The sequence below is a fragment of the Capra hircus genome, chromosome 17 (assembly GCF_001704415.2).
Source record: "Capra hircus breed San Clemente chromosome 17, ASM170441v1, whole genome shotgun sequence".
NCBI lineage: Eukaryota > Metazoa > Chordata > Mammalia > Artiodactyla > Bovidae > Capra > Capra hircus.
Window position 1 is genome coordinate 41,681,728 of NC_030824.1, and position 144,179 is coordinate 41,825,906.

The 144,179-nt window shown below is 42.9% G+C and overlaps 2 protein-coding genes and 3 pseudogenes across 7 annotated transcripts in view; 3 read left to right on the forward strand and 2 right to left on the reverse strand.

The window, feature by feature from the left end:
• On the forward strand, positions 5,071-5,553 carry LOC102178755 (annotated as a pseudogene).
• Positions 28,915-32,953, reverse strand: LOC102178474 (annotated as a pseudogene).
• Positions 37,673-39,082, forward strand: LOC102178198 (annotated as a pseudogene).
• On the forward strand, positions 52,660-109,800 carry JADE1 (jade family PHD finger 1). 6 transcript variants are annotated; one of them, XM_018061527.1, is made up of 11 exons: positions 52,660-52,895; positions 71,968-72,045; positions 82,118-82,203; positions 84,362-84,519; positions 86,352-86,539; positions 88,999-89,210; positions 92,134-92,301; positions 93,513-93,629; positions 96,950-97,471; positions 102,576-102,693; positions 106,019-109,800. In XM_018061527.1, exons 2-11 carry the CDS (start codon positions 71,994-71,996, stop codon positions 106,927-106,929), a joined length of 2,532 nt encoding a protein of 843 aa, XP_017917016.1. In that variant the 5' UTR covers positions 52,660-52,895; positions 71,968-71,993; the 3' UTR covers positions 106,930-109,800. The 6 variants fall into 6 exon arrangements, 5 of the variants coding, with proteins under 5 accessions (XP_017917016.1, XP_005691316.2, XP_005691317.2 ...); XM_005691259.3 differs by lacking the exon at positions 52,660-52,895 and adding an exon at positions 53,047-53,125; XM_005691260.3 differs by lacking the exon at positions 52,660-52,895 and adding an exon at positions 53,212-53,308.
• Positions 120,064-144,179, reverse strand: part of SCLT1 (sodium channel and clathrin linker 1) — a 252,003-nt gene continuing 227,887 nt past the window's right edge. The window contains 3 exon segments of the mRNA XM_005691258.3: positions 120,064-120,584; positions 127,249-127,344; positions 130,867-130,945. Coding sequence (XP_005691315.1) covers positions 120,522-120,584; positions 127,249-127,344; positions 130,867-130,945 — 238 coding nt within the window. The 3' untranslated portion in view covers positions 120,064-120,521.

Below are 144,179 nucleotides of genomic sequence, written 5' to 3' on the forward strand. Positions count from 1 at the left end.
AAAACTTCATCTGTAGCAGATAGACAGTGGAGAGAGTGATTATTCATATTGCAGACTAATCTTCCCGTTTTCAGAATATTTTACAGAGAGCTACTCCTTGCCCCCAACCATATCCCGACATTTCCTTTCTTTCTTCACTGCCAAATACTTTCCCATTTTTGCAGGTCTTTTAATCTGTTAATACAAACATTTGAGATTTACAGTTTTTATGCCCAAGAATGACATTATGTCTGACATTTCATTTAGTTTTTAAGACTTCAAAGCCTTAATCTCAGAATAGCAAGCAGCTTCTTCTAGAAGGCTAACACCAACAGTTGGTAGTGGCTCTCTGAGTGACACTTTTGCATTTAGCAGAACAGAAAATCATAGTGGGTTAGTGCTGTCTACCCTGAGAGTGGAATGGGGAGTGATGGCAGGGGGGGTGCCACATATTTTTCTAACCTTATTTAGCCCAAAGGGAAGGGAAGGTGACTTTTTTTCAAACACCATGATGGAAACAGTCTGTGACAGGAACCAATAATAGAAGACAGTTTGGATTGAGAAGACTTTTTAGTGCCTCTGAAATCTCACTACCCCTACTCCTCAGCTTCTCATTATGTACCCTGGTGGGTTTGCCTTCTTCTGGTTGGTCACCTTTTGATGATGCTCTTCTTAGTACAATCCATGATGGAATGAATAATAGAACATCTTACATGTGATGGAATACAAATCTGTCCAATGTGACACTTCTTAAATTGATCTTTTAAAAAACTGTGTTTACTTATTTTTGGCTGTGCTGGATCTTTGTTGCTGCACGTGGGCTTTCTCTAGTTGTGGTGAGCGGGGGCGGCTCTCTCAGTTCAGTGTGTGTGGTTTTTACAGTGGAGCACAGGCTCTAGGGCTTGCAAGCGTCAGTAGTTGTGGTACATGGGCTTAGTAGCCCTGTGGCAAACCCATGTCCCCTGCATCGGCAGGCAGATTCTTAACCACTGGACCACCAGGGAAGTCTGAAATGTGATGTTTTTATTGAGCCATTTTAATACAGTTAATCCAAATATGTCTTCAGGGTTATGTATTTCACTCGAATTTTGTAGGGAAGGAGAAAGAATAAGTAGAAATCAAGACCAGAGGGTGGACTCAACATGTGTGTTTGAATATCCTAAACTACTATGATCCTGCTCAGGCTGGTGGTGGGTGACATGGTTGAAGTGGAAGGAAACAGGGCAAGCCAAAAGACCACAATAACCGCAACTTTCATGAAAAAACTGAGAGAGGATGGGTTTAAGAGTTTGGGCAAAATGAAGCTTGTGCTTCGTTTTGCTATACTATCTCTGATTACTGATACTGAGCTTCAGGATATATAAAATGAAGTCCACACCTGATGGCTCAAATGGTAAAGAATCTGCCTGCAGTGCAGGAGACCTAGGTTCAGTCCCTGGGTCGGGAAGATCCCTGGAGAAGGAAATGACAACCCACTCCAGTTTTCTTGCCTAGAGAATTCTATGGACAGAGGAGCCTGGTGGGCTACAGTCCATGGGGTCACAAATAGTCGAACAAGAATGAGAAACTCTTTCACTTTCTGTACTATATCAATCTTCTCTAATGTCTGCTTATCCTGTAGTTATTAATTTAACTTATGAAAATGATGTTTATATGACATGAGTTTTCCTAAAATCTGGCATGAATTTTTTTGATTTGGAGGCCACATGAGTGCTTACAGTCTTTAGGTAACAGAGCTGCAAAATACAGAGCCTGAGTTCTTCAGCAGGTTTCTGCCAAGTGTAAAGATTGAAGAGGGATGGAGGAAGAAGAGCTCTAGTTTGGCTTAAAGAGACCCCAGGAATAAAAACCTCAGTTAGAGTCTTTGCAAGCTGCTTTTGAATTAAAGTTCAGATTTGAGAATTTAACTGGGTTAGAGTAACTCTAGAAGACCTCAGGGTTTCTGGGATATCTCAGAACCCCAGAAAGCTACTCATCTTCAGAAGACTCAAATCAGGATAAGCTTGGAAGTTGACCAACCAAATATGGAGAATCCTGCCTATAGAAATCAACCCTAAAATAGCTTTTCACTCTCAAGGCAACCTCAGTCTTCTCAAGGACTAATGTAGGAGCAAGTCAAGCAGTTATTAAATATCCAGTTTACTGTTTGAGCAACAGATCAGAGTGCATGTTAGTTTCATAAGCATAGGAAATCCTTTCAGTCATAGTGTGGATTTGTGATATCTGTTCATTTTATATTCTTTGAGTAGAAAAGACTGCAGAAGGAAACTCCTCAATGCAAATTACAATGGCTTCCAAGACAGCAGTGATGCTTAAGAAATGTCATGTTGCTTGACACACGGGCTTTTTGAACTGTGCATCAGAGTATTTGTGTAAAATACTACTGTGAGAGTCCTTTCTGCAAAGCTGTCTATAAACATTTTTACTTCCTTGTAAATAATTACCATAGGATAAAAGGACCAACTAGAAAGTATGAGTTCTAGGCCCTGAGTTCTTGTGCCTCATCTAAATTTGCTTTATAAAATCTCTCTGGAAAAATCAGGAATGTGAATTTAATGGCCTGGGTGGGTTTTTGCATTGTAAGTCTACAAAGCAGTATGTTGAGAAAGCTTAGTGCTTGGAATCACCCAATGTACTTTATACATTTATTTAGAGAAGAATAGTTTAGTTTTAATTATTTATGATAATAGCTCTCAAAACACTAGTAAATGTCCTTGGGTGCATATTTTGTAAAAGTAATGAAGTCTTTGTAACGTGAGCTTTCTCTGCAGCTACAAGCTGCCTTCTCTTTGCTAGCAGACCAGGGCAGAAGAGTGTGTCTGCGTTTTTGCATAAGACTGTATATAAATTACCAGGCTGGAGGTGTTTAACAAGATGCTACTGAACCTGATCAAGGATTTCTAAGAACTATTCCTGGGTATACTCACTACCCCACCCCACAACCACCCTCCCTCTCAATCATAACATTAGCAACTTGATCAAAGAAAACATCACCATGAGGAGGATGAGCTGCCTATCAGAACATTGTTGTTATGGTGTTTCAGTGTTTTTCTTGTTCTTCCTTTCTTGCTACAGTCTTATGGTACTACAATAAAACACATAGAAGGAAGCAATGTAAATCTACTATATTTCCTTCTGGCCTGAGTTGTATATACTGTGGTCTATGGATAAGTCTTATTATGTCAAAAAACCTTTTTTCTTTGGTTTCTTTCTTCTGCTTCTCTCTACCTAGCTCCTCTGCCTAGGATTAGTTTTTTTTTTTTCCTCCTTCACGTGTGAGGAATTTATACACAACAAAACCATGGGGGTGTCCACAGAGCAGTCAGCAAGTATGTGTCATTCATTGACCACCAAAGTTACAGGTTCTGTTTTATACCTTTGTAGTAGCCCCCCTAGTGCCTAGTTAGGGTTCCAACATACCTTGATGATGAGAATGATCTATACTCAGTCTAGAGTCAGTGGGGCAAACCCCCAGCACATTTTGATTTAACTTTTACAGCTTTGCTATTTGCAGGTGACCTGAAAAGTGCTGGTGTATTGTTATCTATAATTATGAATCCCATTTCCTAGAGATTTTGTGAGAGTTAGATGAGATGCCTTTAAAGTACTTTGCAGAAAAGAATCGGCCAAGCTTGAAAGCTGGTGGGTGAGATTCGCTTAGCTAGTAAACAAATCTAGTTGTGTCTTCATTACAAAATGTTGGAGATCGGGATACTCAAGAAGTTTCTAGACATAGCCATTAAAATTTTACTGTAAAAAAAAAAATTACTGTAAGAATATTCTGTTTAGCCCTACCATCAGTCCATAGGCTCCCAGACAGAGACTGATTATTAAGAAAGCTGTATGTCAGTGCCTCATACTCAAATGAAATTGCACACAAATCATTGTCATTCGGACAGGAATACAGTTCTAGTAATGTCAAAAGTATCCTGCAAATTAAATATGGCTTTTTTTGTGACTGAAAGAGACTGACCAGTTCTGCTTAAAGTTCTATCTTCAGGAAAAGAGCCTCCTGGACATCTGATTTGAAATAAATGAGTCACTAGTGAATTAGAAGCAATGGCAGAGACCAGATAACCTGGCTATGGGCAAGGGGCAGCCTCTTGAGAGGCAAATGTAGTACATGATCCATGAGGCAGTAATGCCAAACAAAGACATGAGGGAAACATGGATTGATCAGGCAACCTGGATGGACACAGATGGGGAGTGATTTCTAAAACTAATGGCAATGCCACCTGCCCATCAAGGGTGGCATGCTAGCTCATGGGTGCAGCAAAAAGGATAATGGCGATGCTTTTAGTGAACACCTTTATTCACAAAGCTTTCTCTTTAAATGAGAGGGGTCTGCTGCAGTTATGTTCTGCCGTGTTACAAATGACTCCAAAATTATTGGTTTAAACCACAATATTTTATTTATTTGTTTACAGTTTATGTTTGAATCCATTTGTTCAATGAGATTCTTCCCCTCCCCACCCACAAATACAGACTCTCAATTTTATTGATCACCTTTAGAGGAAGCTAGAACCAGCTAGCTAATTTAAAATGTGATTAATAGACAGAATTAAGAACTTATCCTATCTTTCCCATATTATCTGAATTTCAGTGTAACTCAGTATTTGATGGGGGAAATGTTTTTTCTACAGAAAAAAAAAAAAAAAACAAACCCCAGCTAATAAAGAAGGAAAAAGAAAAAGTTATCATCATATGTATCCTCTAATTAACTGATTCTAGGGTAGTGACCATCAATATCTGGTAATGTCATAATTAAACATTATATATCTCCTGATACACGTGTGTGGCTCCATCCATGAAGCTATCTTGCCAACAAACACCACACATATAAATAAACAAAGCCCTGAATCTGCTCCAGACTTTAGATCTAACTATAATTTCACAGGAAACATAAGAGACAGTGGAATATGTTTTCTTAAAAAAAAGGGATGCAGTCAGCAACACAGACTGTGGGAAACTTAGGAGGTAAAAAAAAAAAAGTTTCTTCACTTAAAAAACAAATTACAAGATTCTCAGTGGGCGAGAGGGGCAGGTGGGGCAGGCAGGGCAGCTGCCGCTGCTGTGGCCCAAGAGCGGGCCATGGAGAAGCTGCTGTGGGTCCTGAGCGTCCAGAACAACAAGGAGCAGGGCCTGACCATGCAGGTCCTTGATGCCTTATCCCTTAGTTTCAACACCAGGCTGAAGTGGTTTGAGATATGCGTCGTCAGTGGCATCTTCTCCATCCTTGGAGGTGGATTGCTGTGGCTCCCTGGAGGCATCAAGCTTTTTGAAGTGTTTTATATCTTTGGATATACTGCTGCCTTAGCCAGTACATGCTTTTTAATGGGACCCATGAAACAACTGAAGAAAATTTTTGAAACAAAGAGACTGCTTTCAACAATTGTTATACTTTTGTGTTTGGTGCTTATGCTGTGCACTGCTTTTTGGTGGCATAAGAAGGGGCTGGCTATATTATTCTGCATATTGCAGTTCCTGTTGACGACCTGGTATAGTCTTAGTCTGCCATACATCCCATATGCAAGAGTTGCGGTAATTAAGTGCTGTTCTTCTCTCCAGAGCTGAAAGCTCTTTGGTAAGAAGGAAACTTTGAAAAGACCATTTGAAAGTTGATGTTCTGGTTTTTTGTTTTTTTTTTTTTTTGATGTTTTCCTTTTGGTGAAGTGCTCTTTTCCTGACCCAGTATTCACTCCAGAACAACTGCACTGACCATCTAAGACCATTTTGTATACTGATAAAAACTACATGCTGACTAAACTGTTAAATGCTTGTGACAGTAAATTCATTATGTGTCATTAATCTACTCTTCAGAGACAAGGAGATTTTAATCATTGCCAATTATAAATGATTTTTGGCCAGTTTTAAAATCTTTTCTAAACAGCATTTGGGATGTGAATATTTAAGGATAAGCCTATGCTGCAAGATATATTCAGCTTTTTTGGTGGTTTTTAAGTGTCTACATTTTAAAAACACCTTTTTAAAATAAAAACTTTAAATGTGAAAGTTTTTGCTTTAAGCTAAAGATTGCTTTATTATATGTAATAAAAAATAATATATAAATCTTCATAATTTTGAAATAAACTCACACTTGGGAAAAACAAAGAGCAAATTACAAGATAAAAACAGAGAGAAAGAAGGGCAACAGAGAGAAAGGAGAGAGAGACTTAAACACTTACTGAAGAATTGCAGTATCTTATTTAGATACTGACCCAAACAACTGCCTGCTGCTGCTAAGTTGCTTCAGTCGTGTCCGACTCTGTGTGACCCCATGGACTGGAGCCTACCGGGCTCCTCCGTCCATGGGATTTTCCAGGTAAGAGTACTGCGAACTGCAAAAAAAAGGAAAAAAGGAAGACAAATGAAGGCCATGGAGAAAGAGTGAACACTGACTGGATATATATAAATCCAATACATATATATTTGAGAATATAAAAGGATTATTTTTAATGTTTTTAGGTGTGGTACTACCATTGTGATTATGTATATATTTTTAAAAGAGTCCCTTTCTTTTAGAGATACATAGTAACATATGTGTAGATGAACTGATGTATTCTCCAGGATTTCTTCAAAATAATCACAGGCGGAGCAAAATTGGCAGTTTATTTATACCTGATGAAGCTAGGCAATAGGTACACTGGGAAATTTATACTATTCACTCTATTTATATGTGTTTGGAAAATCCCATAGTATTTGTTTTTAATTAATGGAAATCACTAAAAGAAATGAAACATCATAACTTCCAGACCAGTATAGGGTGATGGGAGGACAAGAGGACCAGGAGAAAAATAGCCCAGAAAACCATACCCATCTAATAGAGGTAGGAAAGAAGGAAAACAAAAACAGTTGCCCAAACAGTAGTATCCCAGCAAATGAAAGCTCTCTAGTAAGCCTTACTTAGCCATGCTTAGACTCCAGAAATCTCACCTCCGAAGTGAAAGTGCTTTTTTGAACTAGGATACTGGGTTCTAATCCTGATCCTCCCTGTTACAGCCATGATGTTCTCTGGGCTAAAGTGTGCAGGATCCTCAGGCTGTATAAGACCCCAGACATCCTTTGGCTATTGGCAGCTTTGTGACAGCTGGCTGGGACTAGAGATTCAATTTGTGCCACAAAGCTAGCAAAGCCAACTGGGTCACCTGAGGAAGTAATCTGAGCTCTAACCTGGTGAGCTAACTTTCAGCCTGTCCCCTGCTGCTGTGGCTCTTCAGGCAGAGCCTAAAGTTCTGCTACCTAACAGCCAGTCCCAAGACACTATTCCAAGAGCATCATCTCTTACAGACTTTTAAAATATGATTTGGCAAGATTCTAGTACAGGTGATTTGCAGCCTATTTGAATGAAAATATATGTCAAAAGACGGGGCAATGGGATGGAGGTGTGAATACCACAAAGACTGCTGCTGGTCGGGCATGGGGATTTTGAAAAGGAAGAAAGCCTTTCTTCACTCAAATGTGAATTTAAGCTCTTTTCTTCTTTCCAGGTTCATCCTTTCAGGTGCTTTCTATGTATTTTCCCACATGTTCTCTGATTTTTTTTCTTTTGGTTTCTCCTTTCAGAGGAGAATGGTGCTTATTGTCATCTCCTAAGCACTGCATGTATTCCCGTATTTCTCCCTGGATATGCAGTTTTCATATGGCATTTCCATCTCCATTCCTGTTCCCATTTCCTTTTTGTCAAAACTTGCCTCTTTTTAAAAAACTAAATTCTTTTATTTTTCCTCTGAATCTCTGTACTTTATTCTCTCTGAAACTCCATGGCTTATTCTGTTCTTGCTCTTGTCCCCTCTGGTGCATAAGACATCCATGAAAAGATTAAGTAGCGAAAAGCTCTCTGAGTAAGGTCAGGATGTGTTGTGATGTGGAAAGCTTCTGTAGTTACTGTGCTTTATTGGTTGAGGTTGTTGTCCTTTTTATCCCCCTGGGCATTCACCAGGTATAATGTCTGGATTCTGTCTTCATTTAGCTCATAAACTCTCTTAGGGCTCTAAAAGTCAGATTGCCTTTTCCTTTGTATTTCACTTCTCAATTTGATTATCACCCTACATGGCATCTGGTTCATGATGAGAAGAAAAGATTCAGAGAAAGAAACCAAATGAGAGAAAAAAAAAAAAAAGACCTATGTTACCTTACCAAAATTGACCTTGAACATTGATGAAGTCATAGCTAACTCTTTCTATAGGAAATTGAGGTACACCAGCATAGGCACTGAATAATACCTTATACTTTGATGATGATGGGGGATCTAGAGCTATTTTAAAAAGGGAAAACTGTACGAAAAAAAGTAAAGAAAAATAAATTGTAAAAAAAAAAAAGGTAAAAGAACTCCCAGGTAATCGACCCACAAATTACTTATTTCGGCAGAAATAATAAACTTACTACATCAACACAGTTCTAATACTTTATGTATATTTACTCATAATCTTCTTCACAAACCACTATTAGCCCAACTCTGCAGATGAGAAAACTGAGGCCCAGAGAGGATAAGTCTCTTATCACGGTTACATAGCTGGTAAGCGGTAGCTCTGGGATTTGATCCCAAGCAGCCTGGTTACACTGTCCATGTAACTAACTGCAGTAGCATTTTGATTTTTTAATAGAATTTGTACTTGCCTTCATTTATAAAGATTTAAATGAAGTGTATTTCTCTAATATTTCAGTAGAAAATGAGTCTCAGGGTATGGGCAACCTAAAAATTTTGTGTGGACCTGATCATATTCCAGATCTTTGCTGATATTCATGATTCCACACAAGTTATAACGAAGAGTGCTTAAAAATCCAGCACAAAATTTTCAGCAGTAGCAGTAAGGAACATAAGACAATTGTTAAATGATAGTTATCAGAGAAGAACATTTTATGTGAAAAATTCTAAGTAAAACCATAACATAGAACATAACTCAGAATTTCAAAAAAGCAAGAAGATAATCTGTTAAGATTAAAATCTAAAGGATCAGAATGTATATACTTGATGAACGTATGTGATTTTCAAAATCAATATGCAAATTTTAATTTGGGGAATTTCAACACAGATATATACAGCTATGACATGGATGTGGTATTTGTAAATATATCATAGGTACATTGTCAAGGTAATGTAAATCTACCACCATTGCTGGTGGTAGAAAAGATATGATCAGTGGCTCTGTCGTGTCTGACTCTTTGAGACCCTATGGACTGCAGCATACCAGGCTTCCCTATCCTTCACAGTCTCCCAGAGTTGGCTCAAGCTCATGTTCATTGAATTGGTGACATCATCCAACCATTTTATCCTCTGTTGTCCCCTTCTCCTCCTGCCTTCAATGTTTTCCAGCATCAGGGTCTGTTCTAATGAGTTAGCTCTTTGCATCCGATGGCCAAAGTGTTGGAGCATCAGCATCAGTCCTTTCAATAAATATCCAGCGTTGATTTCCTTTAGGATTGATTGGTTTGATCTCCCTGTTATCCAAGGGACTGTCAAGATTCTTCTCCAACACCACAGTTTAAAAGCATCAATTCTTTGGCACTCAGCCTTCCTTATGGTCCAAATCTCATATATGTACATGACTACTGGAAAATCATAGCTTTGACTTTATGGACCACTGTTGGCAAAGTGATGTCTCAACTTTTTAATAATGCTGTGTAGGTTTTTCATAGCTTTTCTTCCAAGGACCAAGTGACTTTTAATTTCATGGCTGCAGTCACTATCCATAGTCATTCTGGAGCCCAAGAAAATAAAGTCTGTTACTGTTTCCATTATTTCTGCATCTGTTTGCCATGAAGGAAAGGAACTAGATGCCATGATCTTCGTTTTTTTGAATGTTGAGTTTTAAGCTAGCATTTTCACTCTTTTCCTTTACGTTCATCAAGAGGCTCTTCAGTTCTTCCCCTTCTGCCATAAGAGTGGTGTCATCTGCATATCTGAGGTTATTGATATTTCTTCTGGCACTCTTGATTCCAGCTTGAACTTCATCCAGCCCAGCATTTCACATGACGTACTCTGCATATAAGTTAAATAAGCAGGATGACAATATACAGGATTGATGCACTCCTTTCCCCAGTTTGGAACCAGTCTATTGTTCCACGTCTGGTTCTAACTTTTGCTTCTTGACCTGCATACAGGTTTAGGCAGGTAAGGTAGTCTGGTATTCCCGTCTCTTGAAGAATTTTCCACAGTTTGTTGTGCTCTACACAGTCACAGGCTTTAGTGTAGTCAGTGTAGCAGAAGTAGATATTTTTCTGGAATTCTCTTGCTTTTTCTATGATCCAATAAATGTTGGCAATTTTATCTCTGGTTCCTCTGCCTTTTCTAAGTCCAGCTTGTACATCTGGAAGTTCTCAGTTCATATACTGTTGAAGCCTAGCTTGGAGAATTTTGAGCACTACTTTGCTAGTGTGTGAGATGAGTGCAATTGTGTGGTAGTTTGAATGTTCTTTGGCATTGCCTTTCTTTGGGATTGGAATGAAAAGTGACCTTTTCCAGTCCTGTGGTCACTGCTGAGTTTTCCAAATTTGCTGGCATATTGAGTACTGCACTTTCACAGCATTATCGTTTAGGATTTGAAATAGCTCAACTGGAAATAGCTCATCACTTCCACTAGCTTGTTTGTAGTAATTCTTCCTACGGCTTACTTGACTTCACGCTTCAGGATATCTGGCTCTAGGTGAGTGATCACACCATTGTGGTTATCTGGGTTGTTAAGACCTCTTGTATAGTTCTTCTGTGTATTCTTGCCACCTCTTCTTCATATCTTCTACTTCTGTTGGGTCCATATAATTTCTGTCCTTTATTGTGTCTTTGTTTATCCTTGCATGAAATGTCCCCTTGGTATCTCTAATTTTCTTGAAGAGATCTCTAGTCTTTCCCATTCTATTGTTATCCTCTATTTCTTTGCATTGTTCACTTAGGAAGACTTTCTTATCTCTCCTTGCTATTCTTCGGAACTGCACTCAAATGGGTATACCTTTCCTTTTCTGCGTTGCCTGTCATTTCTCTTTTCTATTTGTAAGGCATCCTCAGGCAACTGCTTTGCCTTTTTACCTTTCTTTTTCCTGGGGATGGTTTTGATCACCACTTCCTGTATAATGTTATAAACTTCTGTCCATAGTTCTTCTGGCACTCTATCAAATCTAATCCCTTGAATCTATTTATCACTTCCACTATATAATCGTAAGGGGTTTGATTTAGGTCATACCTGAATAATCTAGTGGTTTTCCCTACTTTCTTCAATTTAAGTCTGAATTTGGCAATAGGGAGTTCATGATCCGAGCCACAGTCAGCTCCTGGTCTTGTTTTTGGTGACTGTATAGAGCTTCACCATCTTCAGCTGCAAAGAATATAAGCAATCTGATTTTGGTATTGACCATCTGGTGATGTCCATATGTAGAGTTGTCTCTTATGTTGTTGGATAGGGTGTTTGCTATGACCAGTGTGTTCTCTTGGCCAAACTCTCTTTGCCTTTGCCCTGCTTATTTTGTACTCCAAGGCCAAGCTTGCCTGTTATTTCAAGTATCTCTTGACTTTCTGCTTTTGCATTTCAGTCCCCTCTGATGAAAATGACATCTTTTTTTGGTGTTAGTTCTAGAAGGCCTTGTAGGTCTTCATAGAACCATTCAACTTAAGCTTCTTTGGCATTAGTAGTTGGAGCATAGACTTGAATTACTGTGATATTAAATGGTTTGCCTTGGAAATGAACTGAGATCATTCTGTCATTTTTGAGATTGCACCTAAGTACTACATTTCAGCCTCTTTTGTTGACTGTGATGGCTACTCCGTTTCTTCTAAGGAATTCTTGCTCACATGGATGCTAGGGTGTATGCATGGTAAGTCACTTAAGCTATGTCTGACTCTTTGCAACCCCATGGACTGTAGCCTGCCAAGCTCCTCTGTCCACAGGATTCTCCAGGCAAGAATACTGGGCTGGGTTGCCATGCCTTCCTACAGGGCATCTTCCTGACCCAGGGATTGAACTGGGGTGTCCTAAGTCTCCTGCATTGGCAGATGGATTCTTTAACACTAGAGCTACCTGGGGATATAATGGTCATCTGAATTAAATTTTCCCATTTCCATCCATTTTAGTTCACTGATTCCTAAAATATCGATATTCATTCTTGGCCATCTCCTGTTTGACCACTTCTAATTTACCTTGATTCATGGAGCTAACATTCCAGGTTCTATGCAATACTGTTCTTTACAGCATCAAACTTTACTTTTACCACCAGACACATCCACAACTGAGTGTTGTTTCTGCTTTGGCTACACTTCCTCATTCCTTCTGGAGCTGTTTCTCCACTTCTCTAGTTGCATATTGGACACCTGTGACCTGGGGGGGGGAGTTCATCTTTTTGCTATTGGACACCTATGACCTGGGGGGTTCATCTTTTTGCCTTTTCATACTGTTCATGGGTTTCTCAAGGCAAGAATGCTGAAGTGGTTTGCCATTCCATTCTCCAGTGGAAGAAAGGATAAAACTATATAAATCAATTTAGGAATTATCTGCCACTCAGAGAAAGAATTACCTGCAAAATACAATATTTGGACTATGAGCTGGAAAAACGCTGTTGAGCCTTACTGTTAGCTCTTGCTGCTGTGAGGCTGTAGAAATCTCTCTTGTGGTGTTTACAGTGCATTATCTGTAACCTTTTAATGGTTGTCAGTGAACTTGCTGGGATAGCTGAGTAGTTTTCGGTCTTATACTATACAGATCAATACTCCATCATTAAACTTAGGATGTAGATTTCAACTGACTGAGAGGAGAAAAAAACTTACCAAGTTGTTTTTCCAACATCCTAGTGGCAGGTGGTATAGGAGAGTAAACTGAGATTGTAGCTTGTGAGTAAATATCTTTCAGACTCTAAAATTCAAAAGATCACCAGGACATCAGGGATGACTTAGACCCACCTCTTCAATACCTTGTTTCTCGTTCTGCTCTGTTCATACTGGTGGATATTCTGTGTGGCTTATAGGCATTGATAATACACTTGGAACTTCTGTCATGGTCTCTTCCTGTTTTTCTTACTAATGTAAGGCTGAACCTAGTGGTTGAATTAGTGGAACAAAATTCATCTGATGCATGTGTACAGATGTGTATGCATGCATGCCTGCTGTTCCTATTCCATATTATAAATAATCATAAAAATTTTTTTTTCTGATCCATCAACTTTTTAACTGGAAAAATTTTAAATAGATAATTTGCATAGTTCAATTAAAAAGTATATAAAAGAGTACACAGTAAGAAGTCTTTCTCCTCTCTCTGTTCTCATTCCAACCAATCCATTTCCACTCTTGCAAACAACCAATGCTATTAGATTTTTGGTATCCTTCCAGAGATATTTTATGTATATATAAGAAAAATTATATAAATACACATTTTTTTCTTCCCTTTTTCATACAAATGGCTATCTGGTTTACACATTATTTAGCTTACTTTTTTCAGGCAACAGTAAATCTTGCTGTCTTCTGATACTTTCTCTGCCCTGGCTCTCTCTCCTGTCTTTGCCCACTCTTCTATTTGTCACTCGTAATATGCGTTCACTCTCCACTTTTGTGCGCAAGAAACACATTAGTCCATTCACTGATTAGTTGACTTCTCGTGCTAAAGATTCTTGTGACTTTTTTTGCTAAAGGTTGCACATTTATGCACTCGATGTTGTCTGCTTAAATGTAATCCCCCAAAGGATGTAGTCTAGACTAGAATAATTGGTGTAGACTAGAATAATTACGAGTTGAACGAATGTCTTCTCCTAACTTTGACTTCTGACTTTTTGCCATCCACTTGGTGTTGTAAAACTAGATACACCTACTTTTACTACAGTGCTAGCTTGTTAATAGACAACACGGATTGGCCAGATTTTGATAGAAGATATATAGAATCATTCTTTTAGTAAGTCAGTATGATAGGAAAATAGATATAAAATAATTATAAACCTTTCAGTTCTTTTAAATTGTATCTATAAATTTCAAATTTGATCTATATTATAACCTTAAACTACTAAATTTTTTAAAAGGACTTGAACTATTTTTGATAGCCATTCCTAAAACTTATATGAAAATGACATGTGAATAGCTAACTTTTAAAAACAAGAGTATAAAAAAGAGTAAAAAGATATTAAATTCTACTAAAAAAGTAATAAAAACAGGGTGGTATTGGCACAAGAACAAATTAATGAATGGAACAGAACAGACAGAGATACACTAATGTGTATATAATTATTATTAATTTTGTGGTACCACAAAAATGATAAAGAGAAGATAACTGGAGTGGGGTGCCATTGCCTTCTTCCAACTTAGCAGATAGTTTTGGGAAAACTTACTCATCATATGAGAAAAAAAAATGTAACTGGATACCTGCCTAAAACCCCACATGGATTAAAGGCCTAAACATGGAAGTTGAAAATATAAAATTAATAAAAGAAAATATATAAAACTATCTGTGACCTAGGGGGAGGAAATAATTTGTTTTTCATTTTTTCATGCTGAAAGTGTTCAAATATGTCAGAAGTATGACAAATAGAACAATGAACTTTCATATAGCTATCACCCAGATTTTAAAATTAGTAAGATTTTGTCATGTTTGCTTCTTCTACCCTTTTTTCATTAAAATTTTTACTTTGTCAAAGTATCTTAAAACAAATTCAAGATTTCAATTTCATCCAATATAGTCCACAGTGTAATTTTAAAAATATGGGCATATTTTCTATATGTATCTACAATGCCATCTTTGTACCTATAAAAGATAATAATTTTTTTGGTCCTACCATGCAGCCTGTGGGATCTTTGTTTCCTGACCAAGAACTGAACCCTGTTCCTGGCAGTAAAAGCACTGAGTCCTAACCAGTGGACTGCCAGAGAATTCCCAAGATAACAACAATCATGTAAGGGCCTTTTAAACAATCAAACTAGTACACATCAAGTACGTTAGAATAGTGTCCTTGGGTAGGAGAGAGAAGGAAAAATGGGACTGAAGCATGGAAACAAAAAAGAATAAATAAGTAGAACAAGAGAGAAAACATGCCTATGTCAGTGATGATAACATACCATGAACTGAGGGATAAACCTCAATCTGAAGTAACATAAATGATGTTAGTCATGGGATCTCTGAGCAAAGAGTTCAGACAGGGTTACCTGTTGGGGATTTCATCTCTTGCTCCTAGCATGGTGCCTGACACCCAGAAGGTACTTAGCAAATGTTCCTGAAGTAAATGGTAATGTGTTCCTAGAGGTCAGTGCCAGATTACAATATTTTACATCTGGTTCTAAGAAGTAAAGAGCTATATTGCCTGGCTGGCAAAATAATTATCACCTGAAAAAAGCATTTATTAAATATCTTCTAATTCATGAAATTTATCCTTTATTAGTTCATCTACTGTTTGTTTCAAATCTCTGAATAACAGAACTGTGTCTTTCATTATGGGGAATGTTGGACCACATGTCACTTGAAAGGTGTCTTTCCCTAAGTGTTTTTTAGTGTACTGGCTTGAACTCAAAACTGGCCTATCAGGGATGGTTAATGTTTTCCTCATGAGGAATCTCGATGCAGTTGAATATTATAATTTTAGCGTGTATTTTATTAACTCAGAACCTTTTCAGTTCATTTTTGCTAATCTACAATTCCTGTAATTATCATGAAAAAGTACTCTGGCAAATTAACCCCACTTCTTGATGCAGGCTTAATAGGAAAAAGTTATTTTGAAAACACAATGGTTTATAAGCACTGGTTTACAAAACACACTGCAACAGACTTACACTTTGTGATACGCTTTTAAATAGTTAAACAACTTCACTGGTGTTAAGTGTGTTTATTTCCATCCTTTATTTTCCCCTGTTAACTTCATTACTTAAGATACATCTGACTAGATGTTGGCAAAGGACCTCCTGGAAGCATGCAGTTATGGTGAAGGAGAGTGGAAGGAGCCCCTGTTTGAGGAGGAGAGTGGACATCATTAGAAATAAGCTGACTCTGATGGAAGATTGTTGAGAGAGTAATAATTGGTTACACGAAAGTCGCTCAGTCGTGTCCGACTCTACAACCCCATGGACTGTAACCTGCCAGGCTCCTCTGTCCATGGAATTCTCCAGGCAAGAATACTGGAGTGGATAGCCGTTCCTTCTCCAGAGGATCTTCCCAGCCTAAGGAACAAACCCAGGTCTCCTGCGTCACAGGCGGGTTCTTTACCATCTGAGCCACCTGGGAAGCCCAATAAAATTATAATCAGGGATTATGCAGTGAATCTGTGGATTGAAAGTAACTAATAACTGCTCCATATAATCTAAGATTCAGAAATACCTATGATAAAATAACTACGAAGAGGTAGAATCAAAACGTAGTCCTGGATGTTTTGATCATTGAAGCTGGAATAATGGGAATAACCATGAAAGCTTCTAAAATAAATCCTTATAGGAGTCAGTGAGCAGAGACAAAAGCAGACTTTAGAAGAACTAACTTCAAAAAAAATTCTCTATATAATAGGGGTCAAATTGTTAAACTAAAACGATCAAGTCCTCCCAGGGATTCTAGGTCATGTCTCAGGCATCACTGTTGACTTGGACATTTCTAGAGACCTGGTGTATACACTCACTCTTCCACTCTCCACTCTCCTCATGGCCCAGGCTTCTGGACACTGAAGTTCCCCATCAGTCGGTTGGATGGTGGTACAGGCTGCTGCTGCTAAGTCACTTCAGTCGTGTCTGACTCTGTGCGACCCCATAGACAGCAGCCCACCAGGCTCCTCCATCCCTGGGATTCTCCAGGCAAGAACACTGGAGTGGGTTGCCATTTCCTTCTCCAATGAGTGAAAGTGAAAAGTGAAAGGGAAGTCGCTCAGTTGTGTCCGACTCTTCGCGACCCCATGGACCGCAGCCTACCAGGCTCCTCTGTCCATGGGATTTTCCAGGCAAGAGTACTGGAGTGTGGTGCCAGCCTCTAAATACAGAGCTCCCTGGGCTCTGCAGTTCACTGGAAAAGGTCTTGTGAGAGCCAGAAAGTGCATCCTGAGTGTCTGGTGAGATCAAACCTGAAGAGAGAGGGAGATAAGGAGAAAGTTGAGTCATTAGTCACTTCTTTTAACTAACTCTCTGAAGTTGGCTGGTCTCACACTAGACCTGGTGATTAAGGGGAAAGAGATGGCTCTTACAATTCAACTTCTTTAAGTACAGAGAAATTTAAAGCTTCCCCTGGGCATTCCTCTTTAAATGCTTCAAAACAAACCTCAGTATCTCTAGGCTAGTGCGGTTCTCATCTTAGGCAGAGCCGCACAGCCGCACAGCCGTTGATGGGGAGAGGTAGTGGGGTCAGGCGTCTCCTATTGGTCGGTGACTCCGTGGTCCTCCACCTTTTCACAGCAATCTCCCAAAGGGAGGAAGAGAGGCACAACACCAGAGGGCAAACTGACAACCCTGAGAGGTCATTCCACTCTCAGAGAGCACACGCAGGCTGTTATCCTGAAGAGGGGAGACTGCTTGCAGTTTTCCAAGTAGGTAGTCTGGCGTTTGCTAAAGAAGTGCTTTTTTATTCCGTTATCCCTCTTAGAAGAGAACATATATAAAAGTTAAGAAAATTCAATACTGAGAATAATCTTTTTTTTTACTTAAAAAATTTTCTAATACATAAGTGTAATTCTTAGTTCCAGAGACTCAATTACTCAGTTATCAGAGATAATATGGATGAGGTGACAAGACCTATACCATCTACCTCGCTGCTCAAACAGAAATCTAGGATTCATGTTGTTTCCTCTCTTCTCATATCGAGTCTATTAGTCTCACTATTTGTCCTTTATGTATACATATATATATATATATATATTTTTTTTAATTTGTCTGCATTTTGGGTCTTAGTTGCATCATATGATTTCTTTCATTGCGGCGCATGGACGCTCTAGCACGTGAGCTCAGTAGTTGTGGCACATGGGCTTAGTTGCTCTGCAGCATGTGGAATCTTAGTTCCCTGACCTAGGATCAAATCCACATCCCCTGCATTGCAAGACAAATTCTCAACCACTGCACCACCAGGGATGTCCCTCAAAATATTTTAATTCATCCACTTTTCTCCACTCCCATGATACCATTTTACTTTAAATCATAGCCCTATCTCACCTGAACAATTACAATAATCTCTTAAATAGAACTCACTCTTACTTCTCTATACTCTATCTTTTGATAGCCAGAGAGATTTTTTTAATTTTAAACATCAAACCTTTCATGAGGTTGTGTCATCTTCAGTGGCTTCCTTCAAGGGCTATAGATGAGTTGGCCCTTCCCTACCATCTAACTTCATTTCCTACCATACTCTGCCCTCATACCGCAGGCTTGTTTGAGGTCCCTGGACTAAGCCTCAGAGACTTTGCCCTCATTTCCCCCGGCTGTAATGCTGGCCTCCTCGTGACTGGTTCTTTCCTATCTTTTCGGTCTTAGCATAAACATCACTTTCACAGATAAGATCTCCCCAACTTGTCTCCTTCCCTTGTTTTTTTACTTTTATTAATATCCTCTGCTTATCGTGTTCATAGCACTTATAATCTGAAATTGTCCTATTCATTTGTTAATGTGTATGCTGACTGTTGATCTCTTCTCTCCCACAACAGAATCTAAGCTTTTCCAAGGTAGGAACCATGCTTGCCTTTGTGACATCACTGCATCTACAGTACTTGTAATAGTGCCTAGAGCATAGTAGATATTCAGTGGGTATTTGCGAAATGAATGAATAAAGAATAAAGAAAGATCATCTGAGCACGAGTTAGCAAACTCTGACTAACCCATCAAGGGCCAGAGCGTAAACATTTAATGTTGGTCTCCTACAATCTCTGTAGCCTGTTCTTCATGTAATGACCATTCTTCACTGCTGCAAAAGCAGACCACGGGCTGGATGTGTCCCAGGGGTCATGGATGCCAAGCCCTCATTTAGACTAAGGGAGAAGTTTACCCATGACCATAGTTACCTCTGATGTCTAACTTTTGTATACTTGTCTTAAGTTCTAGACTGTAGTAGATAAACAGGAGTAGCTGTGTTGTATCATCTCCTTGTTCGTGACCCCTTCTTAGTGAGCTTGTTCCCCTCAGTTCTTGGAGAAGAATAACTTTATCAGATAAGGTATCACTCGGTCATGTCTGCCTCTTTGTGACGCAATGGACCATAGCTTGCCAGGCTTCTTTGTCCATGGAGTTCTCCAGGCAAGATTTCTGAAGTGGGTAGCCATTCCCTTCTCCAGGGTATCTTCATGACCTAGGGATAGAACCCAGGTCTCCCACATTGCAGACAGATTTTACCATCTGAGCCACCAGAGAAGCCCTATTTATGGGAATAACCACCAGAGAACAAGTTTGCATGCTACCTGATTTCCTCCACACCTCCTTCTTGCTACTCATGGCCAGTTGTACTAGAGCTGAACTCTACCCTAATCACATGATGTCTTTGTGGAATTTGGACTTAGGCCACTAAAATTTAACCAATTAGATGCTGTGATGAGCTCTTGAAATAAAATCGTTGAGTAGATCCAAAGCAAATGTAAGAGCATATTTTCAGAGAATAGAGATACCGCAATAAAAAGGAAGTCAGTCTGCTAAAACCACTGAGAAAGAAGGAGCTACATAGGTAGAAGCCGAGACCTGAAGCCCCAGGGTCCTGTGAGAAAAGGACTAGCCTTGGGTCCAGTCCCATGGACTGCATGTAGGTCTGCTTTGCTTATGTCCTTGATATCTGTGAAGTGGTCTGTTGTTATCTCTCCTTAACTGACCTAATTTGAGAGAGCTTCTATTCCTGACAATGGGACTGACTGTTTCAAGTTACTATCAAAACTATCAATTGATACACACATATTTGACAGATACCTGCTATGTTTAGGATGTCTGATAGACATTATATGTATAAGAAATTGTTACTGCCTTTAGGGAGGGTAAATATAATTGAGGGATGAGCCAGAGATATACAAAATAATAATTAAAAGCATAGGCCGTGTGTGGTAAGTACCTCATGACTAGGGTTTAAAAAAAATCAATTTTAATGGTATTTAAAGTAAAATGAAAATGGATGCTGAGGAAATAATACTATTTCAAAAGAATTACACAGTAGTGCATCCTTACAAATAAAATTGCTTTTTATTAAGAATTACAGTTTTATTTATCTGAGTATTTAAAGGACATTTTAGCAGAATTTTAAAATTAGCCATGAGTTAAATCTATTCAGATTAACCAAGAATAAACCATTCCTGTACTCTTTCTGAAAGAGATAATGACTGTCCTCAGACTATTTAAAAAATGTTTGGTCTTAACAACAAAGGACAGATAAAGTCCCTGGTGTATTCAAAGTGAACTCAGGGTATTTTATCAATACAGGCATCAGGTTACCAATTGCTTTCAAAATGTGCTCCCTGATATTGTCTCTGTGTGGACAAAACATTCACTCTGAAAAACCATCTCTAGAGATCTGTGTCTAATATAGGTGTGTATAGGAATTAACTCGGAGAAGGCAATGGCAACCCACTCCAGTACTCTTGCCTGGAAAATCCCATGGACGGAGGAGCCTGGTAGGCTGCAGTTCATGGGGTTGCGAGGAGTCAGACACGACTGAGCGACTTCACTTTCACTTTTCACTTTCATGCGTTGGAGAAGGAAATGGCAACCCACTCCAGTGTTCTTGCCTGGAGAATCCCAGGACGGCGGAGCCTGGTGGGCTGCCATCTATGGGGTCGCACAGAGTTGGACACGACTGAAGCGACTTAGCAGCAGCAGCAGCAGGAATTAATTTTTCCTGAAAAATGTGTAGAAAAGCCATCTTCTAGGGATGCTACCTATAAGATCTAAGGATCTGCTCAGTCTGAAGTGGAGATAAACTCCATAAAGAGGACAAGTTTTTTAGGGTTGTTTGTTGTTGTTGTTGTGACATGGGGTATCTTTAGTTTTGGCATACAAACTCTCAGTTGCGGCATGTGGGTTCTAGTTGCCTGACCAGGGGGGCCCCTGCATTGGGAACACAGAGTCTTAGCCACTGGGCCACCAGGGAATTCCCTATCAAGATTTTTTTAAAGTAAGTTTTTATCAAAGCATTGTTTTAAAAAGAAATAAAGATGGGAAGTGGGGAGTAATAAGATTAATTGCCTGTCATATGAATGCATAGAAAATCAACCTATGTACCATAATCTATACTTTAGGTACCAGCGATTTTTCTTCATCCATTGAGTATATATAGACTTGATACAAAACAGAGTATGAGTCAGTAATTAATTTGTGTTCATATGCCAATACTGATAGTATTAATAACTAATCAGTGGTTCTCCAGCTTAAAATAAGAATCACTTGGGAGCTTGTCGAAACAGATTTACTGAACTCCCAGAGTCTCTGATTTAGTAGGTAGGCCTGACAATGTGCACTTCTAACAAGTTTCCAAGGTGATACTGATGCTACTGGTCTGAGCAACCGCACTGAGAACCACAGAACTAACAACATTCACGTAAGCCTGGACTTCCCTGCTGGATATGCCTAGAGAGTCCGCTACAACTGTGGGAAGAAACAGCCTGAGGTGATTTTCTTATGAATTCTAATGCTCAAAAGTCAGACAATGATTCTGGGGATTCTGTAATTCTGATTGATTTTTAATTTCCGTATTTTCACATAAGGCCCAGTGCCAGCTCATAGTGGTGGCTTAGGTAAAGAGGTACATGTAGCAGGCTCCCGTGAGTCACCAGCAAAGGACCACGGCAGAAAATCTTCTCACCAAAGAAGCTCACACTAAGTGCTCTAGTGACTGTGCTGGGCCAGTCCAGTTCCCATGTTTGGAAAGGACTGTCCAAAAGAAATGGAGTGCTGCTACATGGGTGAACCTTGAAAATATTGTGCCAAGTGAAAGAGGCCAGTCCTCAGAGACCACGTAATATGTGATCCTGTTCATATAAAAGTTCAGAACAGGGAAGTCTATGGATACTGAAAGTAGATTAGTATTTTTAGAGCTGATGGGGAAGGGGAGAGGTAGGGGAGTTGGGGAGGAAGTTATCTAAAGGGTACAGGGTGTCTTTTTGAGGTGATATAAATGTGCTAAAATTGTGGTAATAGTTGTACATACCTGTGAATATACTAAAAACCATCGAATTGTACACTTCACATGGGTGAATTATATGATATCTGATTTATATCTCAGTGAAGCTATTAAGAAAAAAATACTGTCCGCTGGCGCTTTGGTCATCCTCATGCCAGGCTCAGCGTCTTCCTAGTGTCCAAAAAGCTTTCCCCGGTTCTTGTGCATGCACAGACTGTCTCAAGCAGATGGCCAGGCACTAATATTAGTGGCCATTTCTAAAAGCAAAGAAGGGATTCCCAAAATATAATTAAGCTTTTGTTACCTATTACTTTTATCTAAAGTGGCAGAATAAAGGTTATGAAAAAAGCACAAAAGACCAACGGAACAGTTTTCTGGCTTCTTTTGAAAGTGGTTTGTAAAATAAAAACTAAATGTTCCAAGTTTGAGAATTAGGAGAAATCACTGAGGCGAGGCCTACACCCCAGGAAAGCACAGTTTGAAGGGGACCATGAAACTTGAGCTTCAGAAAGCATGTTTATATATCCCATAGGATAGAGATGGTATTAAGAAGTGAAATAACTTTTCTTTCAAGGGCTACATGAAAAAGCTGGTATGTGAAGGAAAATGCCCTGAACTGTTCAGGCCTTGGACATACTTTAAAAAAAAAAAAAAAAAAACAACTTCAGAAAATGCAAGTCATCCCCAAAGCAAATTACCTCAGAGGTAATTCATGACTCTATTTGTAAAACATTTTCTGAGCACATATAATAGCCCCCAGCAGACACTGTCCTAGGCTTAAATAATACCAAGGAAAGAGAGGCTGTCCCAGTCTTCAAGGAGCTTATTGTTCTACTACTTTCTGGTGACCACTTTGACAAATGGTGTTTTGGAAGCATAGAAAAGGGACAGGTAAATTATACCGTGGGCTTAGAGACAACTTCCTGTAGAAAATGACCCTTGAGCTGAGTTTTTTTTGTTGTTGTTTGTTTGTTTATTTGTTTTGTTGATGTTGGTTTTGTTTTTTTTTTTTTTTTTTTTGAGCGATGAAGTAGATGTTAGCTAGCTGGAGAATGAAGGGATAGGACATGACAGTGTGACCTTAAGAGCAAATGAGGAAGCTTAGCTTTGGAAGACACTGTTGGCAGTGGCTTGGCTCCTTCATGCTCCTGGCACATGCAGAATCGGTCTACTGGGGTTCTAGAATTCCCTGGGTAACCCTGATCCCTGCGATCTGGTGACATTACTTCCTCCTCTTATTTTTCCACTCGTAGAATTTGCCACTGGTGGTGGCTTGCTATCGTTGCTTACTTCTGCTTGCCTCACCATCCTGATGACTTCTTAGCTCTTTCCTCAGCTCTGTAACCAGTTTACTATAGTGAATGTCCTCTGCTCCAAAGACCAAAAAAGGGGGAAAAAAAGCAAAAGAAAAAAGTGGGAAGGCATAGAAACAACAGACAGTGTCATTTCTGATGGCAACAGCAATCACCTGCAAATGGCTGGGATGAACGGTTGTGTGAGGGGAGAGGAACACACACAACAAGAGAAGTAGAGTGTTCGGTGCTAAACTGAAAGCCACAGAGAGTCATTGAAGGATTAGGCAGGTGTCTGATTAGCATTTAGTAAGAGCACCTTAGGGCTTCTCAGAAGGCACTGGTGGTAAAGAACCAGCCTGCCAATGCAGGAGGCATAAGAGACTCGGGTTCTCTCCCTGGGTCTGGAAGATCCCCTGGAGGAGAGCATGGCAATCCACTCCAGTATTCTTGCCTGGAGCATCCCATGGACAGAGGAGCCTGGCGGGGCTATAGTCCATTGGGTCTCAAAGTGTTGGACATGACTGAAGTGACTTAGCACACACACATGCAAAATCACCTTGGTAGTAATGCAGAGAGCAGGTTTATTGGGGTTGGTCATGCTCAGCTTATCAGTAGGAAAACCATTTAGGAAACTGTTTCAATAACTTGGTGAAGGATGATACTGGCATGGACTAGGCATTAGACCAACATTTTGGTCTCAAGTGCCCTTTATGCTCTTGAAAATTATTGAAGTCTCCAAGATAGCTGACTTAGTTCTCCACAGCACATACAGACACAACAAGGTGATAGAAAAGAGATTACTTGTTGATGAATATTTCCATTTAAGAGCCTAGACAACTTTTCTGAAAAATTTCTCGGCTGATTCTCTTCTAGTGCTTAAACTAGTCACTGAAAAGAAGGGGCAGAGGAAGCATCATGTCCTCTGTTTGAAACTAATCGTGATTCTGTCTCTGGATCCAGGATTGGGGCTGGATTCAGCCTCCTCTGAAGCTTATGGAGGCATCTACCAACAAGGAAGGCTGTGGAAAAGGTAAGGGGTATCGGCAGCGCTATTGGTGACTGTCGTAGGACATCAGTGTAGAAGTTGTTCATCAAAGTCCCAGATCTAGCGATGATTAACCAGAGAGACAGTGAAGTAAAATGAGCTGTGACCTGAGGACTGGACTATAGTGCGCACTGACTCTTTAGGAACGAGCAAAGGAAAGGCATGCTCTGAAAGAAAGTCTGGGGTAGAAGGAACAGTGGTTAGAATCGCTGGACTCTAAGTCAGGCTGCCATAGTCGAGCTCCAAGAATGCTGTTACCTATCTGATCTTGAGAAAATTACTTAGATTTTCTAAATCTGTCTTCTCACCTAAAAGATGGCAGAAATAATTATGCCTATTTCTTTAGTGCTATTAAGAGGGAGGATTAAATATAGTAATTGTGTAGTTGGCACAAAACCCTTATTAAATGAGGGCTATTGTCTTATTAGCATTTGTACTAATGAGGATCTGCTTCAGAGATGGAAAGATAATCAGATGTAACAGAAATCAGGAGAGAAGAGAATTAAAAAAAATATCTCCAGTGATAAATACTGAAAAGAAGTCGCTTAAGATAAGGACTCTCATGTAATACTTAAGGGTTATCCTATTGATATTTTTAGCATCTACTATTGGCTTATATTAAACTAGCAGCCAACTAAATCCACAAGATATTTTTATACAAACTCCAGTCAGACTAGGTCTCCATCTTTCTGTACCTGTGTAGCTAGCTGCAAGATTTAATTTATGTACTACATTGTTGCTAATCACTAGCCTTGTAAGATTAATTTGAATCTTTGATCTATTTTGCTTACATTAGGTGACATTTCCATTGTTAATGTCATCTGCATATTTGATATGTATATCTTGTTTATTTTTGTCTAGTATTTTAACAGCTAAGTGGTAAGTTACATTTATCTATGCTTCATTCTGTCTCCATATTTATTTCACATAGGATTTTGATAAATAAGTAAATGCCTGAACATGCCTAGTACTATGTGTAACACAAAGAAGATGTTCCTAAATTCTTCCCTTCTGCCTTCTCTCTTCTTCCCTGGATCACTCTTCTTTTTCTCTCCATTCTTTTAAAATTTCTTTAAAACTTTGTTTTAACATATTGCCTTGCTTACAAAGAGAAACTACATATAGGATAGGATAGTGTTTTAAAATCCAAATGGCTGGAATAGATTTAACTGAATTTCATGGTTTGAGTTGGTGACAGCTCTGTAAAGGGAGGATAAAGGCATAAATATACTTCTGTCTCCTTTTCTCATGGTTTGCTAATCCCTGCTTGAATGCTCTACCTCCCATCCCTCTCTCCCACATCCCCTCTAGACCCTCAAAAGAGAGCACAGTCACTTCACTGCTAATAGGAATGAATTCATTGAGTATCTATAATGTGTACAGCGTCAGGTTAGGACTGAAGTTAAGATACTCGAAGCCAGAAACAGTCTGTCTGCCTTTTAGGACCTAATGAAATCTAGTATATCTGGGTTTAATTCCCTTCTGCTGGAGTCTCTTTGTTTTCCTGTAAATCGACGATCCCATGCTAACAGCTAGGGGAAAGAAAGAAAGGAGACACCTTGTGGATTTTGCCCTCCCACCCAGGTAATATGTACATTTTGTACACGTATTCTTTCTTGCTTCCAACAAATATTTCTGAAATTTTCATTGTATGCCAGGCATGATTATAAATACTAAGGGTACTGTGGAGAATAAGGCAGGCAAGGTCCTTATCGTCATGGGATTTATAGTCTAGACGGGGTAGACAGACAATAAACACAAAGAAAAATGCATGAACAGGGCACTGTTCGACATAAATGTGACCTAGAGTATTTGAACTAGTGACACGCTGTAGAGTGGCTCCTTTGGGTTGAGTGGGCAGGAAAAGCTCCTCTAAGCAGGTGACATTTCAACTGAGACCAGAATGACAAGAAAGAACCAGTTACACTAAGATCTGAAGAACATTCCAGGCAGAAGACAAACTAGTACAGAGCCCTGGAGGCAGGGATAAAATGCCTGTGTTCACAGGGCTGAAAGGAGGCCAGCGGGGCTGGAGTGCGGCAACCCGAGGGGGAGAGCGGTATGAGATAAAGCAGGAAAGCCATGGGCCAGATAACCTGGCAAGGCCTGGCCAACCTGGTGGCCTGTGAGAGTGTCCTGGGGAGCTTTGAAAATGCTGGGATCCCTCCTCCATTCTGATTAACTTGATCTGGGGTGGAGCCCCAGCGACAGACGTTAACAGAGGCCTCTGTGCAGCCAGGGTTGAGGATTGGTGATATCTGGGTTTCACAAGCCATGGTAGGGAGTTTGTATTTTCTTCTAAAGTGGAATGGGAAGTCACTAAGGAGTATTTAGCAGAAGAGAGATGGGATTTGAATAATTTCTTTAAAAGATCCCTCTAGATGCTACATGGAGAATGGACTATAGAGGATCAAGAGAGGAAGCAGGCGATTATTGTCTTTTTGTGGACATATGCTTTCATTTCTCCTGGGTAAATACCTAGGAATGGAGTTGCTGGAAACAACCCAAATGTCTATCAAAAGGTGAATGGATAAATAAACTGTGATGTGTCCATACAATAAAATACCACTCAGCAATAAAAACAAAGAACTGCTGCAATAGCATGGATGGAGCTCCAAACCATTTTACTGAGCAAACTCAGGCAGACACAAAACAGTATATACTATACTAATCCTCTTATGAGGTTTAGGAAGAGGTAAAACTAATCTGTGGTGATAGCAATCAGAAGAGGCTGCCTCTAGGGGCTAGAGACGATGGGAAGCAGTTTAGTAGAGAATTTATTAGGGTAATGGAAATGTGTATTGTGATTACATGAGTATACATATTTATCAAAACTCCTTTGAATTGTGCATTTAGGATCTGTGCATTTCATTGTACATGGATTTTATACCAATTCAAAAAACGAAAAAGAACCACTGCACACCTTCTAGAATGACTTTTAAAAAATGCCAGGTGCTGGAGAGGATAAAGAACAACTGGGACTCCCAGATGTTACTGGTGGGAGTGCAAAATGGAAATTAGTTCAGTAGTTTCTGATAAAATTAAACAGGTACTTACCATACAGTTCACCAATCTCACATGTAGATGTTTACCAAGAGAAATGAACTGTGTTACAAAAAGACCTGTATGTGAATGTTTATAGACAAACGCAACACGAGTTGTCGTTCGGAGTCTCTTTGCAGTGTTCTGGTGAAACATGATGGCATAGTCTAGGCTAAGGAGATGTAGATGAAAGATAGGAGATGGAATGGAGGCAGCCTATGGAGATGAAGAAAAGTCAGCAAGTTCAGGATATGTTCTGGAGGTAGAATCTGTGGGAACCCCATTGTTGATTCTGTGAGAAGGAGAGAGGAATCGAGTGACTTAGGTTTTTGGTATAAGCATCTCGGTGGTTGATGGTGTCACTGATGGAGCTGTTGAAGACTGGGATGAGTAGCCTAGGGGAGAGGAAAATCAAAAGCTCTTCTAAACCATGTTAAGTCTGAGATGTTTATTAGACTTTGCGGATATTTTAGTAGTGGGCTGCTAGAAAATATGCTTCCATCTTTTATTGCTAAAATATACACTTTCAGGACTTCCCGGGTGGTCCAGGGGTTAAGACTCTGTGCGTCCACTGTAGGGGTGTGTATTCAGTCCCTGCTTGGGGAACTAAGATTCTGCAAATTGCGTGCTGTGCTCAGTTGCTCAGTCATGTCCGATTCTTTGCAACCCAAAGGACTGTAGCCCACCAGGCTCCTCTATCCATGGAATTTTCCAGGCAAGAATACTGGAGCGGGTTGCCATTTCCTTCTCTAGGAGAGCTTCCTGACCCAGGGATTGAACCTGCATCTTTACCACTGTGACGCTTGCTGGAGCAAGCTGTGGAGTGCAGTCAAAAAGAAGCTTTCAGTCTGGTCAAGTGGAGAATGCTGTGATGGTAGGTGGCAGCAGAATGTAGTTCCTTGAAGTTGTGATAGAGTCAGTAGCAGACTTGTAAGAAGGGGAATTAGATATGTTTTAATGTTTCTCTATCATTGTGGGCCCAACACATAGAAAAGACAGGAAAAAAACTTCAGGATGAAGTGAAACAATAAATAGTTTTAATCCAAGCCAGTGATATAATCACTGGACTGGAGGTTCATGAGAACCAATCAGGCTTGAAAATTAGATAATGATTTGCATTTAGAGATATGGGCTAATATGGCCATTCCTTGTAAGTTATCTACTGCTATATAACAAATTACCCCCAAATTTAAATTAGCAAGAATATAAATGTTTATTATCTTACACAGTGTTTATGGATCAGGAATTTGGGACCAGCTTAGCGGGTTTTGTTTTTCAGTAGAAGGAGCTGCTTAATAGTTGTTCTTGTTTTAATATTTTTCAGGTTTTAAAAACGTTTAAAGTTTTTGATTCCCAGTAGGAACATATTATCTGAATGATTGTTTTAATGGCAGATCACTGAAAATTGTTTCAGCTTCATTTGGGACAGAGGGAGAGAGACTATCTTCAGAGCACCATAGCTTTTCCTTCGTCAGCAGGTCAGAAGTACACTGGATTGTATTCCTGTGACATCCATTAGGTGACCTCAGTTGCTTTTCCTTCAGCATGGGCTTTATTTGTCAGAAGGGCCTTGGGCTTGCCCTCCAAATTTGGCCGACGATTTACAGATGAGACTCACAACTTTTGGGCTGCTCTGATATTTCAACATATTGAAGTTCTGAATCACATCCTAGAAGGCCGTCATAGCTTCTGAAACCTGCAGTCTGTAAGAACCTCTGGATCACTAGTAATTTCATTGAGCCCAAGCATTCCTGCCATTCCAGGCATACCCCATCCCATTCCAGGCATTCTTCCAGGAAAATTAGCAGGTGTTGCCCATGGAAAGCCACCTGAAAAATAGCTATATTGAGCTCCTATTTGTCTTCTGATTTCTCCTTCCTTCTGGAGTCTTTTCTGTTCCTCCCAAGCCTTCTTAACCCTTTCCATTTTTTCTTTGAGCCTTTCATCTTCATGGTCTCACTCAGACTTTCTCTGTTGTTCAGCAGTTTTCTGGGCCCTTGGTTGAACTTCTTTCAGCGTTACACTAATATCTTCATTGTTTACAGTCAAGGGCAGGACCATGGACTTTTTCTACCCAGTGGCCCAGAGGTACATGTGCGTTTCCTGCCCACTTGTAAGGCTGAGCTGAATCAGGATTTATTTCAGTATCTCTGTCAAAGTTTCAGATGGTAGCAATTGACTTCTGTAATTTGATGAAGACTCTGGCTCTCTTCAGAGAAGGCAGTGGCACCCCACTCCAGTACTCTTGCCTGGAAAATCCCATGGACAGAGGAGCCCAGAAGGCTGCAGTCCACGGGGTCGTGAAGAGTCAGACACGACTAAGCAACTTCACTTTCACTTTTCACTTTCATGAATTGGAGAAGGAAATGGCAACCCACTCCAGCGTTCTTGCCTGGAGAATCCCAGGGATGGGGGAGCCTGGTGGGCTGCTGTCTATGGGGTCTTGGCATACAGAGAAGATTCAGCTTGATGGCATCTGTGAACAAGTCAATGGCTTTCTGTAGCTCACCATCGTTTAGGGCTGCAATGGCAACCACATTTTTATCATTTGCCTGATCCATCATCCCCTGTTATCTCAACATTTTCATCTCCCATTCCTTGGCAGGCATCAGTGTTTGATTCAATCATACTTTATATTTTTATTATAGATCACTTTAGTTCAGTCCCTCAGTCATGTCCAACTCTTTGTGACCCCACAGACTACAGCACGTCAGGCTTCCCTATCCATCACCAACTCCTGGAGCTTGCTCAAGCTCATGTCCATCGAGTCAGTGATACCATCCAACCATCTCATCCTCTCTCATCCCCTTCTCTTCCTGCCTTCAGTCTTTCCCAGCACCAGGGTCTTTTCCAATGAGTCAGTTCTTTGCATCAGGTGGCCACAGTATTGGAGTTTCAGCTTCAACATCAGTTCTTCCAGTGAATATTCAGGACTGATTTCCTTTAGGATGGACTGGATCCTAAGTTGGATCTCCTTGCAGTCCAAGGGACTCTCAAGAGTCTTCTCCAACACCACAGTTCCAAAGCATCAATTCTTCAGTGCTCAGGTTTCTTTATAGTCTAACTCTCACATCCATACGTGACTACTGGAAAAACCATAGCTTTGACTAGATGGACCTTTGCTGGCAAAGTAATGTCTCTGCTTTTTAATATGCTGTCTAGATTAGTCATAGATTTTCTTGCAAGGAGCAAGCATCTTTTAATTTCATGGCTGCAGTCACCATCTGTAGTGATTTTGGAGCCCCCCCAAATAAAGTCTGTCACTGTTTCCATTGTTTCCCCATCTATTTGCCAGGAAGTAATGGGACTGGATGCCATGATCTTAGTTTTTTGAATGTTGAGCTTTAAGCCAGCCTTTTCATTCTCCTCTTTCACTTTCATCAAGAGGTTCTTCAGTTCCTCTTCACTTTCTGCCATAAGGGTGGTGTCATCTGCATATTTGAAGTTATTGATATTTCTCCTGGCAATCTTGATTCTAGTTTCTGCTTCATCCAGTCTGGCATTTCGCATGATATACTCTGCATATAAGTTAAATAAGCAGGGTGACAGTATACAGCCTTGATGTAATCCTTTCGCAATTTGGAACCAGTCTGTTGTTCCATTTCCGGTTCTAACTTTTGTTTCTTGACCTGCATGCAGATTTCTCATGAGGCAGGTAAAGTAGTCTAGCATTCCCATCTCTTGAAGAATTTTCCACTTTGTTATGATCTACACAGTCAAAGGCTTTGGTGTAATCAGTGAAGCAGAAGTTGATGTTTCTCTGGAATTCTCTTGCTTTTTCAATGATCTAGCAGATGTTGGCTAGTTGATCTCTGGTTCCTCTGCCTTTTCTAAATCCAGCTTGAACATCAGGGAGTTCACGGTTCACATACTGTTGAAGTCTGGCTTGGAGAATTTTGAGCATTACTTTGCTAGTGTGTGAGATGAGTGCAATTGTGTGGTAGTTTGAACATTCTTTAGCATTGCCCTTCTTTGGGATTGGAATGAAAAGTGACCTTTTCCAGTCCTGTGGCCACTGCTGAGTTTTCCAAATTTGCTGGTATATTGAGTGCAGCACTTTCACAGCATCATCTTTTAGGATTTGAAATAACTCAACTGGAATTTTATCACCTCCACTAGCTTTGTTCGTAGTGATGCTTCCCAAGGCCCACTTGACTTTGCATTCCAGGATGTCTGGCTCTAGGTGAGTGATCACACCATCGTGGTTATCTGGGTCACGAAGATCATTTTCATATAGTTCTTCTGTGTATTTTTGCCACCTCTTTTTTATCTCTTCTGCTTCTGTTAGGTCCATACCATTCCTGTCCTTTATTGTGCCCATTTTTACATGAAATATTTCCTTGCATCTCTAATTTTCTTGAAGAGATCTCTAGTCTTTCCCATTCTATTGTTTTCCTCTATTTCTTGGCATTGGTCACTGAGTAAGGCTTTCTTATCTCTCTCCTTGCTATTCTTTGGAACTCTGCATTTAAATGGGTATATCTTTCCTTTTCTCCTTTGTCTTTAGCTTCTCTTCTTTTCTCAGCTATTTGTAAGGCCTCCTCAGACAGCCATTTAGCCTTTTTGCATTTCATTTTCTTGGAGATGGTCTTGATCACTGCCTCCTCTACAATGTTACAAACCTCTGTCCATAGTTCTTCAGGCACTCTGTCTAAGGGATCTAATCCCTTGAATCTATTTGTCACTTCCACTGTATAATTGTCAGGGATTTGATTTAGATCATACCTGAATGGTCTAGTAGTTTTCCCTGCTGCAGCTGCTGCTGCTAAGTCGCTTCAGTCATGTCCGACTCTGTGCGACCCCAGAGACTGCAGCCCACCAGGCTCCCCCGTCCCTGGGATTCTCCAGGCAAGAACACTGGAGTGGGTTGCTATTTCCTTCTCCAATGCATGAAAGTGAAAAGTGAAAGTGAAGTCGCTCAGTCGCTCAGTCGCTCAGTCATGCCTGACCCTTAGCAACCCCGTGGACTGGAGTCCACCAGGCTCCTACTTTCTTCAACTTAAGTCTGAATTTGGCAATAAGGAGTTCATGATCTGAGCCATAGTCACCTGCTGGTCTTGTTTTTGCTGACTGTATAGAGTTTCTCCATCTTTGGCTGTGAAGAATATAATCAATCTGATTTCTGTATTGACCATCTGGTGATGTCCATGTGTAGAGTCTTCTCTTGTGTTGTTAGAACAGGGTGTTACTTACCTCACTTGATATGCACTCCTTTGGTGGCTCAGACCATAAGGGATCTGCCTGCGGTTCAGGAGATGCGGGTTCAATCCTTGGATTGGGAAGATCCCCTGGAGAAGGGAATGGCTACCCACTCCAGTATTCTTGTCTGGAAAATCCAGTGGACAGAGGAGCCTGGCGGGCTGTAGTTGGATACCACAGAGCAACTAGCGCTTTCCTTCACTTGAAAGTTTGTCTGTCTTTATGTTTTCCTCTGCCTTCTCAGTATCTGGCTTTTCTTCCTTGGTATGTTCTTCTGACTTAGTTTTATGAGTAGTAAGTGGTATTTTACCCCCACGACCCTCCTCCCACTCCCTCAGTAAGTACATTTCTTCAGTGTGCAGGACACTGGAATCTTGCTTACACATTTTCATGATGGTTCAAAGCTCTCTCACTTTGAGGATTCCTTGGTCCAGCAAGGCTGAGGCTGAGACCAGGTTCCACACCAGGATCACACAGTAGGGTGAGACTGCTCAGTTTTGAGTCTGGATATCTCCTCACGTCGCAGTCAATATGCTCGGCAGGACTACAGTTATTTGAAGGCTTCACTGGGGCTAGAGTAGCCTGCTTCCCAGATTCATAAACATGGCAATTTAATTCTAGCTATTGTAGGAGGACTCAGTTCCTCACCACATAGACTTCTCCCTGGGCTGCATGAGTAGCTGGCTTCCTCCACAATAAACAGTCCAGCGGTGTGCAAGGTAGAAGAAGCAATGTCTTTTATGACCTAGCTTCAGAAGTCATTCTCCATCATTTCCACAATAGCCTATTGATTATAGGTCAGGCCCATTCAGAGCAGAGGTATCTACACAGGGGAGTAACTAGCGGGAGGACAGCATCATTGGAGGCTGTTTTGGAGGCTGGTATCAAGTCCCTTTTCAGGTTTTGTAGTTTATGATATATTAAGTGTATAAAGGGACTCTTCTTTGTGGTGCTATATGAGAAAAATTCCCCTAGATTTTTATGGCTTCAGACCTTACATGCAATTCAACCAGCTTTAGAATATCGTCAAAAGAATTTGAGAAGATGAACATATTTTTAAGCAATAAGAGTTTCTTAAAACATTGGGAAAGCTTACAATTAAATATAGAAATGTACTAAAAATGAAACACATAGTATTAGTATTTTTGTGTAAAGGATTCTGTATATTTAGTATTTTATGTTTTTATGTTTAGAAGATCTAATAGAATAATAACACATTATATGTGCAATGCTTATTTAAAAGGTGTAACTAAGTAATTAATTTTGCATTTGTGATTTTAAGTGGAAATGTTTCAAATGTAAATGCAACATTAGACATTTAAAATAACTTAAAATTAACATATTTATAAGATTAATTTATTAGATATATGTAAATTACTTAAGTACTTGGAAAGTGTTTTTTGGTTTCAGTTGAATTTTTTGGTCATTCAACAGAAGAACTTAATATATATTTGTATATATTAATATTTATAAAGTTATAAAATTTTTAAATAGATTAATTAATGACCATTTAATGTGACCAATCATTAATCAAAAGTCCCTTTAGAAGGGATTGTTTAAATTTAACTATATCTATAAAACTTTATAAATCTATATACGTGTGTGTGTGTGTGTGAAGTCGCTCAGTTGTGTCCAACTTTTTGTGACCCTGTGGACTATAGCCCGCCAGGCTCCTCTGTCCATGGGATTCTCCAGGCAAGAATACTGGAGTGGGTTGCCATTTCCTCCTCCAGGGGACCTTTTCAACCCAGGGATTGAACCCAGGTCTGCTGCATTACAGGCAGACGCTTTATCCTCTGAGCCACCAGTATAAGCTAGCTTAAATATCTCCTTGGATTTTGATTTTGTAAAGGCAAGCATCAATTTTTCAAAACCAAAGTAACTTTCGAATACTTTTCTTTGAATGCACTAAAGTTAACCTTGAGTAAATAGATTCACTTGGATGGCAGGTGGGGAAACAGGGGAAGAGAGATTTTGACTGATGAGTCAGTCCTGCCTGGAGAAGCATGGGCCTGACTAGTGCTCTGGCCTGATGACTGAGCTGGTCCACAGATAAGAACTCTTCTCTGCCTGGGCCTGAGGGTGGGGAGCAGGGCAAGGAGCCAGATCTCTGCCGGTGTCGTCTGTTCCCCCTCCCACCTCCTTGATCTCACGTGCTCCATGCATGTAATAAATGCCACACTAGCCTTAATTCCAAGTCACAGCATGATTCTTTCTTTCTCTAAAAGAGCTGAGCGCATGGCATACTGGTCTTTATTAACTTGCTCTTTGATTGTCCAAGGGACTTCTAACTGACCTGCAGGACTAATTGTGTATGTATTAAGCAATGAGTACAGGTAAAAAAAAAGAACATCAGCAAATCCTAGACATAAAAGCTGCAAGTTCACCACATTGTCATAATATGACTTATAAAACAAAAATATAGCCAAACATTGATTAGTATGGGTTATAGCACAGACTCACATTTAGCTTTTGGTTGTAATGTTGAAGTTTTAAATTTACTGTAACTGATCTTATGCCTGAACCTCCTACCCAGCTGGGTTGTGGACAGGAGCGCTCTTAAATTTTCCATTAGCTGTATTTTTGTGTCTTCCATCAAAGTTCAACTCCGAGTTCATGCTCTTTGCCTGAGATAGCATCTGGATGCCTGAGAAGAGCCTTGGAAGTGCCAAGTGCCAGAGTAAGGGCTGCTGTCTGACAGAGGATGGCCTGCTCTTCAGAGTGGCACCTGTCTAGTGCCTGGCCCTGCTGGCCTTCCCACCAGTTTTAGCATCCACTACTGCTGACTAAGGAGTCCCCACAACCTGTCAATCCCAACTTCTCCCAGAGGCCTGCTCTCCCCTCCCCACCACCCAGCTCCCGCCCTGCTCTGCCCTTCAGCAGTGCAGGGCGGACTCCCCACTCCTATCCTGCTTTGAGAGTTCATGGTCTAGTGGCCGAGATGAACATATGTTATGGAAAAGGTGACATTTAAGCCACAGTTTGAAAGGGGTGTGCAGTTTCAGCAAGCAGAGATAAAGAATCAAAAATGACTTCCAGAAAAAGAGAAGCATGAATATCAAAGGACACAAATGGTTCCTTTTTCCTTCCCCCTCCTAATTGTACTTCTATAAAAATCATCTTCTTGGTACCGTGTGATCACATGGTTTCTGTAAGAATCATCTTCTGACCATATAATATTAGTTGGTGAATGTTGGTGGAATTCTTACTCAGCGGGGCAATCAGTTCTTCCTTGGGAATTTTGAACTGAAACTAAGCAAAAAAGTAGTCACTTTCTCTTGGTTAACAGAGTTAAGTTTTGGAGCTCTTGATGACTATGACCTTGAGAAGAGAAGGAAAAGAGGAAAAGAGAAAGGAAGAGTAAGAAAAAGAAATGGAGGGCATACAGAGGGGAAAACATCACAGACCGAAAATCCTGGTGACCGCTGTGTCTCTGATTTTGGACATTCCTGAGGTTCAACTGCATTTCTGTTCTTGGGATCCTTGAGATACAGTAATACCTTTCTGATAAATTTCTTTTCCCTTAGGCTAAATTGAGTTTTTTGGATGTTGTTTGTTGTTGTTGTTGTCTTTGGTTTTGTGGGTTTTTTTGACAGTTCTCCTAATGAATTGTGTTAGTTTCCTATTGCTGCCGTAGAATTATCAAAACCCGGTGGCTTAAAACAATAGTTTATTCTCTCACAGTTCTGGAAGGTACAAGTCCACAGCCAAGGTGTCCGCAGTGACATGCTGCTGCTGAAGAGTCTAGAAAAGATAACTCCCCGACTCTTTCTAGCTTCTGGCGGGCGCTGGCGAGCCTGGGCCTTCCCTGGCTTCTGGCGGGCGCTGGCGAGCCTGGGCATTTCCTGGCTCGTAGCTGCGTCACCCTCATTTCTGCCTCCATCTTCACGTGGCCGTCTTCCTTCTGTATGTCTCTCTGTGTCTTCATGTGTCCTTCACATTAGGACACCAGTCGTTTGATTTAGAGCCCCCACTATCCAGCAAGATCTCATCTAAACTAATTACATCTGCAAAGGTCACACTCTGATTGTCCAGGTGGACATGAATTTGAGGGCATACTATTCAACTAAGTACACCATTCAACACGCAAAGGCACTGGGGCTACAAGTTCAGGTCCTGTTTCGAGCCAGGTGCTTGAGGAGGTGGAGTGCTCTGCTGAGGATGCTGAGGTTTGCCCTCTACCCACAGAGGAGGCGCTGAGTGCTTGTTTGCAGGAGAGTATCATGGCCAGAGTTTCTTGGATGACTGCTTTGGTCACAGTGTGCTAAATAAACTGGGGCCGGGAGGGCTAAGGAGGAAGGAACACCAGTTTTAATATTGGATAATTCAAGTGATAGGAAATACCATCTCAAGTCAGGATAGATGGTATGGGAAGAGGAAAAAGGAACAAGTGGGAGACATATTGCAAATTCAAAGTTAACTAGTTGCTGTTCAGTTGCTCAGTCATGTCCAACTCTGTAACTCCACAAACTGCAGCATGCCAGGCTTCCCTGTCCTTCACAATCTCCTGGAGTTTGCTCAACTCATGTCCATTGAAATGATGATGTCGTCCAACTATCTCATCCTCTGTTGCCCCCTTTTCTTCCTGCCCTCAATCTACCAACATCAGGGTCTTTTCAATGAGTCGGCTCTTTGCATCGGGTGGCCAAAGGATTGGAGCTTCAGTATCAGTCCTTCCAATGAATATTCAGGGTTGATTTCCTTTAGGATTGACTGGTTAGATCTCCTTGCTGTCCAAAGGACTCTCAAGAGTCCTTCTGTAGCACCACAGCTCAAAATCATCAATTCTTCGGTGCTCAGCCTTCTTTATGGTCCAACTCTCACATCCATACTTGACTACTGGAAAAATCATAGCTTTGACTATACGGACCTTTGTCAGCAAAGTAATGTCTCTGCTTTTTAATATGCCGTCTAAGTTTGTCACAGTTTTTCTTCCAAGGAGAAAGCGTCTTTAAATTTTATGGCTGCAGTCACTATTTGCAGTGATTTTGGAGCCCAAGAAAATAACTTAAAGTTAACCAGACTTGGCAGTTAATATGTTGTGAGTGGGAGGAAGCAAGTAAAGAAAGGGAAGCATCTAGGTGACTGTACAATATGGGTGGTCCCTGAACATGGCTGAGTGGTTGCCAAGTGAGAGATAGTATTACCCGGAGGTCTGGGATTAAAGGGAAACGCAAGGCTTGAGGATCCCACAGGGTAGACCCCAGAGACTTTATGAGTGGTCAGGGAGTTGGAAGTAGGCTTTTTCAGTTGGGATTACTTCCATGAAAAGCATCCCATGTTTGTATAAGAGGATTCCGTGGCATAGTCCTTACCTGCTTTTGCTTTTGTGTTTTCAAATACTCTTTACCTACATCAGGGTCTTTGTCTGGACAGTGTATTTTTTAATTTTAATACATGTTGCCAGTTTACTTTCCTAAAAGGCTGTAACAATTAACTTTTCTACTGGCACTGTATGAGAGTCCCCTTTCCTCCTTATTCCCACGATTGGTAGATATTTCACTCGTTAATTTTTGCTATCTGAAATTATGACTTCTTTTAATGGCTGTAAAACATTCCACCATATCAACATACCATAAAATGCTTAAATATTTTCCTATTTTTGGACATTACATTGTTTCCCTTCTTTGCTATAATTAATAACCCAGAAATGGGCATTTTTACATAAATCTCTGTCTATCCAATGATACTTATAGTGACTGTTATAATTTGAAAGACTATAACATAGATATAGTTTCCCCGGGCTCTTGCTTTGTTGTTTTTCTTCCTGTGTGCCTTTCTTTCATTTCACTGGTAATATTTTAGGTGGACAGAGGAGGGTATAAGAAAGGGAAAGAGTTAAAACAAATAGATTTGCCCAGTCACTGAGGCACCACCAAGGACTCAGCAGCCTCCCCGTCGGGCGCCCTAGCTTCCCCATGCTCTGCCCCCCCGCCCGCCTTCTCCCACCACTGCCTTCTGCTGGCCGTTTCCACTGAGGAAAAGGAATCGTATCATAGGTCTGCTATCCAGAACCTCAACTCGTTTGATCCCTTTGTTGATGCAAGTAAGGGTGACGATCTGCATCCTGTTGGCACTGAGGATTATATCCATATAAGAATTCAACAGAGAAACGGCAGGAAGACCCTTGCTACTATCCAAGGGATCACTGATGATTACGATTAAAAAAACCCAAACAAACTAGTGAAGGCATTTAAGAAGAAATTTGCCTGCAATGGTACTGGAATTGAGCATCCAGAATATGGAGAAGTAATTCAGCTACAGGGTGACCAGCGCAAGAACATATGCCAGTTCCTGGTAGAGATTGCACTGACTAAGGACGACCAGCTGAAGGTTCATGGGTTTTAAGTGCTTTTGGCTCACTGAAGCTTAAGTGAGGATTTCCTTGCAATGAGTAGAATTTCCCTTCTGTCCTTTGTCACAAGTTTAAAAACCTCACAGCTTGTATAATGTAACCATTTGGGGTCTGCTTTTAACTTGGACTAGTGTAACTTCTTCATGCAATAAACTGAAAAGAGCCATAAAAAAATAGATTTTTAATTTTCTATTAATTCTATTTCTGTCTGTCATTACTAAAGTGATCTGGAATTGCTGTTAAGCCATTAAAAAAAAAAATATATATATATGGCTGTGCCAGTTTTAGCTGTGCCACGAGGGATATTCAGTCTCTGCACATGGGATCTTTCTTGGTTGAGGCATGTGAACTTCTTAATTGTGGCCTAAGGAACCTACTTCCCTGACCAGGGATCAAAACCAGGTCCCCTGCACTGGGAGCATGGACTGGTAGCCACTGGACCACCAGGGAGGTCCCTGAGCCATTATTAATTCTCTAATTTTACCTTGTCCATACATGAAGTTTCTCATTTAATGGAGGGAAGGACAAATGCATCCCAGTATCCTAGCACTGTCTGTAACCCACAAAACCAGCTTAACTATTTTCTTAGACATTGAAATTCTGAAAAGCATCAAACCTTTCTTGCCATGATGATGAAAAAAAAGATGAGATTTAAATCTTTATACCATGAATGGTATATGTTATAATTGTTGTTGTTTAGTTGCTCAGTCGTGTCTGACTCTTTGTAGCCCCAGGGACTTTAGCCTGCCAGGCCCCTCTGTTTATGGAATTTTTTCAGGCAAGAATACTAGAGTGGGTTGCCATTTCCTTCTCCAGGGGATCTTCCCAACTGAGGGATCGAACCCGCATCTCTTGCATTGCAGGCAGATTCTTTATCACTGAGCCAACGGGGAAGCCCATATGTCATATGACTGGAAAAATAAACATCTTTTTCTATATTCCTCTTCCCTTAAACTTTAGCTATTAAAGTCAGAATGCTTCGATTGCAGAATTCTCACTTGAGCAAGGTTTTTATGTAACATTATTCATATTCTTGGCCTTGGATGCCAATTAAGTCTCTCAAGTCTAAAACCGCTTTGTTTGCTTTTTAAAGAAATCTGCCCACCTTACAGGCCTACAAGTTAGCTCACCAGCTTGCTCCCTACCCCCCTTTCCTCCCCAGAGGACTTTGCTTCTGTTGGTTTCCTGCCAGCTCTTACTTTCAAATTGAAATAGTTCAGTTTCTCTGTTTCTAGAACATAGAATTCATTACTCCTGGATTTTTGCCAACAATGTCCCTCTCATGTTTTTAAAACTAAGATGAATGTTACAGAGTGACCTAGTGGGCTCGACCCATGATTAGAAGTCAGTCAATGATATATGAGATGTCTACATGGATGCTCTATTCTGGGCAGTGGAGCTGCTAGGGGAACAGGCCTCTGGTAGGGTGGGAGGGCATCGAGGGCGAAGCCTTGGGGCTGGAGTGGAGAAATATGTGTGAGAGATTAGGTAAGATCTGGCTGATGTGAGGCAAGACTCAAATTCTTCCCCTGCCCTCAGGGTCCTGGTGAGTCTCTACCATAGAAAGGGCATAGTCATTAATTCTTCTTGGCCATTTAGATGGAAAACAGAAAGCCAGGTGACAGAGAATATTTATAAAGGGCTCTAGGAAGAACCACTCCTTTTTTCCTTTTTTTAAAATTTTCAATGCTCCTTTTCTCTTGCTACCCTTGCAACCCTGCTTAGCCTTTTGTTTGTACTGGTACTGAAAAGGTGAGCCTTCCTGCAGCTGAGCAGAAATCGTAGGAACTTATACATCTGCATAACCTTAGGCCACATGAATTTTTCATTCCTCTGTTGAATGACATTGGGAGATTTCTCTACCTTTTAGGCTACTTTCTAGGAATATGTTAGTGTTTAAATTCTTTTCTGATTGCCTATTTTTTTTTAAATTAAACTTTCCATTTTGAGATAATTGTAGATTCATGTACAGTTGTAAGAAATACTGCTAGGACATCTTATGTACCCTTTACCCAGTATCCCACAATAGTAACATTTTATAAATACTAGAGTACAACATTACTGTAGGAGACATTCATGTGCAAAATGATTGGCATTGATACAGTCAAGTTATATAAGGTTTTCATCACCAGAAGGATCCCTCATGTTGCCCTTTGATAGTCACACAGGCTTCCCTCTTCCCTGACCCCCTCATTATCACTTGGTAATCACTGATCTGTTCTCTGTTCTTATATTTTGTCATTTCAAGAATGATATGTGAATTGAATCATACAGTGAATAACTTTTTTGTATTGGCTTTTTAAACTCAGTATAAATTCTTGAAGATTCGTGTATGTATCAATAGTTTTTTCTTTTTTTAACTGCTGAGTAATATTTCATGGTATGGATGTACTACAGTTTGTTTACTATTCACTCATTGAAAGACATCTGGGTTGTTTCCAGTTCTTGGCTACTATGAGTAAAGCTGCTATGAACATTTGTGTACAGGCTTTCATGTGAACATAAGTTTTCATCTCTCTAGGCTAAATGCCCAAGAGTGCAATTGCTGGGCCTTGTGGTAGTTGCATGTTAGTCTTAAAAGAAACTGCCAAACAGTTTTCAGGAGTGGCTGGACCATTTTACATTCCCACAAGCAATGTATGAGCAATTTAGTTTCTCCACATCCTTGCCAGCATTTGGTGTTGCCACTATTTTTTTTTTTTTAATTTTAGCCATTTTGATAGTAGTGTAGTAATACCTCATTGTGGTTTAAATCTCCATTATTTTCCTGATGGCTGATTATATTGAGCATCTTTTCAAATGCTTATTTGCCATCTGTATATCCTCTTTGGGAAATGTGTTCATGGTTTTAGCCCATTTCCTAATTGAATTGATTTTTTTCAAATTGTTGAGTTTTAAGTGTTCTCCATATATTCTAGATACTAGTTCTTTGTTGAATATGTGGTTTGCAAATATTTTCCTCAGCCTATAGCTTGATATTTCATTCTCTTAACAGGGACTTTTGGAGAGAAAAAATTCAATTTTGAGAGACCCATATCTACCAGTTTTTCCTTATATGGATTCTGCTGTTGGTGTCAAGTGTAAGAACTCTTTGTCTAGCCCTAGATCCCAAAGATTTTTCCTATATTTTTTTCTCAAAGTTTTATAATTTTACATTTAAGTCTGTGACACATATTTTAATAAGTAACTTTTTATGTCTCTACTGTCTGAAATAAGTCTTAGCGTGTGGAATCCTTTTTGCTTTCATTTTCTTTCTCAATCTAGGAAGCGCCAACTGACTCACGTCCCTGATACTAAATCACAGTACAATTTCTGACTGGGTACTTGATTCTGAATTTGTAATGAGTTAGTTGAGTCATATACTTAAAAGCATGAACTCTGGAGGCAGACTGCTTGGGTTCAAGCAGTTCCTGGTGCCACCTCTCAGAAGCTTTATGATCTTTGGCAAATTCGTTAATCCTCCTGAATGTCAGTTTTTCACATCACTTAGATCTGGATCTGGATGAAAATAATAATTCCTACTTCTCAGGTTGTTGTGAGAAGAAAATGAGGTATTAGGTGTGAAATGCTTAGTGCGGTGCCTGGCGGGTGCACAGAAAACATTCAATAATCGTCTCTTTCCCTCTTTCCTGCTCCCTGTGCAGATTCTCCTAGCACCTTCCCCACCGTCTCCGTTTCTTTCTTTCTACTTCTTTTGTTCTTAATTATTCTACTTCATTTATGAAACCTGCTTAACCTATTTCAGCATTGTATAGATACCTATCTTCAAGTTATTGTGGTATTTATATATGTGGTCAGGTTACCTTTATTGCTTCTATAGGTATTATGTGTGCGTGCTCAGTTGTGTCCAACCCTTTGCGACCCTATGGACTGAAGCCCACCAGGCTCCTTTGTCCATGGGATTTTCCTGGCAAGAATACAGGAGTGGGTTGCCATTTCCTCCTCCAGAGGATCTTCCTGACTCGGGGATTGAACCCATGTGTCCTGCATTTCAGGAGGATTCTTTTACTGCTGAGCCACCAGGGAAAGCCCATGGAGCTTTCCAAATACACATCTCTTTGAGAGCATACTCCTCACCCTCCACAGAGTCTAGCTCTATGCTGAATAATTGGCAAATACTCAGCAAGTCCCCTGGAGAAGGAAATGGCAACCCATTCCAGTATTCTTGCCTGGAGAGTCCCAAGGACGGAGGAGCCTGATGTGCTGCTGTCTATGGGGTTACACAGAGTTGGACACGACTGAAGCGACTTAGCAGCAGCAGCAGCAAATCCCCAATCATTGACAATGGTGAATCTAAATTACAACCTGTTTCATTGAAAGCAATTTGGCACAATGAATCTGAAGCCTTAAAACTTTTGATCTAGTAATTTACTTCTTCAAAATCTATCCCAAGAATGGTAAAGTACGTAAACAAAAATTTATGCATAGAAATATTTACAGCCTTATTTGTAAAAGTATGGATTCAGAAAAGCATAAATGTGCAACATTAAAGAATCAGGAATCATTCAAATTTCATGTATGTGGTAAATATTATACTGTCAATAAAACTTCATTTTCCTAATCATGGATTATAGAACTATAAGGATATAAGGATATTCACTAAAGTACTCTTTTTATTAGTAAAAGCACAGAAATAACATAAACCTCCAACTATATGGATAAACTAAGTAAAATATTGTCAGAAAATAGAAATATAGTATGACCTCATTTGTCTAAACTATGTATGTCTATTAAGATATGCACACACAAATATACAAAAGGCAGTAAAAATATACATCAAAATTTTAGTGGTCATTATCTTTGAGTAATAGCTTTTTGGTGATTTTAATTTTAATTTTGTTTTCTCTGAAACATAACATTTAATACTTTCAGCATTGGAAAATAAGAATGAACATTATCTGTTTTTTAAAATGGTGCTTTGGAGGCTATTTAATTACACAAATATATTGATCATTCATCCATTGCATTAAAAACATTTATTAACTGCCTACCAGCTGTTAGGCCCAGTACTAGAAACATAATGGAGAGAATAATTGACAAAGTCATTGAATCACAGATAGTTTAGTGAGGGGTGCAAAAAATGACAAAACAGTGAGAGAAGCAACAATATTGTGATAATACTGAGTGTCATGGAACCTTAGAAAAAGGTGGGGGTTAGGGAGGTAAGATAAGCCTCTTTGGTAGAACTTGAGTGAATTAGAGCCAGAAGTGGTGTAGATAGGGAAGAATGTTCCAAGTTTAGGGCTTAGATTTTCAAAGGTTCTGAATGGATACTACTGAAGAAACGTGACAAGCTATGGAAGCAGGGGGAGGGTTTGGAAGGAGAACTAGCAAAAGTAGGTAGTTATGTTGATGACACATTCTATCCTTAAGAATAAACAAAGAAAAAAGAGGCAGTTAATGGAGTTAATGAGAATGCTGTGATCATATTTTTGCTTTAAAAGATCACCCTTACTATTGAATAGAGAATGAATTAGAAGAGGACAGGACTGCAGACAGGTGGTGGTTTAAGTCACTGAGATGATGGTAGTGGCTTTAGGGATGGAGAGAGAGACCTGACGTAGATGTGGTCTGGTAATAGACTGGATTAGTGGTGGTGATGGTGGAGGAGATGTCAAGAAAATGCAAGAGCCAAGGATGATGTCCTGACTCCCAGTTTGGGCAGCTGTGGATGGTGGCGCCACTAATTGAGATCTGGGACAGATGAGGAATCACGAAGTGGGAGGGAAAATGAGTTCATTTTGGGGGTACACCAAGTCTGAATCACCTGTGGGGAGTCCAGTACCCAGGGTGTTCAGAAAAGTTGTTGAAGATACAAATACACATGTATGTTTTGGGGGGCGGTCATGAGGGCAGGTGAGAACACTAAGAGATACCTGTAGAATGAGAATAGAATGGGACTTAGGAGAGACCCTAAGGAAAACCAACATTTAGGAGACTGAAAGTGAGAAAGCAAATTAACTCAAAGCTGGTGTGGGACAGAAATTTTTTGTGTGATGTAATTTACAACCCCTTCTGGGAAGCAATTAGCATTCCTGATAAAGTGCGTGAACAGTTTTCTGACAGACTTTAATAAGACTGAGAACTCCTTCTGGGAAGCTAGGGTTACCCATCCAGCTGATTGACTAGCCTAATAATCTTTAACCAGATGTTCTTTTTTTTTCTTTTTGTATCCATTCTAAACATGGTTGGTGAATCATTCCTTTTTTCTTATAAAATGTCTCAACCAAAATGACTCCTTCAGTTGAATTTTTTGAAAGTTTCTCATTTACTCAAAAACAGTTTGTCTGAGGCATTGCTTTAACCAAAGAGAAAGAGGAGCCTCAGAAAGCGAATTAAGAGGGCAGAGAGATAGGAGAGAAACCAGAAGACTGTTGATATTATGGAAGCCAGGTTGATCTTAGGCGGCCTCTACCTGCAACAGCTTGGAGCCTGGCTTGGGTTCCCAACCAGAGATTGAGGCTAGGTCACGGCTGTGAAAGTACCAGATCCTAGCCACTGGACCAGTGGTCAGTGACATGGACTCTGGCCCTTTGGCTTTCCAGAAAAGAATTCTCACAAAGATGGAAAGTAGTGAAACAAGTAAACTATTTATTAAGAGGAGGAAAAAAGACAGTACTTGTGACGGATGCACAGCTAGACTCAGGGAGAGAGAGTTGCTGAATCTCATCCTCATGACAGTTTGACTCACTTTTATGGGGCATTTCTTCCAGGTTTCCTTTGGCCAATCATTTTGACTTGTCTGGTTCATAGTCCCTATTTGGTATATTTCAGGATCCTTCCACGTGTACACAGGCCGCTCTTAGCCAGGATGGATTTTACAGAAAAGGGTAGAACATCCCTTGACATTAATACACTTTGGCCTCCAAGGAGCCTTTCTGCACATGTGTGGTCAGGTATTCTGGTCTTGAAGTTTTGATCCACAGGGAATAAATCTTAAATTGCTTTACCCTGGGTGTGTGCGGTGGGGTGGGGGTGGGGTGTGCTCATCTACCTCCTGCCTCAAGGTGAAAGTATTTCATGAAACAGGGCGCAAAGGAACAAGTTGTGGTGACCCAAGGATGAAAGAGCAGATAAAACCAAGGAGGGTCTTGGAATGCAGGAACAGAAAAACCAGACCCTTATCGTCCTTCCCTCCCCCACGTTTAACTATTAACAGATTTCAGGTCTTCCTGAGCAGTAGAACCTGTCTCACCTCCTACCCCACATAGGGAGAAGGTATTTGCCTTACCCAGTATCCGTGCCTCATCCAATCAGCAAATGACCACAAGACCCCTATCCCACTCCTTGTACCCTGGGTATAAAAGTGGACCAAGGACCCCTGTTCAACGTCGGTTCTCCCTTGAGCTGGCCCGCTGTTCTAACAGCGTCTCCCACTCTAATAAACTATATTTCCCTCTCATTCTGTCTCACGTCTGGAAATTCTTTTCCAACTCATGCATGGATCACAAGACAAGTGTCAAATTGAAGTGGAAGATCAAGTGAAATATGGATGAGAAATTGCTCCTGATTTTAGCAGTAAGAATGTCAACGGTGATCTTCTTTCAAGAAGTGTGACTGTAAAAGGGAAGACAGAAATAAAAGAGAATAAGGGAGATTTGAGTTTGTTTGTTTTTAGTGGGAGACAGAAATTTATTTGAATGTGTTACAGAAGGAATTAGGAGCCAGAGCAGTAGGAAATACCTGAGAGAGCAGGGCTAATCTTGAGTTAGGAGATCAGGAAAGGTGAGCTGGTCTCAGGGTTCTGAGAAGGGAGGGAAGGGCACGTGCATCCCAAGGTGGTAGAAAAAGGGGAGGGTGAGCCTGTAGGGAAGACCTTCTAAGTTTGGTGTTAGAAGGTTAGAGGATTTCCTCTTCAGCGGTTGCTCTTATATGTGTGATGTAGGTTAGGAGCTCTGCTGAAGATGCCTAGGTAAGTGGCAGGATGGCAGTGTGAGGACCGGGAGAAAGCTCTGAGAGAGATCCCAGTGAGAGCAGGGGAGTGAACTGTCTGGGGAAATAGTGATTTCAGGACACGGTGGAAGTGGTGGAACACCTTCGAAACAGCCAGCCCAGGTCTGTGATTTTCTCCTGTGGTACTCTGAAATCCTGATTCAGGCATGAGGACAATTAACCTGGACAGTTACTGGTGACTCCCTTGCTTGGAGCCTAGGCTCTGTTTTCTTCTTACTTTATAAACACTTCCAGTTGATCTCATCCACTCCCATGACCTCAGTTAACCTCTCTACGCTGATAAATCCTAAACCAATACTCACAACCCAGTCTTCCTCTAGAACAGCTGACTCTTGATCCCACTGGCCTTGTGGGCATCTTCAGTTGTCTGCCTCCTCAAGCTGAACTAGTGCATTTTCTTTCCTTAGGAATTTCCTTCTTTTCCTTTGCCCCGGAGGCAGGGGTTTGTCGTTTTCCCCCTGAACCCTGCTCAGTGTTTAATGAACGTCTGTTGGAATTTCAGATGTAGGAGTCCACTCAATTCTCTAAGCCAGAGACTTAGGAGACATCTTTTACTCCAGCTTCTTCACCTCTGACATCCAACCTGTCACACACAGATGAGCCTCAGGGCAGAAAAAAACCCAGTAAATTATCAAACAGTTACCACACAGAAACTGAAGGGTTGGCTTTACCTCCTCTTTGCTTCATTAACATTGGAACTAAACCTGTGTGTGGGGGTGCCTCCCTCCCAGCTTCCTCCCCCCACCCCCTCCCACACACACACCCTGTGGCCTTAGAGAAAACGGGAGCCAGTTTTTCATTTGCTAATGATTTGGGCTCAGGTTATAATGGACCATTAAGGTGTTTTGTGGAAGAAAAGAGGAAAATGGAGCTTTCCGTTGGAGGAATAGAGACTGGAGTGGATTCCAGGCCCCTCCTCCCTTGCCTACTTGTCTCCCTTGCATGACCCATGGCTGTCATTCAAGCCTCCATCTCTCTCCTGGTAACTGCAGAAGCCTCCCAACTAGCCTCCCTACCTTGTGTCTCACCTCTACCCCATCCTTTTGCCACACAGAAGCCAGGGGCTTTATTTAAGAAACAAAAAATAAACCTCCAAATCGAGAAAACCACTAGACCCCCCCCATCTCCACCGCACCCCCAATCTGGTTAACACCTGTAATCTTTTAGGTTTATGATTGCTCCACACCCTGTAGTTAATTGTCACCACTCCTTTGTATTTTTAACTGCCCTAAGGGCAAAGAATTAGAGTAGGAAATGGCAGTCGACTCCAGTGTTCTTGCCTGGAGAATCCCATGGACAAGCCTGGTGGGCTACTGTCCATGGGGTCACAAGAGTCCAACAGGACTAAGCTACTTACTACACCACCACCACCAGGGACAGAGAATAGACCTGCTTAGCTATTTACTTGCAGCCTTGTCTCCCATGCCTCGTCACGTACCTCAAACATGGTGGATGAAAGTAAAATCTACTTAGGTGGTTGCTAAAGCCGAATCAGAATTAGTTGAAAGCCTAGTTAAAACACAGTTGGCTGGATCTCCCTTTCTGATTCAATAGGTCTGGGGTGAGGACGGAAGTAATGGATCTCTGACAGGTTCTCAGGAGCAGTTGTTGCTGCTGGTTGGAGATCACATTTTGAGTTATCACCGTTCTGCATCTAATTAGAGAGGACTGGAGGGGTAGATTGGAGTGACTTTTTAGATAAGAAGAAAGGTCCATGGGAAACAAAATTTGGAAGTCATAGAGGCAGTGGCTAAAAGAGATATATGAATTTGATATTAAAATTGGCGAAACTTTCCAATAGTTGACAAGTTTGAGGGAATAACTATGAGAATATATGCTTGAAGTGGCCTGTAGATGAAGTTATGGTATGCAGGCTGGCCAAGACCTGAAAAAAAAAAAAAATTACTTTAAAAGGTAAAATACTGAAAAGATAAAAATGAAAGAAGTGAAAAGAAACATTGTAAAATGAAATATGTGACATCATTCAAATATGTGACATTATTAAAAATGCCTAGAAAAAAAACCTGAAAAATATATGGCAGTGTTTATAATCGTTACCCATATAGATGCCATGTATCATCTTCCTTTGCCTTTCTAAAATTTGAAAATTCTCTCCATCATGTTTTCCATTCGTGATTGAGAAAAGCTCCTATTTTGAACCTCTGCAGTCTTGGACATTTCCATCTGGCTGAACTAAGTTATTTCCTCTTCTGTCTCTCTGTCAGACTTGTTTCTCTGACATCTTGCATTGTGCTAAAAGTATGAAAATCAACAAAATTAAAATAACCAAATCAAAGACAAGCAAAAGAAAACAAAAATGAAGAACCTCGAGAAAGGCAATAATTTAGTCAGTCCTGACACCTGCAAGAAAGCATCTTTATCACTGGTCTTCCAATCATTCTATGTACTGTAACCACCTACTTGGAGGGATTACCAGGCTGTTCATGACTGGTGACTTCATCGATTGGTTAGACAGGGAGCTCTGTTCTCCAAATAATATCATTCAAAAAAGTTATTCTCTTCTGTCATTTAGTTATTAGAGTTATTTTAAAAACTACTTGACAACTTAAGCTCGCTTAATAACAAGGTATTGGGGATTAAATTAAAAGTTCCACACAATTAAAGTACATATAAACTTTTAGAACACAACTCATTTTATCCATGAGAGCACTTGTGCAATAAAAATTGTATGTACATATGTCATAACATATACCAATTGGCAATGGTATTTGCCAGGAAGAATTTCTTGCTCGATTTCTTTGAAGGAATGAGATTTATAGGATTTTAGCATACATATCTACTTCATTTCAAAGATGAACAATTCTGAATTTTGTGTCAAGGTTTTATAATTCTTTACCTGCAGAGTAGACACAAATGAAATAACTAGGTAAATATTTATAAGTTTAATCATGTATGGTTTCAAAATAAGGAATATGAATATATGTATTCAGTATTTCTATAAACCTATTATTATGGAAGAGAACAATTAAACTGTGTATGCCAATAAAAAAATGAAAGCGATATACAGAATGGTAATTATCACCATGAACACTGATCAGATCAGAAAAGACTAGAATCTTGATAACTACACTGACTACTTTGTACCTATTTTCTTGAATGTTCTTTTTATCTCTGGTAATAAAGTGTGAATTAACAGGACCATTCTAGAAACCAGGAAATTGTGATCATGAATGATTTGGTAAGTTAAGATAATAAGTGGCAGAGTGTTACCAGAAACTCATTTCCTAATTGCCAACTTAGTACTTATTCTTTAAATATGCTGCCACAAGACACTGCTGTCCCCCCCCCTTTTTTTTTTAATATTTATTTGGTTTCATCAGCTCTTGGGGCATGTGGGATCTAGTTCCCTGATCAAGGATCGAACCCAGGACCCCTGCATTGAAAGCACAGAGTCTTAGCCAGTGGACCGCCAGGGAAGTCCCTGCTGTCCCATTTTAGAAATAGGATGTATAAAATTTCCTTTGTGATCTGGCAGAAGACATTTACTATTTAAAAAATGTCAATCACTGACCATTAATAACGAGTTGTTTTTACACATTATTGATACAAGTTGTCTTCCACTTCTACAAATAATCATCAACTTGTAAGTTTGGTAAGAACAATCAAATTACTGAATGTTAATAAGACAAAGGGTGTTGAATATCATCTTGTCTATCATCTCAGTGGGGAAACTAAGATCCGAAGACATTTGTCCAGAGTTATAGTGTGAGTTGATAGGAGGCTGCAGAGTTTTAGTCCAGGGCTGTATACGGCACATGACACATGGCACTACCTCATCACGTTCCTGGGACCATCAGTCTTATGCATAGAATCAGTGTTGAGGGTTCATGTATTCTTTTACCCCCTTTTTTTCTCATCTATTTACTCAGCACATTTTCATTTTTGTTGCCTGATGTTTTGGGAGTGGGGATAGTCAGAAAAAAAAAAAACTTAAAGGCTGAATGGCAAGTGTAGTTTATTTTTTATTTTTATTTTTTGCAGGGGAAGTTTCCCTGGAATGTGGAAAAGTTGCAGTCTTCAAAGGCGAGAAGACCAAGAATGAAAGAGAGGAGGGATGGCTCATACTGCCAGGGTCTCTGCTGGGCATGTTTATGGAGTTATTCCAGTTAACAACCCTTCAGGTAGGGCCTGTTAACCCCATTTTATTACTCAAGAAGAAACTGAGGCTCAGAGAGGTTTTGTAATTTACCCCACAGTTGCACAGCTGACAACACTAGAGTCAAGATTCAGTTCAGGGTCTGTCTGGCTATGAAGCCTGTGTCCTTTTACTTCTGCAGTAGAATATGCGTAAAGTGAACCAAGGAAAATAGCAGTAACTTCAGGGCAACATTAATAACAGTAATAATGATAGCATAGGGCTTTACATATGTGGTTTCTTTGAGCAGGATTAAGTGAGCACGATTAAGTGAGCACATAAACAGGACTGATAGGGTGTCTTTGTACTTCATTAGTGAAGCAGGCAAGAGAGAAAAAGGAGATATACTTAAGATTTCCTTTGGTTTACTTTGCTTTCTGAAAAACAATTGAAAGACTCAGTTAGTTTTGTTTTCCCACATTTATCAGATTACTATGATCCTGATGTAGGTTGATGGGTTGGTTTGTGATTTTGTGAAACCAAACCTGACATTGCAGAAGACTTCTTCCAGTGGACAAGTATGCCTTTGGGTTTAATACTCAATTTAGTAATCAGTGATCTATGTTCCAGATTATTGAATAGTATTTTCAACCTGTACCCCCATTTTTTTTCTTTTCCCTTTTGAAGCAGAATACCATATAGACTCATTCCTTTAAGGGGGGTCCATGAGAGAAGAGGGCTTCCCTGGTGGCTCAGAGGGTAAAGAATCGGCCTGCAATGCAGGACCCCAGGGTTTGACCCCTGGGTCGGGAAAACCCCCTGGAAAAGGGAATGGCAACCCACTCCAGTGTTCTTGCCTGGATAATCCCACGGGGCCTGGTGGACTACAGTCCATGGGGTCCCAAAGAGTTGGACATGACTGAGCGGCTAACACTTTCACACTTTTATGAGAAGTGTGTTAATCTCCACTCCTCTTTTACACATAAATACCCCTGAATTAATCTAATTTTATGTTAGTCTGCAGCTCCAGTTTGAGCATTAGGCTCAATTCTCCCTATTTGGAAGACAATGTCCAGTTCTGTAACACAGTGTAACATAGCGGTGGTGCCAACTTACAAATAATTACTGTTTCCTAATGAATTAATGCTTATTTGGAATTATCATTTCGATACAAACTTAGGTAAAGATGTGTTCCGGCTCCCAAACTGGATTTTCTATATTTAAAAATGTCATTATCATCCCCAGCTCCCCCAAAACTGTTACTACCAAAGAACTATTTATTTTTCCATTCAATCTAAAAATAAAACCTCTCACCCAAACTACATTCCTTAATAGCCACAGTTTAATCTACATAATTTTAAAGTAATTTGAAAGAATCCTTTCTAGTGCAGTGATGTCAAACAAGAGTTGAGACTGAGAGAGTTTGAAAGGGATAATTTAAAAGCCCACCACCCTGGAGGTATCTTGGAGACATTTCAAGAAAGTCTAGGCTCAGGTGAAGGAAGAGATTTTAAAAGCTGAAGCATGCGGCTCTTTGCAAGCCCCTGCTGACACAGGCCGAGCCTGCTACGGCGAGGGCCGCGAAGAGTTAACGAGGGCCAGAGCCCCCCGCACCGCGGTTCCCGGCGAGCTCCCCCCGCCCTCTCGTCCCCACCCTCTCGTTTTGGCAAGGGATTAAAGTGCTCCCCCCTGTGGCAGCAGTGACCCAGAAATGAGTTTGATTCACAGAGTCCTTCCTCCATAACAAGCCAAACGCCCGTCCGAGAGTGCCTCCCTGCGCGAGCGCCGGGTGTGTGCGCGCCGGCCAGAGCAGGGGCCCGCCCGGCTCCCCGCCCGCCACTCCGTCCGCCAGCCCGCCACGGCCCGAACTCATGCGGCGCGGAGCGAGCGGCGAGGAGCCCAGCGCCGCGGCCGAAACCCTCCGCAGCAGGTACGCGCGCGGGCCGCGGGGGGCGCGCGGGGAGGGCGCGCCGACCGAGAGTCCGCGCGTGTCCGCGTGTGGGTCCGTGTGCGCGTTCCGATCCCGCGGCGGCGGCGGCAGCGGCGGCGGCTGCAGGACGAGCCGAGAGGCTCAGCCATATTTGATGGTTTTGTTGCTTTGCTCGGGAGTTCTCGGGAGTAATTTAATGCCGAAGGTCGCTGCCTAGTGGAAATAATATAGTACGTCATTAATATGGCGCCAAAAGATTGGGTTCTCGATATGTAGCAAAGGAGGGAGGGCCGGCAGCCGCCGAGCGCAGCGTTACTATCCCACCAGTAACTTGGGTATTGCCGGGGCGGGGGCCAGAGGAGGAGGAGGAAAGGATGATTTTTGGATCCTGAGAATTGATGTGTGTTGGATCAGTAAGTTTTATTATGATTATTTTTCAGTTTTGGGGGCTGAAGACTTAAGAGCTTTTTCTTTTGGATTTGCGAAGAACATGCGGTTTTCAGGCGAATCATCAATTAAAACGCGTTCAGGAGTAGAAACCCAGTTTAGTTGGCTTTAGTTATAGAATTTTTTAAACAGCCAAAGTGCATTAGGTTGCATGGAAGTGGAAAGCATAATAGCAACTTGGTAGACAGATGGCAATGGCAGAACAAGGTCCGGGTACATATATGAATCCAGAGTGTGTGTGACCGTGGTGGTGGTGGTGCGGGGGAAGGGACGACGACTGTATAGTACAAACATAGGTGTGGGTATAGGTACATCGGTGTAGGGTAGCTGCAGCCCTCTTATCACCGCGTCATCACATGTCCAAAATATTCATTGCATCAATTCAAGGGCAGTGAGGGAGGGGTTGGGGGGGGGTGCAGGGACAATTTAGCAATTAGATTCTTCCCAATTGGGTTTCTAGTGAACGGACCTTTTACTTACAGCGAGACTGCTTGTGAAGTGTAAAACCCTTTATCGGTGAAATTAGGAAGGAGTTGCATTGGTAGACCAAACTACCGATTAACCATGAACTTAAAAACGGATTGCAACCTTTGGCACCGTCTGCAAATTGTGAGGGCGGTGTCGTGTCGCTTGGTCCGCCTGAAAACGTGCAGGGTGCACCCCGGGACTGCAAGTTGCGAAGCCCTTCAAGTGCACGTGTCCTGTGCCTGTGAGTGTGTATTTGTGAGTTGGGGGCTGTTGTTCTGTAGCCAGCAGGCTTTCCGGGTTGTTGGCGCCGGCTTGCAAATGCGGGAGAGGGATGGAATGTGGAATGTTGACCGGGGAACCGAATCCTGTCGGAACGGTCCCATTTGCTAGGGAAATTCGATCCCTTCCACCTCCTTCCCGCTCCCCCCGCCCGCCTGCGGGCAGGAGGCGGGGCCGAGGACGCGGCTGCTGCTCAAAGTGGCGGAGCGCGGCGGCGGGAGGCAGGTGCACGGCACCCGCCAGTGGGGGTGCCTCAACTTCCGCGGGCGTTTAAATAGCAGCCTCTCTCCCCTCCCACCGGTAATAGGTGACCTGGCGGCCGAGGGCGGCGGGGGGGAAAGGGACGGGGGAGACCCGGGAGCTAACCTCCGCGGCACGTGGGCAGGTGCTGGGTGGCCCCGGGGCCAACTTTTGTGGCCCGCCTCTGGCGCTGGAGGAGAGGCGGCTCCATGTGGAAATGGGGACGGGCGGGCGGCGGCCGAGGCGCTGCTTTCTCAGCCGCGCCGGAGCGTCACCTAACGGTCCCAGCAGCGCTGCCGGGGCCCGGGGTGGGGGGTTTCGGGGGCGGGGACGCCTGGCCTACCGCGCCCGCGCCGCGGGAGCCCCGCACAAAGCCCGCGGCGCGGGGGCGGCCACCGCGCTCACGCCCGGGGAACGGCCCGAAGCCCGTCGCCGTCCCCGCGTTGATTCCGGCGGGCGGCCGCAGGCGTTTGTTTGTTGGTTCCGCGCCGCCTTCCTCGCCGGATGGCTTCCTGTGACAGAGGTGATACACAGTTTCCAGAACTGTCTGAGGGCGGGAGCGGGAGCCGAGTCCTCTCCGAGCTGCTCGCCGTCACCGCTGCTCCCGCTCCCATCTCACAGCCGTTTCTCGCCGGCGCGCCCGCCCCAGTGAAGGTGCCGCCCGGGAGGGACTCGGGGAGGGGGGGACGGCGCGGTCGTTTCCAGCGGCGCAAGTGGTTTCTAGACGCGAGGGAGCGTTTGATTTGCAACTGGGGCCGAGCGGATTGGTGCAGCTGGCGGCGGCGGGGCGGGAGGAGCGGCGGCGGCGGCGGCGGGGGGGTGGCCACTTTCAAACGGAGAGGGCGGCGGCGGCGGCGGGGACTCGCTGCGGAGGGAGCGGGGCTTGATTGCGCCACGAGAAGGTGTCATCACTGCACCGGGGCTAATTCCGGCGGAGGTGCCGGGAGTTACTTTCCCCTCCTCCCTCGCTGTTGTTTCTGTCGCCTTGGGAGGAGGAGGAGGAGGAGGCGGCGACGAGAGGGGGGGTGGGTGGCGGCGTCGCTGCGCGAAGCCGCGGCTCTGCGCACAGCCCGGCGGGCGCCGTACGGTGCTTTCTCCGGTGCGGGGCGGCGGCCCAGTTCTCCCCGCCCCGGGATCCCCGCCTTCCTGGGGTCCTCAGCTTTCTCTGTCCTGCCCCCCCTTCCCCCCGCACGGGCTCTGCATCCCAGAGTCCGCCGCCCCCGGCTCTCCTCGCCCCGGGCCCCCCTTCCCGGGCGTACCCCCCTCTCCCCGCCCCGGCTTTTCCACCCTGGGCTTCCCTCCCCGGCGCGCGGGGGCGGCCGTAGTCCCGGCGCCCGGTGAATGCAGCGAGCAAACAAAAAAGCGGGCGATTTAAACGTGCCTTCGAAACCCGTTAGGAATGCATCGTCACCACGAGACCGTTTAAAAGCAGCTTTGGCTGGTTTTCTAGTAACTAGGAGGCAGGCGCCCCACCTCGCTTCGGCGGGGGTGAGGGTCTGTCGCCTTCTATTTACCACAGCCGAGGGGAAATTTAAATTTTTCTCTTTGTAAAGTGATAGCTGCAGTTGAATGACTTAAGACGGCTACATTTTTAGGAAATTGAGAGAGAATCTGAAGTTTCCATTAATGGGAATGCTTAGGGGCTCCTTTCCCAAAGGTTTTTATTAGGTGAACTATTTTTTCTTTTTAGAAAACCCGCTGTGAACGGCTAGCTCTCTAGTTACTTGTACCTCAAGGCTAATACCTTTCAAAGTTAATGAACTAGTTTTGAGATACAGAGAAATTACTTCCCTGGAAGCTGGTTTAGGTAGTGATCCACCAGTGGTTATAGATTAGGAAGTTGTGTTTGACCAGATCGCCGCTAATCAAGATTTAATCACTTTTAGCTGGAGAAAGGGAGCGTTCAGTGTAACTATACTTAACACTGACAACACTTTTGATAAAATAATTTATTGTAGTAGAGTGAGCAACACATACTGGACAGATAAAGTGCGTGTTCTGTGTGTGACACTTGCTAGCAAATGCCTTCACCCGAGAATTCTTGGTGCCCTTTTGTCCCAACGATTTTAGTCTCATCTGATGCCACTTTTAAATCAGATTGACTTTGGCTATTTTGTTTGCTCCCTGAAATTTATGTGTTTTTATATGTTATTTGATGAGCTGGCATACATACCTCCTCCTTGCAGCAGCCAGAGATAAAAGGAGTTGCCTGAACTTGCAGTAGAATTTGAACTTGATTCCATCTTAAGGTCATAGGCTGCTTTCTAAGAAGAAAATTTGAGTGGGTTGTAACAGAGATTTTTAACTTTGACAAAGGTGGATGTATGTTCATTTAGAAAGAACAAGATTCCCCCCCCCCACCCAAGTTCCTCCTCCATCACCAGACAGGTTTTCAGCCTATTAGTGAATACTTTCGTTTCCTATTGCAGAGGTTGAAAGAGTAGCTATAAAGGGAAAATAGTGAAAAATGATGAGTGTGTGAAAAGTGGGAACAGGAGAAAAAACTTTTTGGACTTTAAGAACATGTTGTATTTTAGAATGAACAGTTGCTTGGCCCAGAGACTGGGTAGAAGGATTAACTAAAAAAGCAAACAAAACTTGGAGGACTTGGTGAGAATACAAACACATCTCCATGTGTTTCACCTTCATAAATAATTGATTTTTTACTTCAAAGAGCCCTTAGTGGCTTAAAGTATTATTACAGAAATGGTGTTATTTTACATGTACACGTTTTCAACTAGAGAAGCAAATATAAAAACAGATTCCTATCACCTAGAAATCATCATTTTATCATTTTCCAGGTAATTGTGTATAAATATGTATAATGAATCATACTGTCTGTACAGTTGTGTAAGCAGTGTGTTTTTTTCTCCTGTTAGCTAGTTTGTCTATTTGGGATACATTCAGATTTTCTTCCTTGGCCTCCAGATACAACAGCAGCTTTGTCTAAAACACTGTCCATTCAGAGATCATTGCATCTTGTTACTTCCTGTAAGTAGACACTAATCTGTAGTAACTTTTTGACAGAACCTCTGACATTGAGGAGGCATGTCTTAGGAGTTAATCATGACTGGATTTGAAAAAGTTAGAATTAAAGTAGCAATTTTTTTGTGTGTAATTTGAGAGTCTTCAGTTTGAAGATTATTTGTTTGAAAACTGTTTTAAAAAAATTTGCCTGATGTATTAATCTGCACACTCGCTGAGAAAAAAAATCAACTGTGTGTGTTTCAGTACTGAGGTGGTTAGAACAGCAAACATCTAGACATCAAACACTGACCAAGTCTTGTATTTTTAGGCATTGTCAGGAGTGAGGAGGAGACAGATGACTCGCACAGTTCTGCTTGCCTGCTTCCTTTCTGTTGGTGAAGCTCTTTCCTCAGTTAGTAATATGGGGCACCTGTTACGCTGTTACAGTTCATGGTCTGTCAGAATTTGCACTGTATGCCCAGTTTTCCTACATGCTTAATAAAATAAGACATTCTCTAGAGGAAAATAAAACACTTTTGTCAATATCTTGCTGCTTATTTGGATTGGCATTGAAATGCTTGACTTAATTGGTCAAACAGTGGGAGTTATACCAATGTTAAACTTCTTTCCTCTATGTTCAAGCCTGTTGTAGAACACTGTTGCCTTGTTTAACAGTAAATTAAAAGAAAAATTTCAAATAGAGGCTGACTTTGCTTGGAGTTGTTAGTTTCTTAGATTGTATCAGAAGCCTGATAGGAGCCTTAATTGGCAAAGTTTTAGTTCCTGAGTCAGTAAGTTGTTTCCTTTAAAGTTTTAGTGTTCAGCTGGTTTTCTCTATATTAAGACCTTGTTCAGTCATTAAGCTGTGTCCTGCTCTTTGCGACCAGCAGCATGCCTGGCTTCCCTGTCCTTCACTGTCTCCCAGAGTTTGCTGAAACTCATGTCCATTGAGTCAGTGTTGCCATCCAGCCATCTCATCCTCTGTCACCCCCTTCTCTTCCTGCCTTCAATCTTTCCCAGCGTAAATGTCTTTTCCAAGTGAGTCGGCTCTTCTCATCAGGTGGCCAAAGTATTGGAGCTTCAGCGTCAGTCCTTCCAGGAAATATTCAGGGTTGACTGATCATCTTGCTGTCCAAGGGACCATCAGATGTCTCCCTCAGCATCACAATTCAAAACTATTGTAAGAGCATTGTATCTGACTCTTTGCAACCCCGTGGACTATAGCCTGCCAGGCTTCTTTCTCCGTGGAATTCTCCAGGCAAGAATACTGGAGTGGTTAGCCATTCTCTTCTCCAGGGGATCTGCCTGCCCCAGAGATTGAACCCAGGTCTCCTGCATTTCAGGCAGATTCTTTACTGTTTGAGCCACCAGGGAAGCCCATATGAAGACCTGGCAGCACTTTATTTGGTAATGTATTTAAAATTTGGACAGTTGATATTTTTATTATATATAGTATATAAAATTTCAAAAAGTTGAGACAATTGAGAGTCTTGCTATTTGCTTGGTGAAAGTGAATGGGAAAGTCGCTCAGTCATTTCTGACTCTGTGACCCTATATGCTATATACAGTCCATGGAATTCTCCAGGCCGGAGTACTGGAGTGGGTAGCCTTTCCCTTCTCCAGGGGATCTTCCTAACCCTGGGATCAAACCCAGGTCTCCTGCATTGCAAGCAGATTCTTACCAGCTGAGCCACCAGGGAAGCCCAGGAATACTGGAGTGGGTAGCCTATGCCTTTTCCAGCGGGTCTTCTGACCCAGGAATTGAACCCAGGTCTCCTGCATTGCAGATGGATTCTTTACCAGCTGCCCATTTGGGAAGCCTATTTGCTTGGTGTGTTTATACAAAGAATATTGATATGTGATTGTGAGGGATTTATATTTTGGTATTTTCACAGATGGTTGGCTCTGATGGAATAAGTAAACTCTGCACTCCTAATAAATGAAAGAGTGGTCCTGGAGCCCCTTTTTACCTTTCAGTTGAAGTGGCATCTTGTTAAGATTAGGCAGGGTTGAGTGTTGTGGAACAGAGAGAAAATTTAGTCTAAGAGAACGTTGACTGTGGCTCTGGTCATGTTATTGTGGCTTGGCCTTATCTAGCCTAGATGTCTTCCTTACCTGAAAGCAACAAAAATAGGAAGAGTCTTCCTTAACCTGAAAGCAACAAAAATAGGAAGAGTCTGGGTATTTACATTTTTGAGTTCTTTGTTAACTCTAGACTAGTGGTATATTATGTGCACTTAACAGATATTCAAGGACCAAGGTTTTAATGAATACTCTAAAACAAGTTACATATTTACCTTTTTTTGCTTTTGGTTCTTCAGGTAGAGTTAAAGACTGTTAAGGTGATTGAGGGCAGTTGAAGTAAGTTCATTTTTTTAAACTTTAGGTTCTTTTGGACTGATTTGTTGAAGGAATTAAATCACAGTTTTCTCTTGTTTTGAAAGCACTTCCAACTGGCAATAATATATAGTTTTTAATACTGATCTGCACAGGATCAGACATTTAATAATGTCTGCACATGAGATTTTATTAATTTGAAAATTTATGACAGCTTCTAAGACAGTTTCTAAGCAGTTATTTTAAGTGAAGGTTTCACTGGTGAGAGTCCAAACTGAAGATAAAATGAACATCTTTTTCTTTTACTCCTTTCTCCAGAGTAAGCAGCAAGAATTGGCAAGGTTAACAAGTTGCTGGAGTTTGAGCTGCCTGGTTTTGTGTTTGTTTAGCACAAAGTACACTTAACATGATTTAAGATTTTTCTTGATTAGTCATGGTCATTTTTATGACCATCAGTTATTTCAGTGTTGAAATAAAAAGATGCACTTTAGATGTGTAGGCTGGGTACTTGTGACTTGTAACTTTTTTGAGGTCAAGGACACTTGAGATCCAAAACCTGTGGGAACCTCTCTAGCAGAAAAAGTGAGTTACTCAAGAATTTGCATGTCATTTCAGGGTCTAGATGAATACTTTTAAGTGCATCCTTGGATTTCAATTTGGCATTTAAATTCTGGTGACTTCTTTGTATGATTTCTCTCTGATCCTTTTACATCACTGTTAAACCACACATTATAGTTAAAATGCCTGTCTAGAATAGTCATTTTTCTGTATATTGGTTACTGGCTTGAAAGTCAGATAAGTTTATTAGTTTTTATAACGTAGTGTACACTGGCCCTAAGAAGGAGCCTCAGGGGTTTTCCTTTGAGAAAAATTCACAAGTTTCTAGACATGGCTTTAATTTAAGTTGCTTAGAACACTACCCTCCTACCCTGCCCTCTTACCCCCTTACTGCTAGTCTGTTGATTTAAAGCAGAGATCAGTAAACTATTTTAGTAAAGGGGCCAGATAGCAAATATTTTAGGCTTTGTGGGCCTGATAGTCCCTATTATAGCTGTTAACTCTGCCATCCTAAGTGTGAAAGCAATCAGTGGACCAAAAGTGAATGAATGAATGTGACTGTGTCCCAATAAAACTTTATTTACAGATAGTGAAATTTGAATTTGGAATAATTTTCAGGTGTTCTGAAATGTTCTTTTGATTCCCTTTTCCAAACCATTTAAATACATAAAAACCATTCTTAAGTATTGAACACCAGCAGGTTGTAGACCCCTGATTTATAATGACACAGCCATACCTATATATATATATATGGAAAACCTGTACTATAGTATATATACCTGTAGAACAGTATATACCTGTAGTGTAGGATGTGCATGCATGCGTGCTGAGTCTCTTCAGTCATTTCTGACATTTGTGACCCTATGGACCTTTGCCCGCCTGGCTCCTCTCCATGGGATTCTCCAAGCAAGAATACTAGATTGGGTTGCTGGGCCCTCCTGCAGGGGAGTTTTCTGACCCAGGGACCGAACCAGCGTATCTTACGGCGCCTGCATTGGCAGGCGGGGTCTTTGCCAGTAGTGCCGCCTGGGAAGCCTGTAGTATACTATAGTGATACAGTTTTAGCTGGTCACCAGATTGTTTCTGCTGGGACTGAATTCCGTTTCTGATAGGAACCTGAAACAACAAGTTGAAATCAGAAGTTTGTTTGATAAATATGCAGGCAGTTGACTCATCTCAGGGCTGTGGCTCCTGACTCCTTGGTTCCTAGATAGCCTTTGAGGGTAGGATGTGTAATACAGGACCCCATGCACCTTGCAAAACACAGCTAGGTAGTCACACCCTCCCAGGAGGCCAGGCCAAGAAGCCCTGCGTGAGGGAATATACATTATGACCTGGGACTGCATCCAGAGGAGTGTGATGTCTCTCGACGTAGGGTGTGTGTCACACCAGTTGGAAGTGAATACCTGCTGCTCAGAGGACACAAAGCCCTGTGATAGTGTTCAGGGAACCACTCGTGCGCACTTTGTCCAGCTCTCCAGCAGGCAAAGTGGCATTTGCAGCCATCTTCACATCAGCTTGCCAGGAAATATTTCAAGTTCTAAGTTAACAGACTGTTGTTTGTTGAGTACATTTTAGTTGTCTGACCCCTGATAACCTGTAGTCCATGGCCTTAATCTTCTCGATAACCTCTTTCTAAATCTCAGGAGGTGTCCAGCAGCAGGAAGTCCGTGGTGCCATCACCTGGGAGGAGGATGGATGGCACAGGTCTTTGATTCAGCCTCTGGCTTTGCCCTAGACCCATCTGTGTGTCTTTGCCCTTGCTGCTTAACCTCTCCAGAACCTACTGTACGTACTTCCTTTTAAAATTAGGAAAGGTAAATTACCTCCAAAACACTTTCTGGAGATTAAGTTAGGATTTTATGTGTTTCTTTGGGGAAGATGTCCTGTAGACACAATCCATGGCTGAGACTGTTTTCAGCTTTAGCCTCAGAGACTACTTTGCAGACCTTGCTGCTAGGTTTTGAGACTGTCTTGTTTCTATGACTGTAGTAACAGGACTTGTACAGTTGTGATGAAATGTTTGTTTTAATATATAATTCAGATGATGTGTAAATGCAGGTTTTGTGTTGTTAAGTGAGTCATCTAGATCTTCTAGTGTACAACATTGGAAGTCTATACATTTTTTTTTTTAAACTGTACTTTAAAATTTTTTGGTGACTTAACATTGTTAGTGGTAACTGATAGTTTCTGACAACCGGCTATAATCAGGGAACAAAGTTCCTCAAAACAGCTACATTTCAGCCTGTGCACAGTGTAATTGTCATTAGCTGGTTGAGTCTGGTTTCTGCAGAAGCTGCTTTGTATATCCTGTATAAGAACATCTGGTTTGAGCATTTAAAAATCTTTTAAAATTACCCTGTAGTCACTTTGCATTTATTGGCTTATTCTTCCAAGAGTCAGATAAGGGAGTGTAGACTCCTTTCCCATCCTTATTTTGACATTGGTTCATTCAGAACTATCTCCTGCTAACTAGCAGTTTTTTTTTAAAGTGTTATTCTTCAGTGAAGTTCTAGAGTTTGATCTGAAGAATGTGTGTGTGTATGTGTTAAAAATTAGGATTTGGTTTAAAGATCCCAAGGCTGAATGGAACACAAACGTCTCATTGCAGTGAAGTGTTATATAAAAAACTTTCTTTTCATATATTCTGAAGAGATTGGTCTTAAGTTTGTTTTCTCCAGTAATTTGTTAAAAAAAGAAAAGAAAAAAGTATGAAAAGAGGACCTATAGGGCGAAATAGACTGCGTCTTTCATGTGAATGTTGACACACAGCAATAGCACTGTGTTAAGTGTTAAGGAGGATTCTGAGGTCACGCCTGGGCTTGTGGGAAAAAAAGAATGACCTAATTTATTAACCATGCCTGCCATGGGTAGAGGAAATGGTGTGTTTGGTAACCATCTCTGGAATGTAGCTTTTTTTTTTTTTCTTTCCCCCAAAATAGTACTGCTCTTGAAATGGATAAGAGGTTGAGTATTTGACTTTGAATTCTTTAAAGGTAGTTTAAACCCTAGTTTTCTTGTCCGAGTTAGCTTCTGTATTCTTGCCACATATATTTTTAGTGACCTGCTGCTGGTACAATGGCTATTCTTATGTTTTGAAAACTCGCACTTTTGAATGAAATAGTGAATGAGTGTTAGTAGCATTTTACGGCGTTATCCTGTTACCTTTTCTGTTTTTTTTCCTCCTATGCTATTTCATCAGGTATTTTAAAACAAGATGAGCCTTTGATACTGCATCTAAGGAAGGAGGTGGAATATATGTAGTTTATTGGTAGCTGCTCAATATATGTAGTTCGTATATATATCCATATACTTTGAATATATGCAGTTTATTGGCTGGTGCCTGTGTGGGGCCAAGAGGCTGTGCTCCCAGGGTCTTCTATAATGTGAGGAGCAAGAAACAACAGTTCTGGATTTTAAATCTTTACTATTAACAAATAGCATAGTGCAGGATCATGGTAAAAAATTAAAATCATCTAAAAGGTCATTCAGTTCAGTTCAGTCATTCAGTTGTGTCTGACTCTTGGCGACCTCAGGGACTGCAGCACGTCAGGCCTCCCTGTCCATCGCCAACTCTTGGCGTTTACGCAGACTATTGAGTCGGTGATGCCATCCAACCTTCTCATCCTCTGTCGCCCCCTTCTCCTCCTGGCTTCAATCTTTGCCATCATCAGGGTCTTTCCCAGTGAGTCAGTTTTTCACATCAATTGGCCAAAGTATTGGAGTTTCAGCTTCAACATCAGTCCTTCCAATGAATATTTAGGACTGATTTCCTCCTTTAGGATGGACTGATTGGATCTCCTTGCAGTCCATGGGACTCTCAAGAGTCTTCTCCAACACAGTCCAGTTCAAAAGCATTAATTCTTCAGCACACAGCTTTCTTTATAGTCCAACTCTCACATCCAGACATGACTACTGGAAAAAACGATAGCTTTGACTAGATGGACCTTTGCTGGCAAAATAATGGCTCTGCTTTTTAATATGCTGTCTAGGTCATATGCTGTAAAAGGTCATAAATGGAAGTAAAATTTCCCAACCTATTCAGTCTAGAACTCTGCAGTCACTTCAGAAATTTTCCATGAATATGCAAGCAGTTGTGTATATATATATATCTTCCCTCTTTTATATGTAAATGGGCTGATATTCCATTTTTCCCCCCTGCAGTTTGTGGGTGTTTCTTTCTTGGTATGTGTTTTGGTACTTCCACATCTGAACATACAGATCTACTAAAAAGGAATTCTGAGTAGATGGAAACTGGTAGAAGCTCAGGGTTGGAGTCCATGATGTCTGGTTGCCTTATATTGTTTGGGGTGAATTCATGGAAAGAGAACAAAAATACATCCCAAATACAGATGGTTGGAATGTTTTATCATAACTGCTCTTCAGGTGCTGACTCTAATTGTCATCAATTACAGAGACCTAGGAGGGATTTAATAGATTATTTTAGGGCTCATAAACAGAGATTGGATTACTTATAAAGGCAAATGGGAGCTGCCTGTGATTCATTTAGAACCACTCACATTTATAAATTTCTTAAAATCTTGAAAAACTTTGATTTACTTTTAAAGTCCGGTTTTAAAAATAATTTATAAAGAACTTAATGGTGAACTAGTGTGTTACAGCACTTGGATTTTATTAGTAACATTCACAGGGATGAGTATTGCATTTATGATTATCTGGGCAGTTATTAAAATCTTTTCTTGGGGAGAGGTGGTAGGTTATTTGTTGCTAATATAAACTCTTTTTCAGCTGAATATTTTCAAGTGGATGTCCCTGCAGAGACTGTAGAAGCTTGGGCACCATGTCCTTTAAATAAATTTTGATATATGACATTATAACAGACACATTTTTATAAGTTCTTTTTTTCTGAGTTGAAATATTTAGACAAGATTAAAGCTTTTAACACTTACGATCTAAGCAGTTTGTCAGTTATATCAAATCTATGACTGTCTTTTTGACCAGATATAATTTGTGGTTAAAGTGAGAAATCTGGGTTTGAGTTACAGTCGCACTAGTATTTTTAAACTCTGAGCATTTGAATTTAGATAGTGTTGTTAATTTGAAAACTTTATGTCTAAGAGATTAATGTTTGCTATAAAAACTGAGATAAGAAACCAGCTGATCTTGTTCACATTCATTTATGGATGGATAAGAGATTACTTTGAAGTATAGGTCATTATTATATTTGGGTATTTTATTTGGGGTAATGTATACTCTTTGAATGGAGAAGGAAATGGCAACCCACTCCAGTATTCTTGCCTGGAGAATCCCATGGACGGAGGAGCCTGGTGGGCTACAGTCCGCAGGATCGCAAAGAGTCAGACACGGCCGAGCGACTTCATTTTCACTTTCACTTTCACACTCATTGAAGATAAGAAGAAAGATCATCTATTAAGAAAATGTGAGTCTTTCTTTATGGGGGAAGTATTAATAGTCTATGACCAGTGACTAAGGGACCAAATCATGTTGCATAGTGTTTAAAAATAATATTTGAATGTCTGAACTTAGCAAATAGAGCCACCTCATTTCAAAATCTTTTGTCTTTATGTAAGACTTCTTGGTGTCTGAAAGTCAGTTCTTATATTATACATATACAGTATATGTATATATACAGTTTTTATATTATACATATGCTAAATACATTTAAAAATATAGTACATTTAAATATTAGATTATTAACTTTGACAGAGAATGGAAGGACACCTTATAAATTTGAAAATAAATAGAAGTTACTCCAGCTAAAGGTCAAGTAGATATTAAAGTGAAGTGTCTCACATTCTCTAAAGCTGAGTTGAACATAGGATAGAGTTTACATTCAGGAACTCAGTCATTCATCCTACATTGTGTGGGTGTGTTCAGTCACTCAGTCGTGTCCGACTCTTCGTGGCCCCATGGACTATAGCCCACCAGGGTTCTCTGTGGGATTTTCCCACACGAATACTGGAGTTGGGTTACCATTTCCTACTCCAGGGGATCTTCCTGACCCGGGGATTGAGCTCAAGTCTCTTGACTCCTGCATTGACGGGTGGATTCTTTACCACTAGCGCCACCTGGGAAGCCCCCTTCATCCACTGCATTAGTTATGTATTAAGTGATACACAGAGAAGGAATATGTAGAGGTCTTTGAGTACTTTCTAGAACTTCTTGAGAGTGAAATAAGAATGAAAACATACTGGACAAAATTGATACTTTGAAAAAAATAGCCTTTCTGCATATAAACCATAAGCAATGAAAATCACTAGGGTGCAATCCTTAATATAGCTGTAGATTTATGGCCTGATAAATGGTCCCTGTTCCACCACAGAATAATTCTAATAACGGGATAGTTCCTCAAATCTGTCTTTTTCCCAGGTGTAGCACTGAATAAACATTCTGAAATTGTTAATCATCTTATTCTTTTGTAAAATTTCTTCTTTCTGTCCTCCAGGGTCATTTCTCATTCTTTCTTGGCTAGAGTCACATACCAGTCATGCCTCCCTGGAACCACACCCAGGTCACTAAATTTGTTCCCTTGCAAATTCCTGAACCACTTGGGGATGGGTTCCTTCAGTTAAGGGCTGCTCTTAACTTAGTGCCTGCCGATTCTCCACCCTAATTTCAGTCCAAGGAAAACATAAATTTGAAGGTTTTGAGGCAGCTTGCTGTCTCATGTACATATCCCATGAAAGTGTTAGTTGCTCAATCATGTCTGACTCTTTGCAGCCCTGTGGACTGTAGCCTAACAGGGTCCTCTATACCAGGCAAGAATGCTAGCGTTGGTTGCCATTTCCTTCTCTGGGAAATCTTCCTGACCCAGGGATTGAACCCAGGTCTTCATAACAGTTACCACACTGCAGCTAGTTATCTAGATATCTGCTTACTGTATCTCCCTTTGGGCCATTCCCTACCTTGTTCATCATATCTTTGGCATCTAACTTGATGCAGTTTTACTTGAATGAACATGTTAACTAATCCACTGCTTTTTAACACGTGTGGCAGGAGAGGCTGAAGGAGAGTGGTCTGCATGCAGGGTGTCGCCTGTGCCTCCTGAGGAGATGACGCCCTGCGCAGCTACCACGCGCCTGGTTGTCTCGGCTCGTCCTCCCCGTTTCCAAAGGACTGTCACTTGACTGATCCAGCCAGGGTCTTTGGCCAATGACTTCCTCTTACTTGGCCTTTCTAGGCAGTGTTCATATTATAATCAGGTTTCCTAGGTAGTTTTTTTGCTTTTTGGGCAAAGTCCCAAATGCCTAATAATTAGTATTTTGTCTACTTAGCTGTTATGCTTCTCATGGCAAATGGACACTCCAGGCTCCCGTAAATTGTATCACTTTGAAGCCAGTTTTGATGAAATCAGATAGGATGTTAGAAGAGCCCTGTTGAGGACTGGACCCAGAGTTCCGGGGGTGCCTGTTGTAGCTGCCCTTTGAAGTCTTTTTTTTTTTTTTTTTGAAGTTTTGCTTAAGACCCATTTCTGTGAAGTCTTTATTTCACATTTAATCCAAGAGAATCTCTGTTCTCTAGAATTTAACTATAACCTTTTAGAGACACACTTGTATAAAATATTTGAGTGATGATGCAAGGCAGGAGTTGATTGCATGTTAAAGAAAATAGTACATTAAAAGGCTGAGTGAAAAAGTTCTAAAAGATGAAAAAGGTGAAATGAGTGGTACTGAATGTAAATGGTTTTAACTGGAGTGGTGGATGGTACTTGGTGGTTTTGAGAAGAGATGGGATTGGGATGGATGGGTGAGGAGGAAAGGGCCAAGGAGCACTGGGCGCAGAGGCTGAGGCTGGAAAGAAGAGGTGTTTTATGATAGAGGCCAGGCAAGCTGGTTAGGGGGTCTTGGTAGGAGAGATGTTTGGGTAGAGCAGGGAGGGGCCAGATGGTGGGAAACCCTGGGTTTCTAGCTGGAGCCATTTGCAGTGTGAAACGGAGAGATTGGCAGAGGAAATGGCTTGGAGAGGTCACCTTACAGGATGGATTAATTTGCTGTAATAATTCCATAAAGAAGGCTGAGCATTGAAGAATTCGAACTGTGGTGCTGATGAAGACTTGAGAATTCCCTGGACTGCAAGGAGGTCAAACTAGTCAATCCTAAAAGAAATATTCATTGGAAGGACTGATGCTGAAGCTCCAGTACTTTGGCAACCTGATACAAAGAGCCAACTCATTGGAAAAGACCCTGATGCTGGGAAAGATTGAGGTTAGGAGGAGAAGAGGGTGACAGGATGAGATGGTTGGATGGTATTATCAGCTCAATGGACATGAGTTTGAGCAAACTCTGGAAGATAGTGAAGGACAGGGAAGCCTGGCATGCTCTTGTCTATGGGGTTGCAAAGAGTTGGACTCAACTTAGTGACAGAACAACAAAGAAAACCGTGGGCATGGAGAAAGGAAGGCTAGTGCCTAAAGCAGTCTAGGTGTAGGTGGCTGAAGACCTGGCGGGGCAGTAGGGGGACTTGGGATCACATATTATGGAATGATGAGCCTTTGCAATTGAACAGAAAGGTAAGAAAGGATTGTTGCTGATGTTGCTTAGTCGCTGAATCATGATTCTTTGTGACCCCATGGGCTTTAGCCCACCACGCGCCTCTGTCCATGGGATTTCCCAGGCCAGAACACTGGAGTGGGTTCCCATTCCCTTCTCCAGGGGACCTTCCCGGCCCAGGGATCGAACCCACGCCTCATGCTTTGGCAGGTGTGTTCTTCACTGCTGAGCCACCTGGGAAGCCCAAGAAGAGATACATATTAGTAAATAAGTGAGCAAATAGTAAGATTCTGAATATGAAGGCACTGCAGAGAGTAATATGCTAGGTTTTATAAGTATACAGTGTTTTGCCCAAAATGTGCTGCCGCTTTTTGTTACCTCTTTGTTCTTCAGGACTCAGCTCAGAATCTTAACAACGCCATCAGCATGTGTTTCTCTAGCCTTGTGTTGACCACTGTTGAGCACTCACCGTGTTGAATTCCTGCTGACCAGTCTGTCTACTCAGCTAGACCGGGAGCTCCCTGAGATCAGACGCAGTCATTGTGCTCCAGCACCTCCTCATACATTAGACATTCAGATGTTTGTGGGATGCATTATATGCTATTAGGTTTTCTTGCTGCTTTCTCTGGAGCGTTGCAAGTAGCCCTTTTAATTGATTATTACTTATCTTACTGCCATCTAGATAATAATCAGCAAGTGCCCTAAATGATGCTGAGGGCCTTCTACTTGCTCTATTGGCTTTCATTGGACAGATGTTTGCAGCTTACAACCACTGTATTGTGTGTCTTAAAGACAGTAACATGTGCATACTTTGATTTCTTGATGGAGTAAGTAACCCCAGGTGAGGTAAATCAGCCTGATGTCAAGGTTTAAGTACCTCAGAGCCACAGAGGCGGCGATGCTGGCGTGCCCGTGCCCTGTCACGGTGCAGGTTCCCTGGAGAAGTGCAGCACGCACAGCGTACTTCACCTCCTTTACTCAGGCTCTTCCAGGGCTGGTGAGAATGGAGTTCATTAGAAGGGACATACCATTCTTACTTTCCTTTTACTTGCGTGTTTTTGCATGTTAGGAGCATCATCCGTTTTGGCCAGTGCTTGCATTTTGCATATAGTGGCTGTTGAAAGCATGTGCTTTCTCTGAGAGCTGTGTGTGAACACTAGGAGGAGAGCATTTTGGTGTAAAAAGATTCTGAGTTTTCCAAACTCTTCTGTTTAGGTAAAGCTAGTTGTCTGAATCAGTGAAGATGCAGCCAACATCTGTTGCCTCATTTCTAGCCGGGGAGAGCTTATGGGCTTTCTCAGCCTCTTTCTCCTCCTAACCGTTCTTAACACCTGCTCATGATGGGGGGACTGTATTTTTCTTGCCCTGATGCTTCACACTGTGACTCTTAAGGAATTCCTCTTTAGGAAACACTTTCTTTTTCTCTTTTTCTTGTTCTCAAGCTCTCTTGCAGTGCAGGATTTAGGAGCTGAAGCTGTTACTGGGAACGAGTGGGTCTTTGCCTTTCTGTTTTTGCCTGGTGCCTCCTGATGGTTTGGTGCGGGGGCAGGGGTGCCTTCTAGAAAGTGAGAGGACAGCTCAGCTGTCAGCACCTGGCGTTTTGGCAGAGGGTGACAGGGCAGGGAGGATAATCACGTGGGCAGTGGGCCACAGGAGTTTGCCGACTGAGGAACTTTCTCTGGGGTGGGCCTGCCCTAGGTTGCTGGGGGTTAGAGTTACGGGTGAAGAGGGCTCTGCAGAAAAGCCAGGGCCGCGGGTGGGGCTGTAGATTTTATGACTGTTGATGCTACCTGTGACCCAGATCAGGACTCATGTCCTGGCTTCCTCTTGGAAATTCTTTTAATCATCTTTTGAAGAATCATTTGGTAAAAACATACAAACTTTAACTGGTGAGTGTCTCAGAAAGGAAATTTTCAGTATAGATTTCAGTATAGTATAGATTTTAGTATAGAATGTTTGAAAGAACCATATAGGTCTGTTTTGAAGGTGGGAGCAGATGCATTATATGGCATGCTTTCAGCTTTTCTTGACTTAAGTTTTCTAGTTCCACTTGGAGCAGACCTTTGGGTTTTTATTTCTGACTCGTAGAGCAGTTTCTGTCTTGTTCTGTTCTAGCGTAGTGATGCTCCACATTCTTTCTCCACAGGGTTCCTGTGTGCCCCAGTCTTAGAAACTCATCACATTGTGATGGTGGGATTCCCAGGGAGGGAGAGTTTGGGATATACTTTTCCGAGAGGCTGAGCGGGGAGGGGATGGCTCACCAACCATACTTTGACTTGGAAAGCCCTCCTCTCTCTTTGGGAATTACTGATCTGGCAGTAGTATTTGGGCCCTAAAGATGTCAAGGTGATGAGTAATTTTCAGTTTGGAAAAGGTGTTTGGTTGTGTTTAGAAAGCTGCCCTGTCTGAATGTAATCTCACGGTCATCTGTGGAGTTGGGTGGTGGCCGTCAGTCCCAGTCCACCGCCCTCTTTCTCTGTTCTGTGGTGCTGGAGGCCTGTTACCACCAGCTGCCTGGCAGGAGCTGGCTGGGTAGGCTGAGTGCTCAGACTGCTTTCTTCATTTGGTTGAGTTGGGTTGGACAAGGCCTGTAAGGAGCTGGGGAAAAGGTAGTGAACTTGGATTTTGCCTGCTCACAATGTGACCTTGGGCAGGTCGCCGCTTAAACCTTTTAGACTTGAGTTTTCCTCCTGAGTAAAGGGGAGGAGTCTAGATAAGAATGAATTGCTGGGGTGCTGGAGATGACTAGGATAGGTGTTTGCATTCCCAGTGTCCCATTTGTTCTGTCCCTAGAATTCTAGGTATTCCGTTTTTAGGGTTCTTTCAGTAGTATTTGCTGGAGGAGCAATGCTGCCCAGTGCAGTGTAGATATTCACACATCCCGGCATAGCCCCGTCCCTAACCACCCTTCCCAACACACCTGTAAAATATGAGTCTGTATATAGTGAGGAAGCACTGTGCTCATTGCCATGGGGTTTTCTCTGCAGAGCTTGCTGCCAGTCAGCTAAAGAGACTCCCGGAGTAGTTGTAGTGATAATGTCACAGGAGTGAGAGAGAAGCCTGGCACCTTTGGGAGACCTGCTGATGTGCAATTTCTCCACCTCTCCCCCTTCTTTTTGAACCTGTTCTGTTAATAATTGCACCTAATTATGTCTCTTTGGTCTTTTTACTGTTTATAATTCAAATGCTACTTAAAGCCGATTGTTTCCTTTTTGTGTGCTGTAAATCCTGGGCTGCCATCTGAAGCACAACTTGATGGTTGTGTATTATCATCTTGGGTTAAGTGCTGTCTCATTGCTTTGCAGGCTGCCTGCTGTTTCCCGGGGAGATCATGAAACGAGGTCGCCTTCCCAGCAGCAGTGAGGATTCTGACGACAATGGCAGTAAGTCCTGCTTTGTTGTTCTTGGAGCCTACCAGGGTTTGGGTCCATGTAAAAACAGGATTTTTTAATGTAATGCTTTAAAGAGCTGAGGCGCTTCATGTATCAGGGAGGTCAGAAAAGAGCCAAGGCCTGAGTATCACATCTGAGTGGGATGCTGCCGGTCTTGATCTTGCTGGGTGAGGCAGGTGGCATTCCTCAGGCTTCCTGTTTGTTGTCCAAAGGTGAATAATCCAGTTTCCAGAGTCACTGGTGTGTCTGTTTTTCCTAAACATCATTTACAGCACTTCACAGTTGCTCTTTATGAAAAGGGAACTTAATCGAAGCCAGTTAATTATTAACTAGTCCAGCCTGATACAAAGGGAGATGGGCTGCCTGGTGTGATGTGAAAATATCAAGCACAGGTTTTTAGTAGGTCACGAGTCAGCGCTCTTCAGTGGATTTGAACATGACTGTATTTAATAATACTACTGTCTGCGACTCAGCTCTCTGGCATCCTCATATTTTCACAGTGCAGCTGAGAACCAGAAGTTAGTTGGCTTCCAGGCAGTCAAAATAAATGTCACACAGCGTCTGTGTATTGGGAAGCTCACAGACGACCCAGGGAAGAGTGTCTTTCAGATAACAAGGAAATTTTGAACCTAGCAGCGTGCCTGAGCTCTGGCCCATTATCTTACGTTTTGTATTACAGATCAGATTTGGGAAACCTTGAAAGATTGCTTACTCTGCTGAGTGATGGGAAAGGTATTAGGCCTGTTTACAAGGAACTGTCTTTGACACATGACTCTCCATCAGAGCTGGATCTCATCAACACAGTTGGAGATGCCTTTCTATGTACTGTGGAAATGAATATATGTAGACACACATTCAGAGGAGGGAGGGGCCAGGGAAACCTCTAGAGGAGACAGAAATTGAGGAGTCCTGAGGGATGAAATTGTTTTATGCAAACTGTTGTTTTTCTGTGCTCCAAGTTTTGGCAGGTTCAGTTAAGTTCAGTTCAGTCACTCAGTCGTGTCTGACTTTGTGACCCCATGGACTGTAGCACGTTGGGCCTCCCTGTCCGTCGCCAACTCCCGGAGTTTATCCAAACTCATGTCCATCGAGTCGGTGATGCCATCCAACCATCTCATCCTTTGTCGTCTCCTTTTCTTCCTGCCCTCAATCTTTCCCAGCATCAGGGTCTTTTCCAGTGAGTCAGTACTTCGCATCATGTGGCCAAAGTATTGGAGTTTCAGCTTCAGCATCAGTCCTTCCAATGAATATTCAGGACTGATTTCCTTTAGGATGGACTGGTTGGATCTCCTTGCTGTGCAAGGGACTCTTAGGAGTCTTCTCCAACACCACAGTTCAAAAGTATCAATTCTTCGGCACTCAGCTTTCTTTATGGTCCAACTCTCACATCCATACGTGACTACTGGAAAAACTATAGCCTTGACTAGACGGGCCTTTGTTGGCAAAGTAATGTCTCTGCTTTTTAATATGCTGTCTAGGTTGGTCATAACTTTCCTTCCAAGGAGTAAGTGTCTTTTAATTTCATGGCTGCAGTCACCATCTGCAGTGATTTTGGAGCCCAGAAAAATAAAGTCTGCCACTGTTTACCCATCTATTTGCCATGAAGTGATGGGACTGGATGCCATGATCTTAGTTTTCTGAATGTTGAGCTTTAAGCCAACTTTTTCACTCTCGTCTTTCATGAAGAGGCTCTTTAGTTCTTCTTCACTTCCTGCAGATTAAAAGCAGCAGAATTAAAAACAGCAAATTAGGAAGCAAGGCTTTGCTGTGGGCAGCACACTGACAGCCAGCAGAGCTATTAGAAACAGAAGAACTCAAACAAAGTTTGATTGGAGCTTTGGGTGCAGGCATGGAGCAGCTCGGAGGAGAATTGGTGGTGATGGGAAAGCTGTGACCAGATGGGGAAGGGCTGGGACCCTCCCGGACAGACAGTGGGAGCTGACCTTTGGCACGAGGCGGGCGTGGACTGGGTGAGGAAAGCAGAGGCACGGGAGTGAGTGCTCCGGCGAGGGGCTGGCCTTCTGTTTCTGGGGACTGTGTGGAGGGGCCGCACCCCACCCCCACCCCCCCAGCCGTGGGAGCCGTTGGGAATGCCTTCTAAACTTCTTGGTACTTGTTGGTTCACGGCCCTCACTACTTGTTTTCTTTAATATTTACTTAGGCTTTTTACTCCTTGAGGCAAAAATGAGTTTAGGGATCCCTTTCCTGCACCTCGGGTGCCTGTCAAAGTGTCCTCTGGAGTTGTATGCACTCAGTAAGTGCTTGCTGCTTGCTGAATACACAGTGTTGCCCTGCAGCAATTGCAAAAAGGAAACATTGCTTTTTAGGTTCAGAACTAATCAGAAGAAGGGTTCATGAATTACTTCCAGTGCTTGCTGAAAGGCCCCGAGAGGCCTCTTCCCTTGCATTTTTGGTTGAGGAGTAGGTCTGTGCTTGCTCTGACTTGGGTCTCTTGTCCACTTGGGAGGGCTCAGTCACAAAAAGTTCTCCTGTGATGTTCTCTCAGACTTAGACCCTTCTGCTTTCTGGAGTAGAGCTGCCCAATAGAAGGGAGATGTTCTAGTATAAGTAAGGAACTGAGTTTTAAATTTTTATTTAATCTTAATTAAAATTTAAAAAGCCACATGGCTAGTGATTACCATAGTGGACAGTGTAGTTCTGGACCCTGGCCCAGTCCGGGCCTGTCAGCTGTCCAGAGGCCCTTCCATTTATCATTGCCGGTGGACATAACGAATCCCACAGCCTTTGTGGCTTAGACAACAGACATTTACTTCTCATGATTCTCGAGGCTGGAAGTTCAAGGTCAAGATGTTGGCAGGTTAGCTTTCTCCTGAGGGCTCTCTGCTTGGCTTGCAGACCGACTGCCACCGTCTTACTGAGTCTTCATAGGTCTTTTCTCTGAGCCTGTGCATTCTTGATATCTCTCTGTGTTTAAATGCCTTCTTGTGATCCAGTGACATTGGATTGGGGCCCATCATTTTAATCACCATTTTAAAGGCTTTATGTCCAAATAATATAATGCAGTCACATTCTGAGGTACTGGGGGGTTATGTTTCAACATAAGTTTGCGGGGGACATAGTTCAGCCTGTAGAAGACCAGATGCTTCATCTAAACCTGTTTTTTCACCCAGAGCTCTAGGAGGAAGAAAGGTGTCCAAAGCCCCCACCAAAAGTGTATCCATCAAGTCACCTTCTTTGTAATGGGCTGGTTTTGTCCTCCGGCTAATATGTTTGTGTCTATGCTGGTCTCCCTGAAGAAAGCAGGATGGAGGGAGGACTAAGGTAGATATGTATAATGTGCTGGAGGACTAATGTAGGTAGACCACAAAGCTGGTTTTTCTTCTGCCCTAGGCTCCACATGGAAACTGAGTGGTGGTGGTAGAGGGTGAAGACGATAGCTGCTGATAGAAGGGAGGCAGGCTGGCCTCATCATGGTTGATCCAGTGGAATGTGGTGGTACTTTGTGGCTGTGCAGCCTGTCTCGGCCTGCTGATTTGGTCGTTAGGGTGGGTGATGGTTGTGGCAGACAGCTCTCATTTAGAACCTTTAGAATGCCGGGTCATATAGATGCGTGCACACATCTGCACCATAAACACACTTTCCACCTTCTCTGAGGGCGGCTGCTGTCCCGTGTGGGCCCCTGCCACCAGCCTGCCTGTGTGCGTTGGATACCATCCTCTCATGTAGGCACATGGTGGGTGTGAGCAGGGTGCCTTCTGCCTCTGCTCTCAGGTGCCCAGAGCTGAGCCTGCCCTTAGTGTGGTGCTCGGAAGCCTTGCTCATAACAAGGGCTGTGTCAGTGCCGTGGCCACTCCTCAGCCTTTCCAGCCTGTATTTTTGACAGAAGTTTGGCAGCAGCTTCCAGCCCAGCGCCTCGCATGTCCAAGTGGAGAAGAGACAGCTGCAGACATCAGCTTGGGGCCCCCACATAGCCATGGCTGGGCCCGGCTGGCCGCCTGGGCCGGAGCCCTTTGCTTTGATTTCTGGCTTGGTCCAGGGGACTAGCAGCATGGTATTTACAGTTGGGGATGCACAGGCACTTTCTGCGCCAGTGCAAGCCTGTCTCCAGCTGCAGGCATAGCTGTGGAAGCCTTTCTCCAGGGGCCCTGGACTGCCGGCCTTGCAGTTGGATGAAACCACGTTGGGGTGTTCACGGGCTGGGCTCCTGGGACAGGGTGGCTCAGCCAGTCTCGGAAGTTTAATGCCTTGTGCCAGGGCGCAGCCTCGGGAAACAAGCGCTTTATTTCTTCTGAGTCCTTGGGCCTCCGTCTTCAGGGGTTTTGGCAAATGCGACAGTGGGTCCACCAGCCGTTTTCAGTGTTTCCACCCAGCCTCACGGGGGAGGAGAGGAGCTGGAGATTGAGTGGGCCAGTGATTTAGTCAATCATGCCTCCATAATGAAGCAGAGTTCGGTGAGCTTTCAGGTGGTGGCCCTGCGGTGGCTGGGCAAGAACGGTGTGCTCTGAGAGGGCTTGGACGCCCCGTGCCCTGTGCCCAGGCCTTGTCCTGTGTATCTCTTTATTGGCTATTGATTCACCCCCTTCAGTATCTTTTTTATAATAAATTGGTTATCTAGTATGGAACATGTTTCTTTGAGATCTGGGAGCTGCTCTAACAAATGACTTGAGGGTCTTGGGAACCTCTGCCAGTCAGAAGCACAGGTAACAACCTGGGCTTGGAGGCTGGGACTGAGTCTGTGGGATCTAGTTCTGTCTGCATGGCAGAATTGAGTTGAATTCCTGGACATGCTGCTGGCACCTGGCAGTTGCTTGTTAGGATGCGGAAGCTTCCACAAGCACGTATTGGAATTGGGTCTAGGAACCATTTTTGCCTCATGCCCCAAATTACAGGGCCGTGTTGACCTCCCTATGGGAAGGTCCGGGGTGAGGCGAGGGCTTGAGGGGCCGGGCACCTTGTGGACGCCTTCCCTGGTCTCCCGGTTTACACCCCTGTGCTGACCCTGAAACACTTCTGTCTTTTCCAGTTACCCAACCAAGTTCTGCTCCCTCTGTTGTGGCGACAAAGACACAGAAAACAGCTGAGTAAAAGTCAACCAACTAATTTTGCACTTAGCAATGCAGGTTGATGAGTGACAAACAGGAAGTTATGTGAGGACTTTTGTTTTCCTGGGCTCTCTCCAGCTCACAGATCAACAGTGAAGAAAGACCAAAATTTTTAGCAGATGAAACGTACTTTCTCATTGGGACCTTTTGTGTTAGTTACATTTTTTAATAACTTGCTTTCCCTTTTTTTTTGTTTGTTTATTTGACTGTGCTTGGTTTCCTTCCTGACAAGTCTTCAGGGGTTTCTCAGTGGTTTCTCTTTTGCATAAAGGTTAATAACTCTGCTTCCGCTTCTATTCCTGTGTGACGGGACCTTTAATTTGCTCCTTTCCCACCATCAGTTGAATCGCGTGACACCGAGGAGTTGTGTAGAAATTCTTGAAATGTGGAAATTTTGGCTCAAGTACCGCAGAATGTGGGCTGTACGCATGTCTCCTAGGCACGTGGAGATGGTTTTATCTCTTGTCACACCCAGCTTGTGGCTTGTCGGCATTGATGGGCAGAGCATCATCTTGGGTTCAGGGAGCAACTAGCACCTGATCTGCTACATGGACTTGGACTTAACAGAAGGGCTGGGTGACTATGAAACACAACATTTGTGTCAGTTGGTTGGAGGCCCAGGTATGTTGAAACATTCCTGGGCCAGTGCTCTGAACACACACCCATCAAGCTTTGTGCTTTGGAAGATAAACCGCAGAGCTAACAAGCCGTGTTGGGAGGGAAGGGGGTCGGGCTGTGGGAGATGCGGGGGCAGGCCCTGGTAGCAAGAGCAGTGGTGTGGGAGGCGGGTCTTCTATCACACAGTGCAAGCAAATAGGAGCTGTGTTAGATCTGTCTCCTTGTCTCAGACTGGACATCCCGTAGCACCTCCTTACTGGCACAGGGCTGGCCTCGCCTTGCTCTCTCCACTCTGCACTCCTGTGACACCGACTGGCCCTCTGGGCTCCGTACTTGCTGGTCCTAAGCATCTTATTTTGTTAAGCTGGTTCAGCACTCTAAAAACACCAGTGTGATGTTTAGGGTCTAGGAGCGGGCTCTGAGGTAGGAGATGCGCCATTTGGTCAGGGGTGAGGCTCTTGTCTAGTTTGCATTTCTGGTGGGGTGAGCACCCACCTGTGCTGCCTGCCATTCACTCTTGTTGCCGAACCTTTCATGCGTTGCAGCACCTGGAAGGCTTAACACGAACTACCAAATGCTGGAGGTGTGTCAATATGTATTAGAGTTACTCTTGAGGTTTTTCCCTTATTTTAGATCTAGGGCAAGACAGCATGACTATATTTCAAAGGACAGTGTGAAGGTAAATGCAGACTAGACCCAGAGAGCAGGGTGAGTAGTGCAGAGCACGCACAGGATCCTGCTCGTGAGCCGTGACCTGCGAGCCTTTTGTCGCTTTCATCACCCCTGCGTTTCTGTTTTAAGGGAAGGTGGGGATAAGAAAACAAAGCAAGGCTTTATTTTTCGCTAATTCTTCTCCGTGTTTAATAAGATTAATTGTTGATACTAAAAGTACATGTCAAGAATTTAAAAGTCACTTGTTAGTAGAGTGGACTTTAGGTAATAATATCTTGTGTATGGGCAGTGAGTAATTTTAAATGTTACTGCTGAATTTTTAGAGTTCCTAACTCTTCTCCTGAAAGCAACAAAAAAATAAAAAAAATTTGCTTGCCATATTCTCAGCTTATCAATAAATGTCAGCACTCTGAAAACAAAACCAAAATATAGCATTTAACCCAGCATAATCTTAGCACATGACTTTTCAGGACTAATGAGTGGCCAGCATTTTACTGTAGTGTAAATCGTTGTCTCCTAGTCCTTTCGTGTTGGAAATACTGATTTTTTTTTTAACCCAACATACTTAAAAAGTTCTATATCATAACTTTTAATTAGTGTGAATTCTTCTGCTTGGATCATGGTCTGGGAAGAACCGGAGTGAACGTGGCTGAGAGAGAACTCGTGTAGGGATATGAGGCATTGCTTGGAGCCTCCCGTGGACTTTGTAGATGGAGGTGTGTTCTCGTCAGGAAGCAGTGGCCCCACTACGCTGTCTTTAAAGGCATTAGTGCTTTATTTTCCGTGACCTCATTTTCCTTGAGCTCAAAAGCCTATCTTCTAATAGGTAAAACAGTAGTATGTTCTTAGTAGCTGCCACCATCAGTTCTTGTGATAGTCCTGAATAGCGACACTGTATTTTTGTCCACTTAAAGACATTTTTTAAAACATTACGAATCTGCTGTGTGCACAGCACTGACTTAGGTGTACTGTATGTTGTAAATAGTTATTACGTAGTTTTAAAGTGAATTAGAGGGAGGAAATTGCCAACAAGTAACTGCTGCTGGACAAGGGAGGGAGGGACCAACTGCTTCTCACTGTTCAGCCAAGTCTAGCTTCTGTACAGACCACCTGCATAGAGTAAAATAGAGCGTTTTCTTCTCCTTTATTGTAAATGGATGGCAGAAAATCATCAATTATTTTCTGCTCACACTTAAAAGTGTACACTTCGATACATGTTGACATGTTTACACCCATGAAATCATAAAACTGGAGAGAATCCTTCCCTTCCCTCTTTCCCCAGTTAACCTCTGATCTACTTTGTCACTGTAGATTAGTTTATATTTTCCAGAGTATTATATAAATGAAATAATATGTACTCTTTTTATCTGGCATTTTTCATTCCACATAATTATTCCCACATTCATCTATGTTGTAGGTATCACCAGCTCATTCTTTTTTAATGCCGGATAGTACCCCACGGTATGGATATGCTGCTATTTGGGTGGTTTCTGGGTTTTGGCTTTATAAGTAAACTAAGAACATTTCTTATGTTGGTGATAATTTAAGCTTAGCTTTCCCCCCAATCTTGCCCTTTCTGCAGGGTGAGTTTAATATTAATTTTTCTCTTCCTCCTTTTGCATTAGGCAAATTAAAAGGAAGAGAAACAGACTATTTCTGGGTGGACCAGCGTTTCTCTTGGGTAATATAATTAGATGCCAAATTTGTAGCAGTTTTCAATATCTGTTTTTAAAAACAGGCAACATTTTTCAAGAATGTGAAAGCAGTCCTAGGAAAAGTTTCAAAATGATCCCCATTCCTTGGATTGAGTTCTGTGCCAGCTGCATGGAACCTTGAGGACCAGCCTGGAGGCTGTCCCTAACACTTGAGATAGGGATTCACAGTAGAGGGGCCACCCCTTTCCACCCTGCATCTCTGCCCCCCCCCCCCCCCCCCCCCCCCGCCCCGCTGGGCTCCTGGGCAGTCGTCCAGAGTCTGCTTGTGCAGACTGGGCTGCTGGAGGCTGGGCCCAGGGATCGGAGGGGGCAAGACAGCCTGTCTAGAGACCGTGAGCTGCCCAGCCGCCTTCCTCTCTGGGTTCCTAATTTGGTTCGTCTTCCTTTTTCCAATAATGACCAGATTTAGAACTTCCTGCAAGTCAGACTTACCCCAGTATGCCCAGAATATTCCTTTTAGTGTGGGAGTGAAACTTTTCTTGTTCATTCAAGAGTCTAAGACTGAACCACTCAGTATGGTTACCAGTAGGAAATCTGTTCTGCTGGCCTAACAGCACAGTCAGTGACCCAGTAAACAAGCCTCAGGACTGGTCATCAGTGGTAGTCCTCTTGCTTGTTGAGGGACGCTTGGCAATCCCCTTAGTCTCCGTCATGGCAAATCTGATGATAGGCTTAGATGCAGAATCTATTTCTTTATATCCCCAAGGTCTTAAGGGTGCTTTGATTGTGTCCCTTGTCTCTGGAATCTGTAGAGATGAGAGTTTCCTGTTTGAGTGAAAAGTGATTTTGTTGATAGAATGGCAGTCCCCCTCAGGTTTTAGCTTTTATTTCAGGGGGAGGGGAAGTGGTGTTAATTAATGGGAAATGCTTTAGTCTGTTCGACATGGAGGAGAGTTATTAGGAAGTTAGACACACTGCAGGTAATTAGGGTGGTTTCGGATCTCAGGCAGTGATTCAGCATCCAGAGACAGGAGGCAGTGACGGGTGGAGGAGAGGGGCTGAGGTGCCGAGGTCCTGGGCAGCTGCATTCCACTTGGCCATTAATTGGATGTGTCCTGAGTGAGGAGAGTTTAGAATGACTCTTGAATAGAAGAAGAAGAAAAACGGTTGAATAAAATATTGAGCCCAGTTACTGTAGTGCTGAGTTGACCCACCTTAGGAACGTCCGGGGCTCGCTTGATGTCTGATCCGAAGGGGAGCATGGACCTGGCGCTTGGGAGGGACATTAATGTGGGAATGCAGGTCTGACAGTCTCCCAGGTGAGACTGTGGGTGTGGACGAGCCCTCCCTGGGGAGGGACACTCGGAGCAAGAGGAACTCTGACATTGTGGCATTAAGGAGACATAAGCAGCCTGGTGGGGCTCCCCATTTCCATGATTTAGCAGGGGAAGGGGCCACATGATGGGATAAGAGCATCCTGTACTCCGAGCTCAGAGAAGAGCTGATGCCGGCAGGCGTTTTCTGGGAGAGGGGAGCAGGCAATTTTAAAGGTGATTTGGCTGCAGCCCCTAGTCTGTGGCAGGTCAGAGTTTTCCTGTTGTAGGAATTGCTAAGTTCTTTTGTGGAGTCAGAAATTTTTTCCTAATGTTTTGGGTTATGGGTTTAGCATATAGCACAATGATGTTAGCGTTTAAAAAGTTCCTGAAAGTTTTTCTTAAAAGCTTCTGGATTTATACTTAGCACTGTGAGACTCTGAACCTCGAAGAAGTGCAGGCTTGTGGATGAAGGCACTAGCTGCATGGTGTGCTTGAGTGCCTCTTCCCTCTGAGAGTGTGCTGTGGCACAGCGGCCTTGACCGCTGGCTACGGAGTGGTCTTGCTGGCTTGCTGTGGGAAGTGAGCGTGTGGTGGGAGTGGGGGAGCTCTTGGGGAGAGGGGAGAGCTCGGCGGGGCACTGGCCCTCTCCTGCGGTGGCACTGAGGGCACCTTGCTGCGAACACTCCGTGGTTTGTGTACCTCTTATTGATTGCTTTTCTTGGGACATTTGTGTCTTTAGGCCTGTCGACTACCTGGTCCCAGAATTCCCGATCCCAGCACGGGAGAAGTTCCTGCTCCAGACCTGAAGATCGAAAGCCTTCAGAGGTAATTTCTGAGTGCTGGCGTGACAGTGCATGTCCTGCATGTGTGTGTGAGTGCATATCGTTGACACACACACCTGGTTGTTGATGTTGATGTCAGTGCGTTCTTGGGTAAGTTATGTAATCCCTCTGTTCCTCAGTTTCCAAATCTGTAAGATGGGGATAATACAGGTGTTCACCTTACAGGATCCTTATGAGGATTAAGTGGATTAATACACAGAGGTAGATTGTGCTCAGTACATGTTAGCTGTTATTAGTTATGTTCTTCAATATTTTTGACTGAAAAATCCCATGGACAGGAGCCTGGCGGGCTACAGTCCATCGGGTGCAAAGAGTCGGACACGACTGAGCGTGCACGCACTGTAGGAAGCTGGTCCCTGTGTGAGAGCACCGGTCCCCACTGCTGGAACCCCTCCCGGTGTCAGTGCTGGGCAGTCTGGGTGATGCTGGCCTTGGCCCTGACCTGTGTTTTGTTCCAGGTTGTTGTTGGTTTTTTTTTTTAAGTTTCTGAGTTGAAATGACTTCATACTTGAAGTGCTGAGGTTGAACACTGCTGGGGACCTCTGAGCTCAAGTCCGTTTGAGGGTGTCTGCCTCAGTCTTGAGCACCCCCTCCCGAGTCTCTAGTGCAGAAAGAGTGGACTGACTGCCTTTTCTCTTCTTGTTGCTTCAGTTTGATTTTTTTTTTCTTTTGGCAGATTCCTTATTTACTATTGATACTTAACAGACTTAGTTGGAATATGTTTTTAACTAATTTGCTTCCTGAAGATGTAGAGCTGAAACTTGAAAGGCCTTCTCTCTTTAGCTGGGGGGTGGGGGGGCGTGGCTGACAGATCACGCCCCCTGGGGCATGGGCCCCTGGTCTCACTTGGGCTTTTGTTGAAGGTGCATAGCCAGGCTCCTGCCAGTTCCTGGGACTTCAGTGACATACAGGGGGAAGGTCTAGATCCAAAATGGCAGGCTGGAGACACGCCTTTTATTCAGACCCTGCCTCAGACTTTATCGTGGTGACTTATATTAAAGTGATCACCAGCCTGAAAAGTCACCAGGAAAAACAAATATGGACCTATTAGCAGGCATATAATGTGAACTGTACTTCGCAGCACAAGAAAGAACTCCCTGTCCCAAGAAGAGAGAGTTCAGCATTGTGACTTGTGTAAACAGAGAGTGTAGCTTACAGATGCAGGCTCACTTCGTGCCAAATACAACTTGGGGTGGTGCTAATGCCAGGGTCAGCACTTCCTCTTGTAGCTCTGAGACGCGAGCGGACTGAGGCGAGGCCCTGGTGGGAAGTCTCCATCAGGAGCAGCAGGTGTGTGGGGATCCCCTTTGTGGTTGGTCCCTCCTTGACCTACGATGAGGCATTGAGGTGCTCTCTTGGCAGAGGGTACCTTGGAGTCTTGTGGTCTGTTTTGGCAGGGCGAGGAGAGGCTGGTAGCTTGCTTTCTTCTTTCTCTCTCCTCCTCCTCTCCTTCCCCGACAAATGGTGCTTACCTGGCAGAAGTCACGCCAGGTGAAGGAGTGCACGTTCTTTACAAGCTCACTTCTGCCTGGACTCCACCGGTCTGTCGTGGCTTCTTTCCTAGATTTTTGCAGCCTTTGCTCTGCCTGGCATTGGCCACCCAAAACCCAGCCTTCCAGACACCTCGCCGGAAGCCCTGGTGCCCAGCGGGGCAGGGGCTGGGTGGAGGCAGCCTGAAGGTGGGAAGAGAAGCCCTGGTGGCCCTGGGTTTGGGCTTGGTGTTGTTACATGGTTAGTGGAGTTCTAGGTCGTAAACATTTACCAGGAAGTTGCCCTTGAGTGAAATGACTCCCTCCAGGGGTTTTTAGGCATGCGTCTTCAGCAGCCTGCTTGCTGACCTGGGAGTCTGCTAGCAGTTTCCCAGGGAGGACACTGAGGTTCCTGTGTCGTGGTTGCTGGTGCAGACGTGGCCGTCTCGCAGAGCCAGGGAGGGAGTGAGTGCACTGAGCTGCTGCTGCTCCCATCCTGAGCACGGTCCAGGGTGTTGGCAGGCCCAGGGGTTTCCTCAGTAGGTCAGACCGGTTCTCTGTTGAAACAGTGACCTGGTTACATGGCAGTACCGTGGTTACCCTGCAGCTGCCAGTGCTCTGAAGAAGAATGCAAATACCCAGTGTCAATAACCCTTTGCTCTCCCTGTCCAGGTGTTTAGGACAGACCTGATCACTGCCATGAAGCTCCATGACTCCTACCAGCTGAACCCGGATGAGTACTACGTGCTGGCGGACCCCTGGAGACAGGAGTGGGAGAAAGGGGTCCAGGTGCCAGTGAGCCCTGGGACCATCCCCCAGCCTGTGGCCAGGTAGACATGCCTGGGAGAGGGGCCATCCCTCCCTCAGCAGTGGTCTTACTGCCCTGCCAGCCAGTCGGCTGCGGGGGCCAGTGTTGGAGTTAGCAGTAGGGCTTCTGGGGGAATAAGAAATGTGGTAGAAACACGCCTTGGGTCCAGAGGTGGTGCCGTGGGCCTCCACCTTGGAAAGGTGCTGCTCTCCTCAAGAGGAAGGTAAATTCTAGGACTTCCCAGGAAGTAGGGGGTGGGGGTGGGACGCCTGGATGTAGGCACAGTGGCTCCCTCTCCTGGAGGCTGCTCTGCTGGGGAGGGGTATCTGCCTGTCGTCCTGCTGGGTCAACTACACCTCTGGGGGAGGACGGGGGTGAGCAGTCCTGTCAGGCTAGGGCCATGCCTTAGAGTTCTCCTTGGATAACCTTTGCCCACATGTTCTGAGAGACTTTCTCTCAATCTTACTTCCAAACCACTTTTCCCCTGAAAGGTTTTGAGGGTCAGTCTTTGATGACCCGCCTCAGCATGAAGCTGGGCCTGTTTGCTCACCTGTCTGAGGCTGCTCCCAGGGAGGGAGCGCCCGGCTTCACCGCCGCCTCAGCTACCTGCTTTGCGAAACGCCCTCTTTCACCATCACCGAGTGTGGACTGAGTTTACCCTCAGCCCTCTCCCCCATCATGTCCTCAGGCGCTTGAGATGATTGAACCTGATTATTGGGTTAGGAGTCCCTGGGACAAATGTCCCTGTAAGTGCGCAGGATTAAATGACCCTCCCAGGCTGGACTGCTGTCTGGGGAGTGAGTGGAGTGTTCCCTGGGGTCTTTAGGAGTCGCCCACCCCTGGGGCACGGCACCACCTAACTGCTCAGCTCTGGCGTCCCCAGTGCCAGGCATTCCGAGCCCAGCAAAGGACAAGTAAACACCCACACAGCTTGTGGAAGTTTTCACCTGAAACCCTGCCCTTGGTTGAGTAGGAGGAAAAACTCCCTTAAATTTGCCTATCTCAGTGTCATATATTAATAGATAAAGCCGCTCTGGTATTATAAGGGTGATGGAACTATGACAGACTCCTTGGACAGCTGGGTATTAATGCAAACTGCCAGCACCCTGAGACCTGGAGGTGGCGGGACAGTGTGGATGTGAGGGGCTCCTGGGCCTCCACGGTCTCCAGTCAGCAGTGGTTGGGCCTTCTCACGTGCTGTCTTTCTCCTGAGCGGGTGCGAGGACGGCAGTTCTCCAGGTGTTCACAGGTGGAAGCATGAGGAGCAGAAGGACCTCCCCTTCTCTCCTGGGACCCCCAGTGTGTGTCGGGAGCGCCCCTAACTTGGCCGGGACTCTGATTCTCAGGCTGCCTGGAAATGGCCGAGGCCCGAGTTTCAGCCCTGGAGGTGATGGTTCTCCCCTCGGCTCCCCAGTGCTCCGCTGTACCCGCTGTCTGTGAGGCTGCTCCTGTCTCCTCTGTGTCCCAGAGAAGCCCGTGCTTGGTGGCCTCCAGCAGGGGCGGGCAGGCCTGGTTCGTGGAGGGTGATTCAGTCGTTAACCCTTGACACTTAGGGCTGAGTGCATTCTTGAGTGTGTGCACCGCAGGGTCCTGGGAGGCCACGCAGAAGAAGCTGGTGGTGACACCTTTGGTAGTTTTGTCGCTTTTTTATTTTATCTAGTTTTATTTTAGGGGCTTTAGTAACTCCTACTTTATTTTATTAGCAGTGATGTTAGGGCGTTAACTCTATTAACCAGGCAGTGACCTGGGGTTTGTGGGTCGGAGGTGGAAGCTCGCCTGGGGCCTTCTGACAGACAGACTTGCTTCCTTGTGGCAGGAAGGGTAACCCGGCTGCCTTATTTTCTTCTTACCCAGGGTCGTATCTGAAGAGAAATCCCTCATGTTCATCAGGCCCAAGAAATACATTGTCTCGTCAGGCTCCGAGCCTCCGGAGCTGGGCTACGTTGACATCCGCACACTGGCCGACAGTGTGTGTCGTTACGATCTCAACGACATGGACGCTGCGTGGCTGGAACTGACCAACGAGGAGTTTAAGGAGATGGGTGAGAAAAAACGGCTCTGTTGCCTTGTGTACAGGATGAGGAAGGCCTGCAGGTGAGGGGAGAAGCTCCTCACCACCTGGGGGCGCCGGCTCCACCTCAGCCTCAGACCTGCGTGTCCGGCTGTGGCAGACTCGGAGTCTGCGTGTGCTCGCTGGACGAGTGGTGGGCTGAGGAGGGCTCCTGGTTCCCACCCTGACCTACAGCCCCGTGTGCTCCCTGGACGAGTGGTGGGCTGAGGAGGGCTCCTGGTTCCCACCCTGACCTACAGCCCCGTGTGCTCCCTGGACGAGTGGTGGGCTGAGGAGGGCTGTTTTCCACGGGGGAAGAGCAGGGCCCCTGGTTCCCACCCTGACCTACAGCCCCGAACTCGCCACTTCCTTACCTCCAGGAAACTAAGGAGGCTGAGCTCTTCGGATCCCTTCTTCAGCGTTGACCTGCTGTTATTCACAGTAAACTCCACTCCAGCCAAGCACTTGTGCTTTCTACCTCAGCGACTCCCCTGGAGTCTTTTCCTAAACCCGAGTGCTCCGTGTGTGTGTCCTGGCTCTCCCTGGGGGAAGCCCCACCTTGGCGAGCGCCCCGCCCGTCGTGGTCCAACTCTCTGCACGCCAGTCAGCTCTCGTGTGTGTGCGGCCCGGGGCTCCTGCGCCTCCTTTGCTTGCACCTCCTTGTGTCATGCCCAGGGTGACTCTTGGGTCTCGGCTTGCACGCCGCTTCTGATTGCTGAGAGTTGCCTGAAGTGTGTGGAGATGGCAAGTCAGTGAGGCCCAGGCTGGGTTCCCCGTGAGAGACTGTGAGGATTAATTAGCTTTGTGCCATAGGTTGAGGTCACGAAGTGGCACAGGCTCTTTGCAGCCTAGCTTATGTAAGTATTTATGAAATGGTGAATGGATTTCAGAGCCCTGTAGGATTGAGACTGTGTTTGTGTGGGTCCCTGAGCCTCGCATGGGGCCTGGCGTGTGACGGGTGCCGCTGTGCCTGTTGCTCCCCACCCCCCGAATGGGAAAGACCCTGTGGACTGAGCTGGGAATTTTGACAAAGCTGATAGGTTCCTCATGGTCCTTGCTTTTAGATATTAGTGGCTAGACTGTTAGTAGGCGATGAGGTTGCTTTATAGAATCTGTTCAGAAGTTTTCTCTTGGAACAGAATCCTGTGTTTCAGCTTCATAGACTTTGTGGGAACCCCTGTACTCCACCAGACTGGCTGGGTGTCCTGAGTTAAGGCAGAGGGACCGACGACGGCCAGGGGCTGGGGGCTTCTGTGGATGGTTCAAGGGGTAGTGCTGGGTCTCTGTCGGACGGCGAGGCAGTGCTGAACGCTGTGGCAGGATGAGTGTTGCAGTTGTCTATCACGTACTGAACAGATGCTTGAAGACATTTACCTTGGCTTTCATTGGTTTTTTTAATGGTGAAAATTAATTATAGGGTATACGGTTGTATTTTCAAAGCCAGTGATGTTTTCAAAACTGGTAGGAGGAATTGAGATGAAAGTGTCTGGCCACGCAGAAACAATCTCGTTATTACATAGGGTTTGAAATGAGAGGTGGCTTTTTTGAATATGTGTTTATTAGGGCTTATCACAGTGCCAGCACTGTTGTGTTCTCCAAGTTTTTAAAAACTGGAAGTGTCAATTACATTTATGGTAATGCATAAGAGTTGTTGGCTCTGATGACATTTCTGTTGTTTCTTAGATGTGTTTTACTGTTTTTTACAGCCTGTTTCTTCTTTCTTGCATGAGTGTTTTCATTGTAGGAAGTTAGGAATATATTCACAAATGGAAGAAAATAAAAGTCTTATCCTACCTCTAGTTAAAACCATGAAGTTATAACCCCTTGAAGTTTATTTTTGGTCATTTCTTGCATAAGAATGCATTTTATTTGATTCAGAAGGAGCTGTCTTCTTTGCTTCAGACATTGCTTGTATTACTGTCTTTCATGGGTCTGATTAGCTTATGCATCTCAACTAGTAAATTCAGAGGGTAAGGAGGGATAAACCAGGTAAAAACATTTGAGTATTCACAGTGAAATCTGTTCTCAGCACCATTTTAAGCTGAAAAATGGAATGTTTTTTGAAAAAATAACCAAGCCATACTATGTGGTCATGGTTTTGAAGTCTGTTACATGCTAGTTGTCATGTATAATATTGTAATGAAATGACAGTCTAATGTATTCAGTACTTAATATCCTTGAACCCTTGTGGGATTTGTCTTTCACTTTTCTACCTCCCAGTGCTGCGTCTTCAGTACCTGACCATAAAGAACAAACTGTTGTGTGGATGTGTCTTTCTGCCTTTTAATTTAAAGATCCTTCCTTGAAAGGGTCAGAGAGACATTCAACAGATAACATTTGGGACATTCAGGATACATTTATTTATAATATTTATTCATTGTGAATTTGTTAGTATAACAATATTTATTCATATGGATTTATCAAAGTAGGTTTGCGGCATTTTTCCTCCAGGAATGCCCGAGTTAGATGAGTACACCATGGAGAGGGTCCTGGAGGAATTTGAACAGCGGTGCTATGACAACATGAACCACGCGATTGAGACTGAGGAAGGCCTGGGGATCGAGTATGATGAAGATGTCGTCTGTGACGTCTGCCAGTCACCCGATGGTGAGGACGGCAACGAGATGGTGTTCTGCGACAAGTGCAACATCTGTGTGCATCAGGTAGGTGGGCAGCGGGGCCCGGGAGGAAGCCACAGACGGGGTGGGGGTAAGGACGCGTGCCCACCTCTTTCTTAATACCGGGTGTTTCAAGTACTTCTTGCTGCTTTTACAGCCAGGAGAATGGGATCCTGTGTTAATTTGCTCAGGCTGCGCTAACAGAGTGTACCACCAGCTGGATGACTTAAAATGACAGAAATTATTGTCCTGCTCTCTGGAGCCGGGAAGCCTGAATTCAAGGTGTCGGCAGGGCCACGCTCCCTCTGCAGCACCCCTCCCTCCTCGCCTCTTCTGGCCCCTGGTGGTCTGCTGGCAGTCGTTGGCATTCCGTGGCTTGCAGCTGTGCACCGCTCTGGCCTCCGGCTTTGCCGTTGCTTGTGTCCTCGCTGTGTGTCTCTGTCTTGACACTTGGCTGTCTTCTTGTAGGAAGACCGGTCACAGTGGGTGAAGGGCCCTCCCTACTCCAGTGTGAGCTCATCTTAACTGACTACATCTGTTTTCTTCTGGGTTAGGACTGACTGTAACATAAGCTTTTCAGACACGATTCAAAACATCACTTTTGCTGGCGTCACAATAAACTGAGCCCCTAAACAAGAGAAAAGGGGCCCCTTTTCTTGAATGTTACTTCCTGTCCTCCCTGATGTCAGTAGGATTTGCCGGTTGCTTATTTTTAATAATCGCTTACTTCCCTGGTGGCTCATACGGTAAAGTGTCTGCCTGCAGTGCGGGAGACCTGGGTTCTATCCCTGGGTTGGGAAGATCCCCTGGAGAAGGAAATGACAACCCACTCCAGTGCTCTTGCCTGGAAAATTCTGTGGACTGGGGAGCCTGGTAGGCTACAGTCCATGGGGTCGCAAGAGTCGGACACGACTGAGCGACTTCATTTTCACTTTCACTTTCAGTAAGGATGGGCATAGGGTAATTTAAAAAGCTTGGGAGAATCTCAGTCTTGACTCTTCTTTCATTTATTTTTTAATACAATAATAATCTGTATTTCTCTGGGGATATGTATTCATATAAACTCTTTAAAAGACTGTTCTGAGGTACTTGCTTTGAGTTCACCAATGCTGAGATTTACAACAATCTTGAAGACTTGTGTGGGATGGTGGCTTGGTGACCTCTGGGGAAGAAGAATCAAGTTTGTGATTCTCAGTTGTTTTTGTCCTTCTGGCTGCCTCCTGGGGGTCCCTTCTGCCCGAGGACTTCACAGGCTGTGTGGCCTTAGCCCATCTCGTCCTCATGACACATGAACCATCGTTTCCTGCTGATTGTGTTATAGCCCATCTTGTAGCTCTGGGTTTTCAGATGACCAGAGCTTTCCTTGGGATCATGGAGAATTCTCTTAGAGGATTGGTTGTCTCAGCATCATGACCATTGTGGCTACCAGTTTGCTCCTCTGTTGTTCGTGCTATTTTACTTGGATGACATTTAGTTCTTTTTTTTTTTTTTTTTTTTTTACCTTTTTTAACTTTTTTACCATTTTTACTTTTTTTTCCCCCTAATCCTGAGAAAAGTTTTGTTTGAAAAAAAAGAGTTCTGCTTGGAAAGTACTCACACCCTCTGTTTTATGAATGAGTCACCTGGTGTCAGGGTGGGCTGTTCAGAGTCCCACAGTGGGGGACTGGCAGAGTTGAAGCCGGAGCTCCAGGGGTGGGGCCGGCTGGGGGTGCTCCAGACGCCCCACCCCCGGCCTGGTCTGCTCTTTCGGCCACGCCACATCGTCTCTTAGTACTTCCTTTGGCTCCTTTTTCTTTTGAGATGTTCTTCATGACTTGTCTTTAAGGCATCCTTTGTTTTAATCTTCTAATTTACTTAGACTTGTTTTTCCAGTAAAAAAGAAAAAGTACCTGTTCAAATGAGACTTTTTCTGGAGTGCCTGATATAGACTTTTTTGGTATTTGAAACCTTAATAGTGTCAGTTCTATAAAAAGTTTTGTCTTGTTTTGTTTTTCCAGGCGGTCTGTGTTGACAGTGGCTCATTCACGGCACCGATGCTGCTCCTAAGCTCCAGCCTTAGTGTCACTTAGCTTTGCTGCACTCTCATCCTGTGGTTTCCTTTTTGCGTCCTGGATATTCAGATTGCATAGCGGCTGTGTTTTTCCTGTCTGGAGAATTGGAGCTGTGTTACTCTGTCTCTCCACTTCCTGACTCGTAGTTAGTTCATTTAAGGATAAAGTTCTGAACAGTTTGGTGTTTTTAAATGGCTCTGACTGTGCTCCTGGTCTCATCACGGTTTTCTTTCTCCACTTCTTTAGCGTTTGCCTTTTCTTTCTTTGACCCATCTTAATGGCTTTTAGTTGCCTTGCGTTCTGCAGTTATTGCTGTCTTGTATAATTTGCCATCTTAGTAAAGCAGGCTTTGTTTTGAACATCAGCCAAAGAGACCAAATTCTTGTTTTGTCTAGAAGGTCTCGTTTTTCTGTGCCTGTGGTGCTCACTTGGGGTGAGGAGGTGTGGGGGCCAGGTTAGTAGAGTTTGCTCAGCCTGGGGTCCCGGCTGCCCCTTGGTTCTTTCTCGTGCCCAGAGGTGTCTCATGTCACAGCTTTGGGAGACTCAGCTGCTTTGTGTTTTCTCCTCATTCTGTGTCAGCTGCATCAGTAAATCAGAGGGATGCCTACCCCATCTAGCCCTGGAGAGTGTTTTGAGGATTTACTGACTACTATTTAGAAACTTGGTACAGGGGGTATCTGTAGCTACACAGCAGATTTCTGTTAGACCTTTCTGTCCTTGAGTGGTTCTCAGGCCCACCCCGGGAGTGTGTGGCACCCACCTCCTGACTGTGAGGCTGCCCAGCACCTTTCCTGAAGGGAGTGCCTCTGTTTGGTGGCAGTTCTGTTAAGCCCTTTCTAGGTGTTTAAAACTAATAGACATACCTGGAAAAACAACTCTCTTCTCTCTTTTCCTTGGGATGTGCGGTGTCTTCACAGGCCTGCTATGGAATCCTCAAGGTCCCAGAGGGCAGCTGGCTGTGCCGGACGTGCGCCCTGGGTGTTCAGCCCAAGTGTTTGCTGTGTCCCAAGAAAGGAGGAGCGATGAAGCCCACCCGCAGTGGGACCAAGTGGGTGCACGTCAGCTGTGCGCTTTGGATCCCCGAGGTGGGTACCCTTCTGGGCGGTTCAGCTCCAGAGCCCGTGGCTGCTCATTCTCATGGGGAGCCATTCATTAATTAGCAGGCCTCATCGTAGCTGTTGAGGAACACGACGCCTGTGAATTCCTCCTTTTTCCACCTTACACTGAGCCTGAGGCATGCTGTGGCCTGCTTGCGGTGTGTACGCTTGTAGACATGCTCACTGGGAGCCACAGCTAGTTGGATTCCTGGGTGGAGGTGTTCAGATTTGTCTTCAGATGCCATTGCAGCTGGCCCTCCTCTGCGCAGAGGGTCCCAGGAGCGGACCCATGGCGTTCACTTCGCGGCCTTCCCCTGAGGTGGGCTGTAACCCCTTGGAGCTGACGAACCATGCAGACCACACAGTTGTGGTTAAAGAACCACTGCTCTAGGTTACATTTGTGTGATTTTTATTAAAATTCTTACTTAGCCTAAGAATTTCGACCTTTTTAATTTCAAGTCTGGTCTAATTTATTTCAAGTCCCAGACCTTGACTAATTTAATTTGCATGGCTCACTCTGAGAATATCATTTGTGATTCAAATTTTAGCATTTTTTGGTGTGTAATTTTGGTGCATTTTTCTCCTGAGGAAAAAAGTTATCTGAGTGATTTTTGAAGTGAGGCTTCAAGACTTGGGATCTCACAGTTTGGTATTGACAGGATACAGTTCAGTGATCCAGGCCAAACACAGAGAGGGCACCTTATTTATCTCGGTAGTTTTCTATTTAGTTTAGTAAACATTTCTGACTGAGGAGAATGGTTTTTCTTTAGTGAGAGAGAGATACTATTTTAAAAGCAGTCAGTATTTACTTACTCAGTTGTTCACAATGTGTTTTAGTATATTTAAGATGGATTTCCAGCCTTGACCACTTCTCTGTGGACCAGAGGTGTACTCGCTTACCTTGTCCTGATACGTACACATCTGACCTATCACTCGGGTGAGCAGTGAGTGTTGGTATATCTGAATGTCTTTACAAACAGGATGTTTGCATCAGATGAAACCCAACCCCCGTCCCCAGGTGTGGAGCTCGCCCCTTTAAAGTGGGATTTTACCTGTGCTAGGAGGGCGAGGGCCCCTTGGTATCCCCTGGTAGGAGAGTCGTGGGGAAGGAACGCATCTTGAGGTTTCTCCTGTCTGTGCTCTGCTTTTGTCTGTCTGGCGGGCTCTACCTCTCTGTCTTGCTGTGTCTCGGCCTCCAGGTGAGCATCGGCAGCCCTGAGAAGATGGAGCCCATCACGAAGGTGTCCCACATCCCCAGCAGTCGGTGGGCGCTTGTGTGCAGCCTCTGCAATGAGAAGTTTGGGGCATCCATACAGGTAATCAGCTCAGTCAGGACAGTGTGACTACCCTTCCCTGCATTGCAGGGCAGGGTTCTGAACTAACTCTCACAGGGTTTGGAGATGGGACTGGACTCCAGGAAGCACAGCCCTCTCAGGTTGCTGAGGGCCCCCGGGGGTGGTGATAGGGGCGGGGGTACAGCCACACCCCGTGTACATGCTTTTATTGGTGGGTTGTAACCAGAACACCAGTTGTAACCCTCATAGGGCAGCTCAGAAGTCTGCCTGGGCCGCCTGGCAGTTCCAGTCTGTTCCTGTTTCTCCTTGCTGCCACAAGCCTGGCGTCCTGGGGACAGCCCTGGGGGCAAGCTGGAGGCTGGGCACTTGAGGGACAGTCACCTCCACCTGCTGAGGGGCCCCGCTAGTGTCTGAGGCGTGCACGTTGGCTCCTTGTCTTGGTGCACAGTGTTTGGAATCAGCTTGGCATGCTGATGTTTTTGTGTTTGGTAAAACAGGGACTCCTTGGAGCACCAGCTGGGTAGGGGGCACCCCTGAGGTGCTGCTCCTAGGGTTCTGCACAGCCTGGATTTCTGATTTTTTTATGCTCTTGTGTGCGCGAGGTGGGGTTGGAGGGGAGCCTGTATATAAAAATTGTGCCTGCATTTTCTGTGTCCATGTGCAGGCAAGTGCAGAAGGTCATAATGTGGGAAGAATTAAGGAGAAAATATAGATGGCCTGGTGGTTTACCGTGTTGTATAAAAGACTACTTGAGAAGTTAATTTCTGGGCCTCAACGTTTTTGGCATCTAGACAGTCTTGACTTAGGAGGCCTGAGACGCTGTTGCACCAAGGTCTCCAAGGCCTGCCTGTGGCCCTGCTGGCCCCTCCTGTGGGGGTGCCCCCTCAGGGCCATGGCTCCACCGCCCCCCCTCAGTCCCCGGGTCACCTCCTGAGGGCAGAGGTGTTGGATTGGGGGGGTTTCTCTTGTTGCAGAAAACACGGCAGCTCAGCACAGACACATACTGCACAAGCTTGGTCAGAGGACCAGTTGAGACTTTGAAAGAAATGACCTCATTTGACAAAATCAGTTTGTATTTTGGCTGATAGATATTCCTCTCGGTAAGATATCCAGTGGCTGGTGGTTTTTAAAAAGTTTTCATTTTACACACCAAGCAGTTGTGCTTTTCTTCGTTATCACTTCCACTGGTGTTCAAGAATCCAAAATGTAACAAAAATATTCAGAGGGTGAGGCAGGAGACAGCTGGTGGGATTTGGCTGTGGACCTTGAAAATAGTGCAGACTCTTTTGTATGTGAATGGAATCTGCTTAGAACTAAAACATGACAAAAGCCTTTGGCCTGAGAATTGTATTCAGAGGACATGGAGGAGAAATTTTTTAAAAGCCACAAAGTAAAAAAAAAAAAAAGACATTGGAGCGGGTATATGTATGTGTGTATAGACTGCCCATGGAAACAAGCTGTGCAAACCAAGGAAAATGGAAATCGTTTTCTTCCAAGGTACCTGATGTTCTGAGGGTAGAGATTACACCCGTTACTGAGCAGGTCCTTCATTGATGGATCCTTCATTGATTGGGATCTCTGCTTCTCTTTTAAACAGAGATGATAAAATGACATTTTGTTGTTGTTGCCATTGACCTCTTTTTTCCAGAATATTAATTTGAAGGAGGAGAGGCCAAGGAGGTTTGATGATTTTTCATATCTTCACAGAATAGAATGATTTTATTAAAGAATTCCTGTCTGAAATGTCTGCAGCTGGAAAGGCTCAGGCTTATGTTTCTGTAACATCTGTTTGCTGAGTCAACCTGAATGGGAAAACCCAGAGGAAGGCCATTTGGCGTCTTTACAAAGCCCAGCATAAACGTTCTGCTGTGGCGTGTTCCTCTTGCAGGGGCGCTGATTTAAAGTGTGTTGTTGGCGCCAAACCCTGATAGCGTCTCCGCTGTCCGTTCCACTCTCCTCCCCTCTTGGCTGCCTGCGGAGGAGGAGGAGCGCTTGGCCTTTTACTGATAGTGGCCAGGTGTGTGTGTGTTCTGCCACCAAAGCGGATTTCACACGTTGCTTGGAACTGAGGTTATTATTAAAGACAAAATTACAGATTTATGTTCGTGTGCTTGAAGTGTGTGCACTGGGGGAACTGATTTTCTGTGAAGTGAGCTAGATTTTCTGTACTTTGGGTAGAAGAGGCTTTGTCATAATGGAAGAAGTCATGACTGGCACTGAGTCCCCTCTTAAATTCTGAAGTGATTAGGGGAAGAAGCCAAAGCCCCAGCCCCAGCCTTTGCAGAATGTGATGATGCTGTGCAGGGCTCCTTTGAATGAGTTTAGTTAAGCTTTTCAGCTGGCCCCAAGCCACCGGGTTGCGGGTTCTTCTTTCTACAGGCTTGCTGTGCCCAGGATCACTTGGCCTCACACAATACCGTGTTGCTTTTTAGGGGGACTGGCTTCAGTCACCACCAGGAGCCTCCTCCCTGGCATTCTCCCAGCACTGATCAGATGGGGAGAAGTTAATCACTTTCCTCCTGCTAGGCCTCCAGCTTGCTGTGTGGATCAAAGGCACTACATGGTCCTCCTGGTGGGGCAGTGAGTGAGAGGTCGGGCTGGGTAGGCCTGACCTCTGGGCTGACCTTCCTTTCACCTGCTGGCAGTAGGCCCCTCGCGGTTGCACTGCCAGGCGCAGCATGCCCAGGTCTCAGAGCTCGGCCTCATGGGCCCAGAGGCCTCTGCATCTGGCAGAGCTTCCCTAGGGTGCAGAGACTAGTCTCACGCTGTCTGTGCAGGGTGGTCCCAGTCTCTGGTTCCTTGCATCTCTTTGGGAGTTTTTAATTCACCTCCTGGGTCTTGAGCAACCCCCACTGCTGGGAGGAGTGTGCCACCCGTGTTGGGCCTCGTCCTGGGGGACACGGGAAGGGCCCCCGTGATCCTGTAACATCTCTTCTTGAGGAGATTTCACCACTCAGGCGTTAGAAAAGCTCAGATGGGTAAAAAAGCAAGTGAATGCGTGAGAGTACACGCTGTGTATTGAGAACATCTGCACGTGCCACCTGTATAATTACGTGGGCCTTATGAGGTGATTCTGGATGCAGTTGCTTTTGTAAGAGAGTTACTGTTTGGTTAATGAAAAAAAAGCCTCCTGAATCCCAAGCCATAGCTTATTTAAAGCACAGTTAGATCTGCCAGGGGTCATCCACGTGAAGCCTTTCTGTCCCTGAGCGCTCCAAGTGCAGCTCTTCCCGTGTGTGTGCGTGCGGGTACACCTGCGTGCGGGTGGACGGGGTGCTTGCGCTCAGGGCTTCGGGTCCTGTCCCTCCCTAACCCCACCGCTCGCTCTGTTTTCTCGCCAGTGCTCCGTGAAGAACTGCCGCACAGCCTTCCACGTGACCTGTGCGTTTGACCGGGGCCTAGAGATGAAGACCATCTTGGCAGAGAACGACGAAGTCAAGTTCAAGTCCTATTGTCCGAAGCACAGCTCGCATCGCAAAGCCGAGGAGGGCCTTGGTGAGGGGACCGCTCAGGAGAATGGGGCTCCCGAGTGCTCCCCGCGGGATCCGCTGGAGCCCTTCGCTGGCCTCGAGCAGAATCGGGGGGAGGCCCACCGGGTCAGTGTCCGTAAGCAGAAGCTGCAGCAGCTGGAGGACGAGTTTTACACGTTCGTCAACCTGCTGGACGTGGCCAGGGCCCTGCGGCTGCCCGAGGAGGTGGTGGACTTCCTGTACCAGTACTGGAAGTTGAAGAGGAAGGTCAACTTCAACAAGCCCCTCATCACTCCAAAGAAAGACGAAGAGGACAATCTGGCCAAGCGGGAGCAGGACGTCTTGTTTAGGAGGCTGCAGCTGTTCACGCACCTGCGGCAGGACCTGGAGAGGGTAATGATCGACACTGACACCTTGTAGTGGCCTAGAGAAGACGACGGCAAAGAGACGGCCGCTTGCCCAGAGCAAGGGACGGTAGCCGGTTCATTTACTCTCAGACCCTGTACATACCGCAGCATGAGGTGGTGTTGGTTCCATATATTAATGGGCTGGGAAACTCGATGTACCCACACGCAAGATGACCGCAGAATGGGGAGCTTCTCTGGTTTAATTTTAAACACTTGTAGTTAACTGTTCTTCTGGGAGATCACATGGGGTACCTCTTTACCCTCCTCCATTCTAGAGCTAGAGGGAACTGAGCCCCAGGGAAATGGCCAAGGGATGGGCTTAGAATTGTTTACAGACTGAAAAGCCAGAATGGATTTCATGGTGTGGGGGCTGGGGCGGGCGGGCAGAGGCAGGCAGATCTTTTGTTCAGCCTGGGGAGGCACACCCTACGTGCTGGTCACTGGCTCTCTGAGGAGAGCGGCGCACTGCTTCTCGGGCCCAGCCCCGTTCCTCGGCTCCTCACGGGGCCTTCGCCCTCGCAGTCACTGAGCAGAGCAGGCGTGGGTGCTAGCCTGCGTGCATCGCCACCGCGCCCCTGCGTGTCTGCTCCCCCAGGCTCTCCCGCAGCGAGGTGCTCCGTCGTCACCGAGGCTGTGTGTGTGTGTGTGTGCCTGTCTGTGACTGTGTCCGTGTGTCTGTCTGTCTGGTGTGGGTGTGGGGTGGGATTCCTGGTGCACAGAGGCCTGTGATCTGACTGAGGAGCCTGTGGGCACACTAGCACACTCCGTTTCACACTTCTGGATCACACTTCTGCCCGCAGTCTCGGCTGGCGGCACTTCCCTCCCGCTGTTGCTGCTTTGTATCTCCCCAGCGTCTCTGGAGTCCCCGTCTGGACCTCCTTTCCTGCTACTGGAATAATCAGGAGCGGGCTGCCTTTCCCCCCCGCCCCGGCCTCCTGCTCCCCGTAGGTAGCTTCTGACTGAAGCTTCCTAATTGGTGATGCGTCTCTGAACACCTTCTGCGGCAGCTCCCGATTGCCCTGCTGCTAACAGCCGGCTCCGATTAAATTCATTAGTGCACGGGAGATGGAACGGAGGAGCAGCCTGTGCTGAAAGGCACCCAAGTGGCCTGAAATGGTTAACGCATCTCCCCCAAGCACCTAACTTATTAGTGATTCACCTGCCTGGGAGAGAATCTGACTCAGAGCTGATGGGAAGTGAGAGCGTAGGCAACGAATAGGGTTACGTGGGAGAAATACCGAACCAAAAAGCCCCGGCTCTCACAGACACCAGCACCGCCCTGGCAGAGGAGGCGTGGCAGGGAGAGTATTGGTGGGCCTGCGTTAGAAGAGACTGTTCTAGAACCTGACGGTGACACCCCACCAGGATTCAGGCAGAGGGGAGGTGAGGGGTGTGGAATTGAGGCTCTCCTGCTCCCGTGCCCCCCCTGGTGGTGAGTGTGAAGACGACCTCGCCTCAATCACAGGTCTGTGTGACCTTTTTTGTTAGCGATGAGAAAAGGGTTCAGAAGGATAAAGTGGAATCCTGGTGAGAATCCTTGTCCCAGCCCGACAACTGCTGTACTCGGGGTTGCATGAGCTTTGGAGTCAGTCCTCAGGAGGGACGACGAGAAGTCTAATGTTTGGACTGTGTGTGTGTCTTAATCACCACAGAATAAAAGTGTAGAAAACGCTTGTGGTGTACTAACTTCTGTACTTAAGATACTCAGATTAACACGCACTTGAAATTCTAAAGTTTTTTTTTGAGTCATCACTTGCTTTCTAAGTAGAATGCCAATGATGTATGAGAATAGGGAATAAATCGGGATTTCTGTCTGTGTGGCATTACTTGCGTTTACTTTAAAGAGTCGTTAAGATTTTAGGGCCTTTAGTGTCAGTTTAAGCTTATTAAAATGAAAACCATGTTTTCCAAAATGTGCCACAAGGCCAGTTAGGGTGGAGGCTTTAAAAAATGGAAATCCTGGCCTTGCTGCAGAGAGTACAGTTATTTGTAATTATAAACAGTATTGGGCAGAAGACTCCTCAGAGCAGGGGTGACAGTAAGAACAAATCATAAATTTGTTTTCAAGTGAGTTGAGTCTTGGGTAATTCACACACTAGGTAGTATAATTCACACTAGGTAATTAACATTTCTTAGTGGTTAATAAGAAGGACATGATCAAGGCATGTGTTCCCTTCAGAACTGAGGAGTGAATAGGCCTCATTAGAAATGCAGACCACGCTGAGTGATAATGGTGGTTGTTCCTGCAAATACACACCTTGGGGGTGCCTTGCACACCTGCGTTCCAGTTCTGGACCAGACAGGTGACAGGAATGGTCTCCCAACGGTGTGGGGACCTGAAGACACCATTACCGATGAGGCGGGTGCCATGCCAAGTTGCCAAGGCTGCCACTTCACTCTGGTGGGATCGCTCTCCCCCAGACATTGTCTTCTGAAGGAAGCACTAAACATGAATTCAGCAGCAAAAGGAGTACTTTCTCATAAGAATACACCACCTCTGCACTGGGGCATCCAAACAGCAGGCCCTGGGGGACCATTCTGGTCACTTGACATTATGATAGAGGCTACAGTTGTCGTAAACATAAAAGTCAAGTTAAGCTCTAGTGTTGCAAGCAGTGTTTGGGATTCAAGAAAACTTGAGATCATTGTTGGGTTCCTGAGGGCAGTGTTCTCAGAGCGTGGCCCTCAACATGCAGCAATATGACCTGCTGACCTTTGGACCCCACCTGACTGCTGAAATTCTGGATGTGGAGGCCAGCATTCTGTATTTTAGGCCCCTTCCATGTTTGGGAACCTTTGTTTTGTGTCTCTTGGGTTTAACGTAGGAGATCTGGTTTTGGGTGCCACCTCGCTGGCAATCGGGAGAAGATGGAGGGGAAGGAAGTCAGATCTAGCAGTGCACAGAAAGGCCAGGCAAGATGTGTCTTGACAGAGCCTCCGTTCAGTTTGATATACAGGGGCTGCTGATGGAGGTTGCCCTTCACGAGGGCGTTCTGTGCATAAGGGAGGTGAGGTTTAGGGCACTCACTATTCTGTGGCCACCCAGGTCTAGGTTATTCAGAGGCTGATTTTTCCAGTAAAACCCTGGGGTCATAGATGTCTCTCTTCTCAGACTATGGGGAATGGAAGTGTGGTTTTCCCACTTAGCAGCCAGGGTGGACATCTTTCCTGGGAAAAGTGGTTGCAGACGCTGAAGTTAAATTTCAGTAATAAGAGTTCAAGTTCTCTGTCTTTCTATTTCCATTGGCCATTTTAAGGAAAAAGATGTATCTCTATTGTACATCTGACTTTAACCTTGTCCACTCCTGGATAAGGCCACTCCTGTCAGAGAATTTACCCTTCCTATCTCCACAAGTTGGGTTCCCTGTCTTAATGTAAAAACCATTCTTCATTTGTTTTTCAGTAATTAATGAGTCTGCAATAATGATCTAGGTTTGACTCCTTCCTCTTTTTGAGCTTCTACTCTTAAATCTCCTTTGAGTAGAATATTTGTAAAGAAAATCTCACCCACTGGCTACCTCCATCCCCAAACTGAACAGAATTCTTAAAAAGGACTCTTAAAAAGGACACCTACTTACTGCTTGGGAGGGAGGGGGTGAGGCCGTCAGAATGTATTTTATTTAACCAGGGTGAATGACACTGAAACAGTATTTACTCTGAAATTATAGGAAGGCTGATTTTCTTCACAATTATTTTTATTAACAAGTGTTAGAAAATTCCTAAACAAACAGTGAATCATTTGGGATCAAGAGAAGCCTGACTTGGTGTTCCTGCTGTTGGCTGGGAAATTACACCATTTATGATATGTAAAATGCAAACGTGAAAGCCAGCTGACCTTGTGTCCTTTCGCAAAGGGGGCTGTCTTTAACACAGCTGGGGAAGAGCAGATGGAATTGTTAGGGTTCTTTAGGGGTGGTGTCTGAACATAAGCCAAAATTCAGGGTTGTGTGTGTCTTGTTGCCACTTGCTGCCGAAAGATGAGTGACCTTTGAGAAGGTGACTGGGGATGGGACTGCCCTAGTGGTGGGAGAGTATAGTTGTGCCTTTGGTGTGGGAGCTGATCGGGATATGAAGTCATTTTTCTCAGTCTTGCCACTGAGCTTTCTGGGAAGGTATTGTTCACATCTTGAAGACAGCTTTAATTGTGTATATGGTGTGTTGCATTTGACATTTGTGTTTCCAGGCCCATGTAAACTGATTGGGTTTACCAATAAGTTTTAGGACTGAACAGATTTAAGGGAGTTTATTGACTAAGTCATTAAATTTTGACTCTGTATTGACTGATCACAGGTGGCTTTGAAAAGGGGGAACAAATTTGTGTTGATTAGTTAGTATAGGTTAATGAGGATATGCATGCTGTCCCCCAGTGGTTGTGCATCAGATGCCAAGTGGAGCTCGTAGCGCTGGGCTCTCAGTTCCTGACAGATGGATCAGGAAGTAGGCAGTGTCAGTGTTTTCCAGTGGTGATGCAGAGAGCTGGCCTTAAGATGCTGATGGTAGCAAATATGTGTGCGGAGCAAGGACTCTCCCTAGGTGTTTGTTCTGTAGGAACAAAGTAGCTACCTGTAAACTCCAAGGTATTTCAGAGAGCTCAGTGTCTTGGTGACCACTTGGCATTCTCGTGGGCCCCATGCAGGAACGTTTTTTGGGGGGGCTCTTCCCTCTGATGGTCCTTGACCTTGTGCTTGCCTAGTTGCATCTTCAGAAGATGCTTGATAAAGTGCAACCAGGGTGGCTTCTGAACTGCTCTAAAGCTTCTGACAATAGAATTCATGGGAGGATATAGGGGGTGATAAGCAGAGTCCTTTGGCAAGAGCTGGTATGCTTGGCTTTGGACACCGTTGGGCATCTCTTTGCCGGGATGAGCTGATGGCCAGGCCATTGGCCTGGTTTGGTGTTGGGGGCATGGCTCCCTCCTACAGGCCCTCTCTGTGGTACTTCTTAGCATCACAGGGAGGTCAGAGATTACATAAAACATTTATATTTTCAGTCAAGGACCTAGTGGGACACATTTTTTTTTCCTCAGGTTAAAAAAAAGTACTGTTATAATGTATATTGCTTACTTAGAATCTTTATTCTCTACGTTCCAGGTTCGGAACCTCACTTACATGGTGACCCGCAGGGAAAAGATTAAACGATCTGTGTGCAAAGTCCAGGAACAGATATTCAATCTTTACACTAAGCTTTTGGAGCAAGAAAGAGTTTCAGGTATGCATTAAGCCCTGGTAGGTCAAACAACAGGGCAGGGGTTTGTTAGCCTTAACACTGTTCAGGGGGAAAACATGCTAGTGTCTTTTCAATTTTCTTTTTTACTCTAGAAGAATCAAAGGGAAGGCTTTTGTTGTTGAGGGAAATCTCAGGCATTTGAGGCACTGTGGTCTAGGGGATGGGGCCATGGGTTCAGCCTCCTATGGGTTAAATCCTGTATTCCCTACTTACATGCCCCACACAAGTGAGTCTAGTTTTCTGAGTTTCTTCCATTTCCTCACACGTAATGTTGGGATGAGATCTCCAGCTCCCTCCTGGGAAATAGTGTAAGACTCAAAGAGCAACTTATGTATTGCAAAGCACTTGATAAATGTACAGTGTCTCGGGGATACCTAAAAAGATGTATTGATTATCTAGCCTTTGGGTCTACCTGTAACATGGTATATATATCTAAGATTACTTAATGTACATATCCACGTTTAGATAACATTTACAGTGGATTATTTCGGTGTAATTGGAATTTTGAATGTTTTTGAGAGTCAGCACAAATTATTTATTTAGTGCCGCCTATTTTTGCATTTCTCCAAAGAAAAAAACTAAGGTATGGACTTCCTTCCCTTTGGAGAGCACTTCAGTGACTTTGAGATCAAGAGCATAGTGGGACAGGTTGTTGGACCTCTCTGAAGTCTGCCCATCTGTAAGAGGTTTGGTCCAGAATTCTGGCCTCTGAAGGCCTTGAAGTGCTAACATTCTGTGCTCACAAGCCCCAGAAAGCAGGTGTTATAAGGATTTCAGAGGAGGAGGAAGAATGCTGAATGTGTAGAGACCTACCCGCTAGTAGGTAGGTCTTGGGAGCGCGCATCTGCTTCTCTTGGCACAACTTTCCTTGTGCACAGTCAGCCGGCTTTCTCTCACCTTCTGCTTCTGTGGCTCTACATACAACATGGAACAGGGACTAAACGAAGAAATAGTCATGACCTATTATGTTGACATTCTGGGGTTACTTGAAACCATCTGGATATATGTGACCAGAAGTAACTGGTCAGCTGAACAAAGAGGATAAAAAGCTTGGCAAGTTTTAAAAGATATCCTTGATGCCGTTAACTTATTTAGTAATATTATCCTAGATAATTTGCAAGAGTAAATATTCCCCAAATCTGTCAAGGTTATATCAATAGCTAGACTTGTGAGTTCAGTTGTAAAATTTTTGAAATAAGTTTTTTCAGGTAGAGTATCGTAAATATTGGGTTGGCCAAAAAGTTTGAAATTTTTTTCATAAGATGGTACAGAAAACCCCAAAAGAACTTTTTGGCCAACCCAGTACCAGCAGTTTGATTCATCAAAGTGAATTTATGTCTCTTCATTATTCCTATTTGAATGCAAATAAAAGAGGAGGCTCTCCCTTTGTGTCCACCTGGCTGGTGTGGAGCACTCTCCTCCAGCAGCAGCGGCCCAGGATCGCCAGTGCAGTTGTGCTTACGGAGTTTTGCCCCTGGAGGGCTTTCTCTGACTTGCTAGGTCCTTATGTCATGAGTGATTACTAATGAGTGAGTTTGCCTTTGAAAGTAAGTTGTGAAAGGAAGCTGTAAAGAATACTTTGATCTGATTCTACTTGGGTCATTTCTCACAGGTATCAGGGCATTTTTGCGTTTTGTTTGTGTTTCAGGGCGTCTCTTTGGGTAAGTGGCTGAGCCTCTGAAGGTCAGGCAGCGTTCTGTGTAACAGCTGCGATGCGGGCCTATGGTCGAGTCCCTCTGCTGTTCCACAGCAGGAATGGGGTGCAGGGTCCTCCTGCCCCCAGTGTGCGTGCCAGGTGTGCCTGGTTGGAAGCCATGCCCCAGGGAAGGGAGTGGGAGCCCCTGGGATGCCTTTTTTTCCCTCCCTTTTTCCAGTTTTAGACTTTCAGTTGTGTTCTCACTTGTGCCTCACCTGATCTACCTTTTGAGAGAGAGGATTCCAGATGAGGCAGAGCAGAGGGCCGTGACTTGAATGTGTCCCTGGGGTCCATGTTGACACTGTCTGTGATTCTGGGATGGGCAGGGCCGTTCTGCTTGGGTGAGTGTCCTCAGTGGGGACAGTGCTTGTGGGAGTCATGAAGCTGAGGCTCCTCAGAGCCTGGATCCCAAGTAACAATGGAAATCAGAGGACAGTACCTCTTACATTTTTATTTTCCTACAGCGGGTGACTGAGTAAAAGAAATAGAAATGTGGTGTGAAGGTTGGCCCTAAGTTTGGTTACTGAGAAAGCAGCCATTTCTGGAAGAGCAGATTGGAAAGCCCCGTCCCCTGTGGTCGTGGGGATTCTTTTAGAGCCGCTAGCTCATTCTGTCTGCACATGGTGTGCGTTCCTGCCCAGCAGTAGGTTCACATGGGCTCCTGTGCTATTCTGGACGAAACCTCATTTCCTGGTGGCTCAGAGAACAGGACAGCTGTTTTGCGGCTCTGGAGGCTTCTGCAGGGACATGGTCCTTCTGATGAACTCTAGTATGTTATGGATTTACCCAATATTTTTCAAACTGAGGGTTACAGTTAGTTACCGGGTTGTGAGATGCATTTTAGCAGGTCATCACCAGCATTAAAATAAGTGAAACAACAGAAAATGTCAGAGTATTCATGTCGGTGATGAAGGCTAACATGGCTGCAGGAAAAGTGCACTTTTACTGGGTTATGATTGTGCAACTTAGTTCTTAATGTGATTTACATAAACAATGCTTGAAAAACACCAATTTAACTTATCCTTGTTTAGATAATTCAGTTAAATTCCACAAGTGTGTTGTACTTATAATGAGTAGACATATGTACTGTGTCAAGAATGATTTTAAACACCTCCCTTTATTCATTTCACAGTGTATGTGTATTTAGTCTCGTTCAAGCCCTGTGAGGGACAGATAATTTGGAGAAAGCATAACAGCTCCACTCCCTGCCCTTGTGTGTGTGCTGCTCCCAGGCAGCAGGCGAGGCAGGTGCTAGGACCACGGGGTGGTGGAGGCAATGCTTACTTGACCACGGAAAGATTCTGCAGTAAATCACATATGAGAATCAGATCAGTTATTTTGTTTGAAGGCAAGTGTATTCCTTGAAGACAGTTTCATGAAAAAAATTATGTGAACTTAAGCTGTTTTAGAAAAGAGCGTCTAGAGCATGCAGATTCTCGAGGCAGGTAGTATTTTTACTATAAAAACCAAACTTTTACAGACTGGGTGATTATATGCTGTACTGTTGGGTGGGAAGTCTGCATTAGTGGGCCATGCTAAGGGGTCTAAAATTTTGTTTTTCTGGCTTGGCTTCTGCTGCAATTTCTTTTTTCTGTGGTCTTATGTTCACAGGTGTGCCTTCTTCCTCTTGCTCCTCCTCCTCACTGGAAAACATGCTTCTGTTTAACAGTCATTCTGTGGGCCCTGATGCTCCCAAGATAGAGGACTTGAAGTGGCATTCTGCGTTCTTCAGGAAGCAAATGGGTACTTCCTTGGTTCACTCGCTGAAGAAGCCCCACAAGCGAGATCCATTGCAGAACAGCCCTGGGAGCGAAGGCAAAGCCCCGCTAAAGCAGCCAGACCTGGCGGGCAGAAGGGAGGGGATGGTGGGCCCAGAGAGCTTTCTGAGTTTTGAAAAGACCTTTGCAGAAGCACGGCTCGTATCAGCACAACAGAAAAATGGCGTGGTGATGCCAGAGCACGGGAGCAGAAGAGACCATCGTTTTCATTGTGACCTCAGCAAGGGAGACTTAAAGGACAGACCTTTGAAACAGAGTCACAAGCCTCTGAGGTCCACAGATGTGTCCCAGAGGCACGCGGACCACGCCAGAGCTGCCGCCTCCCCTGGGGCGGGGCAGTCAGCACCGGGCACGAGGAAGGAGGCGGTGCCCAAGTGCAACGGCTCACTGATCAAAGTGAACTATAACCAGTCTGCAGTCAAAGTGCCTACAACACCTGCCAGCCCAGTGAAGAACTGGGGAGGATTCCGGATTCCAAAGAAGGGGGAACGGCAGCAGCAGGGAGAGGCCCCAGAGGGGGCCTGCCACCAGCACTCAGACTACCCCTACCTGGGCCTAGGCCGAGTTCCAGCCAAGGAGAGGGCGAAAAGCAAACTGAAAGCTGAGAACGAGAATGACGGGTACGTCCCTGACGCAGAGATGAGTGACTCCGAGAGCGAGGCCTCAGAGAAGAAGTGTATCCACGCCAGCAGCTCCATCAGCAGGAGGACAGACATCATCAGGAGGAGCATTCTGGCCTCTTGATGAAACAGGCGCGATGGTGCAGGAGACAAGAGCTCTGACACGGGGGAACGAGTGGAAACCCATCACTCCTGAGCTACACAAATACATTTACTTGCAATTCTGATTGGAATTTTCTTTCAGAGTCATTTATAAATCATTGTTGTGAGAAGTGTGTTATTTGCAACTTGTTGAGGAAACACAAGAGTAGATTGTAACCGTAAGACACTGCTAAGACTAGAGGCTGACTTAACACTACAATAAGAAAGGATGAAGTAAGTTTCTAAAGAGGGCTAGGCTGAACTAAGAGTGCTTACTGCCCTCTGTATCCTTCCCAAAGCACAAACTCTTAGTTACCTGAATATATGGAATCAGAGATGGTTCTTGAGAAACCCTCACATATCATTTAATAGCCCATAAAACTTATTTTCTAGGACTGTGGTGGATCTTGAAATCATATTTATACTTTGGCCCACGGACTGTTTTGTTGCATTGTAGTATACAGGCAGTAGCTCTGAAGCTTCAGTAATTCTAGGGAATTCATGTGTAAATAAAGCAGATGAGGGAAGAGAAAAGTTTTAAAAAGGTCATTACCGGAAGATCTGAAGGGACAGGGTGGAGCTGCCGAAGCTTGGAGATTAGGGTAAATGGAAGCAGCAAGGTCCTGCTGCTGGCAGCTCTTGACTGTGTTCTGGATAGAGGGCAGGTGGAGAGTGACGCCATCCCAGGGTTCCATCCATGAGAAAGGGCAGTTAAGGTCCCATCCTTACCAGTCCTCTCAGCCTTTCTCTTCCCTAACCACTATCTTCTGGGCCAGCCTGGGATTCTGCTGGCCGTTGGCAATACCTGGCCACCTGGCTTCCAACAACACAATGGCTGTTCAAGTTGAAGCAATGAACTTCCAGACTCTGGCGACTCATTTCCAGAGCCAAACACTAGTGCATATGCTGGGGAATCCGGCCTTCCAACATGAATGGATTCCTTGGGAGAAAAAAAATGAAAAAAAAAAAAAGAGAAAAAAACCCAAAATAGGTTATATTTTAAGAATAATAGAAAGGCAATAAGTTGCGATAACCTCTTAAAACCCTTGACCAAGTTTATACAGGAAAGAGATTGAAGTATAACAGGTTTTCTGGAGTCAGAGTTCTAAGCTCTAATTCGTAACTTGGACTTTCTGATTGCAAATGGCAATAACTAGTAAGTTATCAGCAATAAATTTAGCATTAAATTTGAGTACAATGTTCTGTTTTTGCACTCACTGTAGTGCGTTTTGTATTAAGACAGTGGATAGTGTTAAGGTCCTGTTAATTTTCTTTGGAATTCAATGTAGTTGTGAATCAAACTTAAGGAAAATTTAAGTAGCAATGAGATTTAGAATTATGGGCACTTGGAACAAGCCCAACTTCCCCTAAATTATCCCTTAGTTTGTTAATACCAGTACTCAGATTTCTGATTCATTTATACATTTATTTCCATGTGGCAGGGACATTCTGATACTTAGTGATGCTTTGAGTTCTATAGTAGTTACCTTTCAAGTCTTCCAGATGACTGTCAACAAGGAAAAAAGGCTTATTGAATTCCATCTTGCTATGCAAGTTTTATCAGATGATCAAATAGTAGATCTGATACATCCCCATTGTATGTATGACATTTTCAAACCAAGTCTTAACTTTTCAAATACATTTTAGTAACTGATTCAGGGGAGGGGAAAGAATGACCCAGGTTTTTAGATTGACTATTTTTGAGCTATGGGGCTCATTTTTCAAAGAATGTTGTCCAGATAAACTGTTGCTACAGATATTAGAAGTTTCTTATGAATCCAAGTTGTACATTAACTCAGCATAATTTAAAAATCAGATTTTTTTCTTTGCATATGAGCAAGAAACCTTTTGCTGGATACAGAAGAAGGTGGACTCTTTTTTGACTACAGCAACAGCTCTGGGTGAGAGTAGAATATATAGAGGGATAATCTGTCAAGCCATAGAAAGAAAATCTAAATTCTAGTAAGTCTATGACCTCTCACCATTTATAAGAGGTACCAGATTCATTTGCACTATTAGGAATGCTAGTTTTGTGCAAAAATAATGCCTTACCTGTTTTTTCCCCACATTTAGGTTGAAAAGCTTTCAAACGTTCCAAGTTATGCTGAACCAAAAAGAAAACAAAAATAAAAAACCCCACACAAAAACAAAACACACAAACACAAAAAGCCCACACCTTTAATTCCTGCTTTGAAATGCAAATGGTACAGTTTCTCTGACAGTGTAATGACAGCTCTGTAAGTCAGTTTCACGTCCTGCTGGGAACTCTGTATGAGGTTATGAGCGGCAACTAACCCAACCTGCCCACTTGCACTCTGAGTATGGAACCATTTGCTCTTCTTTTCTTCTTTGTTTAAAGCTTTATCTTTACGTGTGCATCCTGACCAAGAAATATCTTTGATTATGATCAATGTATTATGTCAAAAATGTAGGCTAGTTAAACTTTTGTAAAGTTGCCTGGAATGTCATTTGTTAGGTTATAAACACAAAATCTAAATGAAGGGTTATATGTGTTGTGTACAAATCTTAATTATTTTGAAATGGACAAACTTGTCATTACATTTGTAACCTTGTACAGAGGATTTTTCACTATGTGCCTAGCTTGGTGTCCATTCAGCTAAAATTGGGTAAAAAAAAAAAGGTGCATGAAGAGTTAAAAATCAGAATTAAACAAAAGTATATGTAGAGATGACTATTTTATATTACATGGCCCAATCCTGTATTTATTTCTACCCCCTTTTTGAAAGTATTTATAAAACTAGTTGAGGACAGCTGTATTTTTTTGTTGAACTATTTAGTAGAATTTGTGCCTTTTTGTCTGTATGTGAATAAATGCTGTACATTTTGCAATACATTTTAAAGTGTCATTTGAAATCTAGTTTTGCTAAATGTTCAGGTGTTCGTGTGCACACTGTCTCATGTGATGGTGCATGTCCCTTGTCTCACTGGCATGAAGACTGCTGGGGACAAGAAAAGACTGGATGAGCACAGGCTCACTGAGCTGCTTTCTGGTTCAACTTTGATGGTGAGGCCCTGACGAATCATGGTCTGATCTTGGGGTTCCCTCGTTGGAGTTCTTTCCAGAATACAATGTTGGATCTGCAAACAACCAGCTGAAGCAACTTAAGAGTCAGGTTGGAGAGAGCTGGGTTTAAAGGCTAAACTGTAGTTTACCAGCCACGTGACCTTTGCCAAGTCACGTAACAATTGTAAGCCTCAGTTTTCCCTTCTGTAAAAAGAAGAGTGACATCCTACCATCTTCTTGGGGTTGCTCTGGTATTTGAAGAACGCTCATGGAGCATCTCATAGAAAGCAAGCAGTAGGCAGTTAGTAAATGTTTGGCTGTCATGTTTATGATTAAGAATAAGAAACTTATTTCTCCAACATAATGTTGACTGGTGAGCCTTCTGAGGCAAAAAAATACATGTTACTCCTGAACAACAGGGAGACTATCAAAAATTATTTTTCAAAGAATGGTTTCATTAAATGCATTATTTTGATCACAGAATTCCACAATATTAGGGCAAAAAAGAGATACCTCCATTCTTTACAAAGAAGATCACAGCATTAATTAGGCACTAGCAGAACTGGGCCAACCCCAGTTCTGGTTTTCTAGTCCGGTGTTCTCCCTGCTGGAAGGTCTTTACTCAGCCTCTACATGGAGGCATCAGCATGTCATGCAGGGCACCTCTGTGCTAGGAACAGCAAAAGAGGTGCGGGTTACACAGAGATTAACTCTCATATATACTGTGATGAACAGGAGCCACAGCAGGGTGATGGCACAATTCCTAGTTTCAACTTTTGTAAAACTGGCCACTGGTGTTTTAATAACATGAATTGGTGTTCATCAATTTGGCTAAAAGCTTGTTTATTTCTCCTTGTTCCTCCTTAGTGACTATTTACTTCCGTGTTGCTTGCTCTGAGTAAGACCCCAGAGAGAAATAACTGATTCTTCCTACAAGGTCTTCAAGTTGAATAACCACAGTAGTTCCCAAGGGAAATTAAGTCCCCAGGAGCTAAAGGAAGGGCCTCTTGCTGGCAGTTGTGCAACACGTGATGGGAAACGTGGCCATGTTGGTGGTTTTACCCAGATCACTTAGAAAACAGCTAGCAGACATTCGCCATCTGCAGCAAACTTTGCAATGAACTTCAAGGTCGAAATCTTCAGTGTGATTTCCCTTCAATGTTCAGAGCTGCATCTGATGATGTACCCTGGTCTGGGGCAGACCAGACCTTTGACTGAGAAAGGGTAAAAGCAAGCATGTTATCTGCTTCCTTGACACTGACCGTTCCCTGGGCTGCCGAGTGGCGTCGCCGCAGTCCAGCCTTTCCTGAGTTCTACTGCACTGCTTGTCGGGTACTTCCTCTTTGACGTGTGCAGGTGCTTGAGATTTGGGAACTCATCCTTTTTCTATACCTTGCCTTAACAGAATGCCATCCAGACCTGGAACCTATGTGTTTCTCTCCAACTCCCGCAGCCAAATGGTGGTCTCGGTGTACATATTACACAGTATCTCTTCAGTGTTTCTTGCTTCTTGTTTCCCACTACCCACTGCTGTATAGTTCAATGGCATTTCTTGCCTGGATTATTGCAGCAGCCTCTATCTGGTTTCCCTGATTCAAGTCTCGCTCCTCCTAGTTAGCTGCAGCCTTGCCATCTCCATAGTGATAATTTCCACAATAATAACTGACTTCATCATGCCACAAAGTCATCAGAGAGCCTCCAGACTCCTGCAGATGGTTACCCAGGGCTTATCAAGCGACAGAGGCACTGCTGGGCATTTTATGTGCATTACTTTATTTAAAGCTCACAGCATGACAAACAGGGATTAAGCAGCATGCTCAAGGTCGGTAGGTGGTTGAACCAAGCACCTCCAGTCTCCAGCCCCAGGACCCTGCTGCCTCTCAGAATAAAGAGAGCATTCACATAGACTAGTTTGTGTGTTTTTGAGTATACTAAGAATATTATATGTGAACTTTAATGAAGTTCTATAAAGAAAAGCTAATTATCTTGGTTTAAAATACTACGTTAATGTACTGGTTGAATGACTATGAACATAACATGATATATTTGGCTTGAGGTCAGTTAGTCCCTACCTTCCAGGGAGAATGGGATTAGTTACTTTAGTGTCCTATACATTTGTAGGACACACATGCACACACATTTACAGATATAAAATATATGCATATATGATCAAAAAATAGCACCCTATCAGGAATGCAAAGAATATTTTTCTCTATATCTTGACACATTACTTGGAAAGTTAAAGAGAATCACCTAAAATCACACTGTTTCTTGACAATGACTGCAGTTAGAACGTTTTAAAAATCTAGATTGACGCTATGCAAAACCTTCAAATCAGTATTTTTATATAAAGTATACAATCTGGTTAGCTTTCATAAATAAGTAATGCCAAATTAAATAGCAAAGGTAAAAGAAAAAAGTATACTATCCTCCCTAATGTATCACTGATGTATCCCGATATTCTCAGTACTACTTGGCTTATATAGTCTGTCTTAAATATGACATTTATTAATTATGGGTTAAGTATGGTTATTTTACCTGTTAATCTGGCTGATGGTTCTGATTTCTGGATTAGAACCACGTGAGACAATTTCTTCACAAAGCAGATCTTTTCTCTGGTGTTTTCCCTCCTCCGTGTAGTCTTTCCTCCTTTTCTTGCTCATTTTGGCTCTGCTTCAGCTTTACAGTTTGAATCGTTTCTCTTTTTCATATGAAATGCTGGTGGGCATATCTTTGCCTCAAATAGTCCCAGATACTCAAATTAAGTAAATACCTTTCAAACACCATGCTTTAAAATACCATGCTTATTTTGACTCAGGAATTCATACAGTATTGTATCAACCACTTTATAACTGCTAAACACAACTTAACATATATTTATTATTTTTTGGTAGATATCTGGTAAATAATTTTTTTTTGGTGAAATTGTTACCACCTATGAAAGAAATCTGTCAGTATGTTTTTGAATCTGTCTCCTAAAGCAAAGGAAATAAACCAAAAATAAACAAATGGGACCTAATTAAACTTAAAAGCTTTTGCACAGCAAAGGAAACCATAAATGAAAACAAACTTCTGAATGGGAGAGAATATTTGCAAATGGTATGGCCGACACCACAACAGTTCAAAAGCATCAATGCCTTGGCATTGAGCCTTCTTTATGGTTCAGCTCTCCCAGCTGATGCTTTTGACTGTGGTGTTGGAGAAGACTCTGTCCCTTGGACAGCAAGGAGATCAAACCAGTCAATCCTAAAGAAAATCAACCCTGAATATTCACTGGAAGGACTGATGCTGAGGCTGAAGTTCCAATACTTTGGCTACTTGATGTGAAGAGCTGACTCAGACCTTGATGTGAAGAGCTGAAAAAGACCCTGATGCTGGGAAAGACTGAAGGCAGGAGAAGGGGACGACAGAAGACGAGATGGTTGGATGGCATCACTGACTCAGTGGTCATGAGTCTGAGCAAGTTTCAGGAGTCAGTGATGGACAGGGAAGCCTGGTGTGCTGCAGTCCATGGGGTCGCAAAGAGTCGGACACGACTGAGTGACTGAACAACAAAACGGCCAACAAGGGGTTAATATCCAATCTATATAAACAGCTCATATAACATCATAGGAACAACTTGATTAAAAAATGGGCAGAAGCCTTGATAGTTTTCAAAAGAAGTAATGCAGAAGGCCAGCAGGCACAGGAAAAGATGTCTGCTAGTCATCAGGAAAATGCAAACCCAAACCACAAGATCTCACCTCACACTTGTCAGAATGGCTACCATCAAAAAGAACACAAGTAATAAATGTTGGCAAAGATGTGGTTGGTTGATTGGAATATAAATTTCATACTGTGGAAAACAGTTTGGCGTTTCCTTTAAATAACTAAAAGTAGTTACTATATGATCCAGCAATTCCACTCCTTGGCATATATACTTCTGGAAAAGACAAAAACTCTAATTCTAAAAGACATACACCCCAATGTTCATAGAAGCATTATTTACAATAGGCAAGACACAGAAGCAACCTAAGTGTCCATCAACATGAATGAATAAAGATGTGGTGTGTGTATGTATACACACACAAATAAGCCTATAATAGAATACTACTCAGCCACAAAAATAATGAAGGTTTTACATTTGCAACAACATGGACAGACTTGGAGGGTATTATGCCAAGTGAAGTAAGTCAGAGACAAATATTGTATGATATCACTGTGGAATCAAAAAATTCAACACACTGGTGAACATAACAAAGAAAAGTTCCCAATACAGTGAATAAGCCGGGCTTCCCTGGTGGCTCAGTGATAAAGAATCTGCCTGCCAATGCAGGAAACACAGGTTTGATCCCTGGGCTGGGAAGATCCCCTGGAGGAGGAAATGGCTACCTGCTCTAGTATTCCTGCCTCGAAAATCCCACGGACAGAGGAGCCTGATGGGATATAGTCCTTGGGGTCGCAAAAAGAGTCAGACATGATAGGCAACTAAACAGCAAACTACCAGTGGGGAGAGGAAGAGGAACAATATAGGGGTAGAGGATTAGGAGGTACAAACTATTACATACAAAACAGGCTGCAAGAGTATACTGTACAACGTGGGAAATACAGCTACTATTTCATAATAACTAAATGGAGCATAACCTTTAAACACTGCGAATCTCTACATGGTATGCTTGTAATATATCACACAACTATACTGCAATTAAAAAAAGCTTAAAAGGCAGTCAAAAAAGGAAAATCTGGAAACATTTCAACGAAATAACCCACTAATTTATGTAACTTCCTTTGCTTAGATCTGTATTTTTCACTACAGTTACTTGACTTTTTAGGTTATGGTCAATTTCTTTTCAAGATTTGAAAAAACTCTACTAGATATGAAAATACTTTTCTCAGGAATTTTTCTATGTAATGCATAATGTTTGATAACCAGAAGGGCTCTTTGAGTTAGAAGCAGAATCAGAAAAGGCAAGCAAAGACCTGGTCACAGCTCTGACTCACTATAATAAGGTTGATGAATGAAAATGTGAAAGAAGTTTTCAAAATCTGTTTTGCATCTGTTATTTCCTATCAACACATGAAGTGATGAACTAAAAGGAAAGAATGGACACCAGTCAGAATTACCTGAAGTCTACGATGAAGTGTATGAGAGAACCAAGCTGTCTGCCGTGCGGTCCAGTTTCCGTGACCGGGGGCCTGAGAGAGCCTGTAGAGGCAACTGCTCGGTCACCGGGAGGGAGTGGGAGAGACGCCAGAGGCACGGGTTCCGCAGACCAAGGATGCAGTGGTGGGAGAAGGGACCTGGGTTGGAGACACCTGGTTTGAAAGCCTGCAGTGACACTTTCCACCTCCATGACCCTGGGCTAGGTGTTTGACTTTTATGACTTTACATCTTTAGAAAAGGAATGATAACACCTACCTAGCAGGGCTGTTAGATTATATGAGATGATAAATGCAAAATGCCAGCACAATGCATTGCATATTGTAGGTACTCAATAGGCATACCTTATTAATACAGATCAGCATGGTTATTGTAGATCCAGGGAAAGATTCTCCAGTGGGTCCAATGGTTTCTTTTGACTATTTGTAGAAACATGACATAACTACCCTTACTCTCCTTTATCTCCAAGAGCACAGCTTCCATGACAGGAAATCCTAGTCTCATATTTTTAATCTTCACAGATTTAAGTGCTAACAGATTTCCTTATACATCAGATTATACGCTGATGGCTTTTTTATTCTTTGAGAAAAGGATAAAAATAGGGACTGAGAACTTCCATGACGCCATACTACAAAACTCAAGTATTTTAAATAAACGTAAAAGGAACACACAGTGATTACTAGGATGCTACATGGATTTACTAAAAAGAAACTTATCTTTTCAGACAGGATATAGATTAGGTCTGGGAAGTATGACAGTTGTGGCATAAATGAACTTTCTTAGGCAGAAGCCTAGGTCTGTCTGGATGTTTTTATGATAGCGTTGAAGCGGCAGTATGGGCTAGACTGAACACAGATTGACCTTGCCTCATGGGTCCTGCTAACCGTCTATCACAGGAGACGGTAGTTAGTAGGCTCGAAGAGACTGACTGCTCAGGTCTGTCTAGTTCTTCTTTGTTCAGTGATTTTCATGAAAATATGGGTGGCATGTTCATCAAAGCTATAGATGGACTTCACTGTAAGTAAAAAAAAATTGTCATGGATGCAAGAAATATAGCAGTAAAACAAATTAAACAGATGCAGTTCCTATGCTTATAGGTAACAAACTGGATGGCAGAATGAGGACGTAAAATGATCTCAGCACATTGTAGTAATATAATCAAATTTAAAAGGGATAGAGAACAGTTTGGCTTCTGGGGCAAAGATCTGGCTAAGCAACAAAACCTTGGGAAGAGACTTAGGATTTCAGTCAACAGTACGCTTGGTGACTTTCTAACAGTGTCATTCAACTTCTAAAAAAAGCTAACATGATTTTAAGTTGCATTAATGGAAGTAGATAGGCACTAGAACAGTGTGATTCTCACTTTTTTCTCATCCTAAATATGAATGAGAAATCATATGAACATTTTTCCAAATCACTGACTACAGTAACTCTCAGAGCAAGCTTCCAGTTCTCTTCTCGGGGTGAGGGAAAGGGGAGGGGTAGGTACTGTGAAACCACACCCATCCCCTGGAGATTCTAAAAAGCTGCCCTCTACCCCCCACTTGGGCAGGTATCACTCACCCTCTCCCCACTGCTCTCAGTCATCACCCAGAACAAGGTAATTAGTAGTCCATACCTTGAATATAACGTTTGGCTCTGGGCCTAAGACTGACGCATCCCAAGCACACCTGGCTGAAGTAAGGTGCTCACAGAACCTAATGAATGGGTGAAGGACAACGAACGTCTTCAGAGATCAGTGACTGGCTGGCGCAGGGACTCAAAACCAAGTTCTCTGAGGAAATGGAGATGCCTACTAAGTGCAAGGAGAACATGAGAATTATTTTCCAAAGGCTGAAGATCTGCCACGTGGAAGATGGTTTAGACGTACTCTGCTGCACAAGGTGGAACAAAGGCAAGAGACAAATTCAGGAAAGAACCTTCTGGCGGTCCACGCTGCTGGAAAGTTTGATTGGGGGAACCTGCCCGCCTGGCACAGTGAACTTCAACAGCTGTGCATATAACATTGCTAATGTGTCACTAAAAAACTGAAAGCGTGAACTTTAAAAACTTGTGTTTAAAATGGAATAAACCAGAGCAGATTCAAAGTTATCTCTATGACGTGTTTCTCATTTGCTTACATTCCAATATACTTTCTGAGGGGAAGAAACAAGAGTAGGTTAGAGTGAGGGCGTTCAGAGCATCTACGGGAACACAGGGGCACATGGGAATTTTTGTGGTGAACTCCTGGGCTAGAAAACCACTCAGTGTAGACTTTTTTCTTGGTATTAGAGTTGGGTGGGTGCCAGTGTTGTAAAGAATTACTTTAAAAATGCCTTGCCATTCTACGATTTTTGTTATCTATGGAAACATATATTTACTTAGTTCTTCCTTCCATAAATACTAAGAACATTAATATTGTCACAAAAGCCAATTTTTTTAAGCTTTAAGAGCTAGCAGGGGGACTTCTCCGGCAGTCTAGAGGTGAAGATGCCACGCTTCCACTGCAGGGACCACGGGCCCCACCCTGGGCTGGGGAACTACAGATCCTGCATGCTGCATTGGGTGGCCAAAAAGGGAAAAAGAAGAGCTGGTAGGGGACGGGTTTCATAGGCAGCACTGGGTGCCACAGGGTCCATCTCCCCTCTGCACACATTTCTGTGTATATATACATTTTTAAGTAAGCTAAAAAATTTAGTCATTATTTTTGATTAAAGGGTTTATAAAAAAAAGCTCATTACAGATTTATTTTGAGAAAATTGATAAAACACATTACGGTTAAAGAACAGAATTTATAATAAAATGTTAAAAAGTGTTTTTTTTCAGGCTTCCTTGGTTTGTCTGAGAGTTGGCTTGGCAGGCTGTGCAGCTATGAAATATTCATATTTGCTGAATAAACGAATGACTGAATTGTTACTAATGTTCGCCCATAGTTCTCATACCAGAGGAGAAATTACAAGATTGTTGGCTGCCCCGATTTGCATATTTGTATACAGAGTGAAGAAGAGGTAATCATATCTCTTTTCTTTCTCAGGGAGACACGAAAAAGAAACATGAATAAATAAAATGAACTAGCTATGTTAGCCCCAATTTCAGATTTATGCCATTTCTTTTCTCTCTTTCCTATTCATTTCCCCTGTCTCCTAAAATTAAGTTCACAGAGTAAATGGTACTTACTGTTTATGAAATCAAGGCTGACCAATATGAGGAATGTCCAAAACAATACTATATTTTTACATTAAAAATCATTACTGAACAAACTTCTGGAAGAAAAATCACCATACATGTTCAGTTCTGTTGCTAAACATAGCTTAAGTCTGTTCAAATTGAACAGAGATCAGAAAGGCCGTTTATCTGCATTTTAGTACCATATCCTTTCCTTGGAGAATATCTAAGCCTTCAAGAAAGGCTGCCAACTGGAGTGAAGTCATTAGGATTAAAATGTAAAGAGTACATTTTACATTTACCTTTGCCCAAAGTTTGGAGAAAGTGCTTATGCTGAAAGATTTTACCTTGAAGCAAAAAGTCTGGAAAGTTATATTATCTTTTTGGAAAAAGACACTACTACTTATATTTCATTTGTCTACATTGTTAGTTTCTGAAGTGTTTTCCCCTTCAGTCTCATTTTTTTGGTCAGATACAATTCTAACATTTTCTCTGATTAAAAGTTTAAAAAACAAACATTATATTCTAAATATAAATATGAACATAACTCTTATAACCCAGTCTGTGAATGACACGGGATGGAATTTAGACAGTCAAATGAAAAGCCTTTTAAGAGATGGAGATAAGCTGAGCGCCTACCTGCCATTTCCTGCCATGCCTGCATTATCATCTCATTAGCGCATCTGACACTAGCGACCATTGCTCCCTCCTGCCTAGATTCCATCCACCCTTTAGTTTTCATCATACTGGATTCCTTGGTTACCAGCCTCTCCCTGCTCCTATGCAGTCTCCTCCAATGACATTTCTTCCTGAACTCATTCAACCAATAAAGATATTTTATAAGGTCTCTCCTTAAAGACTCTTTTTCAGTTTTTAAGCAGACAGCTCTGAACACCTTCCATACTCTGGGAGCCATGCTGAGTGCTAAGGATACAACGATGAGTGATGGACAGTTCTGTTCTCAAGGAGCTTGCAGTCTGTTGGGAAGGAGATAACATTAAAGTAAAAACTTCAAAAAGAGTTACAGATTTTGTTAAGTGCTATATAGGAAAAAACAGAGCATAGATTAAGAGCAATACAACAAAGGGACCTTACTGAGTCTGGGGAAGGCAGCCTGAGGCAGGGGTTTGTGGGGAGCTCCACACTTGAAGGATATGCAAATGGCAAAGTGTGAGCAGAGACCCTGTGTGGAGGAGGAGGATAGCGTAATGATAGGAGGTACAGAAGGGCATCCTCAGGGAGAGAGCACAAGCAGTGGAGGGGAAGAGGTAGTGAGAGTGCATCACACAGGGCCTTGAGGCCCGCCCCTGCCCTCGTGGTTTCAAATCTCAGCTCCAGGCCAAAGAGCCCACGACTATCTCCATTTGTTGGCAACAGTCCTAAACTTCTGACTGCTGGCTGGACATTTACACGTCCGCATTCTCATGCCACCTCATTGTCTTTGGACTATCGCAATGGTCTCCTAACTTTCTGTCCAGGCGTAAACCCACCTAAGCCGATCACAGAAAGCAGGGAGCACCACGTTCAAACTAGCAGTAGAGAGTGAGTGACTACAGTGGGTCTATGAAAATCAACAGGATAGCAATAGTTCAGTAGCACGCAGTCTCAGAACTTAGGATTCCCTTTGATCCATACTGCTTTGAGTAATAGCGAAAACAAAACAAAAGAACACCACCTCAAAATCCAAAACCCCAGACAAATGAGAACCTTCCCAAATTCTTAAATATCAATATTTGATAAATACTGAAAATCACATCAGGTAAAAATGAACTACTACAATTATACATTAAAAATACATGACAGCATCATTTTAGGAAGTACATAATTTATTACATGTGAGTTCATAATAAAACGGATACTTGGGAACTTTAAAAATGAGTTATGAGTAACAGATGTGAAATTCTCAAATCCTGAAGCCTGAAATACTAAAATTCTTGCATTTAAAAAAAAAACCTCTTTCTCATGATTAGCATAGTTTGAAAATTATGATGCTTTTCCAAGGGAAAAAGGAGGAATTAAAAAATAGACACGTTGATGAAGGCAATGCGTTCTCCCCAGCTGGCTTTATGCTCCACTGAAGCTCAATATCGGATCATCTTTTCTTTACTTACAGGAAGCTGTCACTCTTCTGGTTTACAATAACCCTCCAAACAGAATGGAAAACGCTTGTGCAAAATGGCCCTCTACGCAGGTTTTACCATTTTAATACACTTCTGGTCAACCGCTTCCCCAATTCTAGGGTTCTGTGAGTGAACGCTGAATAATTTTAAATATTTTCCAGATTCATCATGGAGGCTGCTTTTCTTCTCTGCACTGTAATCGCACTGAGCTGCAATTGAAATGAACAATCAGTAAGTAGTTAACTTTTTCTATGGAAAATCTTAGACTAGTACAAAGTGTAATGCATCACAACTTACAATTACTGAAAATAACTTTATTGTAAGGCATCTTGTAAGAGGTCACTTCTTGTGTTCATTTCTCTTTTACTCTTGAGACTTCAAAATGATTACACTAGAGATATGTGTGTCAAGTATGACTTTCCATAGCTCAGTGATATACTTACAATTTCAAAACATATTTAACGGATGAAAGGCATCTAGATAAACGTTAACCAGGAAAGAGACTAGAACACAAACTAAGTGCAAGACAGCACAGTGCAGGGCTGATAATAAAAAGATGATGACAGGTCATAATAAGTCTACTGAGAAAATAATACTTAAATATTAAGTTGGAACTGATGACATAGACACAAGGTGAAAAATATCTAACAGTACAAAAGAGCACACAGCAGAAAGGAAGTCTTCCCATCTCCCTCCTTCACTCCACATCCCTCTTTCCAGGGACAACCACCACTTCCAGCCTCTAAACAAATTTCTTGAAGTATCCTACATGAGAATACATGCACATTATTGCTTCACTTTTCTTGAAGAATGATAAAGCACTCTACACAGCCTCCATGTTTCCCCTACTAAGCAGTCTCCGTTATTCCGTCTGTCTTTCATCTTCTGTGCACTCTGCTCCACTGCAGCACTTCTTTTGGGTTGTTGTTGCTTAGCTACTCTGTTTAGAATATGAGCCTTTTATCATATACTGCGACTATTTTTCTCAGTTTGTCACTCACGTTACTTTCATACGCAGAAATCTGAAATCGTACATAGTCACATTAGTTTATTTTCAGAGTTTCTAGGTTTTGTGTCACCACGCTGGTTTTTAAAAATCCCATACAGTGAAAAGAACACCATGCGGCTTTCAGTAGTTTAGAGTGATGCTCTGTAACCATCTATACCATCGTCCCAAGATGGATGAAGGCCCTACAGAAATCATTGATCAGAACAGCATGTTCCCAGCATGACTCAATGACTACAGTGCAGGGTTTGTGCTGAGCCAATGAGGAGAGGCTGGACTGCCTGAGTAAAGACAACATGTGAGAGACAACAATAATCTTTTAACCCCTTTACTTTACTGAATATCAAGCCCTTGAACATGAACGTGAAGTCGCTCGGTCATGTCTGACTCTTTGCGACCCCATGGACTGAAGCCTACCAGGCTCCTCTGTCCATGGGATTTTCCAGGCAATAGTACTGGAGTGGATTGCCATTTCCTTCTCCAAGGGATCTTCCCAACCCAGGGATCAAACCTGGGTCTCCAGTGTCGTAGACAGACGCTTTACTGTCTGAGCCACCAGGGAAGTCCCTTAGCAGGATATTATTTCTAACAGCAGTTCCCAATTTCTGGAAGAATATGGGAAAGTTAGAAAGGATTCAGAGAAGGCAAAGATAAAGATTTTTAAAAATTGAATATATGTCTTAGAAACAAAGTTTATGAGTTGAATACTTTTAAAATAGAAAAAAAAAATACTAACCCCAGGGAATAAATTCCTCTTTGTGTTTGGGGAAAATGGTCAATGATTACTTTCTGTCTTCAAATGAGAACAGAATGGCAGGAACAAAAAATTTAAGGAGAAATCTCTAAGGCAGTTACTGACAAAATATTTTTAAAAAGGCTCACAAAGAGATTAGGAGAATCTGCCATTGGAGAGTTTAAATAACAGGAGAAATATTAGCATGGACTGTTGAGGTTTAATGCTGTTGGGAAAGGGATGGAAGTAGATGCCAACTGGATTATATCATCAAGGCTCTATAACTGGACCCTTGTCCAGGGAGCTGGTTTTCAGTTCAGTCAGTTCAGTCGCTCAGTCGTGTCCGACTCTTTGCGACCCCATGAATCGCAGCACGCCAGGCCTCCCTGTCCATCACCATCTCCCGGAGTTCACTCAGACTCACGTCCATCGAGTCCGTGATGCCATCCAGCCATCTCATCCTCTGTCGTCCCCTTCTCCTCCTGCCCCCAATCCCTCCCAGCATCAGAGTCTTTTCCAATGAGTCAACTCTTCACATGAGGTGGCCAAAGTACTGGAGTTTCAGCTTTAGCATCATTCCTTCCAAAGAAATCCCAGGGTTGATCTCCTTCAGAATGGACTGGTTGGATCTCCTTGCAGTCCAAGGGACTCTCAAGAGTCTTCTCCAACACCACAGTTCAAAAGTATCAATTCTTCGGTGCTCAGCCTTCTTCACAGTTCAACTCTCACATCCATACATGACCACAGGAAAAACCATAGCCTTGACTAGACAGACCTTAGTTGGCAAAGTAATGTCTCTGCTTTTGAATATACTATCTAGGTTGGTCATGACGGCAAAATGATAGGATACCAAAAGAGGAACTCCCCAGGTCATTAGGTGCCCAATATGCTACTAGAGATCAGTGGAGAAATAACTCCAGAAAGAATGAAGGGATGGAGCCAAAGCAAAAACAATACCCAGTTGTGGATGTGACTGGTGATAGAAGCAAGATCCGATGCTGTAAAGAGCAATATTGCATAGGCCCCTGGAACGTCAGGTCCATGAATCAAGGCAAATTGGAAGTGGTCAAACAAGATAAGGCAAGGGTGAATGTCGACATTCTAGGAATCAGCGAACTAAAATGGACTGGAATGGGTGAATTTAACTCAGATGACCATCGTATCTACCACTGCGGGCAGGAATCCCTCAGAAGAAATGGAGTAGCCATCATGGTCAACAAAAGAGTCCGAAATGCAGTACTTGGATGCAATCTCAAAAACGAGAGAATGATCTCTGCTCGTCTCCAAGGCAAACCATTCAATATCACAGTTATCCAAGTCTATGCCCCAACCAGTAACGCTGAAGAAACTGAAGTTAAATGGTTTTATGAAGACCTACAAGACTTTTTAGAACTAACACCCAAAAAAGATGTCCTTTTCATGATAGGGGACTGGAATGCAAAAGTAGGAAGTCAAGAAACACCTGGAGTAACAGGCAAATTTGGCCTTGGAATGAGGAATGAAGCAGGGCAAAGACTAATAGAGTTTTGCCAAGAAAATGCACTGGTCACAGCAAATACCCTCTTCCAACAACACAGGAGAAGACTCTACACATGGACATCACCAGATCGTCAACACCGAAATCAGATTGATTATATTCTTTGCAGCCAAAGATGGAGAAGTTCTATACAGTCAACAAAAACAAGACCGGGAGCTGACTGTGGCTCAGATCACGAACTCCTTATTGCCAACTTCAGACTTAAATTGAAGAAAGTAGGGAAAACCACTAGACCATTCAGGTATGACCTAAATCAAATCCCTTATGATTATACAGTGGAAGTGAGAAATAGATTTAAGGGCCTAGATCTGATAGATAGAGTGCCTGATGAACTATGGAATGAGGTTCATGACACTGTACAGGAGACAGGGATCAAGACCATCCCCATGGAAAAGAAATGCAAAAAAGCAAAATGGCTGTCTGGGGAGGCCTTACAAATACCTGTGAAAAGAAGAGAGGTATAATGGGGAGGGAGGTGGAAGGGGGGTTCATGTTTGGGAACGCATGTAAGAATTAAAGATTTTAAAATTTAAAAAATAAAAAACTAAAAAAAAAAAAAAAAAGAAGAGAGGTGTAAAGCAAAGGAGAAAAGGAAAGATATAAGCATCTGAATGCAGAGTTCCAAATAATAGCAAGAAGAGATAAGAAAGCCTTCTTCAGCGACCAATGCAAAGAAATAGAGGAAAACAACAGAATGGGAAAGACTAGAGATATCTTCAAAAAAATTAGAGATACCAAGGGAACATTTCATGCAAAGATGGGCTCAATAAAGGACAGAAATGGTATGGACCTAACAGAAGCAGAAGATATTAAGAAGAGGTGGCAAGAATACATGGAAGAATTGTATAAAAAAGATCTTCACGACCCAGATAATCATGATGATGTGATCACTCACCTAGAGCCAGACATCTTGGAATGTGAAGTTAAGTGGGCCTTAGAAAGCATCACTACGAACAAAGCTAGTGGAGGTGATGGAATTCCAGTTGAGCTGTTTCAAATCCTGAAAGGTGATGCTGTGAAAGTGCTGCACCCAATATGCCAGCAAATTTGGAAAACTCAGCAGTGGCCACAGGACTGGAAAAGGTCAGTTTTCATTCTAATTCCAAACAAAGGCAATGCCAAAGAATGCTCAAACTACTGCACAATTGTACTCATCTCACAGGCTAGTAAAGTAATGCTCAAAATTCTCTAAGCCAGGCTTCAGCAATATGTGAACTGTGAACTCCCTGATGTTCAAGGTGGTTTTAGAAAAGGCAGAGGAACCAGAGATCAATTGCCAACATCTGCTGGATCATGGAAAAAGCAAGAGAGTTTCAGAAAAACATCTATTTCTGCTTTATTCACTATGCCGAAGCCTGTGACTGTGTGGATCACAATAAACTGTGGAAAATTCTGAAAGAGATCGAATACCAGACCACCTAACCTGCCTCTTGAGAAACCTATATGCAGGTCAGGAAGCAACAATTAGAACTGGACATGGAACAACAGACTGATTCCAAACAGGAAAAGGAGTACGTCAAGGCTGTATATTGTCACCCTGCTTATTTAACTTATATGCAGAGTACATCATGAGAAACGCTGGACTGGAAGAAACAAGCTGGAATCAAGATTGCTGGGAGAAATATCAATAACCTCAGATATGCAGATGACACCACCCTTATGGCAGAAAGTGACGAGGAGCTAAAAACCTCTTGATGAAAGTGAAAGAGGAGACCGAAAACATTGGCTTAAAGCTCAACATTCAGAAAACGAAGATCATGGCATCTGGTCCCATCACTTCATGGGAAATAGATGGCGAAACAGTGGAAACAGTGTCAGAGTTTATTTTTTGGGGCTCCAAAATCACTGCAGATGGTGACTGCAGCCATGAAATTAAAAGACGGTTACTCCTTGGAAGAAAAGTTATGAGCAACCTAGATAGCATATTCAAAAGCAGAGCTGGTTTTAAGTAGGCGTTTTCTTTACCACAGGGCTTCCCCTGTGGCTCAGCTTGTAAAAAAATCTGCCTGCAATGCAGGAGACCTGGGTTTGATCTCTGGTTGGGAAGATCCCCTGGAGAACGGAACAGCTACCCACTCCAGTATTCTGGCCTGCCATGGACTGTATAGTCCATGGGGTTGCAAAGAGTTGGACACGACTGAGCAACTTTCACTTTCTTTACCATGGTCCTTAAAAAAGATAAACTTGAAGCTTTACAGACTGTGATGTAGAAATTTAATTTCTATGTATCTAATTACCTATTTACCACTCAATGACCATGCTAAGAGCTTTATATGTGTTAACTCCTTTGATCTTTCAATAACTCTATCAGGGAGGTGTTATTATCCTAAACATGAACAGACTGAGGCTTAGAGATGTTGAACCTGCCCAAGGTCACATGGCTAATTAATGGTATGAGGTTATTTGCCGGACACCAAAATACCTCCACTCAAGATACTGCCCTGAACATGTTGGCTCCTGTAACCTTATAATCTAAATGAATAAGTGAATTCTTAAATAATGAGCTCATCCTTCAGTGCATAATTTCATAAGAAATTAAACTTACCTGATAAAACTATAATTACTTTTAAGAAGGAAAGGTAACAGAAGGGCAAGTTATGGTTGGATTTTGAGAGCCATGCCATGCTCATACCAGAAGCAGATTAGCAAAAAAATCTATAAATGTCACAAACTGAATTCTGTGAGTATTTAGGGTTAATTGCTTTACTATATATGAAATTATCCAAGAATAATGTTAATTATTAGACTAATAATATCTAAGAATAATGTTATTTTTGATCAAAACAGTACATTTATAACCAAATATAATTAATAATACACTTGGTTTGTTTCTATCTAAACTATCTGTTTCCAGCCTATCTTTATAATCACTAAACTCCTCTCATTTTGTTCCTAACAGGAGAGACTATTTGCTCCTACTTTAGAACAAATGGCCCATTTCATTTACGTGGTATGCGAGCATTATGAGTAACTGTCCCTTATTATTTCATGGATGTTCTGCATTTTCTACTCTATTTCCCATTGGACAACTTTTATGTGGTATTTGAGATTTATATGGTCACATACAAATGTCCATTAAATGAAGTTAAACCTATAAGCTAGGTAATTTTTTTTCTATTTAAAAACTGCAATAAAAACAGTTAGTGCAATTTGGAACACTATATTCAAAGCAATGTAATTCACTTTCAAATCTCTCATTGAATACCTGCCTAGTTTCAGGCAGAACATAATTCTAGAGCAGTGCTTACTATGACAGTTGCTCTATATGATGCTCCAAATATGACAGTCATGCCTTCATGCAGCTTTTGAGCATCTGAAATCTGACTAGTGTGAGGATTTCAATTTAATTGACTTAAATTTAAACAGCTGCTAGTGACTACAGCTATCCATATTGGACAGTGCAGTTCTAGATTCAGGTGATGTTTATTTCTGTTTCTAAAGTTTACTTTTTCAATCTCAAATATTAAAGAGACTAATTTTAAGTAGCTTAGTCAAATAAAAATAAAATACTAGTTCTCTGGAAACTGTTGAGGAATGTTTTTAATCTGTGACTTACTCAGACTCTCATCATCCAGGCATAATGAGGCTGCTTCCTACCTGCTGGGAGGCTGAAGCAGCTCTCTGTTCCGCTTCACTCAGTCGCCTCTGAAGTCTGTTGGATTTTTCCTGATGCTCTAGAATTAACTTTTCATTCTATTAAGGGGAAATACAAGACAAGTTAGAGATCTGTATGTGGCATGGAGGTGTTTCATGGAATTATCAATGAAAAATCTGAACATCATTTTATCACTTACAAAATGCAATGACAATATATCTCCAAATTCTTATTTTTCAAGTTATGAACGCCAAAGCTCCCCTTGTATTTCAAGGGGAAATACAAGACAAGTTAGAGATCTGTACGTGGCATGGAGGTGTTTCATGGAATTATCAATGAAAAATCTGAACATCATTTTATCACTTACAAAATGCAATGACAATATATCTCCAAATTCTTATTTTTCAAGTTATGAACGCCAAAGCTCAAAGCTGGTTTTACATTATGACTAAATTGGTGTCCTCCCCGCCCCCACCACCACCCACTGCTGTCAAAAACCACCAAAGAAAGTGAATTAAATCCAAAGCAAAGTGAACCTGAAGTTAAGACGAGGACGTTCAGTTTGAGATGCTAGAAAACTGCTCTGCCGTCACCTGCGAGTGTGAGAGCACAGACCTGGGCCTCACAAGCAGAGTGTCACGAGGGGCGGGCTGAGTCTGCATTTTTGTCAGGCTCTCGGGTGATGCGGACACTGTTGGCTGGGGCGCTCAGAACCACTGTGCTCGCAGAGCTTCCAGGGAAGTGGTGACATCTTGCACACATTATTAAGTCAAGGAGCAGAAAATACTCATTCCAGAAATCCTGATTTTTACAGAATTAGACTTATCTTAGGGGTTCCCTGGGGCTCAGCAGTAGAGAATCTGCCTGCAGTACAGGAGACCCAGGTTTGATCCCTGGGTCAGGAAGATCCCTTGGAGAAGGGAATGGCAACCCACTCCAGTATTTAGCCTAGAGAATCCCATGGACAGATGAGCCTGGTGGGCTACAGTCCATGGGGTCACAAAGAGTCAGACACGACTGAGCAACTAACATTTGCACTATTGAGACTTATCTTAAATGATTTACATGCTGAAGTGAAGTTGCTCAGTCGTGTCTGCCTTTTGCGACTTCATGGACTGTAGCCTACCAGGCTTCTCAGTCCATGGGATTTTCCAGGCAAGAGTACTGGAGTGGGTTGCCATTCCCTTTTCCAGGGGATCTTTCCGACCCAGGGATTGAACCCAGGTCTCCTGCATTGTAGGCCGAAGCTTTACCCTCCGAGCCACCAGGGAAGCCCTGCTGATACGCTGAAAGTATTACTTAAAAAAGAGAAGGTGAGGCTTCCCTGGTGGCTCAGTGGTAAAGAAACTGCCTGCAATGCAGGAGAAAGTGAAAGTGAAATCGCTCAGTCATGTCCGACTCTTTGCAACCCCTTGGACTGTAGCCTATCAGGCTCCTCCGTCCATGGGATTTTCCAGGCAAGAGTGCTGGAGTGGATTGCCATTTCCTTCTCCAGGGGATCTTCTCAACCCAGGAATCGAACCCGGGTCTCCCACATTGTAGGCAGATGCTTTACCGTCTTCCTTGGTGGCTCTCCTGCAATGCGGGAGACATGGGTTTAATCCCTGGGTCAGGAAGATCCTCTGGAGAAGAAAATACCAACCCACTCCAGTATTCTTGCCTAGAACATCCCATGGATAGAGGAGCCTGGAGGGTCAGGCACAATTTAGTGACTAAAACAACAACAAACAACAGTAATAAAAGAAGAAATCTTTTCCAAGTTTCCCAATACATCTGCATATATCAGAGGGTATCAGGGTCAACGGAGTTATTAAGGCACTAGTAGGGGTTGTGTTATATTTAAACGGAGTTATTAAGGCACTAGTAGGGGTTGTGTTATATTTAAAGAAACACCCTGAAGCCCTTATCCCCTTGGCTATGGATGCAACCTTACTTGGAGTAGGTTCTTTGTTGATGACTAAGTTAAGATGAAGTCATTAGGGTGGGTTCTAATCCAATATGACTGGTGTCTTCATAAGAAGGGGAAATTTGGACACCGAGACTGACATGTACAAAGGGAAGAACATAGGAAGACACCATCAGCAAGACAAGGAATGCTTAAGGCCACTGGAAGTGAGGAGGGAGGCCTGAACAGACTGTCCCCTAGGGAAGTCAGAAGGAACCAGAGCTGCTGTCTTCCTGAGTCTGGACTTCCGGCCTCCAGAACTGTGAGTCAGCCAGTATCTGCTGACTGAGTCACCCCAGCCTTTCTTCCTCTGTTAGAGCAGCCTCAGGCAACTACACAGGCATCAAGACTGTCAATCTGTCACAACATGGTGTAATGCAGACAAGTGCAAGCAATCTATCAATTAAAAAATGTATTAGCCTTCTCCACGCTTAACTACTAGCCTAAAAAAAAAAAAAGTCTATGCACACACAGAATTATTATATAGTTTTTTTGAACTAGATAGTTCCTGTGTCCCAACATACAAGCGATAAGAGTGAATGTCATGCCTAGTAATACAAAATACTGAAATAACAGTATCCTGTTAAAATGTGCTTATTCTATTTCTTATTGTGCCCAAAAGCAAAATTAAATTGTATGAAGAGAACACTATTAGCTGCTCCAATTTACCAAGATGTTTAAATATGTAGTCTTAAATTTAAGAGGCACATCATTAACATTAGAGAAAACCTGAGGAAAAACTGCCATCCTCTATACTAATCATTTTCATAGTTACAATCAGATGATATATAAGGTACATATTTCTGTGCTGCTACCATAATGGTGAAGGCAGAGTCCAGATTAGATAAATCATAATATATGCAAATGTTCTTTTTCTAACTGATCATTTGAGTTGCTTTTGATCTTCCAAAAAAATAACATTACTGTGTTGAATATTTTCCTTTAAAAATTTTTTTCATATTTTAAATTATTTCCTTAGGACAGATTCATGGAAGGGGGAGCTACATCAAAGAATATTTTAATGGCTATGGTCTAATTGTTTTCTAAATTTCTCATGTCAATTTATAATGCTATAAGACTGAAGGGCAATGACTTCACTAATGCTCCTATGGAAGGCCATAGAGAGCTAGTGGGCCATACAGCCTGTTAATGAAATTCCAAGAAATATGTCAGAAGTTAAAACATCAAATAAAGAAGTAGAGTTCTAGAAAGTTCTAATTATAATCTAGAAATTGTCTGACACTTTTTCTTCAACGAAAACAACGATAAGCCCTTGTTAACTTTAGTTCTAAAGCATTAATGTAAAGGAATGCTTTCATATATTCCAGTAGGCCAAAGTATCTCCTACATGTCTTTCTGATGGATTAAAACAAAATTAGTGGAACTGGGTTAAAAAAAAAAATCTTAGACATGCACAGAAATAAAGAGGATCTGAAACAGCACAAGCTATACTGGTGAAATTGAAATAGGAGCTCTGTCTGTCATTTAAATATGATGAATCACTAATGTCCAAAGCTTTTATTCGCATTATATTATGTGTGGACTTTTAGTGTTATGTATGATTTCTGCAAGAAATACTCACATCCGCATGGTCATTTCCAAGTAGAGAATTAATTTGGACTTGGCTCAGGTAAGATTCTATAGCATGCGCTTCCCAGGAGGGCCATTATCTTACCTCAACTACCTTTTCATTTGCCATTTCCAGCTGAGAAAGCAGCTCTTGGGTATGAAGTTTCTGTCGACTCAGCTCACTCCTATTAATCAAGAGAGAGGAAAAAGAAAAGAAGAAAAAACCATTACTATAACTGTTCACAAACCTAACAAAATAGAATCTTTATTAGTGAGGTACATGTTCATGTTCTGAACAAAAAATATCTTGTGTGCAAAATAAAAGTTGCTTACTAATAGGCCATATCTGGAATGACTCATTTCTTTGTAAAATATACATATATTCTGGAGAGTGGTAGTACAACAGCGAGAATACACTTAACACTACTGAACTGTTCACTTAGATTGAGACAGTAAATTTTACAATTTAAATAAAGGTTAAAATTGTCCATTTTATATTAGGTATATTTTACCACAATAAAAAAAAACAAACCTCCCCTCACATATTTCAAAAGTGCCAAAGTATCCCTTATGTCACTATCTTGAGATATTATTTGGCATTAAAATAAAAGTATATTCATATTAAACATACAGTATTTGTTGTTTTTAATGTTCATATAGCGCTTCTTAGAGAGGCTCAATTCTTAGAAATTTAAGGTAATGTTAATCACTCCAAACACCATTTCAGCTTAGTATATTCAGGATTAAAATATAAGTTTTGGTTGTTATTTGCTTTATCTTATGCATTCATATCCTTTATGCTTTATTAGACAGAATTATGCACATAAGTGTCATCTTTTTTTGTTGTTGTTTAACATATAAGCATGGTATTTCCTTTGGCCAAAGATAATCTCAAAAGTCCCAGGTTAGAAGCAGATACAATGGAGACTTTAAAATAACTTTTATAAGATCAAATTAATCTGAGTATTAAAATAGTTCATTCAGGACTGGTTTTTATCCTCTGACATTACTTCTGCTTCTAAAATAAATCAGTAGATTAACACTGCCAGTTATCAGCTTTGACTTTTTTTCAAAGTGAGCCTAAAAACCTGGTAAGTTCTGCAAGTGTCCTATATTTGAATGGATAGTTGTTAAAATCAGCAAGCTATTTGTTATAAATACATAGGATAGAACAAAAAATGTCCACAATTCAATTTCACAAATATTTACTGACCACTCTAGCATGTGGTATAAACACCTGGGTGTGCCATAACAGAACTGACAGACTAATGGGGAATGGCTTATTCCTACTCAGTGGCTTCATCAGTACAGGTCAGGTCACTGACAATGAGTAGCTTGAGCACTGGTCACTGAGTGCGTGACAGACAAACTCAAATGTTTCACCTTAGCTAGTTTTGGTGGTAACAATACCAGGTGGTGCTGGTGGTAAAAAATCCACCCGCCAATGCAGGAGACATAGGAGACGCTGGTTTGATCCCTGGCTCAGGAAGATCCCTTGAAGGAGGAAAGGGCAACCTGCTCCAGTATTCTTGCCTGGAAATTTCCATAGACAGAGGAGCCTGGTGGGCTACAGTCCATGGGGTCGCAAAGAGTCAGACACGACTGAGCATGCATGCACACGTGTGACAATAAGGTAGGATAAACTGCTGTGCTTAAAGTATCTCGTGTAGCTTACGGGCTTCCCAGGTGGCACTAGTGGTAAAGAACCCACCTGCCACTGCAGGTTAGATGTATGAGACATGGGTTAAATTACTATTACTCCTCAACATAACAAAGAAAAGCAAAATGACTAATGTGGCCAGCCTTCTGGGCTGAATGTAATTAAATGGTATGCACATCAGTGCTAAGAGAAATAACCTCTGAGTACTATTGAGAGGAAGACGATACAGTGATCATATTTATAACGTTGGCCAACACTCAGTTTATACAATACCTTTTCAGACAACACCTACTGCATGATTTGATACCTATGCTATTTGCTTACCCATGACAATTTATTTGAATAATACAAATAATTTCTAATAATTACTATTAGATAGTAATAATTTCTCACAAAATTTAGGATCACAATGATACAAATTATTAACTTTAAAAAATGCATTTATTTTTAATCGGAGGATAATTGCTTTACAATGTTGTATTAGTTTCTGCCATATAACAACATGAATCAGCCATCAGTTCAGTTCAGTTCAGTTGTTCAGTCGTGTCTGACTTTTTGCGACCCCATGAACCGCAGCACACTAGGCCTCCCTGTCTATCACCAGCTGCTACAGTCTACCCAAACCCATGTCTATTGAGTTGGTGATGCCATCCAACCATCTCATCCTCTGTTGTCCCCTTCTCCTGCCTTCAATCTTTCCCAGCATCAGGGTCTTTTCAAATGAGTCAGCTCTTTGCATGAGGTGGCCAAAGTATTGGAGTTTCATCTTCAACATCAGTCTGTCCAATGAACACCCAGAACTGATCTCCTTTTGGATGGACTGGTTGGATCTCCTTGCAGTCCAACGGATTCTCAGTTTTCTCCAACGCCACAGTTCAAAAACATCAATTCTTTGGTGCTCAGCTTTCTTTATAGTCCAACTCTCACATCCATACACGACCACTGAAAAAACCATAGCCTTGACTAGACGGACCTTTGTTGACATAGCCATAGATACACACATATCCCCTCTATCTTGAAAAAATTATTAACTTTAAGTTCCTTTTCATCTGTGTCAATGTCTATTCTATTGTGTATCAAGCAGTCACCCTCACTGGACAGTGAGCAACACTGCTCTCCACCAAGAAAGTGGAGATAATGGTAATGGTTGTAATAATAGCAAACATTCCCCTGCTTACTCTGTGTGGTGGTGCTAGTGATAAAAAACCCACCTGCCAATGCAGGAGATATAATAGACATGGGTTCAATCCCTGGGTTGTGAAGATCCCCTGTAGGAGGGCATGACAACGCACTCCAGCACTCTAGTATTCCTGCCTGGAGAATCCAATGGATAGAAGAGCCTGGCAGGCGACAGTCCATAGGTTGCAGAGTCAGATATGACTGAAGTGACTTAGCATATCGCTATTCTAAATACTCTAAACTAAAAGGTCAATTTTCATTCCAATTCCAAAGAAAGGCAATGCCAAAGAATGCTCAACTACCGCACAATTGCACTCATTTCACAACACTAGTAAAGTAATGCTCAAAATTCTCCAAGCCAGGCTTCAGCAACACGCGAACCTTGAACCTCCAGATGTTTAAGCTAGATTTAGCAAAGGCAGAGGAACCAGAGATCAAATAGCCAACATCCGAGGGATCATCGAAAAAGCGAGAGAGTTCCAGAGAAACATCTATTTCTGCTTTATTGAGTATGCCAAAGCTTTTGACTGTGTGGATCACAACAAACTGTGGAAAATTCTGAAAGAGATGGGAATACCAGACCATCTGACCTGCCTCATGAGAAAATCTGTATGCAGGTCAGGAAGCAACAGTTAGAACTGGACATGGAACAACAGACTGGTTCCAAATTGGGAAAGCAGTATGTCAAGGCTGTATATTGTCACCCTGCTTATTTAACTTACATGCAGAGTACATCATGAGAAACGCTGGGCTGGATGAAGCACAAGCTGGAATCAAGATTGCTGGGAGAAATATCAATAACCTCAGATATGCAGATGACACCACCCTTATGGCAGAAAGTGAAGAAGAACTAAAGAGCCTCTTGATGAAAGTGAAAGAGAAGAATGAAAAAGTTGGCTTAAAGCTCAACATTCAGAAAACTAAGATCATGGCATCCAATCCCATCACTTCATGGGAAACAGATGGGGAAACAGTGGAAACAGTGTCAGACTTATTTTTTTTGAGCTTGAAAAACACTGCAGATGGTTACTGCAGCCACAAAATTAAAAGAGGTTTACTCCTTGAAAGAAAAGTTATGACCAACCTAGAAAGCATATTGGAGAAGGCAATGGCAACCCACTCCAGTACTATTGCCTGGAAACTCCCATGGACAGAGGAGCCTGGTAGGCTGCAGTCCATGGGGTCGCGTAGAGTCGGACACGACTGAGCGACTTCAGTTTCACTTTTCACTTTCATGCACTGGAGAAAGAAATGGCAACCTATTCCAGTATTCTTGCCTGGAGAATCCCAGGGATGGAGGAGCCTGGTAGGCTGCTGTCTATGGGGTCACAGAGTCGGACACAACTGAAGCGACTTAGCAGCAGCAGCAGCAGCAGCAGCAGCAGCAGCAGCAGCAGCAGCAGCAGACAGCACATTAAAAAGCAGAGACATTACTTTGCCAACAAAGATTCATCTAGTTAAGGCTATGGTTCTTCCAGTAGTCATGTATGGATGTGAGAGTTGGATTATAAAGAAAGCTGAGTGCCGAAGAATTGATGCTTTTGAAATCTGGTGTTGGAGAAGACGCTTGAGAGTCCCTTGGAGTGCAAGGAGATCCAAGCAGTCCATCCTAAAGGAAATCAGTCCTGAATATTCATTGGAAGGACTGATGTTGAAGCTGAAACTCCAGTATTCTGGTCACCTGATGGCGAAGAACTGACTCATTTGAAAAGACCCTGATGCTGGGAAAGATTGAAGGTGGAGGAGAAGGGGACAACAGAGGATGAGATGGTTGGATGGCATCACCGACTCAATGGACATGAGTTGGAGTAAACTCCGGGAACTGGTGATGGACAGTGGGGGCCTGGCGTGCTGCAGTCCATGGGGTTGCAAAGAGTTCAGTCGCAAAGAGCGACTGAACTGAACTCTAAGTGCTTTATATAAACTAATTCTCTAGCTTTCATAATAACCCTGTGAGATGCCCATTTTTACACACAAGACGATTTAGAGGCAGAGGCATTTACAAATCAAGTTAAGTAACTTGCCTGGAGTCACACAGCTAGTCAGCTGAGAGTCAGGATTGGAAAACCAGGCCCTTTGATTCCAGTCTGTGCTCTTAGCCTCTCCCCTGTACTGTGCACCACGGCAGGCAACTGCTGAATGTTGGTTAGATGAGTAAATAAAAGAGAATGTTTGTGTGTATAAGGGGTATTTTAAGGAGCATAGATACTTACCTGGAAATCTGACAAATTATATTTTTACTTCTGATTTCTTCCCTAAAGCTTCAGTCCTATACTCAAATTTAACATGACTAACATCAAACTTTTCGCACTACCCTGCCAATCTACTTTCTCAGTGCTGAGATACAACCTACTTTTCATCTTCCTACTCAGTCTTTATACTGACAACATCACTGCTTAGGTTAAAAACTGTAAAGTCGATTCTATTTCTCGCTTTTTCTTGAATGCAACATCTAGTTTGCCCCTAAACAGATTCTTCTGTGCAGTAGTATTTCTTGCATCTAATGTTCATTTCTATTCAGTGTGACCATCACAACAAATTCTTATAACTTAATTTTTAGATTTACTGCAGCTGCCAACTGCTTGGACTTCTCAGTTATCAGGTGAAAAACTGTATGCAAAGCATCCATCGGTGCATACAGAGGTGCTCAATTAACAGTGTACTTTTCCCTAAATGCACCCACCACTGGGTATTTCTCCTTCTAAAGCACCACTTCAATAATTTGCTTCCTTGAGCAGTAACTTCCAGTGGCTCTCTGCTACTGGACAAAACAGTCCAAATTCCTGAGATGGACATTCAGATTCTTCTAAAACTTTGTGTGATTTATCTTCCCAATCTTCTCTTCAATAGGAACCTTTCAGTTCAATCAGTTCTCACTGTCTCGCCAACAGAACACATATGTGCCATCTCTAAGCTCATGTTCATGTCATTTTCTGTATCCTCTTTTGTGGATCTTCCACGAAAATCCTGCCTACTCTTTAAGATTCCACCTTTGCTCCACTTCTTTCCATGTCTCCTTCCTGGTTCACTTTAATCCAGACGGTTCTCTTCTCACAGCAATGTGTTAATACTTATTTTATGTAGAAGACATTTGGCAATTGCCTATTGTAATTCTAATGGGTGGTTTATATATGTGTGTATGCGTATACAAGTACACACACACACACACACACACACACGTGCCCCCAATTATGATGGAAACTTTAAAAAGGGGATTGTTTTTAGTTTCTACCATATATGCCAAAGGACTTTACACATAGGGATTTAATAAATATTTGCAGATTTATGGCTAAATTTTCATAGGGAACTTAGCAGTTAGAAAACGTATTTTAGATAAAGATTTTAAAAAATGTACTTATAGTCTGCTACTTTCTCCAAAGGACTTGAAGAACCCAAGAAAAGGTAATTTTTTAGTTAAGCATTTCCTTTAAGTTTCACTCCTGAATGAAATTTTAGAAGGTATTAAAGGCTGGGGAGAAAAGTGATTTCACCAGCTCTGTCCCTCGAGACCTTCCTAGAGCCTGCCTGTCAGTACTTTGCAACTCCTTATTTCTCTGTCAGGATATTTCACTGCAGGGATAAAGGAAAGACTCAGGAGGATGATCTGACTCTGTATTATCTATGAGAAAATGTCTCTTCATTAGGGAACATAATTGAGAATTCCTTAGATCATTAGTGATTTAGGATATACATAAAATAAAGCTTTCCAGAAAGTTTCACAGTGGTATTACATTTCAGACTCTAGCCAAGTAAAGCTATATAATCTCTTCACTGGAAATCTTTAAAAACAGCAATGTCCATATCTATCGGGGATGATTTAAGCGCAGCCGGCCAGGAGGTACAGAGATAGACAGCATTTCCAGTTTCTGTGTGACATCATGGCAGCTAAAGATCACTTTATACTAGCCACAGAATTTAAATGAAACTGTACCCAAGTTCTCCATAATTTCTAGCATAGTATATAACACGTTATAAGGTTTAAGGTAAAATTATCTTCTACCGATTTCCTATAACTACAGAAGAAATAGGCATTCTTTATAACCCCAATGGGAACTGCTTAGTCCACTGGTGTCCTAAATAATTTTCAGTTCACAGATATCAATTCATGTGCATGTGAGAGAAAATCCTAGTCACGCCTACAAAACATAATTGAAAAACTAGTTGTAAAAGGTAACTAATTTACTACCTTCTGTGCAGAGAAAATTTCACAAAATGATTCATAAACAAATAAATGAATGCTGCATTTACTAAGAAAATATTAGAATCAACACTGGGAAGTCATCCAGTTCCTCAACTGGAGACAGAGGTGGGTGAAGAGTGAGCACCAAGGCCAGGGCCCTTCCTCCGGCCCATGGAGAGGCTTTGGGTAGGTTCACAAACACCCTGAACTATACCCCAGATCTTCACATTTATCCTATCTGGGAAGAAGATCCAGAGTCTTCCTCCAATTTTTAAGAGGTCTGAGCACTAAGGAAGGATAAGGATTTTGGCTGAGCTTTTTGCCTGGAATATACAAAATTCTGAAAGAATTTTTTTTCCCTTTAAAGTATGAGCATACTGCCTGGAGTGTTTTAATGTTGAATGTCTTTCTTACACAAGCCACATCCATAATGATATCATCTAATTATTTCCACTTTTGGTTTCATTACAGTGGTACAAGAATTTAAAGGCACTTGGCAAACAATTCAAATACAGAATTATTCTAGATTGTTACAGTATTCACCCTATTTTACAGTTGCTTATCTAGACTTAATTCAATAGCATATTCTCTAAAGTATACAATTCCATTTAAAAAGAAACAATAACTTTTCCTTTCTACTAACATATCACTGGTTTAATTAATTATGTATTTCTCAAACTGGCATATAACCTGGTTTGGGAACAATCACACTGATATTGACAGTGTCAGACAACACTAGAGTATCTAAGTTGATGAGACAAGAGCATGCAGAGTGCCTTGGGCATTGGTCAGCATGCTTTATACAGAAACTTCACTGGTTGATGATCCCACGATTAAGTGGACATCAGCCAGGAGGGTTTTCCACTACACCTGATACAATTAATATTGTACTTTATTATAACCTTGGGCTTCCTTTGTGGCTCAGCTGGTAAAGAATCCGCCTGCAATGCGGGAGACCTGGGTTCGATCCCTGGGTTGGCCAGATCCCCTGGAAAAGGGAAAGGCTACCCATTCCAGTATTCTGGCCTGAAAAATTCCATGCACTGTATAGTCTATGGGTCAGACATGACTGAGCGACTTTCACTTCTATTATAACTTCAATGCTGCAGAATAGTAGTTATTCTCATCTTATAGATAGAAAAATTAAGACTCAGAAAAGTTAATGTTCCTAAGGTCAGGCAGTGACTGAAAGAAAAAATGAGTTTCATACTCAATCTTTTTATCAAAATGTTCTCTCAACTAAAGCACATTGCCTCTTACCTTAAGCCCAATCATTTACAAGAGGTATTATTAAAGTATGTCTGTGGCATAACATAATATCAAGATCTATAGGCAAAGTGAAAAAAATTTAATCCCGAGTATGCAGCAAAATGGTAACTGCAAAAACTGTGACCTCAAAAGACCTAAATATGAAAACAGGTTTCAAATTTCATTGAGTTAACTAAAAACACCACAGGTTTGCAGGCCAGTTTCATCAATATCAGGGCAATGTTGGTCACAGTCCAAGTTCCTTCTTTCCCAATCTGCACTTAGATCCTCCTAAAGTGATTTCATTTAGGCTATGACCTTGTCCAATATGCTACTGGAGAGAAGTGGAGAAATAGCTCTAGAAGGAAAGAAGAGGCCAGGTCAAAGCAGAAATGACTTCCAGTTGTGGATGTGTCTGGTGGTGAAAATAAAGAACAATATTGCATAGGAACCTGGAATGTTAGGTCCATGAATCAAAGTAAACTAGAAGTGGTCAAACAAGAGATGCCAAGAGTGAACATCCACATTTTAGCAATCAGTGAACTAAAATGGACTGGAATGGGCAAATTTAATTCAGATGACTGTTATATCTACTACTGTGGGCAAGAATCCCTAAGAAGAAATGCAGAAGCCCTCATGGTCAACAAAAGAGTCCAAAATACAGTACTTGGGTGCAGTCTTCAAACCTGCACAATGATCTTGGTTCGTTTCCAAGGCAAACCATTCAATATCATAGTAATCCAAGTCTATGTCCCAACCACTGATGCTGAAGAAGCTGAAGTTGAATGGTTCTATGAAAACCTACAAGACCCTCTAGAACTAACACCAAAAAAGATGTCCTTTTCATTAGAGGGGACTAGAATGCAAAAGGAGGAAGGCAAGAGATACCTGGAGTAACAGGCAAGTTTGGCCTTGGGATACAAAATGAAGCAGGGCGAAGGCTAATAGTTTTGCCAAGGTAACACACCGGTCATAGCAAACACCCTCTTCTAACAACACAAGTGACGACTCTACACATGGACATCACCAGATAGTCAATTGCGAAACAGACTGATGATATTCTTTGCAGCCGAACTAGGAGAAGCTCTAAAGAGTCAGCAAAAACAAAATCAAGAGCTGAATGTGGCTCATATTAGGAGTGTCTTCTCGCACAACTCAGACTTAAATTGAAGAAAGTAGTGAAAAACACTAGGCCAGTAAGGCATGACCTAAATCAACTTCCTTATGATTATATAGTGGAAGTGACAAATAGATTCAGGGGATTAGATCTGGTAAAGAGAGTGCCTGAGAGAACTATGGATGGAGCTTTGTAACACTGTACAGGAGGCAGTGACCAAAACCATCCCCAAGAAAAAGAAATGCAAAAAAGGTACAATGGTTGTCTGAGGCGGCCTTACAAATGGCTGAGAAAAGAAGAGAAGCGAAAGGCCAAGGAGAAAAGGGGAGATAAACTATCTGAATGCACAGTTTCAAAAACATCTACTTCTGCGTCACTGACCATGCCAAAGCCTTTGACCGTGCGGATCACAACAAACTGTGGAAAATTCTTAAAGAGAAGGGAATACCAGACCACCTTATCTGCCTCCTGAGAAACCTGTTTGCAGGTCAAAAAGCAACAATGAGAAACAAACATGGAAAAATGGATTGGTTCAAAATTGGGAAAGGAATACGTCAAGACTGCATATTGTCACCTTGCTTATTTAACTTACATGCAGAGTACATCATGTGAAATGCTGGGCTGGATGAAGCTCAAGCTAGAATTAAGATTGCTGGGAAAAATATCAATAACCTCAGATATGCAGATAACACCACTCTTATGGGAGAAAGTGACGAGGAACTAAGGAGCCTCTTGATGAAGGTGAAAGAGGAGAGGGAAAGAGCTGGCTTAAAACTCAGCATTCAAAAAACCAATATCATGGCATCTGGTCCCATCACTTCATGGCAAACAAATGGGGAAAAAAATGGAAACAGTGAGAGACTTTATTTTCTTGGGCTCCAAAATCACTGCAGATGGTGACTGCAGCCATGAAATTAAAAGACGCTTACTCCTTGGAAGAAAAGTTATGACCAATCTAGACAGCATGTTAAAAAGCAGAGATGTTACTTTGCCGACAAAAGTCTGTATAGTCAAAGCTATGGTCTTTCCAGTAGTCACGCATGTTTGTCTGAATTGGACCATATAGAAGGCTGAGTGCTGAAGAATTGATGCTTTCAAACTGTGGTGTCGGAGAAGACTCTTGAGAATCCCTTGGACAGCAAGGAGATCTAATCAGTCAATCCTAAAGGAAATTAACCCTGACATTTCGGAAGGACTGATGCTGAAGCTGAAGCTCTAATACTTTGGCTGATTCATTGGAAAAGACCCTGATACTGGGAAAGACTGAAGGCAGGAGGAGAAGTGGACAACAGAGGGTGAGATGGTTGGATGGCATCATTGACTCAATGGACATGAGTTTGGCAAGCTCCGGGAGTTGGTGATGGACAGGGAAGCTTGGCAAGCTACATTCCAAGTGGTCACAAAGAGCCAGACACAACTGAGCAACTGAATGACAACATGAGCCTAGAGGAATACGAATGAGCACCTCAAAGCAACCTGTCCAAAGTGGCAACCACTTCTTATCTGTACCTTCCCAAGCTTCTTCCCTCCCTCGAAGGACATCATTACTGTCTACCCATATGCTCAGGTTAAAGCTTCAGCACTGTCTTTGATTCCCTCCATTTTCTTAACCCCTATGTTTGACTTATTGTAAGGTTTACCCTGTGAAAGTGAAAGTTGCTCAGTTGTGTCCGACTCTTTGCAACCCCATGGACTATACAGTGCATGGAATTCTCCAGGCCAGAATACTGGAGTGGGTAGTCTTTCCCTTCTCCAGGGGATTTTCCCAACCCAGGGATCAAACCCAGGTCTCCTGCATTGCAGGCGGATTCTTTACCAGCTGAGCCAGAAGGTTTACCTGATGCCTCCTTAAAATATTTCATAACTGCCCATTTCTTTCCATCTCCACCCACCATGTTCTGTACTAAGCCACTGTCATCTACTGCCTAGAATACTGTCACAATCTAATAGCTGCTTTCCCTCTCTTTGCCCTTTCTGTAGTTTATGTTCCACATAATTGCTAAAGAGGCCTTTTCAAGACCTAGAAATGATTAAAATTCTCCAATGATTTCCTACTGCTGCACTTTGGACTTTAACTTAAAATAGTCCTATTTAAATATCTTGCTTAAGCTAAGTAAAAGCAGCTGACTTATTATAGCCTACAAGATTTGCAAGGTCTGATCCTTGCCTAGTTCCTCACCTTGACAGCATTCTCTCTCCTCACTCACTATATTTAACACGGGGCTGCTCCCTAACACTGCACCTTTGTACTTACTGTTGTTCTAATTACCATCTGCCTGGAATATTTCCTTGGCTTTTTCATATAGTTGATTTCTTTCTATCATTTGAGCCTCAGCTTAAATATCACCTGTTTGGACTACTTTTTAAGAAACTATCCAGCCCTTGTAGCTCCCAACCTGTCTGAATTATCATCTATCACACCACTGCATTTGTTTTCTTCATGCAGTTTAAAATACAAAGAATCATTTTGTTTACTTATTAGTTTACCTTCTTATTATTTCTCTCCCTATCCTGGAATGAAAGCTCTAAAAGAGAAAGTACATCCACAAAGCTTAGAACGGTGTCTGGCACACAGAAGGTGATTTTTAGCCCTGGTAAATTTTAGTTAATTCCACAGAATCAGTTAATTAGTCCATTCAATCAGAACATTTCCAATATCCTACATCTCACTTTTTCAAAGTTTTCGCTACTTACTTGCTCTCATATCACAACTAATTACATAATTCGGTGATTACATTTAAAGTAGCCATCAAGTGGTGTGATAAAGTGAGGAGACTACTGCTACAAAAACCAATGGCTACAGAGCTTGATTTATAGAAATCATCCACAGAAAGCTTATTTTATTTGAAGAATGAACTCAAAGTTTCAAAGAACTGTATAATTTTTCTCATAACATATACTTTTAAATGCTGATCTTAAGATAAGATTGACAGAACTATAAAGTCTACTCGTTCAATAAATACTGAAGTGAGTGTCTTTGCTAGGTGCTATGGAGACGAGGAAGAACAAGATCCAGTTCCTGCCACAGCGAAGCTTAGGGACAACCAGAAACTGTGAGAAGCTATGAGGGTTATGCTATAGGCAGTAAACGCTATAGAAAGTTCACAGTGCTATGGGAACGCATATGGAGGATTAGGGGATTAGAGCTGTCTCTCAGAGGAAGTAGGTTTTTAAGCTGATATATGAAAGATAAATAGGAGTTAGATGGACAAAAGCAGGGTAACGAAGAGCGTTACAATCAAATCCATGTGTGAAGGCCAGGAAATAAGAAGGGATAATAAATTTAGAAACCTGAAAGGAAGCTCAGTGTGAATGGAACAGACTGTTACTAGGATATGGGGGTGGGGGTGAGAGAGGAAGAAGCTGGGAACAGAGAAATACAGCTTGGATTTTATATGTGTAAGGTAATATAAGGAAACACAAGGGTGTTACATGTCTTGATGGGAAGTGGAGACTTAATTATCAGTCCACTGGGGAGGCACTGAAGTATTTTAAGGAGAGAAGTGACACGAAAAAATCAGAGAATCTTGCTGATTATAGCAGGAAAAACAGTGAGTAAACATGACTGTAGTAAATTAGGGGCTTTTAGCAGTAATCTAGGTGAGCAGTGTTGATAGCCTAAACTGTTGGAGGGAAATGGATGGATTCAAGAGTTACTTAGGAGGCAGCATGAACAACACTTGATAATCAGGGGTGTGAGGAAAAGAAGGAGTTGACACCCAGAGTTCTGCTGAACAAGGGGGTAGACAGTACCACACATGGAGAAATATGGGATGAAATAAAATACAGGAACTGGGCTCGGTGAAATTAGTTCACAAGTAGTGAAAATGCTTAGTTTGAGGTACCTATTGAAATGTTTAGTAGACAGCTGGGAATACAGGTTATTTCAAAAAGGTCAACCTTAGAAGCTGTTTTATAACAATAATTAGTCTTTTTCAGTTTGTCTCTGTCATAGAAATAGATATCCGAACTCATGCTGAAAGAGAACATTTCTTCTCTGAATACACTTCAGTTCTCAACATCACTGGCATATAC

Bases quoted from the DNA above. Each gene is read 5' to 3' on its own strand.
- JADE1 (XM_018061526.1), top strand. The intron at 89,211-92,133 runs GTAGGTGGGCAG...GTGTCTTCACAG, and splicing joins GCAACATCTGTGTGCATCAG to GCCTGCTATGGAATCCTCAA. The intron at 97,472-102,575 runs GTAATGATCGAC...TCTACGTTCCAG, and splicing joins TGCGGCAGGACCTGGAGAGG to GTTCGGAACCTCACTTACAT.